The sequence below is a fragment of the Archocentrus centrarchus genome, chromosome 2 (assembly GCF_007364275.1).
Source record: "Archocentrus centrarchus isolate MPI-CPG fArcCen1 chromosome 2, fArcCen1, whole genome shotgun sequence".
Taxonomy (NCBI): Eukaryota; Metazoa; Chordata; class Actinopteri; order Cichliformes; family Cichlidae; genus Archocentrus; species Archocentrus centrarchus.
In genome coordinates this window covers 2,944,401-3,088,579 of record NC_044347.1, presented here as the reverse complement: position 1 = coordinate 3,088,579, position 144,179 = coordinate 2,944,401, and the positions used below count along the sequence as shown (strand labels likewise).

Here is a 144,179-nt window from a genome sequence, read left to right as displayed (position 1 = left end):
CCCCACAAAGGAAACAAACCACCCTGCAGCAGAGGGGTCACATCAGGATGGATTATGCAACATGGGCTTCACAGATCTGCAGAGGTGAGCTGGTGTGAATCTGCAGGTAAATGCTGGGAACATCTACTCTGATGGGGAGGAATTCTTGGACTAAATGTTCCCGCTTGTTTGTTGTTTACATTAAACTTCACCTCTGCTGACTTTATTGGACCGTGTGGAGCTTCATATGGCTTGTATAAAAAGCAATGACGCACTTTACAGCCCCGATGAAGTTACACAACCACCATAAAGACCTGTTTTTTTTTCCTTTGTAATGTATACTCTGAGCACGCTCAGTCTGAGGGGCTCGGTATTTGTGGAGGTCAGAGGTCAGAAACAGAACCAGAATCTCTCTCTGCAGACACGAGGCTGATGAGACAACTTCCAGTCACATTTGAGTCAATAACACTTTATGTGCTCCTCCTGATTCTGTCAAAAGAAACATGAAACATCTCCAATCACAGAGACACAAACAGCCAGCTGGGTCATGTTTGTGTCCCCCTTCTTTGTGGTTGCCGTCTTTTGTGGTAGTGCTGTGTAGCTCTGTGGATGTGTTGTCTCTTTTTGGATGGGTTGTGTCTCTTTGTAGTTGCATTGTGTGTATTTGTGGTTCTGCTGCACATCTTCGTGGATGTGTCATGCTCCTTTGGGGTTCTGCGGTGGCTCTTTTGGGTTCATCTGTATCTTTGTGGTTGCATTGTGTCTTTTTCTCTCAGGCCTCACTCAGGCTTCAGATTCCTGTTGGTTTGGAAGGAAACTGCAGATTTGACTTTTAACTCATCCGAAGGGGCCGATTCAAAGCTGGCACCCATTTTTATATTAATTCTGAACTGTTTCTAAATGTTTGCTTTCCATCCAAGCAGCTGCTTCTCAGCTGCCCTTTGACCTTTGATGCCCTTAAATACACTTGAGCAACAGCTGTTGATGAATCTCTTTAATGCTTCAAGACTAGAAAATGATTGGAAGAGAAATTCAATTCTTTCTATCTGTTGTTCACTGAATATGAAATAAAATCATCATTTCTGAGCACATTAGACATCTCGAGATGGAGGCTGCTGATGACAAAAACAAACCCAGATGAAATGTGCTCCAAACCTAGAAATATTTGGGGTGAGACCAGCCACAGATTTGTCTTTTGGCCGATGAGCCCATAGTGAGAAATGTGGGCTAAGGCTGCTGTGAAATTTCAGTCTCAGACCTCCTTCAGCTTTCACAGTTCGGTGGTAAAAATGTCGGCACGTGTCCTCTGTGCGCAGTCACGTGGGGAAGTGGATCGGAGGCATGTGTGGCGAGAAAACAAAATAACTTCAAATCCTTCTCACCTCGGAGGAGACATCTGCTCAGTGTCAGAGCTGCCGCTGCCTTTACTGGACTCCGCAGACCAAATCAGGTCCACATCAAAGATTCAAACAGTTTGTGAAAAGTTTCTAAAATCAACAGTTTCTCCTACATACTATAAATATCTGCTGCTAATTTCATGATTTTCTGAGGTGAAGTTTTTAGCTTTTTTTAATCCTCGTGCTAAAGTCACCCCGGATCAGAGGAGGCAGGTGGAAAGTAAAGGCAGTCCACACTGAGGGGGCAAATGAACTGTGGGCCATAAAATACTCAGCAGCTGCTTAAAAATGATTGAGGCCCGTTTCATTGCATGCCAAGATTTCTTTATTACAAAACAAATAAAGTCTTCATATAATGTAAAGCTTTGTTATAAATTAGGGTCAGCAGTGAATACATGTGGAGCTAAAAGCTTTTTGGCCTCTGATATGAGGGTTTGTTTTGTTGACATGATTTAGTCTCCACCGGGCATCTCTGACTAAAAAGAGAAACGTGCACAGCATGAACAGAAACCCGTCTGCGTGGGGTCTCTTTGGGTACTCTGGCTTCCTCCCACAGTCCAAAGACATGAAGTTAGGGGTTAGGTTAAGGGGTGAGTCTAAATTGCTCATAGATGTGAATGAGAGTGTGAATGGTTGTTTCTCTCTGTGTGTTGGCCCTGCGACAGGCTGGCAACCTGTACAAGGTGTACTCCATCCCTCGCCCCAGCACACCTGGGAAAGGCTCCATCACCCCTGCAGCCCTGAATTGCAGCAGAAGAAGATGGATGGATGGATGGATGGATGGATGGATGGATGGATGGATAGGCAACATCTAACTAATTGTTAGAACCTGTGTGTTTTCTCTCTGTGTTTGGAGAGTGGCATGTTTGTGAGGTGGACGTTCACATCAGCTGAAATGTGTGCTGGGTTGGACATTGTTGTGCTTGGCCCCACTTTGGTTTATCTTTGTTCTTGCTGTAGTAAAACATCATTTTACATGCTGCCTCATTTTACATCAACAGTTTTAATTTTATGAATACCGTGTAGTTTTCACAGCTGAATTTGGAGAGAAGTCTTTGAATAAACCAGTAGAAAGTAAGTCACTTGTGTCTACCTGAACTTTGAGGGAATTATAGTTTGTATCGTTGAGGTTTGGACTGCAGCACTCTTTATTGACTGGGATAAAAGCCAATTCTTCTGGGCCTTGAGTGCACTTCAATTATTGTTAGCAAAAATATTTAAAAAGTTAATAAAAATGGGTTTTAAGATTGCATTTTTTTTTTTTTTTTGCATTCAAACTGGTTACTAATTTTAGTCTACTACTACTTAAGGAAATTTGGGCTATAAACATAAACCAGAAAACTTCTGCTGATAAAATCTTGTTCTTTATCGATAGCTTAGATCTGTCTATCAATACCTCACTGTAAAGCAGTTCTTTCTGTAGTTGTTTACAAACCAAACATTTTATTTATTAGGTACAGCCTGATACAACCAACAAACAGTTCAAAATAAGCACCTAATACAGAAAGTATGTATTGGTCATAGTAATGTCATGAGGATTAAAAGTAATAACATCAGTAATTTAGGTAGGTAAGATATTATATGATTATATCATTTCAACTTAAAGGATTTGTTGTGAAATGGAGTCTGAGGGCCCTGTCAAAGAGAAACACTCAATATTTCATGCTGCGCCTTCGGATTTTCCTGCAGAACATGAGTGTTAGTCAGACTTCCTGGTGGATTTCTGGACACATTTTTTCTTCATAGCAACATGAGTACAAACTGTCCCGTCAGCTGTTGGGTTCTCGGTGTGTACTGATGGTGGAACGGCTGCAGCTGGTTTGGTGTTTCCAGCTCTGAGAATCCACAACAAACAGAAAGTGAGAGCCAAACAGTGAGTCAGCGGGAACCCCTCTGAGTCTTGAAGCTCTCCCACACTGATGAGTCATGGCAGGAGTCATCTGGTCCAGGATTAGGGAATCTCCTTCACCAAACATCCTCAAACTCAGAACCAGAACCACACAAGACACACCCAAATCTCCTTCCTCCTATCCCAGCTTGCTTTCTTCATCATCAGCAGTGTGTGGATGCTGCCAGGCTGTTTCCATGGTCGTGCTGTAGGATGATGCATTCTCAGTTGGGTTGCAACAGTGTTACCCCATCAGAGCTGAAACACAGCTTACATAATGACACTTCTTAGTCAGCTTTTAGTCATCACCTTTCCATTGTATTCTGTGTTTAGCTTCTCTAAAGGACCAATGATTGTTTACCGGATTTAAAACATTTTTTTTTTCTTTTCTTTTCAAAGTTGGCCAACAAGTGTCAAAGTGAAGAGTTCATGTGATTTCTTTTGACTTGTTGGGCAGTGGGTGTAGGAACCTTCAGAGCCCTGAGGACGAGTCAGTCCCTGTGAGGGAGGAAGGAGGATAAAACACTATTGTTGCTGTTGTCCTGGTTAAACATGAAACATTTGAATCATGTGGTCCCAACTGAAACAAAAGTCCTATAGATTTTCCACCTTTTGTTGGTGAGCACTCAGTGTTACTATGAAAGTAGAGTTAGAACCTTCATTTTCACATGAGTAGGGTCTAATGCTGAATGTCTGCCATTCTTGTAGTTACTGTAGGATGTTGCATGTGTGTGTGAAGACTGAACTGAACTGAAGACTTAATAAGAACCTTGAGGTGACTGTTTCTTGTGATTTGGCGCTATATAAATCGAATTGAATCAAATCAAATCAAATCGAATTGAACCACTTTGAGATCGACCCCATTCTTCTGGTCTGGAGCCTCTCTGAAACAGTTTTGGGTATTGCAGCTCAGCAGTGATTAAAACATGCTGACAGACATCTGACAAGGAGCCAAGGACCAGATACTGGACAACACATTAGATTGTGGTAAAGTCCCAGACTCAGTGAGTCTGAGTGAAGGACATTACAGTGTATGATGGATGGGAATCACTTTTCTTTGATAAGTAACCATAAGCCCAGCTGGGTGTTGGACAGGTGATCTTTTTTGTTTGACCAATGTACACACATAGGAAAAATGATGTGGAGAGCAACAAAAGCAACATGAGCTCAGTAACACTGCTCATTGTTTGATGAGTTAGCTTTTATAAGATCATTTCTTTGACCACATTAAAAAAAAAAAGGGGGCAAATAATGACCAGTGACTGGAACAGGAAGTCTTGGCCTGGATATCCTATTGGCTAGACTGTTATCAATGCAGCATGGTATTAGCAGCAAATGCTGCTTTTTCAACCAATACATTTACACCCTGACACAGTCTCTTCTTCTCTGAACGTATGACAAATGCAAGACAAACACCACTGCAACAACCTAAACCCTTTAACACCAACCATATCCTTACCAACATGGCATGTTTCAAACGTGTCACCGTTCACAGGCTTCCTGAAACAGAGCAGATTAAATTACCATAATTAACACTTGTTGGCTGCAAAGCACAATTTCTCAGGTTTCAGAAACCATTTTGATTTTTCCCAGAGGACAAATCATCGCATAATTACGGTCATGCAAAGTGTGCAAATGCTCGGTGTTAAAGGGCATATCAGCGACAATAACTGTTACAGTAAAGGGTTAAAGGTCATCATGATCAAAGGAACCACACTGCAACCCACCAGTTAACCACCAACAACTAGAAAGAGCAGCTAGCTACTTGATACATGGTTCTTCTCAAACTGGCACCTCCCTCTTTGTTTCTGTCTGTACTTCAACACCATCCTCTCCAAGAAAACAGACTCATAAATTCGTTGTGCGATCTAATATTACAACCTATAGTTACATTTTTAGTGACTCCATAGTGGCTGTGTATGAAATTCAATTTTATTTATATAGCACCAAATCACAACAAACTGTCATCTCAAGGCACTTAATGTGTCCTTGTGTCATAACGGACCTCTGGTAACCTTGATCCTTCCCCCATTGGGCGCCTGCTACTGTAGGTGGGACCCTTGTTTCTCTCTTCTGAACAGAGTGATTCCTGTCATATTTCAGGCCAACTACCAGAACAAAATGACTGGCGGTTCATCAGAGGTTAGTGATGGGGATTTCTGCCTATACAGCTAACCTGGGCTCCACTTGGACAAACCCAGAACCCATTCTAATGGCCATCAAACCGTCTTTATTAGTGTATACTGAGGTGTTGAAACTCATCATTAAGGATACAGAGGAGGTCATCAAATGTTGTCTTTATGGGGAAAAGAGCTCAAATTGAGCTGTGTGAGGTATTTAGAGTTGTAAAAATCCAGTCCAAAGATCTTTAGCTCAACTGATCCAAATGAAATGAAGCAAGATGTCCAGGATTACACTCAGACTACACTCAGATTACACTCAGACTACACTCAGATTACACTCAGACTACACCCAGGCTCTTAGTTTGAAAATCTGGCACATTTTCTTTCTACCTTTTTAAAAGAAAATATTTTTGAGTAACTTCAGGTAGTAGGAAATAAACAGATTGTTAAGTTGGAAATCTGTTTGGGTTCTTCAGGTGTGCTGATCCTCTGTCAAACAGCTGTTGCCGCGTCTCTGCAAAGACATTTTTCCTTATTTCAGCAGATTTCTTTGGTTTGTTTTAAGTTTCTTTACTTCTTCATGAATCTGGTTTTTAACAGAAACCTGTATTTTTGTGGAAGCTGAATAATGAGCCATCAATTAGTGACTTTTCAACAAGAAACAGCACAAAGCACTTACTCTCTCTACCCTCATCATTACACGGCACAGCCTTTGACGAACTCTTTGATTCGTCAGAAAATGATTTATCAGCAGTGACTCTGGATCAGCTGCAGCCGCTCTGATGGATGAACAGCTGCTGCTTCTTCCGTGGAAACCAGTTGTTTTCCCACATGTTGGATGTTTTCTAGTCTTTGGTCCTGGAAACAGTTTTCATAATCTGAATTTATGGAGTATTATTCATATTTAAAGTAGAATTCCACCATTTCTGTGCTAATCTCCCCACATTTCTTCAACTATAGTGATGCTGTGTGTTAACATAAGGTTTACATCATGAGCGAAGGCAGGAGAACACTAATGGCTGATAATAAAAAGTGGACATGCGGTTGTTAAAGACCCTCATCATCCTTTTCAAACATGCAGGCTCTTATTTCAGAAACAGAAGACATGAATGGACTCTGCACATGTTTCAGTTCTTAACTGTCCTTTTCCTTGTTTAGGTGGATGAACAGAAATGTTGGAAGTGCTAATGCTAATAATATTAAACTAATATTAAACAAATAAAAAGAATGCAAAGCATGCTGAAACAAACACTAACACTATGAGACAGATGGAGACAAAGAGTGAAACGTCTCACAGCTCGTGAAGCCCGTGGAAACAGACGCAGTGCATCCTCCCTGCTGCTGCCTGTGTGAGAGTGGACTGTGTGGAGTGTGGACGCCCTCCAGTGGATCAGTGACTGCAGACATGTTTACAGCTGTGAACACATCACAGAATCAGCCGCTGAAAAACCGATAGCAAAGATTTTAGGGTGTTGCAGCATCTTGATTTACTGTTGTAGATTTGCTTGGTCAGGCTTTAGCCGTCAAGCTGACGGTCTCACATTTGAACCTGGAGTACTTTGGTACACAGAGGAGTTCATGTTCAACAGTGACTGCAGGGTGCCGAGGTCCTGTGGCTGCAAAACAAGCCCAAATCACCACCGCCCACCACCACCATGCTGACAGTACACTGTGTTTCTGCTGTGTTTCACCTACTGTCATTTGTGAATCGTGTCTGTTTTAGCAGAAAACATTATTCTACTCTGTGTGTCACAGGTTTAAAACAACACATGTAGTACTGCAGAGTACTACATGTGCTTTACTTCATAGTTAATAGGAGAGCCTCCACCACTCCACATTAGATGTGGTGCAGCTAAAAGCATGAAAATGGCAAAAATAAAAACATCATTTTTTGTCATTTTTAGTGAAGAACACCAGTTTATATCAGTAACCTGTTAAATCATACAGAGCAGTTTAGACTAGAAGGAATACAAATGAAACAAAGTAACAAAAGATTTTATTTAAAGTGACACAGCTGTGCTAAGCTAAGGCCTTTGCAACCCTCAGTGTTCTTATTGTTAATGTTAGAGAAACATTATTTCCTTATGTGACATCACAGAAATATATCAAAGAATCAAACAGAGAGTAGTTTTCTGTCACAAACCTGAATCATCTAACAAACAAATCTAAACTGAACATTTTACATCGAACCACAACTGTTACATTTGTTACTGACATGAAAATAAGACTGAAGTCAAATCCTGCTGAACCAAAAATACAAAATAAAAGCAGAAGTGATGCAGTGACTCCTTTTAAAGTGTTCATAATGCTTTATGCTTTTACAGGATACATGTCAGCAAATATCTTTGTTCTGAAATTAGTGATCACTGAACATTTTAGTTATGATCCAGATCATAAAATACAAATAACTGCAAATCATTAAAGGAAAAAAGTGTAATTAAAGTAACATTAAAAAAGGATTTCAGGCATTTCCAAGGATTCAATATTACTTGATTAAATAAAACTTGATTACACAGCGCTGAAATGATTGGATCTGCCAAACTCTGAAGTCAGACCAGACTGACTGTCGCCACCTGGAGGCGACTTTGATCACTGCTCTGTCCAGCTGGGTCAGCAGTTCTTAAAAGGACGTGTTCACCATCAGTAATCGTGTCAGACCAGTACAGAGAGCTGCTTGGACACCAGCACAGCAGCTTAATGATAAATCCTGAAATAAGAGCTGATTGGTGGAGGGTTAGATAACAGCACAAAAATGAACTCTAACAATAAAAGTGCAACTGCAGTTCATGCAGTTCATGCATTGTTTTTGTCTGCGTTTGTTTAGACACATTTTGAAATGAAAAGCAGCAGCCGGCTCTCAGGCACCGTCTGACTCTGTTTTCTGAGGTTTCTGAGAGAAGTTTATTGTGGATGTTCATCTCTGTTAGTTTAGACTGAAAAACATGAATTTTGATTCTAATGAATGTGTTTAATCCACATCAACATGAACAGTTTTCCTCCCTCAGGTGCCACAGGGTGTTGCTGGTGATTGTGTCCCCATCACTCAGGTCTCTGTAGGTCTCCGACTGGTTTGTATCCCAGTTCTTCCTCACGTGGTACTTTGTGCTGCTGAGCGGGATGCTGACTGTGGAAGGGTACTGCACGGATCGGGACAGGACGACTCTGAAGGCTCGCGTTCGGGCTGTGAACAGGATGAAAATCTGCAAACCCTAAAAGACACAACAGGAAGGTGAAGGTCTCGCTCTGAATTCTGCTTCCTGATCTGAACAGTTAAAGGAAGATTTGATCAAACTCAGTTTTTGTTACATCACATTATTCTTAATTTTTCTTTTAATTGAAGATTTTTACCAGACAACAGCTTAAAAAAAAGGTTAAATTTTAATTGAAAGCCATTAGTGACTGTCGCTGTGGGAACATGACAAACTTAAAATCATTGGTTGAACCACAAACGCAAAGTTTTATGATTTTGTTTTTTATTTTAGGTTTTTTTTTGCTTGTACAGAAGTATTAAAACAAGACAAGACAAAAGTGAATCTGAAGTCTGAGATATTTTGGAAAGCTTTAAAAAGAAATGAGGTGTGGGAGTCGTACCTGTGTGGTTGTACAGAGGCAGAACAGGATGCTGAAGACCAGGTGTGTTTTTCCTGAGCTGAGGAGGACCAGATACCCCAGAGTCCAGGACAGACCGAGCAGCACCGCCAGAGAAAGACTGATGAGGAACTTCTTCCTCAAAGACGAGTCTTTGTTGCTGCAGCGACAGCAGAAAATATTAAAACCCAAACAGGAAGCGTGGCAGAAATTATTTCTGACACTGTGTTTCATAACAGATTTGTGTTTCATCAGCAGTGACAGGACGATGTTACCTGGTCAGTTTGGGATCAGCTTTACATGTTGTCATGGAGATGAGAACCAGCAGGATGATGCTGTAGGTCAGGATCAGGCCGACCGGAAGGAGGAAACCCCAAAACATGGGCTTCCCAAAGCTGAACCGTTTGTTCTTATCCAGCGCTGCGAGCCAGCAGCTGCAGCGAGAGGAAAACAGAGCAAATTTCCAAAGATAAAGAACATCACTGAAGCTGTGGAGCTGTACACAAAAACACAACAAAGAAAGGTGTGTGTGTGTGTGTGTGTGTGTGTGTGTGTGTGTGTGTGTGTGTGTGTGTGTGTGTGTGTGTGTGTCGCCCCGCCATGACGAACTCTGCTATTAATCCATCTGTGGGATTAGATTGTGGTCACGGCAAAGTTCACAGAAATGAAAAGGCGATCAGAACAGATAATAAATAGATATCATCACAGCAGTGATTACCCACAATTCCTCCTGTCTGTATCCCAGAGGATGGTCCACCCTGTAGCTCACCCCCAGTGTGACGGCCACGAGACAGGCCGGCACTCCTAACAGGACACGAGCAGCAGAAAATCTGATTAAACATTTTAGAGTGAACTTTTATTCTCATATAATGTGTTTTTATAAAGTTATTACAACTTTAAATCATTTCTCTATAACAGTTGAAATAGGAATTAACTTTGTTTTTAAATTCACTTTGGTCTCAGTTAGTATCCGGGCAGATTCACTGGTGTCAATGTTCAGGTTTTATTTTAAATGATTATATTTTGTATTATGACTGCAGAAATGTGCAGTCATATTTAATGCTATTAGAAAGCTTGAAAATCTTAAATGCTGGCATTGAAGCTTATATGCTGTATTTCTATGAATATTTGCACTTTTCTATAAATTGATGCACAAGTTTCCCATTTTACCAAAATATAAAGAAGAGACAGGAAGCTCAAGACTTTTGCACAGTACTGTATCTCTTCATTCCTCCTGATTCTTCTTCTTTAGTTTGGAAGGTCACGACCTTTCACAAATTAATTTGTCTTTGCTATCAAATGATGGAGTTTCCTGTATTTCTTGAAATATTATTTTTTATTTAAAATTAAATTTAGAATTTTCAGTTTAAATTTTGCATTCATTACCAAACCACGAGGTTTTTAAGCCTTTTTTCTAAATAATAATATAGAAATTGTTTTCATTTTTTAAATAGAAATATCTGATCTTTTTACTTTGATTCATATTTACAGTTTTTTTAAGTTTTAAATGTTTTAATTATAGAAATTAGTTTCATTTTTTCATGAAATCTTTCACAGGTTTTAGCAGGTTGGGCTGACTGTGGCTCTCATACCAAAGCCCAGAGCCAGGCTCAGTGGAGTCCAGTGTGCTGGCAGACTGCGGCGCAGGGATCGGACCAGCAGCACCAGCTGGGTGGCGTACACGCTGTTCCACATGAAGGTGGCCATCAGGAGGAAGTGCAGCAGCGCGGCCACGGCCGTGCATGAGCCGCGGTCCGGTTCTCTGCGTTCATCGGAGTCCAGGAGGTCGTTGGTCTGATCGCGAACCTGCAGCTCAGCGTCGTTCTGTCTGCTTGAGTTCTGGACTCCAGAGAGGAAGGTGATGATGAAGGCCAGCAGGCTGAAGTAGATGCACAGCAGCGCCAGCTTCGAGTTCAGGTTGGTCTGCAGCTCACGAGACTTCCTGTGAAAGCTGCAGACAAAAAAAGGGAAATGCTTTGAGCTGTTTTTATTTTTGATATATTTATGGAAAAAAGTTACAAAGAAGTTTTAATATTTTTAAAGTTTGAGTATTTCTGAGTGAAAAGCTTTAAAATATGAAATAAAACAGCAAATCTTTCAGTAAAGAGTTGACAGACCCAAAAATACCCAAAATATTAAAACATATTTCCTTTTTTTTTTCTCAAGTATGAGTTTTTTGTAGCTCAAACTACAAAAATTCCTCCTTAATTTGAAATGTTGCTGTTGGACTCCAGACACCAGCTTTGACTTTTATGGGTCAAATATAATAAAAGAATCAGCACTTTAGTCTGGAATGGAAAATAAATATTTGTTGCAGCCAAAAAAGCTTCAATCTGTGAAGCAGAATTTTTTAATGTAACAACTCAATTAAATTAAATTTATATATAAAAAATAATAATTTAGGGTCTGATCTGTGAAGTGATCTTACTTTTCTCTAACATGATGAATGATTGTTACAGCCAACGCCAGCATAGAAGCAGACAGGCCCACGATGGAGATCACACCCAGAGCTTCTGCGTACTCGTAGTTCTCTCTGTACGACTGAATCAATCAGAGTCACGTTTACATTTCAGGGCTCGCACACGACCAACCGTTCAGGCTCAGTGAGCTGCAGCCTCTGCTGAGCCTGCAGAGATGTGAGACTCACCCAGAGAGCAGCGAAGTTGGTGGTGTGGTTACAGAAACACCTCATGAGTCCATCTGAAGTGTTTCCTTTAGAGCAGCCGGCAGTGCTCCAGTCCTTCAGACTGTAGTTCCAGAAAACGCAGGAGAAGTCGTACAGAGACGTCCCGTCCATCAGCTGAGACACAAGCACCAAAGTTTACTCAGAAATCCACAAAGATGATTTACTTTTAAATATAAAAAATTCAGATGATGTGTTTTTATATTTTTAGAGCTCAGAGTAAACGTGCAGTTCTTTGAGAATCTCACTGCAACAGAGTAAAGTTTGAATCTTGTGTTCTGTGGTGTGATTTCACACCTTGAGGTGACTGTTGTTGTGTTTTCATGCTGTATAAATAAAACTGAATTAAATGTATTTAGTTTATTTTTGTAAGAAGGTTCAGAAATACTCCCATACAAAGAATTATTAACCACACAAAGTCTTCAAATCTCTTTTCAGCTGCTGCCTCTTTACAGCAGACCATCTGCCTCCATCTCCCCCTATCCCAGCATCCTCTTCTGTCACACCAGCCCTCTGCAGGCCCTCCTTCACCTCATCCATCAATCTGCTCTGTGGTCTTTTTTTCCTCCTGCCTGGCAGCTCCATCTTCAGCATCCTTTGTCCAGTCCCGGCTCTGCACGTGTCCAAACCATCTTAAACCGTGCCTTTCTAACTTTGTCTGAACCTGAACTGCCCTCCGAAACCTCCGAAACCTTTTTCATCGCACAGCAGTTGGATTTTATGTTTGTGACTGAGACGTGGCTTCATGCTGGTGAGTCTGCACCTTTTTCCGAACTTTTACCTCCCGGCTGTTCTTTCTTCAGCTCCCCGCGGATCTCTGGAAAAGGTGGAGGACTTGCTTCAATATTTAAATGCAGTTTTCACTGTCGTCAGGTCTCGGCAGACCTGTACGCCAGCTTTGAACTGCAGCTGTTGGAGATAAACTCTTCCCCCTCGGTGCTCTGCGCGGTGATTTACCGACCACCGAAGTGCACGAAGGACTTCATCGGTGACTTTGCTGACTTGCTGACGGGTCTCATACTAAAATATGACCGTATTTTAATTGTTGGCGACTTTAATATTCATGTGTGTTGTGAGAGTGGTCCACTGGTTAAAGAATTTGCCTCGCTTATTGACTCTTTTAACTTAACACAACTCGTGTGTGGTCCCACTCATGAAAAAGGTCACACACTGGATCTGGTGTTGTCTTATGGACTTAGAGTCTGCATCACAGGGATACGTGACTGTGGTATATCGGACCATTTTCCTGTTTTATTTACAGCAGCGCTCCCCAGCTCTGGGATAAATAGAGTATCCTCTACACGTCGTGTGCGCTTGGTTAACTCTTCATGCGCTGCTGGTTTTGCAGCTGCTTTTAAAAACTCTGACTTAAGCAATTTGGATTTTTGCTTGAGCCTGAATACTGAGGACTTCACTAACTCTTTTATATCTGCTTGCACTGCTGTACTGGACTGTATTGCCCCTTTTACAACCAAACGCACCAAACCTTCCTCCCAGCCCTGGCTGGATGAGACAACCCGCGCTCTCAGACGTGAGTGCAGACGCGCTGAGAGAAGGTGGAAGAAGGATAAGCTCCATGTCTCCTTAGAGATCCTGCGTAACTGTTTATTGAAATACCAGAAAGCAGTAAAATATGCAAAGTCTGCTTATTTCTCTAACATTGTTTCAAGTAACAGTCACAGGCCTCATTTTCTTTTTAGTGTTTTTAATTCACTCGCTGATCCTCGCTGTAATGTAAACCAAGCAAAGGTCTGTCCTGCACTGTGCGAAAACTTTAAGAAATTTTTTGTGGAAAAAATTTCTGCCCTCAGGCCTTCATCACCTCAGGCTGAAACAGACTCATCTGCACCTCCTCCCAGCAGAGCTGTCTTTGAGCAGTTTGAGCCTGTCACACTCTCCACACTAAAGGAGGTGATTCACAATATGAGACCTGTAAACTCTCCCACAGACTGTGTTCCGTCTCGCCTTTTTAAAGAGGCTTTTGATTCAGTGGGACCAACTATCCTCGCTCTGATTAACAGTGCGCTTGCATCTGGTTGTGTTCCAGCTGCCTTTAAACATGCAGTTGTACAGCCTCTAATCAAGAAGAAGAACCTTGACCCTGATGTTCTTTCAAATTACAGACCAATTTCTAAATTACCATTTTTATCCAAGGTTCTTGAAAAAGTTGTTTTTAAGCAACTTCAAGCATTTTTAAGTGGACATGGAATGTGGGAAAAGTTTCAGTCAGGTTTTAGATTGCGTCACAGCACAGAGACGGCTCTTTTAAGAGTTTTTAACGATCTGCTTTTAACTGTGGACTCTGGTAGTCCTGCAGTTTTAGTACTTCTAGATCTGTCAGCTGCCTTTGACACTGTGGACCACGAGATCCTTCTATCCCGCCTAGAACATGAAATTGGCATTAAAGGCACGGTTCTGACTTGGTTCAGATCTTATCTTACTGATAGAAGTTTCTCTGTCCATCTAGGAAACTGTTTTTCTACCACAGCAAAGCTTTCTTGTGGAGTGCCTCAGGGGGCCATTCTGGGCCCAATTCTTTTCTCATTGTATATGTTGCCTCTAGGGTCGATTTTTAGGAAACATAATATTTGTTTCCACTGTTTTGCTGACGACATCCAGGTGTATATGCCCATCAAACTGAACAGCAGAGATCCATGGGAACCCCTGCTGAACTGTCTAAGTGACATCAAGTCCTGGATGAGAAACAATTTCCTAAATCTTAATGAAAGCAAAACCGAGGTCATATGCTTTGGTAAATTTGACCCCTCAAGCTACTCCTCTGGCACTCTGAGTCATTTGGCTCCTCACTGTCGTGATGCTGTGAAAAATCTGGGTGTCATTTTAGATAGTAGTTTTAAAATGGAGAAGCAAGTAAGTGCTGTTACCAAAATCAGTTTTTACCAACTCAGAGTCATTGCCAAGGTAAAACCTTATCTCCCACAGCAGGACCTGGAAAAAGTTATTCATGCTTTTATTACTTCCCGCCTGGACTACTGTAATTCTCTGTACTTTGGCATAGATCAATCATCTGTGCGCCGCCTGCAGGTAGTCCAGAATGCGGCAGCTCGTCTTTTAACCGGTTTAAAAAAGCATGAACACATTACCCCAGTCCTGTCATCCCTTCACTGGCTCCCTGTCCGTTTTAGAATCGATTTTAAGATTTTATTGCTTACTTTTAAAGCCTTAAACGGACTGGCACCTTTGTATCTGTCTGAGCTGCTTCACTGTCACACCCCTGTAAGAGCTCTGAGGTCATCGAACCAGCTGCTCTTACAGAGGCCTAAAACTAGACTAAAACAGAGAGGTGATCGAGCTTTTGCAGCAGCAGCACCAAAGCTATGGAACGATCTACCTCTCCATATCCGCACAGCTCAGACGATACACACATTTAAATCTCTATTAAAAACACATTTCTTTTCCTTGGCATTTGGCTGCAGTGCTACCTCCTTTTAGATGATTGTTTTATGGTATTTTATGGTACTTGTTTTAAACGTTTTAATTTTTAATTTTCTTATGTTATTTATTGTTCTTACTGTTTTTATTTATTTATTTTTATTTTATTATTTTATTTATTTATTTATATATTTTTATTTTTATTTAGTATAGTCCTTGGGGTTACAGATCTTGTACAGCACTTTGGTCAACGTCGTTGTTTTAAATGTGCTTTATAAATAAACTTGACTTGACTTGACTTGACTCACAGTAGAATATGGCTCCTTTCTCTTTATTCATTTAATTAATTAAATGATTTTCTCGATGACAAAGGTAAAGGATCTGGGAATATTTAAATCTTTTCCTTTCATTGAGTCCTTTGAACTCCCTAGGAGCTGTGGTATGTGTAGCTTCTTCAAGATCCTGGCGGTTAGATCCAGAGGTTTGGGAATATGAGGGTTCTGTGCAGTATCGCAGTTGTTCCTAGGACTGTACGGAGACCTCTGATGTTCCACAGTCCACACTGTTCCTTCAGCCCCTGCTGCTTCTCTCTTTCCTCGCGCTCCTTCTGTGTGATGCTGCTGTCTGCTGGGATTGCCTCGTCTATGACAACTGTTTCTTCTGCTCGTTGTCAGCCACCATAATGTCTGGTTGGTTGTCTGTTTGGAACTGGAAGTCCCACAGGACCATAGCCCTGTTCTTCTCAGCCACCTTCAGTGGTGTCTCCCATCAGGATTTGGGGATTTCTAGTGCCCATGCAGCACACATGTTCCTGTACACTATCCCAGTGTCATCCGTTAACACGGCTTTTTCCAGCCACTTGCAGGACTTCTTGATGTCAGCCATCTATGATAGTTCCTCCTCCTGTGTCTCATCACCATCTGTTTTCAGCTGCCTGATACATGATGAGCAGCTAATCTGGAGGAGCCATCTTCCTGATGGCTTCACGGATGCTCCCTGTGTGATCCTGGATTGTGGCTCTGACACTCACTAGTCCTCCCTGTCTCAGAGCCTCGGGGTGAGTTTTTGTATTTTGAGATCAGTGGCATCTATCCTAATGTGGCTAGAAAATATCTTTTTAAATACTTTTTTATGTTTATATATATGATATAAAGATATTTTATGATTTCACACCAGCTGTAACAGCACGTCACAGCTGCTACTGCAGTTTGATTACATTCATTTGTGCCATAAAATAACCATAAACACTCTGTGTGCTGAAAGTGCAGATAAAAAATCAAACATTAATTAAAACCATGATACAAAATGAGGTGAGACCTGCAGGTCATCTGACAGTTTTTATCATGACTCAGTCTGATCTGAACAACAAACACGTATTTATGTTCTGAGTGATGCTTCTTTCTGTCATTATCATCTTATCATTAACGTTCATTAACAATCACTGATTCAGGGATCCAGTGGACTCTATAATGGAAACATAAAAGCTGAGAAGTTTTTAAATGCTGACCTGGGGTCTGCTCTGAGATATTAAAAACACGTATCTGAAATTTCTGAATTTAGCTTCAGCTTTCTTAAAATGATTTAAATCTTTTGTGCATACATCCATCATCAGTGCATTTGTTTAAAATGTGAGACAATGATACTGCTTGAAGTGAAAGCACAGGAGCATTTCATGTATAAGGAAGTAATTTGGTTTAGAAACACAGGTTTGGATTCAAAGTGAGGTCGTTTTCTTGATGTATCCAGGAAGTCTCTAATCCAAAACCTAGTAGTGAATAAATGTTATTAAACCTTTATTAACTTTAAATATCATAGAGATGTTGGATTTCTTACTCTGGGACTGAACAGCATCTCCACATGTGCTGGTACCACGCGACCTTCCTGCCCTTTGACACTGGCTGACAGGACCCTGATGTTGGCCCGTCGCCTTGTGTAGAGTTTTGAATGGAAGAAACGGTCATTCTGATAGAGAACAAAACCCAAAGAGACATTTGAGTCTGTCTGACCGCCTCTGACAGCTTCACCTGGCATGAGAGAAAAAAACGAGTGAAATGAAAAGCTTCAGGTAACGGCTCTCTTAAACACTGCTTACTGACACCTTCAGCACCTTAACATGTCCTGCTGTTCCCGCCCAGCAACCCAGTTTGTGGCACGAATATGTAGGACCGCTTTTTTGCATTTGTGCAATATTTCTAAAATTAGAAACATGCTTTCTCAGAGTGATGGTGAAAAGCTAATTCATGCATTTATTACTTCTAGGCTGGACTATTGTAATTCATTATTATCAGGCTGTCCTAAAAGCTCCCTGAAAAGCCTTCAGCTGATCCAAAATGCTGCAGCTAGAGTACTGACAGGGACTAGAAAGAGAGAGCATATTTCTCCCATATTGGCTTCTCTTCATTGGCTCCCTGTTAAATCTAGAATAGAATTTAAAATCCTTCTCCTCACATACAAGGTCTTGAATAATCAGGCACCATCTTATCTCAAAGACCTCATAGTACCATATCACCCCAACAGAGCACTTCTCTCTCAGACTGCTGGCTTACTTGTGGTTCCTAGGATACTTAAGAGTAGAATGGGAGGCAGAGCCTTCAGCTTTCAGGCCCCTCTTCTGTGGAACCAGCTTCCAGCTTGGATTCAGGAGACAGACACCCTCTCTATTTTTAAGATTAGGCTTAAAACTTTCCTTTATGATCAAGCTTATAGTTAGGGCTGGATCAGGTGACCCTGAACCCTCCCTTAGTTATGCTGCTATAGGTCTAGGCTGCTGGGGGGTTCCCATAATGCACTGTTTCTTTTCATTCACCTCTTTTTACTCTTAGTGTGTTTAAACACAACTTTATATTTAATCATTAATTGTTATTAATCTCTGTCTCTCCCCCCCCTCAGCAGATGACCCCCCCTCCCTGAGCCTGGTTCTGCTGGAGGTTTCTTCCTGTTAAAGGGAGTTTTTCCTTCCCACTGTCACCAAGTGCTTGATCACAGGTCATCTGATTGTAGGGTTTTCTCTGTATTATTGTAGGGACTTTACAATATAAAGTGCTTTGAGGCGACTGTTGTTGAATTGAATTGAATTGGAAAACCTCACCTGGTGGGAATCGTAGATAAATGAGGGCGTCAGCTATGAAACCATTTTCCACTTCAATCTGTGTTGCGTTTGTGTTCAGCTGAATTCTGTTAGCCACAAAATTGCCAGATGTTCCTGCAGCAGCAAAACAACCGAGCTGTTAGTGACCACATCACAGATGAAATGGCAGCTCAGGTGCCTTTATTATCTTATGACTCACCTTCAAGAATAAATGTATTCCAATTTATTTATTTATTAATTCCAATCTATTTATCTTATTATTTTGTTAGAAACAGGTGTGCATGTAATAAACTCACTTTCATTTTATTTATTTTTTCATTTGACCATAGATTCACACAGGATTTTATTCTATGCACTGAATTGTATTCACATCCATGACCAATTCAAAATCAGCAGTTAAACCCAAATGAATGTCTCTGACCTGGGGGGGGGGGGGGGGGGGGGGGGTGCAGCACCTGGAAATACTCGATGTAAACACAGAGAAAACATTCAAGCTCCACACATAAAGCCCATGCTGGGATTTGAACCCAGAACCTTCTTGCTATGAGGCAGTAATGCTAACAGTGCTGATTACTGTTTGACACACAGCTCCTCGCTGACCTCTGAGAGAAGTGAACTGGACTCCCTGAGTGTCTGCAGCAGGGACCTGTGCTGACTGCACCACCAGGTTCGGCTGCACCACCTGAGATTGAGATGCATGGAGACTGAGATTCACAGAGAGCTGGTCCAGGGTCAGCGTCAGCCTGGATGAACAAACAAAAAGCATGCAGAGTAACACAAAACAGGCTGTATTGCTCAAGGAGTCTGGGAACCCTGTTAACAAACAGATTTTATTGTTAGCATTGTTTGATGTAGCAGCTGTTTGTTTGTTTACCCCAGAGCGGCGTTGTTTTCCTTTGTGTCCTCTGGCACGGTGGCGTTCAGCAGCTGACTGATTGTTGCAACTGCTGCCACAGTGATGCTCTGCAACACAAACATGAGCCAGGACACTACAGTCAGCAGCTGCTGATGCTGCAGCAGTACAACAGTAAGATAAATACTTAAAGTATGTAGTGGGACTGTGTGTGTGTGTGTGTGTGTGTGTGTGTGTGTGTGTGTGTGTGGGTGTGTGTGTGTGTGTGTGTGTGTGTGTGTGTGTGTGTGTGTGTGTGTGTGTGTGTGTGTCTGTGCGTGCGTGTGCGTGCGTGCGTGTGTGTGTGTGTGTAATGATGACAGTTGTGTTGAGTGTGTGCACCTCTGTGGCGTTTGCAGACAGCAGCAGTGTGTTGGCGATCTGAGTGGCTGCTGTGACGTTTTCGGCCGTCAGCTCTTCTGGGTTGGAGGTCAGAATCTGAGCGCTGGTCGCCACCGTCTCTAGATTGGCACTAGTGAACTGAATGCATTTTGTCCTTTAATTGTGTGTTTCTATACTGAATCTATAATCCATGTCTCGATGGGCCCTTAGAGCTTCCTTTACACACAATTACAAAAAAATGCTCAGCTATCAAACTGCAGCTTTATGAGACTACAATCCATCAGTCTGCATAAGACAAAAAATGGTTCTCACATTTTGTATGTCACTGAGCGTCAGGTCACACTCGAAGGTCTTGGGAGGGTTGAAACGTGGTGATTTTTTCATGAGCAAACACCTGGTTGAAGCCTGAGGTTTCCCAGCTGAGTGGGAATGGTGACAGAAAGAGAAACGTCACTGCACTGGAGTGGACTGCACCTGATGGAGTGATGCTGGACTGAGGAGATGATGGAGATGACTTACTGCCACTTGTTCCTGCTTCACATTTCTCCTTAGAATATGCAAACCAGCCAATGGGTGTAGGGGGGAACGAGAATCCTTCTAACCTTTGGGCTTCACAGAAATTTACTAAGAAGACAAATTTATTAATATATAAGCTGTGTTTATGAGAGTGGAATCTGACTTGGAAAAGTGTATACTTCCTGATTCATTCATATTCCGTGTTTTTTTAGTAGTCTGCCATTGACCAATCAAATTTGAGCCATGCTGAACAGTCCATTTGGAGAACAAAAGAGTGATTTCACCTCAAGGTGCTTTATATTGTAAGGTAAACGCCCTACACTAGCTCAGTAATAGCCATAAACTTTGGGCAAACTGAATACATTTTGATACATTGTGAGGAATTTTATTAATATACAAATCTCAATAGCACACAATAAAAGAACTCAGTGCTAACAACCCCTCTTTATCACACCCCAGACACCAAAGTGTTAGCTTGCTGCTAATCTGACCAGAAAATGGAGCCCAAAGCCCAAGATGGACGAGTTTATTAGAATTAAAATCTCGACAAAAGTGGATATTTTAGGTAAAAATGTGTAACTTGTCTTTGGTTATTTTCCTCTTACCTATTGCGCAGGTGTGTCCAGTCCAGGCATCAGGACAGATGCAGACGCCATTCACAATTTTCCCACCGTTATAACATTTGAGGGCAGTGGTGGTAGGAAAGGTAACCGTAGTTTGAGATGTTGTAGTACCATCTGGAGTTAAAGTTGTTGTAGTTGTACCCTCTGGAGTTACAGTAGTACCATTAGTTGTACCCTCTGGAGTTACAGTAGTACTATCTGGAGTTAAAGTTGTTGTAGTTGTACCCTCTGGAGTTACAGTAGTACCATTAGTTGTACCCTCTGGAGTTACAGTAGTACTATCTGGAGTTAAAGTTGTTGTAGTTGTACCCTCTGGAGTTACAGTAGTACCATTAGTTGTACCCTCTGGAGTTACAGTAGTACTATCTGGAGTTAAAGTTGTTGTAGTTGTACCCTCTGGAGTTACAGTAGTACCATTAGTTGTACCCTCTGGAGTTACAGTAGTACTATCTGGAGTTAAAGTTGTTGTAGTTGTACCCTCTGGAGTTACAGTAGTACCATTAGTTGTACCCTCTGGAGTTACAGTAGTACTATATGGAGTTAAAGTTGATGTAGTTGTACCCTCTGGAGTTACAGTAGTACTATCTGGAGTTAAAGTTGTTGTAGTTGTACCCTCTGGAGTTACAGTAGTACCATCTGGAGTTAAAGTTGTTGTAGTTGTACCATCTGGAGTTACAGTAGTAACATCTGGACTTAAAGTTGTTGTAGTTGTACCATCTGGAGTTACAGTAGTACCATCTGGAGTTAAAGTTGTAGTTTTTGTACCCTCTGGAGTTACAGTAGTACTATCTGGACTTAAAGTTGTTGTAGTTGTACCCTCTGGAGTTACAGTAGTACCATCTGGACTTAAAGTTGTTGTAGTTGTACCCTCTGGAGTTACAGTAGTACTATCTGGAGTTAAAGTTGTTGTAGTTGTACCCTCTGGAGTTACAGTAGTACTATCTGGAGTTAAAGTTGATGTAGTTGTACTATCTGGAGTTACAGTAGTACTATCTGGAGTTAAAGTTGTTGTAGTTGTACCCTCTGGAGTTACAGTAGTACTATCTGGAGTTAAAGTTGTTGTAGTTGTACCCTCTGGAATTACAGTAGTACTATCTGGAGTTAAAGTTGTAGTTTTTGTACCCTCTGGAGTTACAGTAGTACTATCTGGAGTTAAAGTTGTTGTAGTTGTACCCTCTGGAGTTACAGTAGTACCATCTGGAGTTAAAGTTGTTGTAGTTGTACCATCTGGAGTTACAGTAGTACTATCTGGAGTTAAAGTTGTTGTAGTTGTACCCTCTGGAGTTACAGTAGTACCATCTGGACCTAAAGTTGTTGTAGTTGTACTATCTGGAGTTACAGTAGTACCATCTGGAGTTAAAGTTGTAGTTTTTGTACCCTCTGGAGTTACAGTAGTACCATCTGGAGTTAAAGTTGTAGTTTTTGTACCCTCTGGAGTTACAGTAGTACCATCTGGAGTTAAAGTTGTTGTAGTTGTACCCTCTGGAGTTACAGTAGTACCATCTGGAGTTAAAGTTGTTGTAGTTGTACCCTCTGGAGTTACAGTAGTACCATCTGGAGTTAAAGTTGTTGTAGTTGTACCATCGGGTATTATAGTAGTACCATCTGGAGTTAAAGTTGTAGTTTTTGTACCCTCTGGAGTTACACTATTGATGCTGTCTGCAGTAGTAGTGATTTGTGTAGTAGTAGTATGATCAGGGTCAGCTGTGGGGAGCAGTGCAGTAGTTGTAGGATCAGGGATGTGTGTTGTTGCTCCAGCTGTGTAGGAGGCTAAAGGAAGAGCTGCAGGGAAACACAGCAGCAGTACAACCATCAGTTTAGCATCAACATGCTAACTCTGCCCACTGTAATCTTAGTGTGACATCAGCATTAAACACAGAGCCAGCTGAGGCTGATTCAGGTAGTTTTGCAGCTCCTGGATATTAAACTGTTGATCTGATGATGGTGCCAAGATCAGAACTACTCAAGTCAACATGAACATCTGAACCCTGATATCCAGGGACAATCAACGACTGATATTAATATTAGTGGAGATAAAAATCAAGCTGTGCTCACAACCAGCAGCTGGACGCTGTCAGCATTATCTCTCCTTTCTGTAGCTGCAGGGTGTCACATGTATACATGGATGGATCAACACAGCGAAGTGCTGTACAAACAGGAAGACACTAGCAGCAATGTGGCAACTACAGAACAAATGAAGCTCAGAGACTTGGAGCAAAACAACAGATAGTGATGCAGCGTGAGCGGGTACCAAGTTAAAGCCTGAGTCAACAGCATCGCCTGTTATATGACAAAGAGGAAAATACACAAGAGCAATCTGCATGACTGGTCCTGGATCCACCCATCGGTTTACAGCTGGCTGTAAACTGATGGGTGGTGGGTGTGTTACTTTATGAGCAGGTAGGTGTGATTCATAAAAAGTCCCCAAATACACTCAGTGTCACCTTTCTGGGACTCCACATAGTTTAGAAACAGTCCTCTTTGTCTACTCCAATATCATTTTTTACAAAAAATTAATTCAGAGCAGTGACATTATAACAATGAACAATAACCAAAACAGTGAAATGACCAATATCATCATTCTCTCACAGAAAGCTTTTACTAAATTGTCATATTAAGTCTGAGAAAAGCAACAACAAACAACAGAAAGTTGCCTCCATAACTTGTAAGTTATTTGATATATTGTGTGTGCATAATCTCTGGAGCTTGAAAAAAGTGCGACTGGACGTGTTTTTGCTTCTTGAAGCCGTTTCTCCTCTCGTCAGAAAGGCTTCTTCAGTTCTCGAAGAAGTTCTCGATTGCATGCATAACTTAATTATTAATATAGCTTCATTTTTATTTGTGCAAACTTGAGAAAAAATAAGTTTGAATGAGTTCTTCAGATTTGAGTAATGATTAAACAATTATTGTTGTTATGGAGGAAAAAACATGTAGTAATTCTAACATATGGTGCTGTATGCAGTGAATATGTCCACATTACTCAGCTCAGTGAGTGACTAACAGCTGTGGAAATGTGAGCAGCAATCAGATCAGTTTTTCTTACCCAGAGTGAAAACGAGCCAAAGCCAGCCATCCATGATGATGAGCAGCTGCAGATCAGTTTCCTCAGGCTTCACAGTCCGGTTTGGTAAAAGTTCACATGTTTTAGACACACTGCTGAGTGAGTCTGTGTGAGTCTGTGTGAGAATATTCAGCTTCATAAAGAGCCACCAAATCATATAGCACATGATCATTTTACTGCATGTATCCACCACAAAAATGCTCCATGTCACATGCATCACCTGTCTTTGTTCATAAGTTACCTATGAAGGACTTTGAACTGCAGTTCAGCAGTAAAAAAGAGGCAATATTAATACATTTTGTGTGATTTATTTTAGGGAAGACACACTGTGTGACGCCTGAAGTGTCACTGCTAAAGCTTCTGCAAACTTTAGCTCTGTTTTTGGTTTTAATTTAAAACTGCAATCCATCACCAAAAGGGAAGTAATTCAAGCCGTCAGCAGTAAAGCTAACAAGTCTAACAAAAACTGGTCAACACAATAGAAACCCCATAAAAGCTTACAGTGGAGCTTTGTGTTAGTTTACAGGGAGGATTTAACACAACATTATAATTCAAAGAGAAAATGGAAAATCTGTCCATCCATCCATCCGTCCATCCATCCATCCATCCATCCATCCATCCATCCATCCATCCATCCGTCCATCCGTCCATCCGTCCGTCCATCCATCCGTCGGTCCATCCATCCGTCCATCCATCCGTCCGTCCATCCATCCGTCCATCCATCTGTCCATAAATCCATCCACCCATCTACAAATCCATCCATCCATCTGTCCATCCATCCATCCATTCACCCATCTGTTCGTCCATCCATCCAACCATCCGGTACATCCACCCAGCCACCCATCTACCCACCCGTCCACCCATCCATCCATCTATCCATCCATCCATCCATCCATCCATCCATCCATCCACAATATGTCCACATAAGTGGACATTTTGCTTCTCTCATCATGAAGTGAATGAGGAGTGGGCAAGATTTGTGGCAGGGTAAACTCTCGACTACAGTATACATCTGTAGCTGTCATATTAAAAATAAATAAATAAAATAAAAGTAGAAGAGCTTCTACAGATTCAACTAATCTGAAACTTTTAGTCCAATCACCAAAAACCAGCACAGCTTACAGATCTGTTCATTCTACAGCACAAAGTGCAAAAACAGAAATAATTTAAAATACACATATAGTTTGCGTTCTTATAGATGTGATTAATTTCCATCTGAGCCAATCAGCTGATCATCCCTGGCTGCCAGTGTTTGTTTGGCATCATGTAACTTTAGACCAGGTTAGTTTACTGCTGCCTCTGCAGCGCCCTCTGGTGACTGCACTTTGTTGCTCATGAACCCAAAGTGAAGTCTGTGTCCCACTCTGAGGATTATCAGCATGTTTAAATCAGCTGCTGTTGTAATTACTAAATTATATTATTTCAGATGAACGCATCACATGGACATAAAACGTTATTATTTCCCTGATTAAATCAGACTCACACACCAAGAACTGAACAGTTTAAAGGGTTTCATATATCAGATTTTTTTACGGGATTGCTGAAAAACAACAAATTAGATTAGATTAGATTCAACTTTATTGTCATTACACATGTACAGTACAAAGCAACGAAATGTAGTTTAGCATCTAACCAGTAGTGCAAGAAACAGTAGTTAAACAGTAATAGAATATAGTGAATATGCATGTGAGTATATTAATGAGAATGTATTAGAGGTATTATAGACATAATATACAGTTGAAATATAAAAGATAAGTTGCTAAACATATGTATGGAATAATTTATCATTTAAATCTTAATATGAGATAGATGTATTTATGTGTGCATATATATATACAAGATGTGCTGAATGAGTAAAACTATGATAATATACAATATACAATTATACAGTGCTGTACCATGTAACAAGTGCTGTAAATGAATGTAGTGCAGTCACTGTCCAGGATGTAAGTGAAAGTTAATGTTGGACAGAGTTCAGTAGGGAGACAGCTCTGGGGAAAAAGCTGGTTATCCTGGTCCGGAGGCTCCTAAAGCGCCTGCCAGAGGGCAGAGTGACAAAAAGTCTATGAGCAGGGTGACAGGGGTCTTTAAGAGGGGTCTTTAAGAATACTGCGAGCACGCCGCAGACAACGCTTCGTCTGGACGAATGCAAATTAAATGTGCATTAAATATATGCAATGAGAATAGTTTATTCAGATTTTCAAAATGAAGTGTTTTGTGTTTTTATATTTAATAGGAGTTCAACACGTTTCAGCTCATACAAAAATATTCTGTTTTCATTTAGTCATTCAGCTCAGTCAAACAGGTCTGACCTGATGTTACAGAGTAACCAAACTCCACGTTTGTACCGTTTAAACTTCCTGTGAAATAAAAAGTGAAATGTTTCTTTATAGTGTTTATGCTCAATGATCCTGATTTATCAGAAAACAAACAGAGAGCTCAAAGACTGGGACGAGTTTATCGGTCAGACTCTGACCCACACACACACACACACACACACACACACACACACACACACACACACACACACACAGCTTTTCTGTATCTGGGGATCAGTAAATCAATATCACATATAATCGTCATGAAAGAGGCATCGATCAGACTAAAGTTCCTCTTCAATTTATTCTCAGATAGACTGAGTGTGTCAGACAGGAGCAGGAGTTCATCTTTGTGCTGACCTTTTGACCTTTGTGCCAAAACAAATCCATCCTCACAAATTCATCTTATTTTGTTTTCTTTTTCGTGACTGAAACAACCTGAATATCTTGCTAATAACAAATGTAAGTGTAACATCTCCATGGTAACTGATGATGCAGACCCACCCTATTCTGGAGATTTGAGATCAGCTGGTATCTGATTGGTCAGTCAGAGATTTAGGACAGGACATCCCCCCTCAGTAGTGCCTCTTATCAAACAGTAACTCCGCCAGTCATCAGGAGTGTAGCTGAAGCCTCGGAGAACCTCCCATGAGTGCAGAAGAAGGAGCTGGTTGTGCTGATTGATGGTGACTCCATCAGGAGGCTGCTGCTCCTTTAACATCTCTATTAAAATGGAGGATGCTGTAAAGCGACTGTTGTGTTGTGACGTTTCTAATAGTCACAGAAAGGAATGTTACTGCTATAGGGGGAAAGATAGAAAAATAAGGCTAAAGCTCCTCCACTTCAATTAAAACTATAATTACAAAGAAAGAAGAGTGTTTGTTCTGCAGCTCCATAGAGGCCTCTTCATTCTGCGCCATGAACAGGAAGTAGTTCCCTCATGTAGAAACAGTCTCTGAAACAATGCTGAGTGTGTGTGTGTGTGTGTGCAGAGGTGGTAATCATTGTCAGCTGACCTACATACTGAGCTGCTGCACAGTTAATGATTGAACTCCTGCTGAATGTGTGACTGAGGGGTTCGGGGGCTTTTGGAGGGGCCATGTGAGTTTGGATTGGATTAAGCTGGACTCTGTGGAGCTTCCTTCAGTCTGCAGGCACCATGGCTCAGCTGGTGGAGTGCGTCCCCAACTTCTCAGAGGGTCGAAACAAAGAGGTGAGAGGAGCAAAGAATTATCAGCAGAATGCTAACTATGTTTTTGGGTTTGTGTTACATGCATGCTGTATGCATGTTTCATTTAATGGTTTAAATATGATTGAAGTTGAGTTCATTTAAAAAGAGCAACAACCTTATGGTGTAATAGTAGCCCATTAGAGAGAGAGAGAGTGAGAATCCGGTGATTCCCTGTGAGCAGCGCTTGGTGAGAGTGGGGAACAAGAGCTCCCTTTTAAAAGGACGAGACCTCTGAGAGAACCAGGCTCAGGGAGAGACCACCACCACCATCAACAGCAGTTTATAATCAACACGTCTGCACAGAAGTGGGTTTCACAGGACAGGAAGTGCATGAAAGGCTGAAAAGTGACTAAAACTGTCAAAAACTGCAGTTCAGTAAACATTTGGTTCAGAGTAATGAGAAGGAAGGACATAATGGAGTTTATGGTCAGCTATAAAATACGTGATTTTCTCTCCAAATGTGCCTCCTAACTGAACTTAAAGTAGAAAAGAACTGATGGAACATCAAACTGCTCATCTTTTAGTCTCTATCCTTTAACCAAAGAGTCTGAAAACAAAGTCTGAACATCAGTACGTTTAAAGGGAGTAAGAGGCTCTTGAGTTGAGATTATCTGTTTAAACATTTGTTAAACAGCCATCAAACATTCACTCCAGAGCTGACCTTTGACCTCTTCTCCCCGAAGAGGAAAACACTCCCACAGAGCCAGAACATTAAAGTCAGTTTACTTTTAAATCACAGAACGATCATGTTAATAATCAGAGAGTCTGTTTGGTTTTGTGCTTTCTGTCTGAGAGTGTCCTGATCAACACACAGAAGCTGTTTTATTATTTCAGTCAGCTCATTTTAATCTGTCCTCACTGATTAAAGACAAACAAAACACCATCAGCACAAAGCCATCATCAGTGATGCACTCAGAGATGTAACCAGGGTTTAGAAACGAGTGAGGTCCAGATTTCTTTCTCTGATTGTGTCTCCTGTGAGAACACCTGTGCTCAGTGACCTGAATAAAGTCGAGTGGACGCAGTCATAGAGTTGTAATTCAATCAAAACCAGAAATTTGGAACACTGTAAAAGATTTTATTTTATGTAGACTCCCTGTTTAGCAGGAGCAGCTGTGTGTACTGAAATATGGAAGATCAGTGTTTATAAAATAATGAATAAAAACTTAATAAAATACTTCACTGGAAGTTAAAATAGCACACAGGATAAAAAGTTACTCAGTGCTCTGACTTTACTGATTCACTCTCTGCACCTAAACCCACCAACCAATGAGTGATGCATCACCCCCGCCCCCAAACGCAACCCAATTAGAGGCACTGCTAGACCACATAATAACTTCCCATAGAGTCTTTTCAAAATAAACTCACTTCTTAAATATGGTCCAAATCTGTCATCCACTGAAACATCAGAGCTTTATGGATCAAACATACTACAAAGGTTGAGCTGAAATCCTGCACTGAGGAAGAATGAGAAATATGTGGCTTTCAGCTTCATAACAATGACAGTGTTTAAATAAATGACCTGATGCAGTACAGTGGGAAACATGCTCCAAATCCATTTTTAAAAACTTGTTAGCAACAAGTCCTCATTTTTAACTTCTGATATGTTATCTTTGTACAATTTCTACTTAAATTCTGGTTTTAAATAACAGCTGAGTGCCAATTTCTTCAGTTTAAATTCTGCATGAAATCCTGATCATTCACTTCACTGAGCTGCTTATTACAGCCATTACTGTCTAAACTCTGCTGGGGGCAACCTGGGCATCCTTACTGGCAAAAGAAAAGTGTACTAGCCCTTTATTGTTCCTCTGAGCATGTCTAACTGAACTGTAGTGACCAACATCACTGCAAAGTTTCTATCTGAACCGTTTAGGTGATCGATGCCATCTCAGCAGCCATCTCCAGCACCCCTGGCTGCAGCCTGCTGGACGTCGACCCTGGGGCCTCCACGAACAGGACCGTCTACACCTTTGTGGGCTCTCCTGATGCAGTGGTGGAGGGAGCGCTAAACGCCGCCCGCCAGGCCTTCAGTCTCATTGACATGAGCAAACACTCAGGTGAGTCTGAGCTCTGGAGGTCATCTAAATTCAATTCAGTTCAATTTTATTTATATAGCACCAAATCAGAACAAACAGTCATCTCAAGTTACTTTATATTGTAGGTAAAGACCCTACAGTACTTACACAGAAAACCCAACAGTCAAAACGACCCCCTATGAGCAGCACTTGGTGACAGTGGGAAGGAAAAACTCCCTTTAACAGGAAGAAACCTCCAGCAGAACCAGGCTCAGGGAGGGGGGGTCATCTGCTGAGGGGGGAGAGACAGGACAAAAACACACTGTGGAAGAGAGCCAGAGATTAATAATAACTAATGATTAAATACAGAGTGGGGTATAAACAGAGTAAATGCATCATAACCCCCAGCAGCCTAGGCCTATAGCAGAATCTCAAAGAGCTGCTGTTTAGCATCGAGTTTAATGTGTTTCTTTCCAGGTGAGCATCCTCGGACCGGAGCGCTGGACGTTTGTCCCTTTATCCCCGTCCAGAACGTCACCATGGAAGCTTGTGTGCGGTGTGCCAACATTTTTGGACAGAAACTGGCAGAGATGCTGCACGTGCCCGGTGAGACTTATTGTGAACAGTTTCAGCTTTGTTGCAGTCACACATGCAAGAAAACAAGAATGAGAAACAAAATAATTTGAAAGTAAAACTAAAAATGTAATTACATGGTAGTTACATTTTTAACATATGTTACCTATTTTGCCACATTATTACTACACTATTATCATGCTTCTGATGAATGTTGCAAAAATCTGAAAGTTACTTAATGTCATTCCAGTAAAGGTGATTTCTGTGCATATTTAGCTTGAATATAATAAAGGTAGATCATTGATCTATAAGTTAAAAAGGACCCAGAACCAAACCCTGCGGCACTCCCGCAGTACAAATAAGAGTGGGTGACTCTGTATTCCTGCTCCTTATACAGATCTTAAAGTGTCACAAGGAGAGCCAACAGTGAAAGACTGGCTTGACCCTTATAGGGTTAAAGCTGATAGTTGAGTCTCAGCTTACATGATTTTATTTTCTAAATTTAAAATAAAGAGGTGATCTGTTTTCCACAGTGTATCTTTACGGAGAAGCAGCTCGAGCAGAGACCAGGAGAAGCCTTCCATCTGTGAGGGCCGGAGAGTACGAAGCTTTACCTGAAAAGGTGAGGACTCAACAAACCATCATCTCTGCTTCACTCACTTCAGTTTTGTGTGGTTGTTCTTCCTGTGATTAATCATGTTTCTGAAAAACTGAACAACAGATAATTGTTTTAAACACAGATGAGTTAGTGGTGGAATTCTGAAGGTAAATTAATGCTTAAAAGCAAGGCAGTTCTGCAGTTCAGGTTTTACATTTCAGACTTTGTTTTCTAGTTGCAGTTTTTTGTTTCTTCTTCTCCAGTTGAAACGTGATGAATGGGCCCCTGACTTTGGCCCCGCCCTCTTTGTACCATCTTGGGGTGCCACGGTAACCGGTGCTCGCAAGTTCCTCATCGCCTATAATGTGAACCTGATCAGCACCAAAGAACAGGCTCATCGCATCGCGCTGGACATCAGGGAGCAGGGTCGAGGGAAGGACCAGGTGCATCCTGGGAGTCTGAGTCAATTATTTAGCTGATTATGCACTGGGTGTTGCTCACTGACATTACGGGGATGTCCCGTTTGTCCACATTTTTTTCTGATTTTTTGTTTATTTCTTTTTCAATTTTTGATGATGTTCTGTATTTTTTCCCCCTTTTTTTTAAATTTAGTTTTCTTCCAGATTTCTCTATTTTCTTTCCATTTGTTTTTTCCATTTTTTTCTTTGTTTTTTTTAACTTTCCCTGTTCTTTGGTTTTCTGGGATCTATCTCGTTAAATTAGTCTTTCTTTTTTCCCTCTGCGGTGTTAAGCCTGGGCTGCTGAAGAAGGTGCAGGGGATCGGCTGGTACCTGGATGAGGCCAACATTGCTCAGGTGTCCACCAACATCCTGGACTACGAGGTGACCCCCCTCCACACCGTGTATGAGGAGATCTGCAGAGATGCAGAGGTAAGAGCTGCACACAGGCTCAGTTATGAAAAAAAATCATCAGTATTAAGGCAAACCTGGTCTGAATTACTGTAATCTCCATATAACTTTTAAAGTAAAGACCAACCAAAACCTTGCTTTTACTGACTGTACCTTGTTGTGTTTAGGACCTGAGCCTGCCTGTGGTCGGCTCTCAGATTGTTGGGCTGATCCCTCTGAAGGCCCTGCTGGATGCTGCTGACTTTTACATCCAGAGAGACCGACTCTTCATCATCGAAGAGGAGCACAAAGTCCGACTGGTCAGCAAGCCAGTCTTAAAAGCAACAAAACAAAAAAAAAAAGCAGTTTTTGAAAAATAAAATCCAGGCTCTGATTGTTTGTGTGTTTGCTGTCAGGTGATCAGTAAACTCGGACTTGACTCCCTCGGTCCATTCAACCCAAAGGAGAGAATCATAGAGTGAGTAAACTGTGAGGTGTTCAGCTGACATGTTATACATCCAGAAAAGAGATCTAAGATAAGGTTGAATTATATTATACATTATACATTATACATTATATATCCATATACATTGTACATACAGTATATACATTGTACATTGTACATACACTTATACATTGTACAAAAAAGGACTGTGCATATATAAATAATGACACCTATTTAAAAATTTTTGCACTCACAATTTTCATATGTGTATAGATTTAGATGTGTATATAGTCAAAATATCTCTTTAGTCTTTATACTTTTATGCCTTTAGTGTATGTTATTGTGTTTTAGGTTTACTCGTTTAAATGAAACGGTTGCAGCTGTAACAGTAGTAATTTCCCTTTGGGATCAATAAAGTATTCTGACTGACTGACTGACTTATATTAACATCCATCAGAACGTCCTCAATATTCAGCTTTTAAAAGAGGATCATCAGGAGAAGTCCAGAAAGAACTCGTGGCAAACAGAATCTGTGGCCTGTAGCCACCGATATCAATGATTCCAGTTTAGTGTTAACAATATTCTGTTACTATTATAGTCTGTTGGTTGGAAATCAGACACTGGCAGCTGACTTTATCAATTAGAAATGTGTTTTGTGATTTTAATGAGAATTTCAGGTGCACAGGAATGTGTTTTTGCAGATGAAGCAGTTTTTTTGTCTTCATCTGCAGAACAATCATGAAAGCTCTTGTATTTCTGAGCCTGTGGTTGTTTGCTGGTAGAAAGTTGTTTGCTTTGTTTGTGTCTCTGATTTGCAAGTTTGGTAAACACACAAACATTTTTCTAAGCATATCCAGGTGACAAACCCAGGAGACATTACAGTGTTTTTACATTTAATCAGGTCTGATGAAGCCTATTTAAAGCACTGCTTGTTAGAAGGATGCAGTCAGTATGAAAGATGAGAAAAACCATCAATAGGAGGCTGATTAATGACTATTTAATGTTCGGTATTATGTGTTACCTGTGCAGGTACATGGTGAAGTCACAGGAAGATGAACAACTGGTGTCTTTGTCTCTGCGGCAGTTTGTTCAGAGTGTCGGCGCTCGGACTGCAGCTCCTGGAGGAGGATCTGTTTCTGCTGCCATTGCTGCTCTGGTTCGAGCTTTTAGTGTGAAAATACAGCAGAATGACACATTTCTATTTTTAGTCACTTCTTTTATTTTGTGTCCCTCCTGTAGGGTGCAGCACTGGGGGCCATGGTTGGTCAGATGACATATGGGAAGAGGCAGTTTGAGAATCTGGACAGCATGATGAGGAGGCTGATTCCTCCGTTTCATCAGGCCATGAATGAGCTGCTGCACATGGTGGATGCCGACTCCTCCGCCTTCAACAGCTACATGGTGAGGAGAGCCACACTGCTTCCACTTTAACCAGAGTCTGATTCATGTTGTGTCTTCATGTCAGTTTTACATTAACATGTGTCGTATGTTGCAGGCAGCACTGAAAATGCCAAAGAACACGGCAGAGGAAATTAAAAGGTGAATATGCTACACTGCAAGACCACCAGGGGGTGCTAATGGCTGCAAATGACTGAATGCTGTCTGGTTCATTCTTATCAGTAAAATGTACTGGTAGCTTTAAGGGCCATATAGTTCACCTGTGATAATGTGCTGTGTGTATTGAAATTAAATATTTAGTGCTATTTTTTACAGCTATATTTGTGATGGAGAAAAACTTCCTGTTTGTTGTTCTCATCAGGAGAGAAGCTGCCATGCAGGAGGGGCTGAAGCGAGCTGTTGGGGTCCCGTTGGCTCTGGCTGAGAGGATCAGCGTCCTTTGGCCGTCTCTTAAAGAAATGGTCGCCTATGGAAACATCGGCTGCAAGTCTGATGCTCAGGTGTGACATAAACACTCATTTCTGTCATCATTTCTGCCTGTTCTGCTCAGGTTCTCTGACTTTATTTACTCCAACAAACACTGATAATTTTGTGGTCAGTTACATAAATAAAACAGGAGATTCATTTTTACTGATGATATGATAAGATTTTTGTAAATTATAAACATGAATGCATGTTAAATCTTTTAGACACACTTTTCTATCAACCACCAACTGCAGCAGAAACTTGTGAATGAGCTGCGCCCTCTTGTTGTATCGATGCTTGCAGGTAGCAGCTAAAGCTTTAGAAACAGCTGTTTTTGGAGCGCACTACAACGTCACGATCAACCTCAAAGACATCACAGATGAAGCCTTCAGAGCAGCTGTGAGTGTGTCCGTGTGCGTCTTCATGGCTGGTGTTGAGCTGCTCATGAATAACTCGACTTTTGTTTCCTGCTACAGACTCAGAAGAGAGCATCAGAGCTGCTGCAGGAAGCCAAAGAAAGCACAGCCGCTGTTCTCCATGCTGCAGAGAAAAGAAACTGAAAAGACTGAATAATAAATGCAATAAAGTGAATCTGAAGCTCTCTGATTAGAAGCACTGAGCCTTTGATACAAGACAAAGCTGCTAAAATGTTACTGAAATATGATATTGGACAAATTTAGCAAGTATTGCTTTATTTGCATACATTTACCCACACATCATTCTTCATATAATTCCATTCATCCATTATCTTCCGCTTATTCTGTTCAGGGTCGCGGGGGGGCTGAAGCCTATCTCAGCTGTCATAGTTTGAGAGGCAGGGTACACCTGTACAGGTCGGCAGGCTGTTGCAGACAACCATTCACACCTATAAGCAATTTAGAATCACCAATTAACTTAACCCCAGTAACTGCATGTGTTTGGACTGTGGGAGGAAACCAGAGTACCTGGAGAATACCAGGGTCACGAGGAAACATGCAAACTCCACACAGAGAGACCCCAGCTGCCTGTCTTATTACCCACAGCCCGCCCATGAGCACTGAAGACCCAAGACCACATATCTTGATGACAACCATGTGTCCAACCCAAGAGGACATTCCCAGCCGGGGCTCCCACGGCCAAAGTGCAAGAGCCCTAGAAAACCAGCAATGATGGGTAGTCGCCCCCGCCAGAGGCCAGTCATCCCCGCACACGCCAGGGGAGGGTCCCAGGACCCTAGAAGCCAACGCTGAGCAGAGCCCTGACCCGGCACCCTCCCAGATCACAACCCCCAAGGGAGCAGGCCAGCAACCACATAAAAACACCCAGCCTCGCCTGCCTCCTGGGCAGGCAGCAATGACCAGTGGGGAGCAAACACACCCCACGGGGGGCGAGGTACAGCAAGGCCCATACCCAGGACCAGCTATACATGCACACATGCACAGACAAGGACTGCATGCACACACACACACCTACTCAGAAAGACAAAGACAAATGCACCATGAGACACACTCATCCACTTATCAACCCATCTTCCAGTGAGCAGGCAAATGAGTGCCCTCGGAGCCAGCAGCTACCCCAGAATGCAGTTGTCTGGACACGGAAGCCGAAGCGCACAAACGTGGGAGAACACGCTCCCCTTTCTGTGCTGCAAATACGTTTTAGGGTCCAAACCAAACTACTGCAGCATCTGTGTGCAGCACAGAGGGAAACACAGACAGCGATTAGACGACAAGTACGCACTTTGTGTCCTTTTATCTGTGATATGAACTGATACAAAGCAGCAAGTTCAGCCTTAGAGCCCAACCTAATTCAACCTAATGAACATCGCTTTGCTTTTCTCATTAATACACACCATGCAGTGAAACAGAGGTAGAAAACTTTACATTGAGATGGCGCTTTTGTCACGCATTCGTGGTTCCAGACCAGCTAGCTTGCGGCCAGAGTTGATCCCGTTTTTCAAAGAGCACCGAGTGCGTTTGCAGTGGAAAAACTGCTGAACGGTTCAAATGCTGGCACCGGCATCCGGTCAGTGGAAAAAGGGCCTCAGTGATTGCAAAGATCATGGCACCTCACACATTGGCTCATTAGTATACAACCCATATTCAAGTGGTGAAAGAACGCACCTGTAGCAACCATGAAGAGGAAAATACAATATTGGATAAGACACCATTTACTTCTGCTAGTTATGACCTTCCATTTAAAAAAATCCATCTGCCAATATATCAAGCCAGGATCAATGTTTTGAAACCTCTCAAGTCATCCTGCTAATATGGGGTTGAATGCTATTAAAGGTTAAGGATCAATAATCAGTAAAGATTTATAAGATTCAATAAAACAAGTTGTGCAAAAGTCTTTGCGCCCTCTAAGTTTGCTAGAATCATATTTAGAAAGGTGCTCAATGCCTTATCAATATAACTGGATGACCTTTAGATTTTTCTGCACCTCCTTGACAATGCTGTCATAAATTCAATGTAAGACATGTAAGTGCCACAGGTCTGTTATCATTCACTGACTTTAGAGCTTTGGGGCTTTTTATTTATTCATTTTAAGCACAGATAGAATGATGTAATCTTTTCAAAGATAAAGGACCCCATGGAGAGGAAGTGACAAATAAAAAATAAATCTCCTGAAAATTTCCTGGAGCTCATCGACTTTTTTTGTGGATTAATGTAACACTGGTGAGCATAACTGTGGGGAGGGGTATCTGTCAGTGGCCCTGTCACATGAGCTTCTGCTGTATACCTCCACGTCTACCTGTTTTCTGGATGCCCAGGTCCAATTCCAAACAGAAGGATCCAGCTGTATGATCTCCGCTGAGGCTCCCATACCAGTTGTCCAAAAACAAGAGGAACTCATGGCTATAATGAAGCGGCTCCAGGTACTCACAAAGTCCACTCAAAAGGTGACAAAAGCATAAACAAAAAAAGGAGGAAGAAACTGAGTTTACTCATTGTTGTTACTGTCACTAACAGATCCCCTAAGAAATAAATGACTAGAGATAATTACAAAGAAATCAAAACTTATTAAAAAATACAGCACAGCAAACAGTACACCACACACCTGCTACAGCTGCTCCTATAATGACCATTATAAAACAGTTTATTTTTAGTTCAATTATGAGATACACATTAATTATGAGATGTACATTAATTATGAGATGTACCTCAAAATACATTCATTGTGAAGCTTTGGCTGAAAAAAGGCAAACAAACAACCAAAAAACATGTGGATCTTGATATAACTTTAGAGGAAGAAGCTTACAAGGAATTATTTAGAACAGGTTTATATATCACTTGAGTTCTTCTCTATCAGGATGATACTCTAAACTAAATGATGCACAGATTCACTGAGGAACCAGGACTGACACCAAACCCAGGATAAAGAGGTTCAGTGAATGTGGTGTTGAAGGTGTGGAGGTGGATCAGAGTGTCAGAGGAGACTCTGTAGAAGGACAGAGTGCCAGCAGGACAGTCCACATACACTGCTACTCTGTGAGAGACAGAGGAGGAGGAGGAGGAGACGGATGTTTTTTTCTTATTGTAACAGAGAGACTGAGGACCACTAAAATAGCAGTTCATAGTCCAGGACTGATCATTGTGTCCAAATTCACAGTCATCCCTAAACCCTTTCCTCCTGATTCTTCTGTAACTCACTGATATATCAACTACTCCTCTCCACTCGACCTCCCAGTAACAGCGAGCAGTCAGACCATCTCTGCACAGCAGCTGAGGATAGAAGTTAAACCTGTCTGGATGATCAGGATATGGCTGAGCCTCCTCCACCTGTGTCACCTTCCTGTTGTTGTCAGACAGTTTGAGAAATCTGTTCACTGTGTTTGTGTTGATTGTGAGTTGACAGGAATCTGATGGAGAGAACAAACACAATCCAGCTGCAGTTATTGATCCATCATCTGTTCATTGATTGACACTTTGATGATGACTCCTGACATCAGAGATGTGAATGAGTGATGTGACAGTTTGAAGATGGTTGAATGTGTGCTGCTTTGTTTTCATCAATCACATTAAAAACACACTTACATCTCCGCAGACCCTCTGGCTTTAGCCATAGTGCTCCAGCAGGCTCCGCCCTGAAGTGAAGAGGGTGGTTGCATTAGACCAGCACAGTCTCTATCAGCATGCACCCATGGACATTACATTACTCTCTTACATAGAAAGCAGCTGCACTGTGCTCTAAAACCCAGTTTCCTAAGGATTGAGCCACACATTAATGGTTTTTGATTACGTTGAGCAAAGTGCAGAGCAGTGCAAGCTTGCTGGCCAGGAAGAACTCATGAACACTGCAGTCAGCATTCAGCATGTCTGATGTCAACAATAGTGCACAGTGTTGCATTTTGGCACAACCAATAGAAACAAAGAATGACAGGAAGTGTGCACATATAGCACACAGGAAAATAATGAATGGCCACAAAAACGGACCTGCTCCATTTAGGGGTCGCCACAAAATATCATCTGCCTCCATCTCACCCTATCCCTAACATCCTCCTCTGTCACACCAACCCCCTCATTCACTTCATTCATGAATCTCCTCTATGGTCTTTTTTTCATCCTGCCTGGCTGGTCCATATTTAATATCCTTTGTCCAATTTATTCACTGTTCATCCTCTGCACATGTCCAAACCATCTTAGTCTTGCTCTCTAACTTTGTCTCCAAATTGCTCAACCTGAGCTGGACCTCTGATACACTTTGATATACTGATCTCTAATCTTGTTCATCCTGTCGATTCTGGTCAAATCCTAGCATCTCTCACTCATACCACATATCTGTCTTCATCAATATCCTATATCACCCTCAAATAATTCTCCTGACACTCCTGACATCTTCATTGCAGTACCACAGTTCCTCTCTTGGCTCTGTATCATATGATGTTTCCAGCTCTACAAACACCCAAAAACCTTCTGACATTTTCTATACTTTTCGATCAACACTATCATAGTAAACACTGCATCAGTGCATCTATGGTGCTCTTTCTTTGCATATAACTATACTGCTACTCACTGATCACTGACCTTTCCTTTATGATCAAGCTTATAGTTTGTCCTGGATCAGGTGACCCTGAACCCTCCCTTAGTTATGCTGCTATAGGCCTAGGCTGCTGGGGGGTTCACATGATGCCGGTGTGTTTCTTTTCATTCACCTTATTTACTTTGTTTATACTCCACTCTGCATTTAGTCATTAATTGTTATTAATCTCTGGCTCTCTCCCCTCAGCCCCCTCTCAGCAGATGACCCCCCCTCCCTGAGCCTGGTTCTGCTGGAGGTTTCTTCCTGTTAAAGGGAGTTTTTCCTTCCCACTGTCACCAAGTGCTGCTCATAGGGGGTCGTTTTGACTGTTGGGTTTTCTCTGTATTATTGTAGGGTCTTTACCCACGATAACCTGCTTCTCTTCCTGCTCTCAGCAGAGACGGAAGTGTTTTTCTCTTCCAACATCTTCATCTACTCCTGCTTTTGCTGCTTTGCTGCTTAGAGCGTCCCTTCTCACATCCCTGAACTGGAAATTAAATTATGGATCTGGTCAGCTGGGCTCTCAACACTACTGATGATCAAATTCTCATCACGAGGAGATTGGGAGAAGGAGAACCCGTTTCCTCTGGTCTGACTACACACCCAGCTGGCTACATTATGGATTCCCAGGGAGGATGGAAGACAACATGCCTGGCTGTACTGTTGGTTGTGGACGTGGCGTATATTTGTTTACTGATACCAGGATATCTCGTGATTGGACTTGAGGATACCTGGTTTATCGTGAAGTTCTGTGAGGACATCATATAGCATGCTTCTTATATTGAATTTGGGAGTTTTGTCCTTGGGATGGACCAATCTCTGCCTTAGAGTGCGACTTGGTTTGAAACATACTGGGATGTCGTGCTTGGAGAAAATTCTTCGGAGTTTCTCTGTCAAGCCTCCCATATAAGGGATGACAATGTTGTTCCTCTTGTCATTTGCATTCTCCCTCGTTGTGTTCCTGTGGATGATGAGAGTCAAAAAGTAGGTACTGGTCTGTGTGTAGCCTGTGGTAAATGGTCAGTGTTGAGGCTTCCATCTACCTCAATAAGCACCTCACAGTCCAGAGCCTATTATTCCCGGTGGGCTCCCTGGTAAACCTGCACTGAGTTGATGTGGTGAGTGAAGGCTTCTACTTCTTGGGTTTTGATTTTGACCCATGTCTCATCCACATATCTGTACCAGTGTCTAGATGCTATCCCTTTAAAGAATCCAGGAGCTTTATTTTCCACTTCCTGCATGCAAAGGTTGGTTACAGTGGATGACACTGGGGAGCGCATGGCACATCCATGTTTTTATCTGTAGAAACAATTTTATTTGGTAAGGCAGAGGTCTAACAGTGCACAAATCTGATCTGGGGTAAAGCTGGTTCTGTTTTGTAAGGAGTCATCTTCCTCTAGTTGTTTTCTGTGCTGCTGTCCTTGTATAACAGCCTATCTATTGACATCTCTACCACACTCTCGAGACTGTGCTTCGATACAGAGCAAACATTTTTTTTTTTTTGTGTTTTTGGCCACAGTTTTTTGTTAGCAGTGGAGAGAGACAGGAAATGGGGGAAAGATACAGGGGAAGACACGCGAGAAAATTGGCCTGGACACGAACTCGCATCGCCCACACCACAACGCGGCATACGTATGTGGTCACCGGCTTCACCACTAAGCCATCCAGGTGCCCAAACATTTTTTTTTTGCAAATTAAACCTATGGACATTTTAGGCTGACTGAGCTGAGCTATCAGTGAAACATGAGGATTTGAGAAGGCTATAAAACTCAATATGAGTTCATAAGTCAGTGAAAGTGACATCTGATCAATGATAGTGATACTGAGGTGAGTTGTTGAAGATTTCCGGAACTTTTCCATTGGTAAGCACTACTACTACTACTACATCAAAGTGAATCTAACATGGTTGACTACTTGGATTCTTGAATAAACTCTCATATGAAATGAGAATGTAATCTTTTTTTATTCGAGAGAAAATGTGATTTTTAGGACACTCGAGTCTAACATAGGCATAAAGTTTAGTCAACTCTTGGTTTAATTGCAAGATGCTTTCATGTGCATAATCACCTGGAAAGGGAGCTTAGGACAGCATTGTAAATAGGGGACTGTAATCCACCTCCTCTCTTCAGTGATGTTTGTTCACAGTAGACATAGATGATCTTCTTTCAAACCATCTGTCTTCCCCATCCAAAGTGTGAATATTGGCATCCTCAAAAGAGTGACCTTTATCGAACTGTACAGCTGAGTCCTGTCCTGTTGAGGTGGCTCTTCTATGTTGTGTGATGCATTTGTGAAGTGGCTGTTTGGTATACTCCCAAACACAACATACAACAGCACATAGTATATGTTGTGCAACGCAGTGAGGAGTGCTCAGACCTCTACGAGAAACCACATAGCCACTTCACAAACAAAGATTTTTTATGTAAAGTCATGTAAAAATGTATTGATATATATTGATTACATTTATATAGTGAGTTATTGACTAAATTGTTAATCAATATAACCATTTACATACATTTAGTCAAATGGCGAGTAACTGTTCCTGGAGAAGTTTTCCTTGGGGATCCCTATGTAAATATATTTTGGCATTGCTTAACTAAAGTTGTTTCTTTTGTGAGTAAAATATTCCTGCATATGTTATTGCTCATAGCACACCTGCATGAAACTAACCAAAACTGAGTAAAGTACACAGAAAACATTTCCAGATCTTCCTCCTCTAGCAGTTATTCTCTCCATACCTGAGAGTTTCCAGTCTCCAGTGTGGATCCTTCAGCCCAGCCGACAGCATCTTCAGTCCCAAGTCTCCTGGATGATTGTAGCTCATGTCCAGCTCTCTCAGATGGAATGGGTTGGAGCTCAAAGCTGAGGCCAGTAAAGTACAACCCTGCTCTGTCATCAGACAACCAGACAGACTGGAGACACACAAAAAAGCAATCCATCTGTCAAAACTTCAATGAAGGCTTTTAATTTGTTTATTTATTTCAGTGCCACTCATTTAACCTAATTCAATTTAGCTCCATTTTTAAAAATGAGAATTTACAACATATTACAACAGTTTTATCAAGTTGTTTATTAGTGTAAGGTAAGACTCTAATGCATTAAATAGTAAAACTCAATAGGTAGTCTGCTATGAACACCACTTGGGCAACTCTGGAAAGGAAGATTTCCCCTTTCCAAGAAAAGACCTCCAAACGAACCATTTTCAAGGAGAGGCAGTCATTAGCCTCAAACAACTGAGTGATAAAGGAAAATTCTGTTTTCAGAAATTCTATTAATGGCCAGCCTGTACTCTTAGTCTTAAGTGTTGTGCAGGAAAAGTGTATTAACTAGTTTTATTTTCATTATTCTGAGACAGGATTTCACTATTGTCAATACTTTGCCGATAAAAGAAAGCAATCACATTAAACTATAATTATTATTCATGTATTACATTCATGTATTGCAGTTGGAAGTTTTCTGAATTTTTGGTTCAACTATACAGACTAGGTTTACTGTTAATAAATATTCATTAGGCACCTAAGAATGTGATTTTTGCTTCTACAGTTCTCCAACCAAAAGGTGGAGACACCCAGGTATTTAGACCCAAGTGGGTGTATGTCCCTGTAGTTGGTTGGGACCCATTATTGTTCATATGCATAATCACGTGCGACGATGTGAAAGAAGTCATGAGAGATTAGAATCAGTGGTTTTGGGTGAAACACATTTGGGACTTTGCCCCATTGTATCAAATGACCTATTGAGGTCACCTGAAGAAAGGTGTGAATGCTCAGGACAGTTTTATAATTTTTTTTTTCTCTTCAGGTCGCACTGTTCTTCTCTCCCAGCCCTTCCTTTTTCCCCTGCTTTGCTGCTTTAGAGCCTCTCTTCACACAACTTCCAAACTGGAATTTATAATTATGGATCTGGTCAGCTGGTCTCTCAACCCCATTGTTTTTGATCAAATTTTCACCATGAGGAGATTGGGGGAAGGAGAACCCTATTCCCTCTTATTAACTGACATTCTAGCTGGCTACGTTATGGATTCCTGTGTGGTGTGGAAGATGATGTGCCTGGCCGTATTGTCAATGCAACACACACACACATTTGACTTATTGACACTGGGGTTTCTCCGAATTGGACCGGGAGATACCTGGCTTGTTGTTGCAATTCAGGAATTTTATGCAGCTGTCCGGGCCTTGGTAAGACTGCTTATGACGGGATTGCAGGAAGGTACAGACTCAACTCAGACTCTGTATATCTGGAGCTGATTCTGAGGGGTAAGATCTTAGAGATGTATGTATCTGTTTCTGCACAGCAAAGGAACGAACCAAGAAGATTCAGATGAATTGGATGTTTTCTCCACAGAGAGGTGCCAGATAGACTGAAGGCTGTCAAACAATTTAATCAGTACAGTCTGTACCAGAACAAGTCGTAGAATCAGGAATTTGACTCCCTGGCAGCCTTGGACTGCTGCTTATCAAATTGTCACCAGGATGTTTTGTAAACAGATGCTCTACCACCCCCCCACCCCCGTTGTCCTGTCTTCTTCTGACCTGTGTTGGACTGATCTCCCTGACCTAGCTGCTGATGAACTCTACATCTTATCAGAACTGTTAGCTGAGGAGGGAGTTTGAGTCAGCCCCTCCCTTCCATCCCTGCCCTCCCCACCCCAGTGCTCCCATGCTATATGTTTCTGCACTAACACAGAGGTATTTGTAACCTTATACTGTGTATGTGTGTATGTATACAAAGTATGAGATTTTTTTTTTTTTCCTCACTCATCCTTATATGTTTTTCGCTGTTGTTTCTGTCTTCATCAATGGTAGCACTGTACACTGCATGACCGCAGACACCTGTCTTCCCTGTTTGTTTTTTTTGTTTGTCTTCTTTTTGGATGGGTGTTCTGGAACTCTAAATTTCCTCCTGGACATAGATGCTTCTTTTACTTCTCTTTCAAACCATCTGTCTTAGACAATTTTTTTTCACCCCAAGCAACTGATTCTAAAGACCCAGTCCTTCTTTCACACCTTGGTGCATGTGATTATGCACATGAACAATAGTGGGTCACAACCACCTCCAGGGGACCATGTCCACTAGGGTTTAAATACCTGAGTCTCTCCACCTTTCACTTTGAGAACTGAAGAAGCCTTTTGGATGAGAAGTGAAATGTCTTCAGGAAACAAAAAGATATCCAGTGGCCTGTGTTCAAGCTCTAGAAACTACTATGAACTGAATGACTGAGAACCTATACTGTACAGACACATAAACCTACCCAAAGGTAACTTAAAGGTTATTTGAAATAAGGGCTAGTTGTTTATAAAATAATATTATTCAGATTTTAAATGATCATCAGCGGGGAAGTCTAAAGCATGACCTCAGAATTTCCAGTGTGCAGTTGGGAGTTTCCAGTCCAGCAGACAGAAACTTCACTCCTGAATCATGCAGGTCATTGTTACTCAGGTCCAGCTCTTTCAGACAAGAGCCCTGGAAGCTGAGAACTGAGGACAGAGCTTCACAGCTTCTCTCTGAGAGGTTACAGCCACTCAAACTGAAAAATAAACAGAAGAATAATAAAATACACAGTTTTTAAAATGTAATCAAGATGTAGCGATGAGTTACTAGATTTAACAAAATTTAATGCTATTCACAAAGGAATGATTAATGCCTTTATTTAAACAGTTTAGACATATATCCATTGACTTTGACTTAATGCTGAGTTAAAACAACAAATGGATGAAGCTGACCTTCATTAGTTTTTTTAGAGATTAAAAATATATGGATAAATTTTGTCAATTGATAAGATAAACAGAACATCACAGAATATCACTTGCTCTGACCTGAAACTATGTAATGTACATTGTGTACTCCTTAATCCATCAGATAGAATCTTCACCCCTAAATCCTGCAGATTGTTGTTACTCAGGTCCAACTCTCTCAGCTCAGAGGACTGAGAGTTGAGAACTGAGTTCAGAATTTCACAGCTTCTCACTGTGAGGTTACAACCACTCAGTCTGAAAAGAAAAAGAGAATGTATGATATTTGTAATGAAACAAAACTGTACAGTTACTTTGAAACCTTGGCTGTATTACATATTCCATATGTACAGGGATGATCCTCTTGCTTGTGTCTATACTTCATTAAAACACTCATGACCCAGTCATGGCCAATGCTTAACCAGTCATGCCTCATGGCTTACATTTAAAGTACCTGCACAAGGATGAAATTGCTTAGATGGCTATGTTGCAGCTTCAACATGGCTAAGAGGTGGACTGAGCAAGCCCAAACTGCAGATGGGATGGGAGGACCTATGAATGAACACACCTTCTGAATGATATCTGAGACTGCATGGGCTTTGACAACGATCATCCCAAAACAGTAGAGTTGAATTATAAAAAAAAAATTTGGTCTTCCTAATGGCACCTGATGTATTCTGCCGGGGCCCACAGAGTAGCCAGTCTGTTTTCTCTGCATTAGGCTGGAGAACATTGTCTGCCATACAACTTCTAATGGAGTCTAAGAACCTATGCAAGATCAGTTGCTTAGAAATATTTTGGGGCTTATCTGTATAACAGTTATGGTTGGGCAATATATCGAGTTTTTTGAAAAATATCAATATATTTTCATATGCGATATAAGATGAGACAATATCGTTTATATCGATATAGTGTAGGTCGTATAACGTGTTACAATCATACTTGTAGCTCCACCAGTTCACCTTTCTCTTCTCCCAGATTGCCTCTGCACACGTTTGCACTGCCCCGCCTCTCTCCGCTTCACCCGTTAATCATGCAGGAAGCGACCGCATGGCAGCGTTTCCCATAGACACGACATATGTCTATGGTCTTCCCAACTTAGTTACTTTGTTGTTAGATTTAAGGGCTTTTCAGACCCCGCTGGTGACTTTTTTCCCCAGAAGCAACCAGTGATAAATTTAACAACTTTTTCCTGTGAGGTCAGAGAGTTTTGGAAACCTGAAATCCTCCTCTGTCGCTGTGTTTCGTGTGCATACAGCCTTTGTACTGCATCCATTTGTACTCTTTGGCATCGCCTGGACCCCAAGAGTCCCTGCCTGCAGGTAAGAGAGTGCACCAAAGCAGCAGCAGAAGTTGGTTTGTACCATAAGTCACGTGACCTTAATAGCGGAAGTGGGTCTTTTCCATGTGCTTGCAGACACTGTATTGAGCGGGTGGGCCCGTTGCTGTGACATGTCAGCACATATGTCTGTGGATTTATTTGAATTTTTCTTTTTTAATAAATTTGCAAAAATTTCTACATATCTGTTTTTTTCTGTCAAGATGGGGTCCTGAGTGAACATTAATGAGAAATAAAATGAACTTTTTGGATTTTAGCAAATGGCTGCAATGAAACAAAGAGTGAAAAATTTAAAGTTTTTTTCAGTGTGTGGTGTCTAGTCTGCAGCTGTATCTTGTTTGGTCACTGCTTGTTCTGTTCTGACAGTCTTGTGTTCTCTGTGCTTTGTATTTAGTTTTGCTTCCTCTGTGTTATTAGTTTCATTTGTTTCACCTGTGGTCCCCTGCTGTTTCCACTTGCCCTGATTACCTAGTGTCTGTATTTAAGCCTTCACTTATGAGCCTCCACCAAATAAATAATGTTTGAGTTTAGTTCTGTTGTATCGCATCCTGCTTTGAGGTCCTTCCCTTCCTACGCAGTTTAACTGTGACAAGGATATGAACTTGTAAACATGTTGATATCAAGTGTTCAACCATTTAAGAGCTTTAAACAGTGAATACTGTCACGTATCCAAGGGTAAGATGTTAAAACAGGAGTTAATATTATTTTAACAGGACATTTCTCTAAACTTTACCTGAAATAGAAAGACAATGAACATTAAAAAGATTTGTTGAGAAGTTAGAAAATATTATAATGGGATAAAAATAAATCAAAAGCTTGAGAAAATGTATAAGCAGAAAGAGAATTTAGGATGTACATTACTGTGTGTTGAATGTAGGACTGTTACTGTGCATAGAGAAATCTGAAGCCTAGCAACCTCATAGGTAAGAGAATAGCATCCACTGATTATGTGAATGTCCAAGAAGTCAGAGAAATGCCAAAAAGTAGAAACCAAACTCAAATTTTCTGCCTTCAAAGCAAGACCTCGGGAAATGCCAGTGGCCCTGCACAATGGTTATCCAAAATTAGCCATCCTGGTGGTGGCAAACCAATCCCCTTAAGATTAAGATAGTGTTTATTTGTCACATGCACAGTTATACACAGTACAATGCACAGTGAAATGTATTTTGTACCTGCAACCATATATACACACACATATAAATAAGAAGAAGAATAAAAATAAAAAAAAGTAATTCACACTATACACTATACTCTATATACTATACACTATACACACTTTTATAAATTATAATATTTACATTGTGCAATAATGGTCCAGTTAGGGCTCAGAGTTGAGCAGACGGATGGCTTGTGGGTAAAAACTCTTCTTCAACCTTTCAGTCTTAGCCCTCAGGCAGCGGTAACGCCGGCCTGATGGGAGCAGGGAGAAGAGAGAGTGTCCGGGGTGGCTGGGCTGTTTTAGGATCTTCATGGCCCTCAGCCTGCACTGCTTGGTGTAAATGTCCTGCAGGTTGGGGAGGGTGGTTCTGATGGTCCGTTCAGCTGAACGAACCACCCTTTTTAGGGCCATGAAGTCCTGCTTGGTGCAGTTTCCCATCCAGGTGGTGATGCTCCCACGCATGATGCTCTCGATGGTGCAGGTGTAAAAGTTCCTGAGCACCTTGAGTGGGAGCTTGAAGTCTCTCAGCCGCCTGAGGAGGTAGAGACGCTGTCTGGCCTTCTTCACAGTGATGTTTATGTGATGAGTCCAGGACAGGTCCTGTGAGATGGTCACTCCCAGGTATTTGAAAGTGTCCACTCTTTCCACCTCAGCACCACTGATGACAAGTGGTTGGTAGCCCTCTGCTGCTTCCTGCTGAAGTCCACGATCAGTTCCTTCATTTTGCTGACGTTGAGCAGGAGGTGGTTCTCCTGGCACCAGTTCTCCAGGCGGGAGACCTCTCTCCTGTAGGCTGTCTCCTCATTGTGAGAGATTAGTCCCACAACAGCAGTGTCGTCAGCAAACTTGATGATGACGTTGGACTCTGACGTGGCCTCGCAGTCATGGGTGTACAGTGAGTACAGCAGAGGGCTGAGCACACAGCCTTGGGGGGATCCAGTGTTGAGGGTGAGGGAGGATGAGGTGAGGTGACCCACTCGTACCACCTGTGGTCTGCTGGTCAGGAAGCTGTGAACCCACCTGCACAGGGATGGGCCCAGGCCCAGGCCCAGCAGCTTAGAGACCAGCCTGGAGGGAACTATGGTGTTGAATGCTGAGCTGTAATCTACAAACAGCACTCTCACATAGTTCCCCTTACCAGTGTCTATGTGTGAAAGGGTCTTGTGGAGGAGGAAGGATATGGCGTCATCTGTGGATCTGTCTGGCCGGTATGCAAACTGTAGTGGGTCGAGGGTGGTGGGCAGTGAGGAGGTGATGAATGTCTTGATGAGTCTCTCAAAACACTTCATCACCACAGAGGTGAGCGCTATGGGCCTGAAGTCATTGGGGCTGCTGGGGTGTGGTTTCTTTGGGACAGGGACTATGATGGACTTTTTAAAGCAGGTGGGAATCACACACAGTTTCAGTGAGAGGTTGAATATCAGTGTAAACACAGGTGCCAGCTGGTCAGCGCAGGTCTTAAGGACACGTCCACTAATACCGTCTGGTCCAGCCGCTTTCCTGGTGTTTACACGTCTAAACGCCCTCCTCACGTCGCGCTCCGTCACAGTGAGTGTCTCCGCCCCTCCGGCCGGGAGCGCAGCGGGCTGTCGGCTTCCCGACTCAAAGCGCGCAAAGAAGATGTTGAGTTCATCAGCCAGAGAAGCGTCGGCACTCACCGGGTGTGTGTGTGGTGCTTTGTAGTCCGTGATGGTGCGTAGTCCCTGCCACAGTCCCCTGGAGTCAGACTGTTGTAGTTGCTGTTCCAGTCTGCGGCCGTAGCGATGTTTAGCCTCTTTCACCGCTCTGCGGACGTTGTATGATGCAACCTTGTAGTCCTCCATGTTCCCAGAGGCGAGGCCGGAGTTGTAGGCAACGGTGCGGGACCTCAGGGCGTCGCGGACAGATTTATCCACCCACGGCTTCTGGTTGGGAAAAGTCCTGATGGTCCTCCTAAGTGAAGTGTCATCAACAACTTTCCCAATAAATCCCACAACAGTTTCCGTAAACTCCTCGATGTCTCCGCCCGCGCTGCTGCGAAACATGTCCCAGTCGGTTGAATCCAACGCACCGTGCAGAGCGGCCTCTGTTTGATCAGACCACCGTGTCACTTCTCTCACAGCAGGGGGTTCCTGCCTGAGCCGTTGTTTGTATTTCGGCATGAGAAGGACAGCGGTGTGGTCAGACTTCCCAAAAGGCGGAAGAGGCTTTGCTTTGTAGCCCTCTTTGAATGGAGAGTAGCAGTGGTCTAGGGTCCTCTCTCCTCTGGTGGGGCAGTCGATGTGTTGAATCAATTCCGGTATCAGCTTTTTCAAGTTTGCACTGTTAAAGTCCCCGGCTACGATGAGAGCCGCATCACGCTGGTTAGCCTGATAGGTGGAAATCGCCTCATGTAGCTCGGATAGTGCAGTGTTTGTGTCCGCCTGAGGTGGAATATAGACGGCGCTGAAGATGACCGAAGTGAACTCGCGGGGCAGGTAGTGGGGGCGGCATTTCAGGGTTAGGAGCTCCAGGTTAGGTGAACATGATTGTTTCAGAGGGACAACATTCCTACTGTCACACCACTTGTTATTAATCATTAGGCACACACCTCCTCCTCTTGATTTTCCAGACTCACTCGTTCTGTCCGTGCGATGAACACTGAAGAACTCCGACGGCTGTACGGCGTGGTCCGGTATGAGGGGGGTCAGCCATGTCTCCGTGAGACAGATGATGTTGCAGTCCCTTATGTCCCTCTGAAACTGTAACTTAATTGACAACCTCTTTTCTTTAGAAGGGTGGGTAGTTCTTACTGCTGTATCTGCACATGCTGGGTATTGCTCACAGATGCAAATGATGTTATTATAGCGTTCTGCATGAAAGCTGTAGGCAGTAGCTCTGGGTCACTGTCGACTCCATCCAGGGGTCTGCCTAAAACCACCTGTGAGTTCCTGTACTGAAATGACAGGGGGCAGTGCTAGCCCTGGGATTTATCGGGATGGGGGAGACTGTTTGAAGAAATTTGGAGCCTTAGCTGCTTATCCTTGTCTTTTTCTTTGTCAACATTTTCTTAGCTGGGGAAGGGACCCCATGCTGGGATCTCAGTTGTTAGTTCAGGCACAGAAGATCCGGCCCTCCTTGAGCTCCTGGTGCATCTAGACAGACTCCCTGACATCACCTGCATGTAGCTGAACTGTCCCTCAAATTTATAACAATCGAACTGCATCATGACCAAACAGCTGTAGGGTCAGCTGTGTTTCAATAAACATTCTTAGTCATTCTGCTGTTGCTGGGACTGGAACCTCAAACACCTGTCTCCCCTGTTCTGTTGTTTGTATTTCTTGGATGGGTGTTCTGTTAACCGTAATTTCCCCACTGTGGGACTAATAAAGGTATTCATTCATTCATTCATTCATTCGTTCATTCAAACCACCCAGAAGGATGCTAAGGCTCTGCCTGCTTCATCTTTCATAATCTGTGTCCTTCACGATAAAGAGAGTCATGGAGAAGCCATATAAAGTTCTATCCAGAACCTTCCTGCACCAGAAAAGACAACTGACAAAGGTTGAGAGACATAATGTCTCCCACACTAGCCAAATGGGTCAGATGCAGCCATGGCTCTGTGCAGGTTAGTCATTAGGCCATACATAATTATGAAAAACTTTTCAGGCAGTAAGTTGGAACCTAATCCTCCACCCAAATATAAATGGAAGGTCACTTGACAATCCTATGAGGTTTAGTCAGATTTTGAAATTAAAGTGGGAAAGCCTGAATCCTGACCTGAGAGTTTCCAATGTACACTGTGAACTCTCCAGCCCAGCAGAGAGAAGCTTCAGTCCTGAATCCTGGAGGTAATTGTTACTCAAGTCAAGGTCTTTCAGATTGGAGTGAGAGCTGAGAACTGAGGACCGTTCTTCACAGCTTCTCTCTGACAGGCTGCATTTACTCAGTCTGAAAAATAAACAAAGGAACAATAAAACACACTGTTTTTAAAATATAATCAAGATGAAGAGAGACTGAATGTTACAATTTTTAATAATGTTCTTGAAGGAACAATTCATTCCTTATTGTAAACAGATTAGAAGTATAGCTGTTTATTGTGACATAGAAACAATAACAAATGCAAAGATACAAAAACAAATTGATTACATTGACCTTTAATACCTAAACATTATAATTGGTTCAGTTGATAAAAATAGAATATCACTTGATCTGACCCAAGAACTTCCAGTGCACAATGTGGACTCTTCACCCCAACAGAAAGAGGTTTCACTCCTGAATCCTGCAGGTCAGTATTGCTCAGGTCCAACTCTTTCAGACTACATGACTGGGAGCTGAGAAGTGAGCTCAGAATTTCACAACTTCTCTCTGAAAGGTTACAGCCACTCAGTCTAAAGAAAAAAATAGTGATCAAATGAAATTGCTAATATTGTTTGCCTTAGATAACAGAAACAGTTATCTCTGTGTCCACTACAATTCATGCTTAAGCATGAATAACTTAACATCTCAGGTTTAAAAAAATGTATTAGACACTTTAAATTCAATCATGGCTAAACTGGAAGCCTGGACGCTGCATTTCAGATTACCATGATTATATGAAATACCCTTTTAAAAGTCTACTAGAAGATGTGAATGCAGCACTAAGGGCAATCCCTACTGCGACTATCACTGAAACCAACCAGATGATCTATACCACAGCAACAGTGATCCTTGAGATACTTGAGTAGAAGATGAACAAAAGCCACAAGGTGCAGTACCATGTTCCATGGAGAAGGAAACCAGAGGCAAGATCAAGGCAGCACAAAGGGAAGTTAGCCACCTATCAGAGCTGCAGAAAGATGTAATAAAGAAAGGCTATCCATACCTGAGGCCTCAGAAACTGCTAAGCAAGAACTTGCAGCCTTGGCTAACTGCTTGAAGACCAGAGAGATAGACGTCAGAAGAATAAACCAGATGTTTCCCACTGAGTCACTCAAAATGTACTCTCAATGACAGGGGAACAATATGAGAACAGCACGCCCACCAAGACTGGAGACAGAGCGATAGAGGAAAAGCCTGTGAGAGAAGGATACAACAAATAACAACAATTCTCAGTGGCTATTGGACCTAAGAGCACATCACAGGAACCTCTTGGAACAGGATCCAGTAACCACCACAGTGGCACACATCCAAGAAAGCTTCTCAAATATGAAGATCAGGACAACATCAGGCCCTGAGATGATTCACACCTAATGGCTAAAGAAGTTAACTGCACTCTGTGAGCACCTGGCAGCACAAATGAACCAGTTGGTAATGGTTTGCACCTTTAATGGCTGAGAAAAAGCTGGACAGTGCTGATTCCCAAGGAAAGCTAGATAAAGCTGAGCTGAAAGATAGAGAGAGGTACTAATCATAGTAGCACAGGAACAAGCTCTAAGCAGAAGATTGATAGGTGCTGAAGTATACCACATTAGGCAAGACCCCAGGTGAAGTGACAGAGATAGAAATACCAAGCAATGGCAAAATGATAAAGCACAATCATAAAAAGTTTGAGAAATACCAAGAACTGAGACAAGAGCTAGAAGGCAACAACGGATAAAGCTTCGGTAATCAGAGCACTAAGGGCAGTGACCCCAAACTGGGAGATTGGTTCAATTCAGGAATGATATCTGAGATCTCCGTCCAGAAGAGCACAGTCCTAGGAACAGCTAAGATACTGTGCAGGACCCTAAAGCTATCAGGAGGTTTCATCTGTAATTTGACCCCTTTCTTTTTAGCAGTATGAAAGGAAATTGGCATCATGAACAGGATATTAAGCAAATTTATAACAAATCACTGTTGAAACATTTGCAGAAATCAACATTATTATAATCTGCCCAATAAAACATCACTTAACATAGGTTAGAATTGTCTATGAAATTAAATCATTTTTTTGGTCATCAATGGAAAACTAAGTTCTTACCTGATGCGTTCCATTTTACAGTGTGGGCTCTTCCAACCTGCAGAAAGAAATGTCACTCCTGAATCCTGCAGATCATTGTTACTCAGGTCCAGTTCTCTCAGGCTAGAAAACTGGGAGCTAAGAACTGAGGACAGAGCTTCACAGCTTCTTTCTGAGAGGTTACAGGCATTCAGTCTGAAAAATAAAACAAACTATAAAACAAATGTTTAAATGTAATCTGGTCTAATAACAAATGAGTTGATTTAGCAATGTTTATGCTTGTTTTTATGGAATCCTTAAGAACTTACGTTAAACAGAATAGAAATGTTTACGGCAAGTAAATAATGGAAACTACACGAGATGTTTCATGAGATGCAAAAACAAATGCATGAAATTAGCCTTAACACTACAAGTCCCCAGGATTTCGACCTCCCCCCTCAAGTCCTGAAAGAGGGTCAAAAGACCCTTAGTCCAAACTGACGACTCTGATGGCTCCAATTAGCATCCCTTCAATTGTAAATGTGGCCATTGCCTGAGGAATCAGCAGGGGGGGAGGAGAGCGAACTCACAAAAGCATTTCACACTTCTGTACCATCAGGCCAAAAGGTAGGAGTGTGAATAGTCCATGTTGGGGTTGGGTGGGATCTTTGATGGAGGCAGCTCTACAGTAGACTCTCCTGTAGGTAATGCTCTGCAGAGAGGGTTGTACATATAGTTTGCAAAACATACAATCTGTTTCAAGAAATATGCAAAGGTTTTTCTAAAAGAAATTAGTAATGTTTTTCTTTTAAAAAAGATAAGTGGGTTCAAAATGACAGTTTAGAAATAAACTAACCAAATTAATTGTGTTGATCCACCTCAAAAAAAGTCATGCAAAAAGTGTAAGCAAAAGAGTGTAAGCTGCTCCTGAGTGTGGGGAGGGGTGGGGGGCTGGGGCAGATCTGGGAGACTTTGCACATGCAAATTTGCATGCAGCCTTTTGTGCTGTGGAGGATAAATAGGTGACTGCTTCACCTATTTAGTTCACAAGAAACAAAATGCAGAAGAGGTTCACCACTCAGAAGGCATTGGAACTGATTCTGAGCAATGTCAGCCCTTGTGACTCAGATGGAGAAGACATAGACCTTCAACCGGATTCGGACTCAGAGCTGTCTTCAGGTTAGATTTCTCAACCTACCTATTTTATTTTCCTGACTATTTTTTATTTAGAACCAAACAAAAAGTTAATTTGAAATTGTTTATCTTGCAGATGAGGAGACTCTCCCTCTACCAAAAAAGAGAGCTCGGTTGGGGAGTGAGCCGACAGAGACCGCGAAAGATGGCACAGTGTGGCATGAAGAACAAGTGGGGACACATCTCCATTTCACTCCAATAGAACCGTACGCCACAGATGGAGAGCCAAGCGCTAAGGCCAGACGAAGTATCCGGAGTCGCCTTCAGAGCTTCCTCTGTTTTATCACTCTTGACATGCTTTGTAGCATTCAAGAATGGACTACTTAACATGCACGTCACACGGAGCAGCTGGACTGGTTCATGGATCTCTCGGAACTAATGGCATTTATTTCAGTCATTATCTTGCGGGGGGTGACCAAGGTTCCATCACTACGTGACAGCTGGTCAGCAAACCTGGCAAACCCAAGGATCATTGCAACTATGGGCCGATACCGCTTCCAAGACATCATGCGACACCTACGCTTTGATGACATGTTCACACGCAGTGAGCGAGCAGAGACCGATAAGTTTGCTGCAATCTCCGATGTTTGGGGATCGTTTGTCACTAACTGCATCGCATCCTACAACCCTGGTCGACACATCACTATTGATGAACAGCTTTTCCCATCAAAGACTCGCTGCTGTTTCCTGCAATACATTGCAACAAAACCGGACAAGTTTGGCATCAAGTTTTGGGTGGCTTGCGACTTGAAATCAAAGTACATCTGTAATGTCTTCCCATATCTTGGCAAGGACCCCAGTCGTCCCAGCGGGGAGAGACTGTCCGAGACTGTAGTGATGAGGCTGATGGAACCGTTCATGGACAAGGGCAGAACTGTAACCACGGACAATTTCTTTACATCACTGTCACTTGCACAACGACTGCGTAGCCGGAAAACCACTATCCTCGGCACAGTCAACAAGAGTCGCCGGGAAATTCCTCAATCCGCTAGACAGATGGATCGCACTGAATTCACCACTCAGGTGTTTTCAACCACTGGTGCCACGCTGACAGTGTATGCGCCCAAACGGAAGAAGGCCGTTTACGTTCTCAGCAGTATGCACAGCGTGGTTGAGACTGAGGATACCACCAAAAGGAAGCCAAACACGGTCACACAATACAACAAAACAAAGTGCGGTGTGGATGTGATGGACCAAATGGTGCGGGAGTACAGCGTGCGTGCAGGAACACGGAGATGGCCAGTTGCCGTGTTCTACAACATGATTGACATGGCAGCACTGAATGCACATGTGCTTTATCAGGCATGCATTGGGGTGCAGGAGAGACGGGTGGACTTCCTGGTTGAGCTTGCAAAAGAGTTGGGTAACTCTCATGTGAGTGAGAAGAAGGCACACAAGGAGAAACTGCTTCGGCAACAACCTTCCACACCCAGCCCAGGCAAAAGGGCGAAGTGTCAGGTCAACCATCGATGCACGAACAATTGTGCAACTGTGAGATGTGTTGACTGCTACAAATACACATGTGGCAAATGTACCAGGGACATACCCTGGCAGTGCCAGGTATGTTCCGACAGTGCAGACAGACTGCTGAGTGAGTGCTGAAATGCCAGTCACACAAAGACATGCCACTCACACACACACACACGCAGCCCCCCACTGTGCCTAGTGTAAATATGTATGGAATTGTTTTATTTCTTGTATTTTTTGTATCGTTTTTAATGACAAAAATAAAAAGCATTTAAACAAATAACAGTTGTTCTTTTGTATATTTCTCATGCTGGAATTTCAGTCCTCTTGACTTAGACACAAATACTTCTGGTCATTGCTCACAGCTGTACCTGGCTGTAAAATTTCTAATTCTCCATTTAAAATATTAAAAATAATTCATTGTGCTTTTTTGCTAAAATAAAACTAAGCTAAATATAATATATATAATCTTTATATTATAAAATACAATATACTGACTAGAACTAACTAGACAGTTAGTTGGGAGTTAAGCTTTCCCCCCTCCTGTGGTGCGCCAGTAATGGCCTTATTTACAGAACAAAAGCGCCTGTTCACACCTGATTATAGGATGTTAGCTAAAATCCTTCAGGTCACTTGACCCGTCTCTGGGCTCCAAAGGTAGAAATGTTCTAATTTCAATTCTAATTCTAATTCTAATTCAATTTTATTTATATAGCGCCAAATCACAACAAACTGTCGCCTCAAGGCGCTTTGTATTGTGGGTAAAGACCCTACAATAATACAGAGAAAACCCAACAGTCAAAACGACCCCCTATGAGCAGCACTTGGCGACAGTGGAAAGGAAAAACTCCCTTTTAACAGGAAGAAACCTCCAGCAGAACCAGGCTCAGGGAGGGGCAGTCATCTGCCGCGACCGGTTGGGCTGAGGGGAGAGAAAGACATGCTGTGGAAGAGAGCCAGAGATTAATATCAATTAATGATTAAATGCAGAGTGGAGTATAAACAAAGTAAATAAGGTGAATGAGAAACAGTGCATTATGTGAACCCCCCAGCAGACTAGGCCTATAGCAGCATAACTAAGGGATGGTTCAGGGTCACCTGATCCAGCCCTAACTATAAGCTTTATCATAAAGGAAAGTTTTAAGCCTAATCTTAAAAATAGAGAGGGTGTCTGTCTCCCGAATCCAAGCTGGAAGCTGGTTCCACAGAAGAGGCGCCTGAAAGCTGAAGGCTCTGCCTCCCATTCTACTCTTAAGTATCCTAGGAACCACAAGTAAGCCAGCAGTCTGAGAGCGAAGTGCTCTGTTGGGGTGATATGGTACTATGAGGTCTTTGAGATAAGATGGTGCCTGATTATTCAAGACCTTGTAGGTGAGGAGAAGAATTTTAAATTCTATTCTAGATTTAACAGGGAGCCAATGAAGAGAAGCCAATATGGGAGAAATATGCTCTCTCTTTCTAGTCCCTGTCAGTACTCTAGCTGCAGCATTTTGGATCAGCTGAAGGCTTTTCAGGAAGCTTTTAGGACAGCCTGATAATAATGAATTACAATAATCCAGCCTAGAAGTAATAAATGCATGAATGAGCTTTTCAGCATCACTCTGAGAAAGGATGTTTCTAATTTTAGAAATATTGCGCAAATGCAAAAAAGCGGTCCTACATATTTGTTTAATATGTGCATTGAAGGACATATCCTGGTCAAAAATGACTCCAAGATTTCTCACAGTGTTACTGGAGGCCAAAGTAATGCCATCCAGAGTAAGTATCTGGTTAGACACCATGTTTCTAAGATTTGTGGGGCCGAGAACAAGAATTTCAGTTTTATCTGAATTTAGAAGCAGGAAATTAGAGGTCATCCAGGCCTTAATATCTTTAAGACATTCCTGCAGTTTAACTAATTGATGTGTGTCATCTGGCTTCATTGATAGGTAAAGCTGAGTATCATCTGCATAACAATGAAAATTGATGCAGTGCTTTCTAATAATACTGCCTAAGGGAAGCATGTATAATGTAAATAAAATTGGTCCTAGCACAGAACCCTGTGGAACTCCATAATTAACCTTAGTGTGTGAAGAAGACTCCCCATTTACATGATCAAATTGGAGTCTATGAGATAAATATGATTCAAACCACTGCAGTGCAGTACCTTTAATACCTATAGCAAGCTCTAATCTCTGTAATAAAATGTTATGGTCAACAGTATCAAAAGCTGCACTGAGGTCCAACAGGACAAGAACAGAGATGAGTCCACTGTCAGAGGCTCTAAGAAGATCATTTGTAACCTTCACTAATGCTGTTTCTGTACTGTGATGAATTCTGAAACCTGACTGAAACTCTTCAAATAATCCGTTCCTCTGCAGATGATCAGTTAGCTGTTTTACAACTACTCTTTCAAGAATCTTTGAGAGAAAAGGAAGGTTGGAGATTGGCCTATAATTAGCTAAGACAACTGGGTCAAGTGATGGCTTTTTAAGCAGAGGTTTAATTACAGCCACCTTGAAGGTCTGTGGTACATAGCCAACTAATAAAGACTGATTGATCATTTTTAAGATTGAAGCATCAATAATTGGAAAGACTTCTTTGAACAGTCTAGTAGGAATGGGATCTAACAAACATGTTGCTGGTTTGGAGGAAGTAACTATTGAAGTTAACTCTGAAAGATCAACTGGAGCAAAAGAGTCTAAACAAATACCAGCAGTGCTGAAAGCAGCCGAACATGAAGAATAATCTTTGAGATGGTTATGAATAATTTTTTCTCGAATGTCTAAAATTTTATTTGTAAAGAAATCCATGAAGTCACTGCTAGTTAACGTGAAAGGAATACTCGGCTCTACAGAGCTCTGACTCTTTGTCAGCCTGGCTACAGTGCTGAAAACAAACCTGGGGTTGTTCTTATTTTCTTCAATTAATGATGAATAGTAAGATGTCCTAGCTTTACGGAGGGCTTTTTTATAGAGCAACAAACTCTTTTTCCAGGCTAAATGAGCATCTTCTAATTTAGTGAGACGCCATTCCCTCTCAAGCTTTCGGGTTATCTGCTTTAAGCTGTGCGTTTGTGAATTATACCACGGAGTCAGGCACTTCTGATTTGAAGCTTTCCTTTTCAGAGGAGCCACAGTATCCAAAGTTATACGCAGTGAGGATGTAAAACTATTGACGAGATAATCGACCTCACTGGGAGCAGAGTTTAGGTAGCTGCTCTGCACTTTGTTGGCACTGAAGAGCATAACAATGAAGGAATTAGATCCTTAAACTTAGTTACAGCACTTTCAGAAAGACTTCTACTGTAATAAAACTTATTCCCCACTGCTGTGTAATCCATTAAAGTAAATGTAAATGTTACTAAGAAATGATCAGACAGGAGGGGGCTTTCAGGGAATACTGTTAGGTCTTCAGTTTCTATGCCATATGTTAGGACAAGATCCAGAGTATGATTAAAGTGGTGGGTGGGCTCCTTTACATTTTGAGAGAAGCCAATTGAATCTAACAATAGATTAAATGCAGTGTTGAGGCTGTCATTCTCAGCATCTACATGGATGTTAAAATCACCCACTATAATTATTTTATCTGAACTGAGCACTAAATCAGATAAAAAGTCTGAGAAATCAGACAGAAACTCTGAGTAAGGACCAGGTGGACGATAGATAATAACAAATAAAACAGCTTTTTGATTTTCCCAATTAGGATGGACAAGATTAAGAGTCAGGCTTTCAAAAGAATGAAAACTTTGTCTGGGTCTCTGATTAATTAATAAGCTGGAATTGAAGATTGCAGCTAATCCTCCTCCTCGACCTGTGCTTCGAGCATTCTGACAGTTACTGTGACTCGGAGGTGTTGATTCATTTAAACTAACATATTCATCCTGCTGTAACCAGGTTTCTGTAAGGCAGAATAAATCAATACGTTGATCAATTATTAAATCATTTACTAATAGGGACTTGGAAGAGAGAGACCTAATGTTTAACAATCCACATTTAATTGTTTTATTTTTTGGTGCAGTTGATGAAGCTGTATTATTTATTGTTTTTGAATTTTTATGCTTAAATAGCTTTTTGCTGATTTTAGCTTTGGTTTTTGGTGGTCTGGGAGCAGGCACCGACTCAATGGGGATGGGGTTTTGGGGGGATGGCAGGAGGAGAGAAGCTGCAGAGAGGCGTGTAAGACTGCAACTCTGCTTCCTGGTCTCAACCCTGGGTAGTCAGTTTTTAGGAGGGTTAATAAATTTGGCCAGATTTCTAGAAATAAGAGCTGCTCCATCCAAAGTGGGATGGATGTCGTCTCTCCTAACAAGACCAGGTTTTCCCCAGAAACTTTGCCAATTATCTATGAAGCCCACGTCATTTTTTGGACACCACTCAGACAGCCAGCGATTCAAGGAGAACATGCGGCTAAACATGTCGCTCCTGGTCTGATTGGGGAGGGGCACAGAGAAAACTACAGAGTCCGACATAGTTTTTGCAAAGTTACACACCGAGTCAATATTAATTTTAGTGACCTCCGATTGGCGTAACCGGGTGTCATTATTGCCGACGTGAATAACGATCTTACCAAATCTAAGATTAGCCTTAGCCAGCAGTTTCAAATTTCCATGAATGTCGCCTGCTCTTGCCCCTGGAAGACATTTGACTATGGTCGCCGGTGTCTCTAGCTTCACGTTTCTCAAAACAGAGTCACCAATAACCAGAGTTTGTTCCTCGGCGGGTGTGTCGCCGAGTGGAGAAAAACGGTTAGAGACGTGAACAGGTTGGTGGTGTACCTGGGGCTTCTGCTTAGGACTACGCTTCCTCCTCACCGTCACCCAGCTGGCCTGTTTTCCCTGCTGCTCGGGATCTGCTGGGGGGGAGCTAACGGCGGCTAAGCTACCATGGTCCGCACCCGCTACAGGGGCCTGGCTAGATGTAGGATTTTCCAGGGTGCGGAGCCGAGTCTCCAGTTCAGAAAGTCTGGCCTCCAGAGCTACAAACAGACTACATTTATTACAAGTACCGTTACTGCTAAAGGAGGCCGAGGAGTAACTAAACATGTGACACCCAGAGCAGGAAAGTGCAGGAGAGACAGGAGAAGAAGCCATGCTGGTAGTGAGTCGGCTAAGGGCTAAGCTACTAGCTGAGCTAAGCTAGCGAATTTCTAAAAACAAATAAAGTGAGTAATGTGAATACAGGTGATTCAGCAAAGAGTATGCTATTTAAAGTAGGTGAAGATTACACTAAAATATGTTATTATTCAGATAAATCGAGTTATACAGATATAACAGCTAACAGACAGCAAAACACTGTGCTCCGAAACAGGAACAGGAAGTGAAGTGATACAATACCGCAGTGAGAGCCAACACCAAGTGACAGCCCCTTTGAAATGTTAAATGACCCTTCTCTGGGACTTCTAGTGTTAAATAGATTTTTCTCATAGAGTACTTTTAAAATCAGGGCTGGCAGAAGAAGAAGAAGAAGAAGAAGAAACAGCCTTTATTGTTCCACAGAGGGAAAATTTGGGTGTAAAGTGTTGTACATAACAGATACAGAAAAAAATGGGACATGACCATTAGGAAATTTAACAACAAATAAAAGCATTTTAAAATAGATTTGTAAATGAACTGGAAGCCAGTGAGGGCAAGTTAAATTGGAATGATGTGCTCTTGCTGGCTTGCACAATTTTGGCAGCAATTTGACCCCTCACCCCCCCAACACCACCACCCTTCACACGCATACGCAAGCACACATGACCCACCTTCCACCCTCCATCACCTCACTCACACATTCACTCACCAGTGATGGCATAGTTACCTTGAAAAAGTACTCTGAGTACTGATTACACTTTTAAAAAGTAACTTAGTTACTTTACTGATTACTTAATTTTAGAAGTAACTAAGTTAGATTACAAGTTACTTTATTAGTTACATTCAACAGTTGCGCATGTTGTGCCAAAAAGTGATTGTCTGCCATAAAGTGATATATATATATATATATATATATATATATATATATATATATATATATATATATATATATATATATATATATAGGAAATGATCAAACTCTTGGTCCAGTGTTCCACAACCAGGACAAAAACCACAGTGTTTCTCTTGAATCTGAGGTCTGACTAATGGACTGACCCTCCTTTCCAGCAGCCAGGCATAGACCTTACAGGTTCATTTAATTCAATTTTAGAGTGCTCACCCCCATTACATTTGTATCTTCAGAATTGTGAAGGCCTTTTTTTTTTTGTTATTTAGAATAAATATTTTAGAAATTTAAAAAAATGAAAATATATTTACTCACAGAGCTTTGTTGGATTCTTTGACCACTGGCAGCAGCCTCAGCAGAGCCTCCTCTGAAGCAGAGTATTTCTTCAGGTCAAACACATCCAGATCTTCTTCTGATGACAGTAAGATGAAGACCAGAGCTGACCACTGAGCAGGAGACAGTTTATCTGTGGAGAGACTTCCTGATCTCAGGGACTGTTGGATCTCTTCCACTAGAGAACCATCATTCAGTTCATTCAGACAGTGGAACAGGTTGATGCTTTTCTCTGCAGACAGATTCTCACTGAGCTTCTCCTTGATGTACTGGACTGTTTTCTGATTGGTCTGTGAGCTACTTCCTGTCTGAGTCAACAGGCCTCGTAGGAGATTCTGATTGGTCTGCAGTGAAAGACCCAGGAGGAAGCGGAGGAACAAGTCCAGGTGTTCATTTGGACTCTGTAAGGCCTTGTTCACAGCACTCTGGTAGAAGGATTTCTCTGAAGATTCTCTTGGTTTTGACCTCTTGGAAGTTGTTTGTTGTTCTTCCAGCAGATTGACTCCAGAGTTGATGAAGGTCAGATGGACATGAAGAGCAGCCAGAAACTCCTGAACACTCAGATGGATGAAGCAGAACACCTTGTCCTGGTACAGCCCTCTCTCCTCTTTAAAGATCTGTGTGAACACTCCTGAGTACACTGAGGCTGCTCTGATATCGATGCCACACTCTGTCAGGTCTGATTCATAGAAGATCAGGTTTCCTTTCTGCAGCTGATCCAAAGCCAGTTTTCCCAGAGACTCAATCATCTTCCTGGTCTCTGGACTCCAGTGTGGATCTGTCTCAGCTCCTCCATCATACTTGACCTTCTTCACTTTGGCCTGAACAACCAGGAAGTGGATGTACATCTCAGTCAGGGTCTTGGGCAGCTCTCCTCCCTCTCTGGTCTTCAGCACATCCTCCAGAACTGTAGCAGTGATCCAGCAGAAGACTGGGATGTGGCACATGATGTGGAGGCTTCGTGATGTCTTGATGTGGGAGATGATCCTGCTGGCCTGCTCCTCATCTCTGAATCTCTTCCTGAAGTACTCCTCCTTCTGTGGGTCAGTGAACCCTCTGATCTCTGTCACCATGTCAATACACTGAGCAGGGATCTGATTGGCTGCTGCAGGTCGTGTGGTTATCCAGAAGCGAGCAGAGGGAAGCAGGTTCCCCCTGATGAGGTTTGTCAGCAGCACATCCACTGAGGTGGACTCTGTAACATCAGCCAGGATCTCAGTGTTGTGGAAGTCCAGAGGAAGTCGACACTCATCCAGACCATCAAAGATGAACACAACCTGGAAGTGTTCAAAGCTGCAGATTCCTGCTTCTTTGGTTTCAGTAAAGAAGTGATGAACAAGTTCCACCAAGCTGAACTTTTCCTCTTTCAGCACATTCAGCTCTCTGAAAGTGAATGGAAACATGAACTGGATGTCCTGGTTGGCTTTGTCTTCAGCCCAGTCGAGGGTGTATTTCTGTGTTAGGACTGTTTTCCCAATGCCAACACTCCCTTTGTCAGCACTGTTCTGATTGGTTCATCTCTTCCAGGTGAGCCTTTAAAGATGTCTTCTTGTCTGATTGTTGTTTCTGGTCTGTCTGCTTTCCTGGATGCTCTTTCAATCTGTCTGGCCTCATGTTCCTCATTGACCTCTGCAGCCCCTCCCTCTGTGATGTAGAGCTCTGTGTAGATCTGATTCAGGAGGGTTGGGTTTCCTGCTTTAGCGATGCCCTCAAACACACACTGGAACTTCTTCTTCAGGGTGGATTTGAGTTTAGGCTGACAATTGTGTAGAGCTTCTGCATCATAAAAAAAATGCACACATCAGCCAGACGTCACTCTCCGAGGTGCAAGAAGAAAGCAAAAATATATCTTTGTACTGAGGAAAATGACAACAATAGTAATGCACAGTGACTTGGAAAAGTAACTTTAATCTGATTACTGGACTGCAAATAATAACATGTTAGATTACTCGTTAAATATGCTTGGCACAAAAGTGCATTCAGATCTCAATTATACTTGCAAAATCTGCAAGAAAGAAAGAAAGAAATCATTTCTAAAGTAAACTGTTCAAAGAAATTAGTCTTGTAAAGGTACGTGGCCTCACCTTGCTGAGCAGATGGATCAGAATATAAATGCAGTTGAGAGAAAAGAGTTGGATCTATGGTCTCAAGGTCTCTGATCAGTATCTCACAGGCTTTGTCTCCTTTTTTCCTCACTGTGTCGATGAAGCAGCGTGCCTTATCTGCTCTGACTGGGTTCTCCTCCAGTATGGATTCTTTGTCCAAATCATTCAAAATGCCATCACTCACAAGGGCCTCAAGGAGCTGTTTAAGGATTTCTGTTGACACCCTCCACACAAAACCTGCCCGCACCCTGGCAAGTTCCTGCTCTACAGGAAGGAGGAGGAGACACAAACATGTATCAGCTGAAAGTTTCTTTGAAGGCAACTGTTTTAAGGTAATTTGTTTAACAAGAATTAGGACATGATTAATCCTCCACGCATACACATGCTCGCTTAACAAAACACTTTCCACTGTGAATTTGTGTGGCCACTTCAGAAAGTAATGAGACCTCTTTATTTTACAGCACTGTAAATTTACAGTAAAAATCACCTAAGTCAGACTTGGAATTTCAGCCAACTTGTAAAAAAAACAATCTGACAGTTTGGGATGTAATATCAAATTTCATTGCAATGGCCTTCTGCTTCATCCCTGACTTTGCTTCTGCAAATTTTATAATCTCGTATTTTTGCTTGTAAGTGTGAGTTTGTAGCTTTTGCTTGACACCTGCACTTGCCATGATTGTCTCCGGTAAAATGAACTGATTCGCCCAGAGCAGCCAATGATTGTATGGACACTAAACCAGATTTTTTATCTGAGGTAGGTGAAAATCCAGCTCGCATGATCTGATTTAGGTGTTGATTTTTACTGGAATTAATGTTAGGAAAAATTGGGACCTGCAGAAGCCATCCGACTAGAGTGAAAATCAGATTTGCATGACTTCAAGTTAGCCGATGTTTACTGTATTTTAAAATAATAAAAATGCCAGCACAGTGGTGATTAGCACTATATTTGGTCAGCTTGCACTGCAGACATTTTTACCTTATTCAAAATTATTAATCTCCTACCTGCTGATGAAGAGACCTGGGCTGGAGGGTCCATCTGCATCTCCTCTGAAGGTTCTGTTAATCTGTATAAACATGAGAAGATGTTTTCATCTGAAGCAGCTGCTGACAACTGTAGACTGTCAGGAAACAAGTACTTCAATATAGCTCCTTACACAACAGAACCAGCTTCAGATTTGTACTTGGCTACTCCTCTGCCTTAGAACCACATATTTAAAATACAATGAGGGTTTCTACAGGTAAAAACAGGTGTGTCACTGGTTCCCCTGTTTTACCCACTGTATCTGACCTTTATACAGAGGAACTGGATAGTAAACCTCTGAGCTCTTTTAGGACAACTTACCCAGTGGTTTAGTTAAGTAGCTGACACGTGGGTCAGTATTTCAAACAGACATATACAAGCACTTCAGACATTTACCAAGGAGAAAGAAAACAGGATGAGCAACATTATTGTCACTTGTAGGGCCAGTTTTTCTGCTAATCTTCTCAAGGCATAACATACTCCTATACTTCTACATAGTGATTGTCACATCTCTCCTTAACCTACTTTCAAAAATTCAAATAGAGAACCATTATCCACAAAGATCAAAAAAAGTCACACAGTTACTGCAATCACCCTGCCAGCAAAACTCAAGTGATCCTACAAAAGTGGCCAGCTTCTCCATAACACTAAAGGTCACAGCACAAAATACCTCAGTATTTGGCATCCATGAACACTGATAGTTGCACACAAGCATGTACAGAAGTAGCTGCACATACAGGCATGCATGTCAACTCAACAAAAGGCCTACATGCTTCTACCACAACCATAACTAGTGACTGGTACAACTTGCTCTCAAAAGTTCTCAAGTGTCACTAGTTTACTTTGAACAACTCCCAGCCTAATATACAAAAAAAAAAAACCTAACTTCATCTAACTAGTCTTCAGTGAAGTACCAGACTTTAGGCAACTTTAAACAGTAAACTCATGGGCAGAGAGTAAAACAAGATAAGATAAGATAAGATAAAACTTTAATGATCCCACGATGGGGAAATTTGCGCATTACAGCAGCTCAGTACAGAGAAAAAATTAAAAAAGGATGAGTAAGAACAAATAACTAGACTAAAACTAAAATAGAATAAAATAAAATAGAATAACAAGAGAAGTCATCCTGTAATAAAGGGTTATTGTAGATGTAGGGCAGGTTCGTGGGTAAGACCGGACCAGGATGAGGTATCGGTTAGGATACAGGAAGAATGAGGAGAGACGGATCTTCTGTTACTGGCTTGCCACCCAGTAGCTTTAATGATGTCTGAGTAATCAGTTTTTCTTGTCATTCACTTAGCTCTCAGAACATCCAGAAGGGGGGAAACACGCAGTCTATATGGCTCGGGCGATCGCACAGGGTTCGGTGTGGTGTGGTCGCCATTACACCCTCTCACAGTTCTCTCTCTCTCTCACCTGATACGCTAAGGGCGATCATGCAACATCGGACAGGCTAGCTGCAAGATTTAAAGGGCCTGTACAGTTTCGGACCAGACCTTTCATACACATCCACTGCTAAACTCAGAAGTGTACCCCACCCAGGATAACCACCAAACACAAAGTAATATAACAAAGCTAAATAACCAATAATTGATTCAATAAAAAGGCAGCACAGCCACCCAGCTGAAAAACTCTTATTGAAAGGAGTCTACCTAGTCACAGTCAACACCTGGAGTGACCATCACTCACATACCAAAAAAAAAAAAAAATCTCTTCAAAAAATTGATTCCACATGATCCCAGATGATTTATCCCCATTTATGTTATGACCTGTCTCAAAAAAAAACACAATATTAGGTGGAGACACACATAAGTTTTAAGAAAAAATAGGTTTATTTAAAATTACCTGATAAAATAGGGATGACATTGTGTTGACCTTCGGAAGAGCAGATGTTTCAAAACACTGCTCCGAAACATGTTTCAAAACCCCTACAGCACCAAAGCAAGGTTTTGGTGCATTTCACCCCCTGCTGTTTTGAGGCAGCTGAGGTGCCATGATTTCCCCTCTTTTCCATTTTGTTTAAATGAACCTGTCGGTTTGGGCTGGAGCTTGTAATTGCTGAATGAATGATTTTGATAACATTGCTTCCATTTATTATAAGGAGACACATGCATATTTAGCTCATTAATTTTTACTGTGGACTGTGAAGACTGATACAGAAGATCCATTAACAAACAAGAGAAATATTTTGTTTTGGTGCAAAAACAGATCAACAAGCACACGCTGGGACAGCTGACTGTGGGCGCTGAAAATCCTCAATCCTCCTTTTGTTGTGCAGGTGGCTGTAGCTCAGTAGGTAGCAGGTCACCTACTGATCAGAAGGTCAGGGGTTCAATTCCTGGCTACTCCAGGCTACATGCCAATGTATCCATGGGCAAGATACTTAAACCCAAGTTGCTCTCTGACGCACCTGTCGGAGTGTGAATGTGCGTGAAAGAAAATTAAAGCGCTTAGTTAATATGGGTGTGCTTGTATGAATGGGTGTGCATGGGTAAATGTAAAATGTGTTGTTTGAGTGCTCTGACTGAGTAGAAAAGTGCTATATAAGAACTAGTCCATTTACTATTTTCAAGCTTTTAAAGTAGCTGCATGTGTTGAAATGTCCTTTATTTATTTTCAGAAACATCAGGGAAACTTCCTAAAGTCTGTCTTCCATCGACCCTCCACTCAGTGTCCTCATCAGTCATGCTGGTCACCACGATCGCTGCAGAGGCGCTAAACTGAATAATTAACCTGAGCTCACACTGCAGCAACTTACCATTGACATAGGTGTTTATGTTTTTCATTACCAAACTATATGAATTTGTGTAACTTATATGAAGTGTATCATCAAAGGGGGACACAGTGACCTGACTGGACAGGCTTGGACCCTCAAAGCTCGTCCATAATGCTGCAACCAGTCAACCGCACACTGTGCAGCCCAGAGGTTTCCTACTGTAAACAGATATTTAAAAAAAATCTAAATTAAGAAAAACAACAGCCAGGCAAACAATTTCTTAACAATTCTTATGAATAATGAGTTTTTTCTTTTTTTATTGCCACTGACGCTTCTGGTATTAATATCTCATAAACAGCAGGAGAAAAGCTGCAGTTACAAAGCCTCGAATAAAACATCACCATACCACAGATATGATATTTAGTTTTGAGGATACACATCCTGTGACAACCCTTTCCATTTAGCCAGGCTTAGAATCAGTACTAGGACTACACTGGCTTATCAACACTGATATTTCAAGGCATGTGAGAAAAAAGGGAGGCAATATTGCATTTTGCAGCAATTAAATAAAAACTATAACTGTTAGGGGCAGGTTATGTTCCAAGTTTAGGACAATGAGTCTGAATGGACCATGTTCCCCACCTTCTGTTGAGGCTGCTGCTTGGAGCTGTGGCTGCAAGGTGGTCCTCTCTGTCCTCACACGGATCCATGCTGCTGAATTCACATCCACATCAGCTCACACACATTATCTACCTTCACCTGCAGAGGAAACACAAATATCAATCGAAATCCATATATACATACATACATACATATATATGTATGTATGTAGGTATATAAGATTGATTTATTGTCAATGGAATCATCTGTTTTGCCTTTATATGTTTAGCAGTCCCAATGGCCAGTCTCAAAAGCTGGGGATCGGTCTGCCAGGGGCCTCTGCCCTTGGCCACCGCCCAACAAACACTGTACTTGGCCCTTACAATGCTTCCTGTGGGTGGTGGGCCTATAGGAGGGCAGGGCCATGTTGTCTTTGTGCCTGGCTGGGCACCCTGGGCTAATACCCGCCCACTAGATGCTCTCCCTCAAGCTCCAGGGTGGGGTCCCTGGTAACCCTATCCCAGCCAGGGTAAACATTTCCCTTGTTGATGCTTCCAGAGGAGTCTTCTGAATTGCTCTTTTTCTGGCTTCATTAGGTGGTGGCCACCAGCTCACAGTGGAAGAGTTCACAGCCAAGTGTGAAGCAGCTGGCAAGGGACACAGCACCTCTAAGTCGTAGCTCCAGTCCTGCTCAGGGAAAAGTTGCTGCCCCAAGTGGAGGAGTTTAAGTATCTTGGGGTTTTATTCATGTGTGAAGGGAAAAGGGAACAGGAGACTGATAGACAGATTGACACTGCAACTGCAGTGATGGAGATGCTGCACCGGTCTGTCGTATTTTTTTTCTCCACACAGTGATGCATTATTTGAACATGATCGTGACTGAACATGAGCGAGCTACAATCCTACCCTCACCTATGGTCATGAGCTTTGGGTAGTGACTTAAAGAATCATACAAGCGGCAGAAATGAGCTTCCTCTGAAGGGTGGCTGGCCTCTGCCATAGAGATAGGGTGAGAAGTGCAATCATTCAGGAGGGGCTCAAGCACAAGCCATTCGAGAGGCCCCCATGACCCGGCCCCCGGATAAGCGGAAGAAAATGGATGGAAGTATGCATGAATGGATGAATGTTTAGTGGTATGAAAGCAGCCAGGCAGTCACAGAAACACTGAAACCTGGAACCATGTTAGCTGAACACTTCACATTAGGAAGAACTTTATTTGAGACTAAAACTAGCGTCTGATGATAAAATCTCCAGATTTTAGCACCAGTTTCTGTTTCCTGCATTTTGTCCTGTCATATTACAGACAAATAATTAAATTACGAAATATTTAAAATTTGGATTCAGCTTCATCTGGTTAAGTGACATGCTCCACATTGACCTGTATGTTCCTCCATCCACTGGGTGAATCCTGGATTTTATAAAAAGACTCTACGGGCCTATATAAAAGTACAGTAAGTATAGTAAATGATAAGGTTCATGAAAGTATGAAGACTTTTGAAATAATGAAATAATGAAAGACAAAACCAAAGTGGAGATGTTTTGACATGAGGCAGAGCCAATCCAAGAACGTATACCTACACAAACACCCCACTGTCAAGCAGGGGTCAAACGGTGATACTTTGGGTTGTTTTGCAGCCACAGAGTTTAAGTATGTTGGGGTATCTTGGGAAACCTGGGCAGCTTACCATCACTGAGTCACCCTTGAACTCCTCTGTACAGTTCAATTCAGTTTTATTTGTATAGGGGCAAATTACAGCAAACGGTTGCCTCTAGGCACTTTATATTGTAAGGTAAATAATTAAAAAATACAGAGACAACAATCAAAATGTTCAGTTTTTATCTTTGATATTTTCTGAGCTGCAGTAGTTCTGATAAACTGTGAGCAGTCTGAGAGCTCAGTAAACAGTAACAAGTTTTCAAACAAAAAATTTCTTATGTGTGTGTCTGCTGTTTTTCCTGCCTGTTGATTGGACCAAGTCTTTCCAAATCAAATTAAAGTTGGATCATCAGAAATACTTACAGCAGTCATGCTGAGTCCTGGTTCTCCTCACAGACTCAAGAGTTCAGAGGAGCTGAAGGCGACTGAGCGAACACTTCATTTCACCTCAGCTTGATCGTTAACCTGGAAACAGACTGAGGTGAAGCTGCTTTTCTTGTTTTTTTCTACATCACCTCACTCAAACCTGATTGTCGACTTCTTGGAACAAACTGATTTTATATGCTTGCCCTTCCCTTGAACTGAAAACAGTTCAAGGGAAGAGCAATATCACTGCTGATTGATCAGACACTGATGAGTCTAGAGATTTATATATATATGAGTTTGAATTAAACCACTTTTATTACAGAAATATAAATGTTTCAGTGAAAAGGAACTTACTGACAATCTGACAGTTACTTTAGAGTCCAAATACAATGATCTCAGTCTTGATAATTACATCAACAAGGCATGTTTTCAACCATTTAAAGATGTATCTAAGGTTAGAAAATTCTTGTCTCAAATGGACTTTAAGAAATTTAAATTACACTAATGCTCTATTTGCTCAACAATCCAAACACTGACAACCAGTGGTTGAGTGCACATCTGTCCCCTTAATTTTAAGAGCATCCTCATTTCACACACAGTGTTACACCTCATACATTTTCATACTTAATTAGTTGACAATGCACCACAAACTTTTAGTGTGGCAGTAATTAAGCCACCCAGCTCTCCATTCTCTTCCTGTTCTCTTGTTCAGGTTTCTGGGGGAAGGTGCCTGTAGAGGTCGCTAGTCATAGGGCTAACACAGAGAGACAGAAAACCATTCACACTCACATTCAAACCTATGGGCGATTTAGAATAACCAATTTTGATACTGTTGACCATAACATTTTATTACAGAGATTAGAGCATACTATAGGTATTAAAGGTACTGCACTGCAGTGGTTTGAGTCATATTTATCTAATAGACTCCAATTTGTTCATGTAAATGGGGAGTCTTCTTCACACACTAAGGTTAATTATGGAGTTCCACAGGGTTCTGTGCTAGGACCAATTTTATTTACATTATACATGCTTCCCTTAGGCAGTATTATTAGAAAGCACTGCATCAATTTTCATTGTTATGCAGATGATACTCAGCTTTATCTATCAATGAAGCCAGATGACACACATCAATTAGTTAAACTGCAGGAATGTCTTAAAGACATTAAGGCCTGGATGACCTCTAATTTCCTGCTTCTAAATTCAGATAAAACTGAAATTCTTGTACTCGGCCCCACAAATCTTAGAAACATGGTGTCTAACCAGATACTTACTCTGGATGGCATTACTTTGGCCTCCAGTAACACTGTGAGAAATCTTGGAGTCATTTTTGACCAGGATATGTCCTTCAATGCACATATTAAACAAATATGTAGGACCGCTTTTTTGTATTTGTGCAATATTTCTAAAATTAGAAACATCCTTTCTCAGAGTGATGCTGAAAAGCTAATTCATGCATTTATTACTTCTAGGCTGGACTATTGTAATTCATTATTATCAGGCTGTCCTAAAAGCTCCCTGAAAAGCCTTCAGCTGATCCAAAATGCTGCAGCTAGAGTACTGACAGGGACTAGAAAGAGAGAGCAGATTTCTCCCATATTGGCTTCTCTTCATTGGCTCCCTGTTAAATCTAGAATAGAATTTAAAATCCTTCTCCTCACATACAAGGTCTTGAATAATCAGGCCCCATCTTATCTCAAAGACCTCATAGTCCCATATCACCCCAACAGAGCACTTTGCTCTCAGACTGCTGGCTTACTTGTGGTTCCTAGGATACTAAAGAGTAGAATGGGAGGCCCTCCTGATGCCATTGTAACACACACGACGTGTTTACAGTAACAAGACTCACCACTGGGCCAATGCTAGGTTTGACTACTGGAGCAGGAAGAAGTGTGAGTGTATTAAAGACCACAGACCAGGAAAATAAGGTTAAACTGCCGGCTTATTATTAGTTGAAAGAGAAAATAACAATATTACAAACAGTTGACATAGAATGACACACAAAAAAAATAGTTTCCCTAAGTAATTCAGAACATCTTCTTTAATCCCTGTTTTGAAATTTAATCCTATTGTTAAGTACTAAAGGATACTATTTAAATCAACCTAAGTTATGGTTCTATTTGACTTCAAGTCAATACTGTTAATCTATTTTAATTTACAGTTAGTTCTAATCCTTTAATTCTATTTTAGCTATTTAGTGTTCATTTAAGAAGTTAAGACTTTTAATTTCCTGTTTAAACACCTCTTGTTTCTATTTTAACCCAACAACAATTTCAATTCCACACACTGTAACAGAGATACTGAATGTGATTTGAGGAAAACAAACACACAGAAATAAATCCAGCAAAAGACTGAATAACTTGTGTGTCAAATCAATGTCCTGTCTTTCTGATGATCCTGAAGGGTTGATTCCCGTTCTCTGAATCCAGTGCTATTTCAGCAGGATAACATGTGCAGGTCATACCAGTTTGGATGAGTTGCAATATCCAGCAGAGGGCGTAGCTCCTGCTAGACGGTTACAAGGTTCCTGGGTTACGGCTCGCCATCTTGTTTCTCACCAGCAGAATCCAACTCAGCAATCGACTGGAGTTTCCCCGGTCCAATTTCCAGCAGAACCTTAAAAAGGTCAAGTCCAGTTCTGTAGCATATGACACTCCCGAACACAGTCGGGTTGGAAAAGAAATAAATATGCGGAAAGCTCCTTCTCCAAAAGTGGAAAAATATTTTGAACAGGTAGACTTTCAATCGTCAATTTCTCTTATCTTTCTCTCTTTCACAGCACCTTCGTTCTCTGCTTTTCTGCTTCTTCTCCCCAGTGAACGTAACAACCCGGTTGGCTGGAGGTGATCACATGGGGTCACACACATCAATGTGGCTCTTCAGAATAAGAGATTTTACTCACACTTGACCGTTTTAGCTGGTGGCAAAATAAAAGTTGTTTTATATCCAAATAAAATATCATAACATGAAATACAACATTCTTATTGTCTATAATTCCGACTTTTTACATTTTATACTTTTTTAAAGACCTATTTATTCTCCATTCATTTATTTATTTTCTATTTTTTTAAGGTTATCTTAACCTGGGTTACACCATAACATCATTTATGGCTAAATAATTTAGCTTATCTATAGAAAAGGCAACTTGATTGTCTGTGTATATTGTGACCTCTCTGGAAAGTTTGATTTATTATAATAATTTTCAATTTGCTCATATATTCAAAATTCAAAAGGAATCAATAATCTAATTCCTTGTAATCATTCAAATCATGGTTATAAACAAATATGTCAGATAGATAAATATAAATGTAATTACAGATTTCTTACTTCAACAACAACGCCTTACAAACCTGTAAGAATCAGAATCTTTATTGTCTTTAAACACGTAAGTTGCACAATGAAATTTAAAATACCTTCCTTCCAGGTGCCTCAGACAATAAATAAGAAAATTATGAGTGAAAAAATAATTAATAAAATACAATACATAATAATAAATTTAAATGAGAAGAATCTAGCCCCGATTCACACACACTCAGCACTACCACCCCACATCACTTTCCATTGGACAGCACAGAGTTCATTTCAATGATGGCATAAAAGCTGTTCCTGTTTGTTCTGGACTTCGTTGTCCTGAAACATCTGCCTGATGGCAGTAGCTGAAACAAGGAGTGTCCAGGGTGTGAGGGGTCCTGGAGGATGTTCTGTGCCCTCCTCTGGCAGCGGGCATTGAACAGTTCCTGGAGGGAGGGCAGGAGGCAGCCTGTGATCTGTTGAGCAGTGCTGATGACTCGCTGCAGTGTTTTCCTGTCTGCTGCTGTGCAGCTGCTGAACCACACGCACAGACAGTAGGTCAGGATGCTCTCTACAGAGCAAAGGTAGAAGGACACCAGCAGATTTTGGATCAGATGGTTGCTCCTGAGAATGCTCAGGAAATGCAGTCTCTGTTGGGCCTTTCTGACAGTGCTGGTTGTATTGATACTCCAGATGAGGTAGTCCTCCAGGTGCACTCCAAGGAACTTAAAATCTGAAACCAGCTCCACTTTATCCCCCTCGATGAACAGAGGCTGAATGACATGTGTCCTCCTAAAGTCTACAACCACCTCCTTTGTCTTAGTGGTGTTCAGGATCAAGTTATTCTCACTGCACTACCTTGACAGCTGCTGCACCTCATCCCGGTATGCTGACTCATCCCCCCCGATATGAGCCCCACCACAGGGGTGTCGTCCGCAAACTTAATGATGCAGTTACTGGCATGTATGGAGGTGCAGTCATGTGTGTAGAGGGTGAAGAGTAGGGGACTCAGCACACAGCCCTGTGGAGAGCCGGTGCTGAGGCTGATGGCCATTAGTAATAATATCAGAGATCATAATATAAAATCATAAAATATCTCAATTTGAAATGATTAAAATATTAATTTGTTATACAGGTTTCATTTTTATGAAAATTAATGAAAAATAAACATTTTTGACTTCAGTTATTACTATTGTATTGTAATTATCATTAATCACAATATGTGTTAATTTAACAGGCTTGAAACAAAATGAGGATGCTGAGACTACAACCCACAAAAGTTTCAGCACCAGTCATGTAAAAACTTTCCACTTTGTCTTTGGGTTTAAAAGTTTCCCTCGTTCTGTACATGTACAACCTAAAATACCTTTTTAACTCCAAAACCTTTTAATACTGTTTTATATAACATGTTACATATTATAATCACATTACCATGAAATACCAGTCATTGTCCTGTATCCAGTGGTTTTAATTTAGGTTTACTAAGTTTTCTCATTAATCCTTAATTATTATTAATCTCTGTCTCTCCCCCCTCAGCAGATGACCCCCCCTCCCTGAGCCTGGTTCTGATGGAGGTTTCTTCCTGTTAAAAAGGAATTTTTCCTTCCCACTGTCACCAAGTGCTGCTCATAGGGGGTCGTTATGACTGTTGGGTTTTCTCTGTATTATTGTAGGGTCTTTACCCACAATACAAAGCGCCTTGAGGCCACTGCTTGTTGTGATGTGGCGCTATATAAATAGAAAGACAGAACAACAACATGTGGATCCTGGAATAATGGCAGCTTCCATCTTTAAAGGACTGAAGAGGAAGAAGTTTACAAGGAATCATTGAGAACAGTTTCAAACATCAACTGATTGAATCCATGAATGTGAAAACGTGTTTGTGAGTGAAAGAGACAGACATGTACAGACTGAACTATCTGTTCAACAGTCAGAGTGTTTCTCTAACAGGAGGACGCTCTTTACACTAAACTCAACACAGATACACTGAGGAACCAGAACCAACCCAAAACCCAGGATAAAGAGGTTCAGTGAATGTGGTCTTGAAGGTGTGGAGATGGATCAGAGTGTCAGAGGAGACTCTGTAGAAGGACAGAGTGCCAGCAGGACAGTCCACATACACTGCTACTCTGTTAGAGACAGAGGAGGAGGAGGAGGATGAGGAGGAGATGGGTGTTTTTTTCTTATTGTGATAGACAGAATGAGGACCATCATCAGAACATCTCAGACTCCAGGACTTATCATTGTATCCAAACACACAGTCATTACTGCCTCCTTTCCTTCTGATTCTTCTGTAACTCACTGATATATCAACCAGTCCGCTCCACTCGACCTCCCAGTAACAGCGTCTAGTCAGACCTTCTCTACACAGCAGCTGAGGCTCGTCAAACCTGTCTGGATGATCAGGATATGACTGAACCTCCTCCACACGTGTCACCTTCCTGTTGTTGTCAGACAGTTGTAGCTTTGTGTGTACTGTGTTTGTGTTGATTGTGAGTTGACAGGAATCTGATGGAGAGAACAAACACAATCCAGCTGCAGTTATTGATCCATCATCTGTTCATTGATTGACACTTTGATGATGACTCCTGACATCAGAGATGTGAATGAGTGATGTGACAGTTTGAAGATGGTTGAATGTGTGCTGCTTTGTTTTCATCAATCACATTAAAAACACACTTACACTTCCTCAGACCTGGGCTCAGCCATCGCACTCCAGCAGGCTCCAACCTGAAAGGAGGAGGGGGGTCAGAGCAGCACAGTCTCTGTCAGCATGCACACATGGACATTACATCACTCTCATACACACACTGTTACACACTGATAAAGGAACAGTCCAACAGTTTCTGTTCTGTTTTTCTTTTCATAATTTTTATGGATAGAATTTCTAGGTGTAGCCAGGTGGCAGAAGGCTTCTTCCTTGGTGGCCTGATAATCTCATCTCTGCTCTTTGCAGATGATGCAGTCCTGTTGGCTTCATCAGGTGGTGGCCTCCAGCTCGAAGTGGAACAGTTTTCAGCGGAATGTGAAGCAGCTGGCATGATAATCAGCACCTCTAAGTCTGAGGCCATGGTCCTCAGTAGGGTTTAATATTTTTCCCGAAAATGACATGAATCAAATCCCGGGAAATGACGAGCCATTTCCCGGGAATCCCGGGAAAAAGTTTATTTATTTATTTATTTTAATTAGGCCTTCTGTAGCCTGTGTCGGCTTTATATTACTGTGATATTGTAGAGGTAGCTTTCCAGCTATGTCCTGTTATGCCCAGTAGGGGGTAACGTCGGCTTGATTAACGCAATAAAACCTACATCTCGACATTGGAGTGCTCGAGCTATGCGGTGTTGTATCGTTCCTCAACACTCCCTTAACAAATATAATTCGAATATTCCTCCATTGTACATGGAATTATACCAAGATATTTTACAACTGCTGGTGCAAAACAATACGGGTCATCTCCACAGCATTGATAAAGACTCAGCCACGCTGTCGTGGCGACATCTGTTGCGCTATATCTCCACCAGTGGAACGCTGTAATAGTCATTGAAAAGTTAACTACCGTACTACACTATAACATGACATAACACAGGGCCTTGAGTAATGCACTACGACTTGGTCATTGCCATTCTGGCAACAGCAAATTTATAACACCGTGTCTGAGGGTTAAAGTAGGTTCGCTGTGAATCGTCTTTTGAAAAACTGGCCAATCCTTATAGCCTAAAAAATATACATTTTACTCAACTCCATTTAAAAAGCAAAATATGTTAAAGTAATCTATTTCATGATAATTTCTTCACACATTAGGCCCGCATCCTAATTCATGATTGTTAGTAAGCGGCTGCAAACGAGGAAAAGAAACACTCGAAGTTAAACAGATATTTCTTTATTGTTCAGGGCAGGCATATTTTATAGGCTATATAATGCAATATAACAATATATAATAATATGAAATTATATAATACAAAATACCTTAGGGTAAACACATTGCCTACGATTTCAACAAATTAAAGAGGAAAAAAGTACAACTGTGTAATACCTCTATTAAAACGCTTGAGATGAAGGCTGAAGCCTTAAACGGAGGCTGAACGTGCCTGAAATGAAGAATAATGCTTTTCGCATTAATCGAACCCTTCTCTCAATATTTCCTTAAATTTAACTTTCTGAACCTTTCTTTTCTTTCTGAAAGTCAAATCGACGCACGCGACTTTTTTCCCGGTTTCCCGTCTAACGTTTCCCGGGAAACGGGAAATGGTTCTGATCGCATTTCCCGGGAATCCCGGATCCCGGGATTAAACCCTAGTCCTCAGCCGGAAAAGGGTGGAGTGTCCCATTCCAGCTCAGGGATAAGTTGCTGCCCCAGGTGGAGGGGTTTAAGTATCTTGGGATTTTATTCACAAGTGATGGGAGAAGGGAACGTGAGACTGGCAGACAGATGGAGGCTGTGATGTCTGAAATTTTTAATGGTACTATAAAATTGAGTCATGATTTATAATTTGGGATAGACACAATAAGACTGTTCTTTTAAATTAAGCCAGCTGTTTTCCTCAAAGGGTCTGGAATTTGAAGCGGCTACAAAAACCTCTTTTCTTCATGAGCACGTGGTTGATGAAGGACCTCCAGGTGTTTCCCAGTAAAGGTTTAATGGGGGTTACAGAGGGAAAAGCCTCGTTTGCATGCTAGAAATCCATTTTGCACATCCATTTTGGAGGATTCAAGATGGCGCCTGTGTTCGGCTGTGCCTCTACCTCTGTCCATGCTTTTGTTTATTTTATATGTTTTATCAGTGTTTTTGTTACTTTCTCGTCCGGCGTCGTCTCCCTACGGACATATGATCGCCATTCGCTACTAGCGATCAAATCTGTTATGGATAATCTCCAGAGTCAATGACACGGGTTTGTTTTTCCTCCGCCGCTGGAGCGGAGCACGGCCCCTGGCGTATTTCCATTGTTGCCGGTCACACTGCCCTTACTACAGAGACCTCATCGGAGGAGGCAAGGAAGGAGAGCTGGTTTCCTTGTGCAGCTTCGTCGGCTTTGGAGAGAACGGGATATACAGGATCTTCGTTTGTGGGCCACTAGCAGGCGGATTCGTCTGAGACTGGTCGGGACTGGACTTGTTTCCATGTTTCCTTATGTCCACCATCCGGGCTGCCACCTGAAGGTGTGGAAACCTGCGGCTCAACGTGGCAGGAACCCGGTTTTGCTGCGCAGCTTACTCCGCTATACGGACTCTGTTCCAGGCGTTTCTGCTCCTGACCCGGAGGCTCCCTCTGTCAAAATGATGGTAATTACCTCCTGCTCCATTGCTAATAAGGCTCATATTTTAAATGACTTGTTCCGTAGTGAGAAGCTGGATTTTATGTTTATCTCTGAGACCTGGCAGCGTGAGAATGAAGTCTCACATCTTTTAGAACTGTGTCCTGGAGACTGTTCATTTTTTAGCACACCACGGACCTCTGGCCGTGGAGGTGGAACAGCTGTAATTTTTAAAAGGACATTTTTATGCCAGATGATCTCTGCGGGTTGTTATGAGTCCTTCGAAATGACTATGATCAAAATCGGTCAAGTTCAGCCCGTACATGGTATTTTAATTTATCGTCCACCTGGCTCTCCGGCATCTTTTTTATTAGACTTTCAAGACTTTTTATCCTCCACTATTAAACTTGGCAGGATTGTTACAGTTGGGGACTTCAACATTCATGCTGAAGACCCATCAAATGCCACCACTAAGGAGTTTCTGAGCATCATGGACTCTTTTAACTTTGTTCAACATGTATCTGGGCCTACTCACACTGCTGGACATACTTTGGACTTGGTCTTCACTTATGGTGTTACCCTCGACCATCTGCCCATAAATGAGCTTGTCTTCAGTGACCATAAATCAATCTCTTTTAATGTTTCTTTTGATTCAGAATCTCTTCCCCAAGTTTGCATTAAGCGTAGACGCTTTATTGATGATTCTGTTTTATCTGAGTTTTCTTCTCTATTCAATTTTTCACCTTATCCTGGTGATAACGTTGAGCTTCTTGTTAACTCTTTTAATGAACACTGCCAAACCATTCTCAATCAGGTTGCACCTTTGAAAACTGGTCATTGCTCTACTAGTTCTTGCACACCCTGGTTAAACAATCAAACTCGTGGCCTTCGGCGCTCCTGTTGTAAAGCAGAGCGTCTGTGGAAATCTACGGGATTGACTGTTCATCGGGAATACTTCAAAGAGCTCCTTCAGTCTTACAATGAGGCAGTAAAAGAAGCTAGATCATCCTACTTTAGTAATCTTATAAAATGCAGTAAGAATAATCCCAGGGTTTTATTTGATACAATCAACAGGATTGTTTCTCCTCCACCTCAGCAGGCTTTGTTACTTTCTGATGATGATTGTAACACATTTCTTAGTCATTTTGTGAATAAGGTGATGGACCTCAGATCCAAAATTTCCTTAAGTTCACCCCATCAAGAAGATGGTCCTCAGTGTCCTGAATCTTTTAACTCATTTTCTCCTATCACACTGAATGACTAAGTTACGGTAATTGGCAAGATGAAACCCTCATCATGCTCCTTTGAGATATTACCTCCTTCTGTCCTGCTTGGGACTCTCACCACTATTGGTCCTTCATTGTTATCAATCATAAACAGTTCACTGAGTCAAGGTCATGTTCCACATTATTTTAAACATGCTGAAGTAACTCCCCTATTAAAGAAGCCTAACCTTGATACTAGCTGTATTGGCAATTATCGACCTATTTCTAAATTGCCATTCGTTAGTAAATTATTAGAGAAAATTGTAGATAGTCAATTTAGATCTTTACTATCCAATTTACAGATTCTCGATCCTTTTCAGTCTGGCTTTTGAAAGCAGTACTCCACTGAGTCTGCTCTGTTGAAAGTCTATAATGATGTTTTAATGGCTTCTGATGCAGGGAATTATTCTGTCATCGTTTTACTTGATCTCAGTGCAGCCTTTGATACCATTGATCATAACATTTTGCTTAACAGGCTTAAGGTTTTGGCTGGTATCTCTGGCTCAGCACTAGACTGGTTTTCCTCTTATTTATCTGATAGGACATTCTCTGTTAGGACCAGCAAATTCACTTCCACCATTGCCTCCCTAAATTGTGGGGTCCCACAGGGTTCAGTCGTGGGTCCATTATTATTTTCTTTTTAAATGCTCCCTTTAGCTGGTATCATTCAGTCTTTTAAGGTGATTTCTTACCATTTATATGCTGATGATATTCAGCTGTATATGTCTTTTAAGCCCCGGCAGCTGGATAGGTTGTCCACCCTAGTCCAGTGTTTAACCCGGATCAGTGAGTGGCTCTCCAGTAATTACCTTGTTTTAAATGCCAATAAGACTGAGACTATGATTATAGCTCCTCCTGAACTATATATAAAAGTCAGTCAGACTCTTGCCTCTTTTTGTCCTACCGTCCAGCATCCGTAATCTTGGAGTAATATTTGATTCCTCTTTGAGCTTTGACTCACACATAAGATCTCTGTCTCGTTCCTGCTTCTTTCATTTAAGAAACATCTCTAAGTTACGACATATGGTCTCCAAGGCTGATCTGGAAAAAATTATTCATGTATTTGTGTCTTCGCGTTTAGATTATTGCAATGCCCTGTTTACAGGTTTGGACAAATCATCTCTTTCACGTCTCCAAGCAATACACAACACTGCAGCCAGATTAATAACAAACTCAAGCAAGCAAGCTCACATTACTCCGATTTTACGTTCTTTACACTGGCTCCCAATCGATTTTAGGATTCAATTTAAAATTCTCGTTTTCACATACAGAGCATTAAATGGCCAGGCTCCAGATTATATTTCTCAGCTTCTCATAACATATACTGCTTCTCGCTGTCTTCGTTCGCAGGCTCAGAATTTGTTAGTTGTTCCCTGCACTCGACTAAAGACCGGGGGGGTGGAGCCTTTCAGTCAGTGGCACCAAGGCTGTGGAACAGTCTACCTCTACATCTACGCTCAGCTGACTCTGTGGATTCTTTTAAAAAGCAGTTAAAAACTTTCCTTTTTAAAAAGGCCTTCTATTGAGAAATTTCAATGAATTTTTAGTTTTAGCTACTTAATTATTATAAAAGACTATTTTTATTTTACATTGTTGTTTTTTAGATATTATGGTATTTATTTACTGTCTGTCTTTTATGTGTTTTATGCATGTACAGCGCTTTGTGACCAGTGTCTGTGAAAAGCGCTAAATAAATAAAATTTGCTTACTTAAAATCTGGGGGCTGCAAGACTGTAATGTTGTAATGCTTTGTATTCACAAGCATTCTCCTAAATATGTTTCTACTGCAGGTCTATATTTAGTCACTAATCAGGGATTAAAGTGGAAAAAATATTTTGACGGGGAAGGGGTCCTTCTGGTACCAGATGATCGCTAGCGCTAATAGCTGTGCTCGCTAGCACTATGTCTGGTTATAGTGATCCGTTCTTGGAGCTAAAGTAGAGAAAAAAACAGCTGAAATTCTCAGCACAGCAACCACACAAACACGACAGAGAGTGTGGAAGTGTGGAAAAACATATCAGCGATGATCCACTCAGTGTTAAAGGGAATCCGTCTCAGCGACAGAGAAATTTCAGAATATGAGTTTGTTTTGTTTTTTTAATTGCCTAATACAAACTCCAGTCCAGTAGGTGGCGGTAATGCAACTCTAAGCTGGTTTGTCTACCGGCATTAAACCCACAAGAAGAAGACAAGCACTACGGAGAACTGTAATGTGCCGATGCGGGTGACACGCTCCACTTATAGACCCTTTTACAGCCTACGTCATCAAAGGATGCGCATTTTGGTATGCGCAGTCTCCTCGTTCTTATTGATCTGAATGGAGTTCAGAGTCCATTCAGATCAATAAGAACGAGGAGACTGCGCAGCATTTAAACGTGATTTAAAAGCGATATCAGCATCAAAATGTCTGCCTGTTTGGCTGTCAGAATTTCCACTCTACCAAAAGTGGCCTGAAGTTGTACCGAATCTCACAGGATCACGGCTGTTTGCAAGCCATCAAATGTATTGATAAAAATTGGACTGAAGACACGATCAGGACTGAGGAGAGGATCAGAAATGCTCACGTTTGAAGTGCCCATTTTATATCAGGTAGTTATTTAGCTTCTGCTGTTTATACCGGGATGTTGGGTATCTTATGTAATTCTTACTTATGTAATTCTGGATCAGGAGTGGGCTGCTGCAGCCTATTCCAGCTGACCCCAAGAAAATTAGTTCATGATAATCCTAAATGCTGCAATACAACAGACATTACTAATGCAAACTGAGCTACAGCCAAGCTTAAACATACTTTGATCAGTTCATATAGCTCACAATGTTGAGTGAGAGAGTTCTTCACACAAGGTAACGACTGGACAAGAAGCAGATTTGATTACGGCAGACTGATGTTCAAAGTTCTGCTGTGGCTTTAACAGTCTTGTTGGTCAAAGTTCAGAAATATCAACAGCTTATGGCACGAAGTAGAAAAGGCACTTGACCTAAGCCACTTGTCCATATTGTTGCTGGTTATTAATGGCCAAATTCTATTCAAAATCAACTTTGTTTATATAGCACCAAGTCTCGACAGCAGTCACCTCAAGGTGCTTTATACTATCAGGTAAAAAGCCTACAAATGGGGTGTAGCTATGAAATATGGGATAGTAGCTACTCTCCTTTCATAAAAGATGCTCCTGTGTCTCTGCTGCTAAATGAGGTAACACAAGAAGCGGTGAATAAAAATGTTGAGTTGTTTAAAGAGTCCTCCTCCCTCTATGGCAGGGAATGTCATCTAGCGGCCTGCGGGCCACATCCAGCCCACCAGAGCTTTCCATCCGGCCCCCCAAAAAGTACTGTCACCGGTACTATACGCCAATCAATGGTGAAAACCCATTAAATACTGTCTCTGAATTGTCAAAAGCCTCCATGAGCGATTTCCCCTTGTCCTTAAATGCCTCCACGTCCCTAGAACTACTCGGAATGCAAGCTTGGACCATGTGAACTTCTGCATTTTCTGGCTACACTGAGGAGCCGACTTTTGTTGATGGTGATCAGATTGCAAACACAGCCGAAGGTGAGTCTAACCTGATTTTGTGTAGAAAAAACATTTGGCAAACAAAGTTGTATGACTAAAACAGGTAAAAGTCTTAACGAGATTTCCATCAGTGAGCCTGCAGAAGGATCATTACTGGCTACCGTGCGTACTTCCTAGATTGTGCGAACTCTTGTCTCCTTTGCTGTGAGTGTTTTTCACACGGTCTGCTAGTTGGGACCGGACAGGTTGGTGTCTTGGCGTCAGGAACCCCGTGACATTGTATCTACTATTCTGTTATTGTTAGAATATATGTGCTGCCATTGTGATTGTACTGTGTGAATCTATGTCAAAATCATTTTATCATAGTCTGATATTTTACCTTTTGCCTTCATTCACACTGGGCAGAGGACAGACTGAAGATTTTGTTGGTTTTGCCTCAGAACAAAATATTATTTATTAACAAGTGGGTAAATTAATGTTTTTGCATTTGTGAAAAAAAAATGCACCTCACCATTGCCTGTGAAATGAAATAACTAAAAAAAAAAAAAGCTCTTTTAAAAGAACAGCGTCCAGGCAGATTTTGAACAATGGTCCCCAACCACCGGGCACCAGACTGGTAGCGGTCTGTGAGTCATTTGGTGCTGGGCTGTACTTAAAGAACAAATAAATTAAATTATTTCTGTTTTACTTATTATCTGAGTCTGAACAATGTTTTATTAAGAAAAATGTGCGGATTCTCTCTGTTACATCCATCTATAGCTGTGTCCAAATTCAGGGCTGCACCCTTCGAAGGCTGCATTTATAGGCCTATTATGTCACAGCGAGGTAATGAAGGCTGTCCAAATGTGAAGGGTGCTCCAAATGCAGTCATAAAATGCATCCTTTTCTCAAATTTGAAGGATGGGTGTGGTGTATCCTTCGTGGTCCAACAAATCCCATGATACATCGGGCATCAAAACTCAAACACAACAATAGCAGAGGATAGCAGCCAAAAGGTTTGAAATATGACTGTTTCCATGACACACAAAATAAACTTTCAAGTTTTTTTAGGCCAAAATGTAAATGTGTAAACCTCAAATATCAGCTTGTTTTATCAAGGTATGGCTTAATTGCAAAAAGTCCTCTGCCGTTTTTGGAGATGTCCGTTGCCTCTGCTCTACCAGCTCACCTGTTTTAACATTTTCCCCTCCTAACAGTGTTTGTGCTACGCTGGGCACAAACACTGTTTGTGGGTGAAATGTGTCTTAGGCCTCTCTCTATACAGAGACTATAAAAGGAAACCAGCTCTTCCATCTCTATCAGACATTCTCTCCATACCTGAAACTGTCCAGTGGATCTTGGAGTTCAGCTGGTGGCAGCATCATTTCTGAGTCTTCTGCATGATTGTTGCTCTCGTCCTGTCCTCTCTTACAGGGTTTTAAGCTGGCTTCATCTGTGATTGGAGATCTGTGAACACCAGTGATGGGGAAAACGAGGCTTTGTGAAACACTGAAGCAATCAAAGCATTTGTGCCAGAATTGCATCTGAGCTTTGAAACCAGGGTTATTATAGTTGATGAAAATGAACAAAATAACGAAAACTGAAATTGAAAAAACATTGTCGTTAACTGAAATAAATAAAAACTAAAATTAAAAGGAAAAAACGATAACTAACTAAAACTGTATTGTGAGTTTAAAAAACGAACTAAAATGGTAGATAAAATGACCTTCTCTTTTCTTGTTTGTCATTTGATTTCAAAGCCTCGTGGACTGATCGTTTTCTGCTCTCCGAGTTGAAGCGGTGCGTGTGCGTGCTGCGCTCACCGAGCTGGTCCGCAAAGCAACCCGTATGGAGTTTCTTTGAGTCTGATAATACAGATAGAAGTGTGTCTTGGGCAGCACGGTGGCGCAGTGGTTAGCACTGTTGCCTCACAGTTAGAATACCATCTGGAATACCATCTCCCTCTCTCTGTGTGGCGTTTGCATGTTCTCCCCGTGCTTGCGTGGGTTTCCTCCGGGTACTCCGGTTTCCTCCCACATTCCAAAGACATGCACTTACTGGGGTTAGGTTAATTGGCTACTCTAAATTGCCCATAGGTGTGAATGAGAGCATGAATGTGAGTGTGAAAGGTTGTTTGTCTATCTGTGTTGGCCCTGTGACAGGCTGGCGACCTGTTCAGGGTGTACCCTGCCTCTCGCCCTATGACAGCTGGGATAGGCTCCCGCGACCCTGAACAGGATAAGCGGAAGTGAATGGATGGATGGATGGGCGTGTCTTGTAGTGAATGATGAAAAATGTATGGAACATGTCTCAGTGAGGAAAAAACACCAACATCAAAGTCCACCTGAGAAGCCACACAAGGCAGCTATGGAAACCTACTGTGGCCCTGAAGTGCAAACATCAACAAATCACTAGTCACAACTACAAATTACAAAAACACAAGAACATTAACAAAGCGGAAGAGGTAGGTTCCAGTGGGAAAACCTGGGAAATCGCTGATTGGATGAGGCTACTTTTGGCTTTTGAACCGGAAGTTAGGGCATTCGCACTTTCAATGTTTGGATAGGCAGGAAGACAGTAGCTGTGTCCAAATTCAGGGGCTGCATCCTTCGATGCGATGAAGGCTGTCCAAATTCGAAGGCTCCTCCAAATGCGGTTGTCTAATGCGTCCTTTTTTTGTCGAATTTGAAGGATGGGTCCACGTGGCCTACCATATCCCATGATTCATTGCACATCAAAACTCAAACACAAAAATGGCGGTGGATAGCAGCCAAAAAGTTTGAAAAATGACTGTTTCTGTGACACAAAATAAACTTAAGATGTTTTCATTCGAGAATGTAAATGTGTATACCTCAAATATCAGCTCGTTTTATCAAGATATCACTTAATTGCAAAAAGTGCTCCGCTGTTTTCGGAGCTGTCCATTGCTGCTGCTCTACCAGCCAGCTCAACTCGCTAGCTGTCAGCTGACCGGGCTATCGAGGCTCGATTTAGCCTGAGAGAACGTCCGACTGCACATCCTTTTCAAAGCCCTGCTGGCTTTCACTGCTGACTGGAAGTTAAACACAGACACGAGTCCCTCAGATGATCTCTAACGGCTGGTGTTTGGTTTATTTCAGCATGTCATTTGTTCCTGAGCAAATCGGTTTTCCTGAAAATTAAAGTTAAGCTCATAACTGGATAGTTTTATTCAACATTAATGTCTCACTTAATATAGTTGGAAATTAATCATTCGCTCAGCTGTATTCCTTGATGCTGAAATGTGTCATGCTTATTTTAACAGCTTATTTTAAATTAAAATTAAACCACAAAAAGGAGCAAAAGTTCGTTCTCCGTTTAACCAGCTGCTTTTACAAAGCTGTGCTTCGGACTCACAGTTACTAGGCGACATGAGCTACGCAGAGGTGGGGGCAGGTTACCCAGATATGAAGGCTAGACCGTCCAATTTTACAGCCGCTCACTTCCGGTCTTTGCGGTCTTCGTGGGCGTCGTCCAATCAGCGATTTCTTAGGTTTCCCACTGGGACCTACCTCTTCCGTTTTGTTAATGTCGTTGTGTTTTTGTTAATGTTGTTTTTTTGTAATTTGTAATTGTGCATAGTAAATGTTGTGTTTTTGTTAATGTTGTTGTGTTTTTGTTAATGTTGTTTTTTTGTAATTTGTAATTGTGCTTAGTTAATGTTGTGTTTTTGTTAATGTTGTTGTGTTTTTGTTAATGTTGTTTTTTTGTAATTTGTAATTGTGCATAGTAAATGTTGTGTTTTTGTTAATGTTGTTGTGTTTTTGTTAATGTTGTTGTGTTTTTGTAATTTGTAACTGTGCTTAGTTAATGTTGTGTTTTTGTAAGATGTCGTAGCATTTTGGATATGTTGTGTTTTTAAATTTGTAGTTGTGACTAGTGATTTGTTGATGTGGTTTCCACTTCAGGGCCACCGTAGAAACCGCTCTGAACCGACGTAATCTGACGTTCACCTCTGGAGAAACGTGACTAGTCGTTGCTGCCACGCAGCTACAACGATGTGATGAACCTGTTCCGTCCTTGTGTGTTTTCGGGACAAATAAAACACACTCATTTGTCATGAGAATTGTTAAGAAAAAGATTGTCTGGACATGGTTTTCCTTGATTGAAAAATATATTTGTTTTCAGTAGAAAAGTGTGTTTATTAAAGTCCTTTAATAAACACACTCTTCATCAACCTTTTAAAACCCAGCTGAACGGCTGCTGCATTATCATACATGAAATAAGCAGTGTTCATACAATGCGTAACGTTACTAAGAGTTAGGGAGATGAAACTATAGGTCCGTGCATCTGTCTGCCAAACGTTTCTCCCACACTGTCTACAGAGGAGCCAGTGGCCCATACTTGTGACATCACTAACAATAACTTAGGCTGTCATAAAGAGACACCACACAATTACGACTGTTACATATTATTGTAGGGTTTTACCTTACAATAGAAAGGTGACTGTATGTTGTGATTTATATAAACACCTATCACTATATAAATAAAACAATTAAATTGAATAGGAATCCTCCTGCTGTGCAGTTTGCGGGTCACAGGTTGTGTTAGGGATAATTTTTTTGTCAGTGAATAAAGGACATATGTTTAAAGGTAAGCTCCAGTAAATTAATTAATAAACAAGTGGATCAACCAAATAATATACAATTAAATAATACATTAGACAGAGAGCAACTGATCAGAAAGTAGTAAACTAACTTCTCTGTCTCAGAGCATCTTATCTTGAGGCTCGGCCACAGAACGTACAATTAAAACATGACCAACATCACCATGTTCTGTCATTAATCTGGACAAGATTTCACTGTACTGATTAAATTAGAACATCAGGAAGAAGATGTGCTTATGACTGAGAGGAATCTGGGCCATGAAAAACCAGCTTGAACAACACTGAAGGACGAAGGACAACTCATAGTCCCCAGAGATTGTTTCTGCTTAGATAACAGGCTGTATAAAAGTGTTATGGTTATACAAGAACACGGCTCAGAGAGAGAGAGAGTGCACACATGGCCATGTGTGTATTTTTTTCTGATTCTTTAATACATTAAATGTCTTACTTTTTTAATTAAAGTGTTTCAGGTGTCTTCCTTCCTAAACAACCTGTTTACCTGTCAATTGTAACGTCAGCTTAGGGACCAGTTTTGGGCATTCAGGCCCATCCAGTCAAGTTGCTGTGTTTCCTGAAGCTGAATTCTATTGATGCACTTCAACTATAAGTTCCACAAATTCATATAATTTCGTAATGAAAAACTTAAACAGCATTGTCTCTGGTAAATAATTGCAGTGGGAGCTCAGTTTAATGTTTTAGTTTAGCGCTTCTGCAGCAATCGTTTTGACCAGCATGACTGAGGAGAACACTGAACGGAGGTTTAATGTAGCTCAGACAAGTGGAGGAGTTGAGGATTTTCAGTGCTCACAGTCCCGCTGTTCCAGCAAATTCATTTATTCGTTTCTGCACTGAAAGAAAATGTTTGTCCTATTTGTGAATGGATTGCCTACATCATTCTTCAGTCCACAGTAAAAAATAATGAGTCATACATGCTTGTGTTTGCTTGTAATAAATAGAAGTGTTGGTTTCAAAAACATGCATTCAGTGATTACAAAGCCCAGCCCAAAATGACAGGTTTATTTAAAAAAAAAAAAAGTTAAACAAAAGTGTTTTTTATTGTAGCGTCTCTACCCTACAATAAAAAACACCCAGCAGTCAAACAACCCCCTATAAGCATAGGTTGGCCATGGTTGGAAGGTAAAATTCCCTTTTAACAGGAAAAAAACCTCTGGTAGAACCAGGCTAGGGGCAGCCATCTGCTGGAACGGGTTGGGGTGAGGGGAGGTTGAAGAAAGCAAATGGATACAAGACAAAAGACACACTGTGGGAGAGAGAGACATAGTTTAGTAATTAAATGCAATAGCAGTGTATGAACACAAGAAGAGTCCAAAAATATGAGTGAAGAGGGAAAAAAACAACAAACACAGAGGTGACAACATCAACTTCAGCTTTTCTGTCCAGTGAACCACCAGTGCACTGACTCCACCAGGCTCTCCCCTCACAGTTCTCATTCATAAAGTGCCTTATAAACCCAAACATTACAGCTAAGAGGTGTTCCTGTTTCAGTACAGGAAGCCAACAATGAAGAGTGACTTACTGCTTCAGTGACAGAATAAAAATGAGCTTAATATCCTTGTTTTTTTTTTTTTTTTTTTTTTTTTTTAAATACTTTATTTATAATTTCTCAGAATTTAACAACTAAAGCAGACAGAAAAAACAAAACAAAACAAAAAACAAACAAAAAAAAAAAGTGTCAGCCAGTTGATACAGTGGTGTGAAAAAGTGTTTGCCCCCTGCCTCATTTCCTGTTTTTTTGCATGTTTGTCACACTTAAGTGTTTCGGAACATCAAACCAATTTAAACAATAGTCAAGGACAACACAAGTAAACACAAAATGCAAGTTGTAAATGAAGGTGTTTATTAGTAAAGGTGAAAAAAAATCCAAACCATCATGGCCCTGTGTGAAAAAGTGATTGCCCCCCCTTGTTAAAACATACTATAACAGTTCAATTTCCCTAGCCACACCTAGGCCTGATTATTGCCACACCTGTTCCCAATCAAGACATCACTTAAATAGGAGCTGCCTGACACAGTAAGGTCCACCAGAAGATCCTTGAAAGCTACACATCATGCCGAGATCCAAAGAAATTCAGGAGCAATTGAGAAAGAAAGTAATTGAGATCTATCAGTCTGGAAAGGGTTATAAAGCCATTTCCAAAGCTTTGGGAATCCAGCGAACCACAGTGAGAGCCATTATCCACAAATGGCGAAGACATGGAACAGTGGTGAACCTTCCCAGGAGTGGCCGGCCACCCGAAATTACCCCAAGGGCGCAGCGACGACTCATCCAAGAGGTCACAAAAGACCCCACAACAACGTCCAAAGAACTGCAGGCTTCACTTGCCTCAGTTAAGGTCAGCGTTCATGCCTCCACCATCAGAAAAAGACTGAGCAAAAATGGCCTGCATGGCAGAGTTCCAAGAAGAAAACCACTGCTGAGCAAAAAGAACATTAAAGCTCGTCTCAATTTTTCCAAAACGCATCTTGATGATCCCCAAGACTTTTGGGACAACATTCTGTGGACCGATGAGACAAAAGTGGAACTCTTTGGAAGGTGTGTGTCCCATTACATCTGGCGTAAAAGGAACACTGCATTTCAGAAAAAGAACATTATACCAACAGTAAAATATGGTGGTGGTAGTGTGATGGTCTGGGGCTGTTTTGCTGCGTCAGGACCTGGAAGACCTGCTGTGATAAATGGAACTATGAATTCTGCTGTCTACCAAGGGATCCTGAGGGAGAATGTCAGACCATCTGTTCGTGTACTCAAGCTTAAACGTACTTGGGTTCTGCAGCAGGACAATGATCCTAAACACACCAGCAAGTCCACCACTGAATGGCTGAAGAAAAACAAAATGAAGACTTTGGAGTGGCCTAGCCAAAGTCCTGACCTGAATCCTATTGAGATGTTGTGGTATGACCTTAAAAAGGCCGTTCATGCTCGAAAACCCTCTAATGTAACTGAATTAGGACAATTCTGCAAAGATGAGTGGGCCAAAATTCCTCCAGAATGCTGTAAAAGCCTCATTGCAAGTTATCGCAAACGCTTGGTTGCAGTTGTTGCTGCTAAGGGTGGCCCAACCAGTTATTAGGTTTAGGGGGCAATCACTTTTTCACACAGGGCCATGATGGTTTGGATTTTTTTTCACCTTTACTAATAAACACCTTCATTTACAACTTGCATTTTGTGTTTACTTGTGTTGTCCTTGACTATTGTTTAAATTGGTTTGATGTTCCGAAACACTTAAGTGTGACAAACATGCAAAAAAACAGGAAATGAGGCAGAGGGCAAACACTTTTTCACACCACTGTATATTGACTACAGAAAATAAAAATATGCATGTCAGACCAAAGTGTGCAATTAAGCATGGGACAGAGTCATAAGGGACAACAGGTCGCACAAAAACTAATGCAATTCAAACAGTGTACCATAAAACACAGCACTAGTATAGGGTGAAATCAAACCAACGGTAATGATGAGAGGGAAAAAAAATAAAAAATATATATATATATATATATAATCAATTTTGCATACTAGTTTGTATATGTCTATTAAAAGGACCCCAGACATCAAGAAATTTATGATGACTGCCTGACAGAGAATATCGAATCTCTCTGAGATAAATACAGGAGACCATCTCATTAAGCCATTTTTCGAAGCAAGGGGGGGTAGGAGATTTCCATCCCCTTAGTATAACCCGCTTTGCAACCACCAAACCAAACATGAGAGCCTGCTGGGTAGACATAGGAAGAGTAAGAGAAAATTCAGAACAGCCCAAAATTATCAGATGGTTATCAGGGGTCAGATGTCTGCCATAAGCATTACTAAAAAATTGAAATATCTTGCACCAGAAGTCCACAAGCCTAGGGCAGGAACAGAACAGATGACCCAGAGTCCCATCATCTGATTTACATCTATCACAGGTAGGAGAAACAGAGGGAAATAGTTTATTAAGTTTGGTTTTAGAGAAGTGCAGCCGATGGACAACTTTAAATTGAATAAGCTGCAGTCTGGAATTGATGGAGCAGGTTTTGATTCTCGACAGACTCTTATCCCACAGTTCATCTGAAATTTCACCTAGTATATCAGTAGTCCAAGCCTCTTTAATATGTTTTGAGCATGGGGTCGAGCTAAAAAGATTGACAAAATAAGAAATTAACTGTTTGGAGGTAGGGGGCTTTTTCATAAGCTCATAGAAACTATGCGGCTCAGATAGAGTTTCAAAGTGGGGGAAATGCTGTCTGACAAAGTTACGAACTTGCAAATATCTGAAAAAGTGACTAGAAGGAAGACCGAACTTTGATTGGAGTTGCATGAAGGAGGCCAAATGATTACTAATATAGAGATCTTTAATAACAGCTATGCCCTTATTTGTCCAGTATTTAAAGACTGCATCCATTGTGCCTGGTTTAAATGCTATGTTCTGAAAAATGGGTGCATAAATGGAGAAGCCAGAGAGACCCAGAACAGTCTTTATTTGCTTAAGAATCCTAAATGAATTTTTTAGCACAAAATTATCCTTCAGCTGTTGGAAAGGCAAAGACACATTGGAAAACAGTGCAGCGGGTAAGGAGGAACTAGTAAGGGCTAAGAAGATAAGATTTTCATTCAGCGACCAATTAGGTAATATCAAGTCCATCTCTTTATCCCCCACATAGATATGACTCCAAAAAACCCAGATTCTGGCATTACAGGCCCAATAATAATGGCAAAGAACCGGGAGGCCGAGGCCACCCTCAACAGTAGGTTTCTGTATGTAATTTTGAGATTCGAGGATGTTTACCAGCCCAGACAAAAGGGATGATAATTGAATCTATCATCTTAAAAAATGACACTGTTAAATAAATAGGTATATTTTGAAAAAGATAAGTGAATTTTGGGAGGACAACCATCTTGATAATGTTAACGCGGCCAATCAGGGAAAGAGGGAGGAGTTTCCACTTGTCCACCATTGATTTAAGTTTATTTATCAGATCCAAAAAGTTATGTTTAAAAAGGAGCTTTGGATCTCTTGTAATATTTATCCCGAGATACTCAAAGTGACTTGTGGAAACTTTGAATGGCAAATTTCTAAGAAAAACAGAGTCCAGACCATCTGAGAGAGGCATAAACAGACTTTTGTCCCAATTAATAGTGTAACCAGAGAACTGACCAAATTTCCTTATTAAAGTAAGGAGCGGAGTAAGAGAAACAGTGACATCTGAAAGAGTCAAAATGACGTCATCTGCATATAAGACAATGGGACTATCTGTAACATAGTCCGATATACCAGTTATCAAATGATGGGTCCTAATGGCAATAGCAAGGGGTTCCAAAGCCAATGCAAATAGCAACGGTGAAAGACAACAACCCTGTCTGGTTCCACGACGCAATAAAAAAGGAGTGGACCTGTTGTAATTAGTCAAAACTGAGGATTTAGGGTTAGCATAGAGCATTTTTAATAACGTCATAAATTTATCACCGAAGCCAAATTTTTTGAGAGCTGCGAACAAGTACACCCACTCAATTCGGTCAAATGCCTGCTAATGAGATAACTGCAGAGCAGGGAAGGTTAGTCTGGTACATAGTGTTTAGGAGTCGACGAGTGTTGGAAAAGGAAAACCGATTAGGGATGAAACCAGTTTGGTCAGGATGGATCAAATGACCTATATATTTATTTAGGCGATTAGCTAACACTTTAGCAACGATTTTCAGGTCACTATTTAATAAGCTTAAAGGTCGATATGAAGCAACATTGTTTTTTTTTTTACTTAAAACTCGTTGTAGTCTCAGGCAATAAAAAAGTGACCCCCCCTTAAGCTGCCTGATAGTTTTATTTTTGTACTTTTGCAGTTATCAGTTCTGTCACTAGTTAGCTAACATAAACTAATGTAAGCCTATTAGCAGCAACCAACCAGCCAACTCAGTGACGTCACATTCAGTACTGGCACGAGATGGCATGACACATGCTCTCGAAACTTCAACTTTAAACACTTATTTCTTAAATCCAGCTTCATGGACCAAGTTAAATCTATAATGATTTTGAGAGTAGTGCTCCACATTGCAAATTAGTCTTTATACATATTGTGCTTCATGTCTATTTCAAATGTGCTAAAAACCACAAGTAAGCCTGTGGTTTGACAGTGAAGTGCTCTAGTGGGACAATAAGGTACTATGAGGTCTTAGTTCCTCATAGTATGATTATTGAAAACCTAGTATATGGGGAGAAAGAGTTTAAATTCAATTCTGAACTTAACAGGAAGCCAGTAAAGAGAAGCTAGTGGTTTTGTTCTTGTTTTTTCAAATAATTTTGCCTAAGAGAAATGTGCAGACCTCAAGTTCAGGAATTAGTATGTGCATATGAAACAACAGTATCAGGATGTCTGGCCTGGAAGCGGGGTTGTTTTTGTTTCCAGTTTGACTGTGGTAGGAAAAATGGAGACCTAGCAGGACTGTTTGAAAGGTGAGGGGAAAACAGACAAAAGAGAAGAGGATAGGGATTAAAGACCAAAACACAAACTATAGGCAATCATAAAGAAAACATCGATAACATGCATATAACCACAGCAAGTGTGAAAAGTAAAATGGGTCTCGAAACAAGAGTGAAAATAATCTGTACTTTTTTTAAACAACAAGCAAACTAAAAAAATAAAGACAGAACATATTTAATAAACAGTACTAGAATCCAAAACTCAAAACACTGAGTTAAAAACCCAGGATTACATTACATTGTGTCATGAATTCAAACTGAGAGCTGGGCCTAGTAGCTGAAGGCTGGCTGACTTTTAGAAACCAAAGGTAAGCCTGCAGTCTGACAGCACTGTAGGATATTAGAGTATATTTTTCTTTAATGCGCACATTAAAGAACATGTCTGGATCAAAATGACCTAGAGATTCATCGCAGCTTCATGAATATTCATTCATGGTACTTCAAAGTTTAATAATCCACCCAAAGTAAAGAAAGGGGCATAAATTCTATAAAGGTTAATGCAGTAATGTGTGAACCCTGACCTGTGAGATCCACTGTGAGGACGCATCGCATAATTAGACAGAAAGTCCACTCCTGAATCCTGCAGGTTGTTGTTACTCAGGTCCAGCTCTCTCAAACTAGAGAACTGGGAGGTGAGAACTGAGAACAGAGCTTCACGGCTTCTCTCTGAGAGTTTACAGCTACTCAATCTGAAAAACGGTGAACAAGAAGATATATAACACTGGTGTTAAAGTGTATTCATAGTAAACTGAAGCGCTAATATACTTAACCAATATTTTATTTTGCTGTTGAAGAAATCTTTAATGCCATATGCCAAACAGCTTTGAAATGTGGCAGTTTTGTTGTAGCAGATTGCCCTTTATTTACCTTTCTTTTGTCTTTTATCATTTGGGATGCTAACCAGAGAGATCTCTGGCAAAGGATTAAATAAATAAATTACTGGCTCAGTCCCCCACCTGGATTCTTTCAGTATCTCGGACCACCTTCAACCCACTCTAAAAAAGTTAAAAGCCATGTATATATCAGAACAAAAAACACACACAATAATATTATAAAACTGTATGTTATGACCATAATCCCATCAAAATATGAATATCGTTTAAAAAAAAAAAGTCTAATACATAAGCAGCAAAATCAGTAGAGAATCCCAAAGTTCAACAAAAATGCCTGTTCCCAGGGACGCAAAACACACCAGTATTTCAATTTGATTCTCTTCAACCCACTTCAATTCATTTAACTACTGTCATGATCCTGAGTCCATTGACCCAGCATTTTCTGTCAGATTTTGATTTGAGTGTTTTTGCCCTTCTGTCATGTTTGTGTGTCCTAGTCCTGGTCTTTGTATTTTGGTTACTTCCTGTTTTATTTTGGTATGTTTTGGTCTTTGTAGTTTGGGTTTAGTTTTGCTTCCTGTGTTTCCCATTTGCTCATTTCCTGCTGTGTGTATATATGGTCTGTGTTTTCACTTTGTCCTTGTTGTGACGTCATCATTGATTTTCCCCGCTGTGCTCCTCTCTGTTCAAGCTAAGTCATTAAGTGTGTTTTCTAGTTTATGCTGCTGGCCCTGTCCAGTTTTGTCCACTGTTCCAGCAATAAAGTGAGTTGTTTAAGTTCACGTCGGGTGTCCTGCATTGGGGTCCTACATCCTGCCTGCCATGCAGCAGTTGATGGCAACTACAGTTTAGTTAAAAAAACAAAAACAGAATAAGCCCTCCTCCTCCTTCATAGCAGAAGCGCTATGTCAGACATATGAATTTAACTCTGTGATCAATAAAGCTCCTGTTCTCCTTTTTCTTCAACCAATAATCAAGGTACCCAGATTTCCCAAGTGAATTTCAAAAGAGGATCACTGATGCACATAGCATGCTATACCCAGTGTATTATAGCCAAGAATAAGTGCAAAACGAAAGGCCTTTTCACACTGGACATGTAAAATACCTGCAAATGTTTTATGTGTTAAAATATTTTTTGGACATGCTTGATGTGCAAGCGTAAAAACAGCTCTGACCAATCAGAGCGCTGCATTTAGCAACATATGAGCTTATAGCTCAAAGGTGCACCTATACACTGCATATACAGTAATTGGGGAACAATAAAATAATGCTGTTTTACCTCAGACACACAGCTACACCCTGCACAGGGTCAGTCGGCTCTGAAATTATTCTTTGCCTCCTCAGATGTGATCCCAAGGTTAGTGATTTTTTTTACTCGATGAATACATGACAAATGTTTAAAATACACTCCAGTAAATTAATTAATAAACAGTGGATCAACCAAATAATAAACAATTAAATAATACATTAGACAGAGAGCAACAGACCAGAAAGCGCTGACTAACTTCTCTGTCTCAGTGCATCTTATCTTGAGGTTCGGCCACAGAACGTACAATTAAAACATCACCAATGTCACCATGTTCTGTTATTAATCTGGACAAGATTTCTCTGTATGACAAATTGAAACAGCAGGAGAGAAGATGTGCTTTTTTTTTTTTAAGCCACTAGGAGCTCAGAAGACCTGTAGACAAACACCCTCAGGTGTTCCAAGATGGCGCCACTGTGTACGGCCTGCCGTCAGCTGTTCTGTGCATTGTTTGCTGTCGCTCTGTTCCTGGTAGTCATCTGCCCAGATGTCTCCGCTTTGATCACCTACGATCGGCAGACACTTCTAAACCTCCAGTTTGTTTTGGTACCAGCATATACTGTAAAGAAAAACTCAACGATTTTTCCTCCACACCTATCGGATGTACCTGAGAATTTGCGCCGGCTGCCCAGTGCTCCGGTCCCCAACAAACGCCAGAGGAGACGCGGAAAGCGGGGAGGAATCGCGGTGCGGGTCAAAACTTACCTGAGACTCCTAGGTTTGTCTGTTCATTACCCCCTGGATGGTAGTCTTTGCCGCCTCAAGGCTGTTGGGCTGCCTGTGGATTTCGGGCGTCGCTGGATCAGGCCGATTGTCCCACCTGTCATCCTGGAGACTCGGCGTCCCTCGTCCTGGCGCAGGATGCGGGATCGTGGAGGCGGCGTAAACCATGCTAACCTTCGCCTGTTGAAGCGGGCCCCGGCCTCAGCTAACAAGGATCTGGACATCCGAATGGCCCTACTAAATGCTAGATCGTTAGCCAACAAAACTTTCCTTCTCAATGACTTTTTCATCGCACAGCAGTTGGATTTTATGTTTGTGACTGAGACGTGGCTTCATGCTGGTGAGTCTGCACCTTTTTCCGAACTTTTACCTCCTGGCTGTTCTTTCTTCAGCTCCCCGCGGATCTCTGGAAAAGGTGGAGGACTTGCTTCAATATTTAAATGCAGTTTTCGCTGTCGTCAGGTCTCGGCAGACCTGTACGCCAGCTTTGAACTGCAGCTGTTGGAGATAAACTCTTCCCCCTCGGTGCTCTGCGCGGTGATTTACCGACCACCGAAGTGCACGAAGGACTTCATCGGTGACTTTGCTGACTTGCTGACGGGTCTCATACTAAAATATGACCGTATTTTAATTGTTGGCGACTTTAATATTCATGTGTGTTGTGAGAGTGGTCCACTGGTTAAAGAATTTGTCTCGCTTATTGACTCTTTTAACTTAACACAACTCGTGTGTGGTCCCACTCATGAAAAAGGTCACACACTGGATCTGGTGCTGTCTTATGGACTTAGAGTCTGCATCACAGAGATACGTGACTGTGGTATATCGGACCATTTTCCTGTTTTATTTACAGCAGCGCTCCCCAGCTCTGGGATAAATAGAGTATCCTCTACACGTCGTGTGCGCTTGGTTAACTCTTCATGCGCTGCTGATTTTGCAACTGCTTTTAAAAACTCTGACTTAAGCAATTTGGATTTTTGCTTGAGCCTGAATACCGAGGACTTCACTAACTCTTTTATATCTGCTTGCACTGCTGTACTGGACTGTATTGCCTCTTTTACAACCAAACGCACCAAACCTTCCTCCCAGCCCTGGCTGGATGAGACAACCCGCGCTCTCAGACGTGAGTGCAGACGTGCTGAGAGAAGGTGGAAAAAGGATAAGCTCCATGTCTCCTTAGAGATCCTGCGTAACTGTTTATTGAAATACCAGAAAGCAGTAAAATATGCAAAGTCTGCTTATTTCTCTAACATTGTTTCAAGTAACAGTCACAGGCCTCATTTTCTTTTTAGTGTTTTTAATTCACTCGCTGATCCTCGCTGTAATGTGAACCAAGCGAAGGTCTGTCCTGCACTGTGCGAAAACTTTAAGAAATTTTTTGTGGAAAAAATTTCTGCCCTCAGGCCTTCATCACCTCAGGCTGAAACAGACTCATCTGCACCTCCTCCCAGCAGAGCTGTCTTTGAGCAGTTTGAGCCTGTCACACTCTCCACACTAAAGGAGGTGATTCAAAATATGAGACCTGTAAACTCTCCCACAGACTGTGTTCCGTCTCGCCTTTTTAAAGAGGCTTTTGATTCAGTGGGACCAACTATCCTCGCTCTGATTAACAGTGCGCTTGCATCTGGTTGTGTTCTAGCTGCCTTTAAACATGCAGTTGTACAGCCTCTAATCAAGAAGAAGAACCTTGACCCTGATGTTCTTTCAAATTACAGACCAATTTCTAAATTACCATTTTTATCCAAGGTTCTTGAAAAAGTTGTTTTTAAGCAACTTCAAGCATTTTTAAGTGGACATGGAATGTGGGAAAAGTTTCAGTCAGGTTTTAGAATGCGTCACAGCACAGAGACGGCTCTTTTACGAGTTTTTAACGATCTGCTTTTAACTGTGGACTCTGGTAGTCCTGCAGTTTTAGTACTTCTAGATCTGTCAGCTGCCTTTGACACTGTGGACCACGAGATCCTTCTATCCCGCCTAGAACATGAAATTGGCATTAAAGGCACAGTTCTGACTTGGTTCAGATCTTATCTTACTGATAGAAGTTTCTCTGTCCATCCAGGAAACTGTTTTTCTACCACAGCAAAGCTTTCTTGTGGAGTGCCTCAGGGGTCCATTCTGGGCCCAATTCTTTTCTCATTGTATATGTTGCCTCTAGGGTCGATTTTTAGGAAACATAATATTTGTTTCCACTGTTTTGCTGACGACATCCAGGTGTATATGCCCATCAAACTGAACAGCAGAGATCCATGGGAACCCCTGCTGAGCTGTCTAAGTGACATTAAGTCCTGGATGAGAAACAATTTCCTAAATCTTAATGAAAGCAAAACCGAGGTCATATGCTTTGGTAAATTTGACCCCTCAAGCTACTCCTCTGGCACTCTGAGTCATTTGGCTCCTCACTGTCGTGATGCTGTGAAAAATCTGGGTGTCATTTTAGATAGTAGTTTTAAAATGGAGAAGCAAGTAAGTGCTGTTACCAAAATCAGTTTTTACCAACTCAGAGTCATTGCCAAGGTAAAACCTTATCTCCCGCAGCAGGACCTGGAAAAAGTTATTCATGCTTTTATTACTTCCCGCCTGGACTACTGTAATTCTCTGTACTTTGGCATAGATCAATCATCTGTGCGCCGCCTGCAGGTAGTCCAGAATGCGGCAGCTCGTCTTTTAACCGGTTTAAAAAAGCATGAACACATTACCCCAGTCCTGTCATCCCTTCACTGGCTCCCTGTCCGTTTTAGAATCGATTTTAAGATTTTATTGCTTACTTTTAAAGCCTTAAACGGACTGGCACCTTTGTATCTGTCTGAGCTGCTTCACTGTCACACCCCTGTAAGAGCTCTGAGGTCATCGAACCAGCTGCTCTTACAGAGGCCTAAAACCAGACTAAAACAGAGAGGTGATCGAGCTTTTGCAGCAGCAGCACCAAAGCTATGGAACGATCTACCTCTCCATATCCGCACAGCTCAGACGATACACACATTTAAATCTCTATTAAAAACACATTTCTTTTCCTTGGCATTTGGCTGCAGTGCTACCTCCTTTTAGATGATTGTTTTATGGTATTTTATGGTACTTGTTTTAAACGTTTTAATTTTTAATTTTCTTATGTTATTTATTGTTCTTAATGTTTTTATTTATTTATTTTTATTTTATTATTTTATTTATTTATTTATATATTTTTATTTTTATTTAGTATAGTCCTTGGGGTTACAGATCTTGTACAGCACTTTGGTCAACGTCGTTGTTTTAAATGTGCTTTATAAATAAACTTGACTTGACTTGAAGCCACACATCCTGATGGCAACTGCGTGCACACCCCAGAAGAAGAAGGAGGGAGACCACAGACCGAGCCCCCCATGGTCAAAGGGCAAGCGTCCAGAGAGCCAGAGGCGATGAGCAGACCACACACCCCGGGACCCATTGGCACCCACACCCCAAGGGCGGCAGTGACGACCAGTGGGGAGCAGGGTGGAGCGGTAGGGAGGGGTAACTACGCAGCTGTGTCCCACAGGTACCAAGGCTCATTAAGCCACAGACCCAGGCACAGCTGTCCACACACACACACACATACACACACACACACGCACCAGTTGTTCACTCATGCACGCACATACACACATGCACATCCACATGCACCAGTCACACACTCATGCACACACACATAACATACATGGACACCTAGTGTGGGAGAGCGGGTACCAGCACAGAGCCAGCGGCAACCCAGGGAAGCAGCCAACCCAGCCCTGAACAACGAGCCAGCCCAAATCCCAGGCGGGGTGCATGAAACTGGGATGTGAGAAGACCCGCCCGCCCCCTCCTCCCACTCAGCGTGTGGGGGGTGATGTGAGTGTATGTACTGAGAAGAATAGTTTTCACAAAGCCATGCCCACAGTGCTATAATATGTAATATGAGCACCGAATAACAGTGCCCATCCACACTGCCCCCCCCCCCCCCCCCCCCCCACAATGTCTAAAATGTAAATAAAATGGAGGAGCAGGCAGCGGTGAGCAGACAAGTGGGGCCACCTCAGCAGTGCCACCCACTAACCACTGTGTGACACACCTGCCCCCCCAAGGCCCTATATGTACTATGATGTGTTGTGAACTATATAATGCAATTAAAAAAATGAGAAGTGGGACATCATGCAGTGAGCAGAGAGAAGGAGGTGGCCCTACTCACTGCAGCATGAGCCCCCCTCCCCCAGGAACCTAAGTGTGCATAATGTGATGTTTAACTGAGTGGGAGGAGGGAAAGGGTCAGGATAAATATGACCGGGAGGCAGAGGACTACCCCCCGGAGGAAGAGAGCCAGCTAGCTACTGGCTCACTTGGCACCCCAGTTCCGTACACCCCCCGCAGCCCAGGGAAGGCAGGTCCAGGGCCTGAAGTGACCACACACCAGGACACCACCGTGCTCCAGGCCGGCACCCACTGCGAACACGACACAACACACACACCCCCACACACATACAAAAGACAACAAATATCACACACACATGCGTGCACACACACACCCACACACACCCCCATACCAAGATGTGCTTTATGACTCCACTGCTGATGAAAGGAATCTGGGTCATGAAAAACCAGCTTGAACAAGACTGAGTGACGAAGGACAACTCAGTGCCCAGAGATTGTTTATGTTTAGATAAGTGGCAGCATAAAGATGTTATGGTTAGACAGGAACATGGGCTCGGAGAGAGAGTGCACACTCTTCCTCCCACACATGCATGTCTGATTTTCCTGATTCTTTATTGTATTAAATGTCTTACTCTTTAAAATAAAGTGTTTCAGGTGTCTTCCTTTGCACACAAACTTGTTTACCTGTCACCAACTCTTATGGATACAAATTTTTCATATCTTTAAGATTTGGAATCTTGTGTCATTTTTACGCAAAGCATCTAGTGTTTAACAGCCTTAACTGTCATACAGACAGCATGGGGTGATAAAAGTTTGGATGCGTGGCAGAGGTTAAGTAAATACTTATTTTTATTGATGAAAAAATAAATATCTTGCGATCTTACCTGAGAGTTTCCAGTTTACAGTGTGGACTCTTCACTCCAATAGATAGACATTCCACACCTGTATCCTGAAGCTTGTTGTCACTCAGGTCCAACTCTCTCAGACTCGAGAACTGGCAGCTTAGAATTGCGGACAGAGCTTCACAGCTTTTCTCAGATAATTTACAGTCACACAGTCTGAGAAATTATGAACAGGAAAACAAATTACACTGGTGTTAAAATTAATTCATGGTGCGGTGACGTCTTACAAGACTTAAGACTTAAATATTTTTTATCATTTCATAATTGGCTAGGATCTATACTGTTTAATGTTAAACAGGTCAGGAATGAGGAAGGTTCCTGTGATGTAGTCTGGAATACAAAGATAAAATGACACATGGATGAACTTTACTTCATTAGTACAACAGGTAAAATTCATTTGTTTATTTTTTGTTGTTTTGTTTTGGGGTTTTTTTTGTTTCTTTTTTTAATTGATGTGATTCTGCAAAATTATGAACACACAAAAAAAATAACTGGATTTAAAATATTTTCATAGTAAAGGGAAGAGGTACTAGATTTGGCAATTTTTATCATGCTGAAGAAATCCTTAATACCTTCTGTTAAATGGGTCAGAAATGTTGCAGTTTACAGTGACTTAGAAATATTAAATTATGCCAAAAAATGGAGTAATTTTATTATTAGCTTTAATTGAATAATTTTGTGAATTGATAAAAAGCAAAATATTGCTTGATCTAACCTGAGAATTTCCAATTTACAGTTTGGATTGTCCATTCCAACAGACAGAAATGTAATGCCTGAATCATGCAGGTTGTTGTTACTCAGGTCCAGCACTCTCAGACTAGAGGGATGGTGGCTGAAAACTGAGGACAAAGCTTCACAGCTGTTCTCTGATAGTTTACAGCCACATAGTCTGAAAATTTATAAACAAGAAAACAAAAAACACTGGTGTTACATTTTATTCATGCTGCCATGAAGATTTGCCAATATTTAATGTTTCAGGATTAGCTGGATTCCTTATTCCCATATGTTAAATAAGTCAGAAATGTGGCAATTTACTGTGATTCAAACTGAAATATTAAAAAGACAAAAGTGATACAGAAAGTGGAGCAAGATCACTTAATTAGCAACATTTATTTATTTTATTTATTTACTTTTTTGTTTGTTTGGTTTTTTTTGTAATTTCATAAACTGCTAAATATTACTTGATATGACCTGACCTGAGAGTTTCCAATGTACACTGTGGATGCGTCACTCCTCCAAATATAAGCGTCACTCCTGAATCATGCAGGTTGTTGTTACTCAGGTCCAGCTCTCTCAGATTAGAGGATTGGGAGCTAAGAAGTGTTGACAGAGATTTACAGCTTTTCTCTGACAGATTACAGCCACTTACTCTGAAACGTTATGAACAAAAAGACAAATAACATGTTAAAATATTTTCATAATAAAATGCATAAGCACTTTATTTGCCAACATTTATACATGTTGAAGATATCCTTAAAGGGTTTTTGTAAAATAGATAAGAAATGGTGTAGTTACAGTGACTAAAAAATACTGAGAAATACTAAGTTATGCTAACGAATAAAACATTTTTTAGTAGCTGAAATCTTTAATTTGATCATTTTTTGTGAACTGACAAAAAGCAAAATATCACTTGATCTGACCTGAGAGTTTCCAGTTTACAGTTTGGATTCTCCATTGCAACAGACAGAAATGTAACGCCTGAATCATGCAGGTTGTTGTTACTCAGGTCCACCTCTCTCAGACTAGAGAACTGGTAGCTGAAAATTGAAGACAAAGCTTCACAGCTATTCTCTGATAGCTTACAGCCACATAATCTGTAAATTGGTGAACAAGAAACAAATAATGCTGGTGTTAAAGTTTATTTGTGTTACAGTGAAGATTTCTCAAAATTTAATGTTGTTTTAGGAGTAGCTGGATTCCTTATTGCCATATGTTAAAAAAAGTCAGAAATGTGGCAGTTTGCTGTGACTTAAACTGAAATGTTAAAAACACAAAAGCGCAAAAAAAAGCAGAGAAAGATCACTTAATTGGCAACTTTTATTTATTTATTTTCTTGTTTATTTATTTTTGTCAGTTGATAAAAAGCTAAATATTACTTGATCTGACCTGAGAGTTTCCAGTGTACAGTGTGGACTCTTCAGTCCTCCAAATATAAACCTCACTCCTGAATCATGCAGGTTGTTGTTACTCAGGTTCAGCTCTCTCAGACTAGAAGATTGGGAGCTAAAAATTGATGACAGTGCTTCACAGCTTCTCTCTGACAGATTACAGCCACTTACTCTAAAACATTATGAACAAAAAGTCAAATAACACTGCTGTTAAAGTTTATTCACAGGACTGCCTAGAATCCTTTTGTCATATGTTAAACAAGTCAGAAATGTGGAACTTTACTGTGAATTACACTGAAGAACCAGAAATGCAAAGCAGATGAAGTTCACTTAATTTTTCTTTGCCTTTTTGACTTCTTTGGGGGTGGGGGTGATTCAATTTATATGAAGCTAAATATCTGACCTGAGTGCTTCAAGTTTGCAGTGAGGACTCTCCATTCCAACAGATAGAAGCTTAACTCCTGAATCCTGCAGGTCATTATTACTCAGGTCTAGCTCTCTGAGACTAGAAGACTGAATACTGAGAACTGAGAACAGGGGTTTAGCGCTTTTCTCTGTAAGGCTGCACCTATTCAGTCTGAAAAATTATAAACAGAACAGTACTTGTAATCCTCACTGGCTTCTATTATGTAGAAGTTACTACTGAAATACCAGACATACAATGACACAACAAGTAAATGAAATTTATGTCATTTGCTATATATATATTAGGGGTGGGACTTTAACGCGTTAATTTCGATTAATTAATTATGGGGAAATTAACGCGTTAAAATTTTTAACGCATTTTAATCGCACTTTGCACCGTGGAACGTTTCTCAGTGCACGAGTTCCCGGCATACAGATTATATCGACGCACAATGTCCAAATTAGGGGCCGCATCCTGCGAAGGACCTGGCCCACGTCTTTCGCAGCCCACGAACACCACAAAGGCCGGAAGTGAGCGGCTAGCCTTCATATCAGCTGCCGTCACCTCTGCGTAGCTCATGTCGCCTAGCAACCGTGAGTGCGAAGCACAGCTGTGTAAAAGCAGCTGGTTAAACGGAGAACGAACTTTTTCTCCTTTTTGTGGTTTAATTTTAAGTCTTTAATTCAAAATAAGCTGTTAAAACAAGCATAACACATTTCAACATCAAGGAATACAGCTGAGCGAATGATTAATTTCCAACTATAACAAGTGAGACATTAATGTTGAATAAAACTATCCAGTTATGATGCTTAACTTTAATTTCAGGTGTTTGCTTATCACAGGAGCACTTCCACCCTTCGTTGGTCTGTGTAGTAGACTGGTGGGAAAATAAACAAAATTTTGAAGTTTAAGCTTATGTATATTGATTTATTCATCAACTAAACTTGAAATTAATATTTCTCATGTCAAATATTGAAATGCGATTAAAATGCGATTAATTTCGATTAATTAATTACAAAGCTTGTAATTAATTCGATTAATTTTTTTAATCGAGTCCCACCCCTAATATATATATATATATATATATATATATATTTTTTTTTTTTTTTTTTTTTTTTTTTTCTAAATCACTCATTTAGATTATTGCTTGATTAAAAAGAAAAGAAGAAAAGTCACTTGATTTGACCTGAGTGTTTCCAGTATACAGTATCGACTCTGTAATAGAACAGAAAGAAGCTTCACTCCTGAATTCTGCAGGTTGTTGCAACTCATGTCCAGCTCTTTGAGCCTTAAGGCCTGGGAGTTGGGCACTGAGGACAACGCTTCACAGCTTATCTCTGAGAGGTGACAGCAACTCAATCTAAAAAATTATGTGCAAGATAAATAAGACTGATGTTAAAGCATATTCAGGGAATTGCCCAATTTGCCAATATTTAAGGTTATTTCATGAATGGCTTGAATCTTCATTTCCTTACATTAAACAAGTCAGAAATGGAGTACTTTAAAGTGGTTTAGATTGAAATACTAAAAATGCAAAGATAAAACTGAAGTTTACTTTGAGAATGCAATTGCTTGATGTTTTTTTTTTAAGATTTGGTTAACTGATAAGGAGCAAAACATTGCTGGATCTGACCTGAGAGTTTCAACTTTACAGTGTGGATTCTGCAAACCAGCAGACAGAAGCTTCAGTCCCGAATCCTGCAGGTTGTTGTTACTCAGGTCCAGAACTCTCAGACTAGAGGACTCATATCTGAGAACTGAGGACAGAGCTTCACAGCTTTTTTCTGATAGTTTACAGCCACATAATCTGAAAAAATATGGACAATAAAACAAATAACACTTTAGTTTATGGTGCAGTGAAGACTTAGAAGATAGATAGTTGCTATTTCTCAAAGCTATTTCCTATTTCTCAGCACATGACTTTCAGATAATTTTCATTTTCTGTAGATATGTTTTTAGATCTAATAGAAAATTTTTGGTGACTTGACTTAGAAAAGGAAATCACATGTTCTTGGGCCCTTATAGAATAATTTCACAAAGTTTCACCAGTTTTGGTTCAAAACCTTTTGGGTTGTATTGCTATCAGGAGACAAACAAACATAAAGAGGTGAAAACAACCTCCCTCCATCTGCCAGAGGGTGAGGTAATTAACTTCCCCTTGAGGTGAATCTGTTTTCTCACGTCTGCCATCTGATCCTCCAGATCTGTTATCAGTTCCTGCAGTTTATAATGATTTAGCTGAAGTATTCAGCATAGACCTGGCCCTCTAAACCTGAACATGAATCCATGGAAAAGTATATCACTGACTCCTTAGGTGCAGGTAAGCAAATTTCATGTTGACTTACAGTCTTTTTTTTTTTTTTCTTTTTTTTTTTTGGCATATCATAGAAGGAGGACTGCTGAAGATCTCAAGCTAAAATCAAAGCAGTGACCTTTGACTTGTTAAATGAAAGTGTAAACCACTCCACTATGGGACCACTTTTTCATTTCACTCAGTAGTTTTAGTTTTTTATGCAGCCAGCAAACATTACATTGTTTGGGTTTTTTTTAAATATATGGACCTGCTTTTGTTTGTTCATAGAATCAACATTTTAAAAACAAAAACATGAGAAAATATTTACTCACAGAGCTTTGTTGGAGGCTTTGACCACTGGCAGCAGCCTCAGCAGAGCCTCCTCTGAAGCAGAGTATTTCTTCAGGTCAAACACATCCAGATCTTTTTCTGATGACAGTAAGATGAAGACCAGAGCTGACCACTGAGCAGGAGACAGTTTATCTGTGGAGAGACTTCCTGATCTCAGGGACTGTTGAATTTTCTCCACTAGAGAACCATCATTCAGTTCATTCAGACAGTGGAACAGGTTGATGCTTTTCTCTGCAGACAGATTCTCATTGATTTTCCTCTCAATATGTGACACTGTTTCCTGATTGGTCTGTGAGCTACTATGAGCTACTGTCAGAAGTCCTTGTAGGAGACTCTGATTGGTCTGCAGTGAAAGACCCAGGAGGAAGCGGAGGAACAAGTCCAGGTGTCCATTTGGACTCTGTAAGGCCTTGTTCACAGCACTCTGGTAGAGTTGTTTCTCTGTCTGGGAGGTTGTTTGTTGTTCTTCCAGCAGATTGAGTCCAGAGTTGATGAAGGTCAGATGGACATGAAGAGCAGCCAGAAACTCCTGAACACTCAGATGGATGAAGCAGAACACCTTGTCCTCGTACAGCCCTCTCTCCTCTTTAAAGATCTGTGTGAACACACCTGAGTACACTGAGGCTGCTCTGATATCGATGCCACACTCTGTCAGGTCTGATTCATAGAAGATCAGGTTTCCTTTCTGCAGCTGATCCAAAGCCAGTTTTCCCAGAGACTCAATCATCTTCCTGCTCTCTGGACTCCAGTGTGGATCTGTCTCAGCTCCTCCATCATACTTGACCTTCTTCACTTTGGCCTGAACCACCAGGAAGTGAATGTACATCTCAGTCAGGGTCTTGGGCAGCTCTCCTCCCTCTCTGGTCTTCAGCACATCCTCCAGAACTGTAGCAGTGATCCAGCAGAAGACTGGGATGTGGCACATGATGTGGAGGCTTCGTGATGTCTTGATGTGGGAGATGATCCTGCTGGCCTGTTCCTCATCTCTGAATCTCTTCCTGAAGTACTCCTCCTTCTGTGGGTCAGTGAACCCTCTGATCTCTGTCACCATGTCAACAAACCCAGGAGGGATCTGATTGGCTGCTGCAGGTCGTGTGGTTATCCAGAGGCAAGCAGAAGGAAGCAGGTTCCCCCTGATGAGGTTTGTCAGCAGCACATCCACTGAGGTGGACTTTCTAGGGTCAGTCAGGATTGTAGTGTTGTGGAAGTCCAGAGGAAGTCGACACTCATCCAGACCATCAAAGATGAACACAACCTGGAAGTGTTCAAAGCTGCAGATTCCTACTTCTTTGGTTTCAGTGAAGAAGTGATGAACAAGTTCCACCAAGCTGAACTTTTCCTCTTTCAGCACATTCAGCTCTCTGAAAGTCAATGGAAACATGAACTGGATGTCCTGGTTGGCTTTGTCTTCAGCCCAGTCCAGAGTGAACTTCTGTGTTAGGACTGTTTTCCCAATGCCAGCCACTCCCTTTGTCAGCACTGTTCTGATTGGTTCATCTCTTCCAGGTGAGCCTTTAAAGATGTCTTCTTGTCTGATTGTTGTTTCTGGTCTGTCTGGTTTCCTGGATGCTGTTTCAATCTGTCTGACCTCATGTTCCTCATTGACCTCTGCAGCCCCTCCCTCTGTGATGTAGAGCTCTGTGTAGATCTGATTCAGGAGGGTTGGGTTTCCTGCTTTAGCGATGCCCTCAAACACACACTGGAACTTCTTCTTCAGAGTAGACTTTAGATGACATTGACAAGCTCCAATGGGAGTTCCTAAAGGAAAAATGGAGCAAGCATCTTTACAGTTTATCAAGTGCACATGTCAGAGAAGTGTTTGAATGCATGTTTTTCAATCTCTTGAGAGATTTGTATATATATCAAATTTATCCAACAGCTAAATATTTAGAGAAATCCTCTTACTGCTCTGCAGATGGTCAGCCAGCCCCTCCTGCTTCATGCTCCTCAAAAAATTAAGTGTGATCTTCACAAATGCCTCTCTGCTGCTCTTCCCCTGCTCTTCATCCTCACTCTCTAAGCATTCTGGGTAATCTGGACTCAGGATCTTCTGGATCTTCTTCAGCTCGTTCTTCACAAAAGTGATGATGTTGTCCTCCAGCAGCTGGAACAGAATACTTTATGAATGAGCCAATCAGACTGAAATCATGGAGCCAAACATCAGATCCATGTTGGAAACACAATCAACTGGCTTACAAAGAGCAGCATGGAGATGACTGTGACTCCAATAGATATTAAATTAGTTGCACATGTACAGACCATAAATATAGAGTCCAGCTGTGTGTGGGTAGACTGACCACTGGGAACCTCTGAGCTTTGCTGGTGCACTCTGTGAAGGAAGAATCAGTGTGATATTCAAGTAAATCACTGCAACCAAACCAATTATACACCCACTCCAAGTGTCACAAAGGCCAAAATGTGAGTTTTGTTTTTCTTGTACCACGACTAGGGCTGCATTTATTTATTTTAATGATTTACATTTCTGTGTAATTTGAACATAAAATCCAGGTACATTTCATAATTCATTCCTTTATTGATGAAATGAACTGATAGCTTGAATACTGTGTGTGAACTCTGCTCTGTTCATCCATGCTGTCTTTGTTTATATTATATATTTTTAATTATCTGGAACTGTTAGGTGTGACAGGTACTCAAAAACAGAGGCACCTGGGAAAAATGCTTTTTTAATACATTGTATTGAAATATTTTAAGTTTATTTTTTAAGCTCATTATTTGCACTCGTCAAACACAAGGTCTGTGGGCCAAATCTGGATCTCCACACAATTTTATGTGACCCATGAAAAAGCAAACACAATTGGTCTTCTTACTTTGAGGCCATGTCGATGATGAAGGTTTACAGAGTAAAGTTGATCTTAACCATCAAGAAGAGCAGCAGAGGGTCTAAGACTTTAAATGTAGTCTCAGCAGAATATACTTCAGCAATAGATGAAGGAACACTGAAAGCTCCTAAGTGTCTTTCTGAAGAGGCGCGTTTGAAGCAGTATAAACTATTATGTTTATACTGCTTATACTGTTTATACTGCTTATACTACTTATGTTTATACTATTATAAAACTAGTATGTGAGCAGGTGTGCCCTGACCACAAACAGGATTTTAGCTTAGTAAAAAATATTCTGGCAGACCGTGAGAGAGATCTAGTAGGAAATCTGACAACACAGCTGAAGAGGCACACAGTTATCTGTGCTAATGACAATGGGAGGGACATTTTCAGTGCATTGGAGAAGTCTGTAAGTAAAATGAAAGAAAAGCTGGGAGGTATCTACCAATGACACACCTGCAATTTTTCTTAACTCTGGGGAGTAAATTTCTCCCTCAACAACAAGTAAAGAGAAACCCTGGTCCAAATTGTCAGCTTTAAAATAGCTGTGTAATTTTTGCCTATCCCAGCTGTCCTAGGGTGAGAGGCAGGGTACATCCTGTACAGGTCGCCAGCCTGTTGTAGGGCTAACACAGAGAGACAGACACCTATTCCCACCTATGGGCAAATTAGAATCACCCCATTCACTGCATGTCCATGGACTTGGAGGAAGCAAGCTCATAAATCAATAGAAAAGTATCATCAAGTTATCGTGAATAATAACATCAGGAAGAAATAGAACCAAGTAAACCAAATAAAACTTCTCACATTTTAGTTCATTGCCAAATTAACAGATCCTGTACACGTATGCAAAATGTATATCAAATTAATTCCAGTCGGTAACTCAGTCCAAGAACATGGAGACGGACCCATCACAGCCCAGAGGCAAAAGAAAACATGTTCAGCTTCAGAATAAATCACAATTATTCAGGCTGACACAGCAAATACAGGCGGGGCTGCAGTATTTGAACCTCAGCTGGCTGAACAGATTGGCCGTGTTGTTAGATGGTGCAAATCCCACTGTGCAGCAAATCTGACTTCATTTATGTGTGGATGGTGTTTTATATGCGGTGCCAACAGAAACAAACAAAATATTGCAACTTAGGCAATTTCAGCAATCTTGTTTCAGCAATCTCGCTCTGGGAATTTGTTGACATTTTTGAGTCCTTATATTGATGATTATAGTGATTATTATTCCTTATATTATGATGTGGACAGTCTACCAACTACACATGATGTTGACAGAACTTCAAAGCAACAGCAAAGCTCCAAGAAGCTGCAGCCAGAGCACAGATATATATACGTTAATTAAACTGGGGAGTAGCTGTTGATTTTTTTATTGATTAAATGAGCAATTAGATAAGAAATACTTGTGTCTTATTTATGAGCAACAATAAATTTTCAAAAGACAAAAACAGCAGGTCTTTTATAATGAACTGCTCATTGGTTTCCCGTTTAGAAATTTCAGCTTTTCTAACTTTAACTCAAAAGAATATAATTATTTTAGTGTCTTTACATATTAATGTATTGGATATTTATATTAAATCAGATGTTTTTTAAAGAGGAAATGTTCTAAAATATAAAAATAAAGACAAAATTCAAAAAGTGTCTTTAATTGAGCACATTAAGCGTCTCAAATGTGAGATTTATCCTGAGTTTTGATGCAACATTTCTTGCTACAGAAAACCGATGTTTTGATGGTGTAGATGTTAAAAATGAATGAATGAATAATAATTCAGCATCCAACCCAACGGCCCCAGGTTAGTGGTTCAGTTTTGTATATTTTACATTTCTATTGCAGGTCTGTTTCTAGTCACAAATGTGGGTGAAACACTTGTGGTAACGTAATAATGTTTCTGTTGTTTGTGATTCCACTTTCCATAATAACCACAGTGTGTCTGTTATGTGGCAATTTACTGGCTCAACGGCACCCTCGCTCAGAGGCAGTGGATAAATGCCACTGATGGTGTAGTAACGTTGCCAGATGATGAGAGATTAGCCTGAGGTGGGTTGTAGAGCACAGCAGTGCAGATGATTAACTACTGACATCTGTCTGGATATTCTCACCACCAAACTGCACACCCTGCCAAGCCTCCAGGGCGTATCCACCATTGGTCTCCTTACTCTGGAACTGTGTTCATTTTTGTATTTTTGGTCTCAGATGCTACAAATGACCTTTGGATAAAGTGCAGTATTAGTTAAACTAAAATAAAGAAGATATAACAACAGAGCACTCACTGTGACACAGACTGACCCGCACACTGCCTGCATTTATAAACTCACCTCACAGCTGGATACAACAACATACAAAATGCATTTTAATAGATTACTGTAAAAGTAGAAAAGGTAAAGTTTATCATCTAGTCCACGTCTGCTTGCAGCTTCTCTCTCATCCAGTGTTCACACTGCTCTGCCTCAGCCTGCAGCTTTTCACATCCTCAGCTGCTCTTCAGGCCTGAAACCATCTGATTCTGCTGCTCCAGATTTCACTGTTTGCTCAGATAAGTTCTTATCTGCTCTGTCACAGCTTAATGTTACATCCACGACCCGTTCAATAATTATTCATCTTTATTGAACTACAGTATACTAGCTGCTATGTTACTGACTGGCTAATGTGGCCATTGGGTAATTGCTAATAGTTACAGCTAACGATAACTATTAATACTTCAGTGCTGACCTCGGATATTCCTCCTAAAGTGTTGTTTAGTGTTATGAACATTAACTACCTCATGTGTTATTGAGGGAGGAGCTGTGAGTCTGTCTGTGTGAAGTTGTGAGTCAACTGGAGGAGGAAAAGGCAGAACTATTGGTATCTATACTGTTGCATCTTGATTCAATATTATTTTAGTATTGATTCATATCTTTTTATTGGGGGGGGGGGGGGGGGGGCAACCTTAGTCTGGCTGAATATGAAGCAAAATGAGGGATGGGTGAAGAGTTTTGCACCACACCGATATTCTCTATCAAACTGGTACATTCAGAACTCAATTACAGCTTACATGGATGGAGAAAAGATCAGTGGTGGCTCCATGGAGTGATCACTTCTCTGAGACACATGACCTGCTTCAGAAAGGTTCCTGAGGTTGTGAGGAAGAGGGTGAGACCGCCCATGACTCTGATTGGTTCTGACAGAAAGAGAAAATTATTCTTAAATCCTCATCCACAGCAGCTTTTCTCCATCGTTTTTCTCCCTGCTCCTCCTGGATCCTGGTTCTGTTGGAGTTCTCCTCACTCATAGTGGATCATCTGATTATTGGCTTCTCTTTCAAATATTGTAGTTTTTTTTTTTTTACCTTACAGTAGAAAGTGAGCTTGTTGTTGTTGGAAACAACTTTTGCCAACTAATTTTAGAATCCATATGAGCATATTTAAGTAAAACTGTTTCTGTGATTTTTGAGTTCCTGTATTTTTGGAGCTTTGGGTGTGAATAATGATGGCGCAGTGATGTGAGTGTGACATGGAGAAGAGTCATGGACAGTTTACATGTAGTTGTAATTGAGACTGTAGGAGAGAGGAATAACATCTTCAGAGAGACAAAAACTGAAGAACAAACACCATAAAAAACACCTCGATGCTGAAGCGAGGTGGGGGGGGGGGGGGGGGGGGGGGGGGGCTCCCCCTCAGTGCTGAAGTGAGATCCCAGCGATGCCAAAGCGTACATGGGACACTGAGAAATCCCTAAATCTAGTGATGGCTTCCCTAAGTTGGCAACACTATGACCCCCACTCAATGCACACAGAATCACACAGCAAGGGCTGTGATTGGTTAAGCATTCAGTCTTCTTCTTTTTGAGGTTTTGAAGCAGTGAGCAGACACCTGTCACATGACAATGCCTCCATGAGTTAAAAAGAGGAATTGCATGCTGAGTTGTATTAATTTCTTGTGCCAAAAATAATACAGGTGTGGGCAAGACTCACGGGCCGTATGAAATCTGAGCTTGGGCCATGTTTGGCCCACACGCTGTAGTTTGGACACCGATTTAGAATATCAATGCCCAGACACTCAGAAATGTGTGTGAAAAAGAGCTGAGCTGAAATAAATGATCTAAAACTCAAGAAATAATAGAGAATAAATCACCATTCAAAACATAAGAAGACAAAAATGGAAACTACTTACTGTTTGTTAGATGAAAGCTCTTTTTTAAAGTCAGCACCAAGCTGCTTTGACACGTCACTCTTTAAGGACACACAGCTGGATCCAGGTCCAGCAGAGTGTGATATGTCCTGCAGCTTTGTGCTGTGAAACAACACACACACAGTTCTGAGTGTGAATAATGATGCAGCAGTGATGTGAGTGCTGAGCTGTGACATGGAGAAGAGTCATGGACAGTTAGAGATGGTCATCTCACCTCTGAGCTTTGGTCTGGCTCTCATGTTCCCCACACAGAGTGGTTTTAGAGGGAGGGACTCCCTCCTCTCTGTCCTCACACTGATCCATGCTGCTGAATTCACACCAGCTCACACACACTTTCTACCTTCACCTGCAGAGGAAACACACATCATTCATTCATCTCCAGCTCCAGCTGCTGAATGCAGCGTCATCAGTCTGAAAATATTCAGTTTAGTATCATGAAGAACAAAGAAACCCTCACAGCAGAGATTTGCTTCAAAACACAAACGATGATCAGTGTTCTCATTGGTTAAGACTGACTTTCCATCAATTGGTTATTGAGTTCATCCCCTCCACTGTCAATCATCTATATTTGCTTCATATGTTTAGCATTGTGAAAGCAGTCAGAGAAACCTGGAAGCATGTTAGCTAAAGTCTGCACATTAGGAAGAACTTCATCTGATGGGAATCAAAGAGCAGGAGCAGAATCATGCAGCTCTCAACAAACCCTGTGTGCTCCTCTTTCTTTCCATCCTCGGTAATAACAGGACATTTTTCACCACTTATTCTTTATAACAGGGTAAAGGTGCATTTTACAGTCTCACCTTCTACACAGCGGACTTTCAGCTGTAACACTGTTAATGAGACTGGAGTAAGTGCTGCTGGATTCTCAGCTCACCGCTCTTCTCATGTCCTAAGTCCTTATGAACCCTCCTACCCACCTTTCCTTGGCCTTGGTGACGCTTTCATCGAGATCAAGGAAAGGTGGCTAGGAAAAGGACACAGGAGGCCACTAACAGACAGTTATCTGCTTCCTGGAAGGAGCCGGGACTCCATCTCCCTCTCACCACTAGGAGGAGGGAAGAGGAAGATTTTCACAATAAGACAAATGGATTCAAACTTTTCTTTATTTCTGCTTTTTTCCCTCTGAGCATTTTCAGTTAATATGAAAAAACTAAAGTGACCTTTGATCAGTCTGCAAATTGATAATGATTACCAAATGATCAACAAAGCTCACTGAAAACTACTCTGAATTATCATCTTAGTGTGAGAATCAGTATGAATTTGGTTCTAATAAAAGAGCCTGGTTTTAAAGGCAGTTATTCAGATTTTTAAAGTGCTTCAAAACTGGAGCACATTTGTCTACAAAGGCTGTTCAATAACACACTGTCTATGATAACACCAGCATAAATTTGTGTCATATCACGTTATCACTGCTGTAGCAACATCATGCATTTATGTTCCCAAGTGCACACAGCAGCTAGCAGCTGGTGTGTGTGTGACCCAGAGATGAACTAATGACTCCATGGAGCATAATTATTCTCCATGGCAGGAAGAGCAAACAGTGGATGGAAATCACTGATGTGGTTTCATGGTTAAAAAGACCGACAGCCCAGGTAGAAAATGTTTTTCACTTTCAGTTTTACGAGGTGACATCATCATGCAGGCTGCTGAAGAGTTAAAGTTCAGCTGCTTTAGTTACTGTTAAACAGTAAAGCAGTTATTTGTACTTTTACTTCCTCACTACCTTGGTCACATTTGACTTTGACTTGTGTCACTGTGTAACTACACAGTGTAACTACTACTGCTCTGTAATGCTGCTGCTGACACCATGGGTGACACTGATGGCTGTTCTGTACTTTTCCTTGCGTACTTGTGTACAATGATAATAAAGTTGAATCTAATCTAATGTGACAGTAGATCCATATTTAGAATTTGGTAGTTTGTCATCAGTGACAGCAGCTCACTGACCTGAAAGCTGTAATAATCACACTTTAATGTTAATCATTTATTTTTCTGTATTCTCAGAAATATCACTACCTAAAATACTGTGATTTTAGGGTACATCATTCATCCCTACCATCTACTCAGTTATTGCAGATGACTTCTGGCTGACCCTGAATGCAGCGTGTGAGGGATTTTCCACACTTCAGGTTCCTGCATGACTTGACCACAAACTCATGACCTGCAGAATCGTTTCTATTCAAACCAACATTAACAGGACACAACAGGCCTGCAGAAAGATGGTGACCAGGATCAGGAATTTAGAGGAAGATACAGAAAACCGTTGATAGAGGAAGTTCTCAGAGCTGCTGCAGATATATTTATAGCTCAAAGCAGAAGCACTGATCAGAACTCCTGTTATTAAAATTATTAACTACATGGACTCACTTGGAGTCTGTGTAGTTAGAGGCTGACATTTACATTAATATAAACAGCTTAATGCGCATAACATAATAAAAGTGTGGAACAATAAATTAAAATGTAATTCTCTAAATGCAGGACTGTAGTGAAGTATTTCTGTGAAGGCGGCTGGGTGGGTGTGGACCAAAATGCAGGACTCAGAGGGCAGACGTGAACTTAAAGTTAGTGTGCAGGGAGGAGGAAAATGGTGCAGCGGTCTTCAGCTTTAGAGGAACACAGATGTATGAAAAACAGCTCGGTGACAGCTTCAGAACATCAGCTCCTTGCAAACATCTGCACAGACTCCAGGTCAGCAGAAAGTAAAGGAGCCAGAGTGATGATGCTGAGAGTGAGCAGACCTGAGATCAGCAGCCTCTGAACTCCAACAGGTAACAAAGGCAGTGCTGAGCAGTCAGGCTCGTAGCCTCCATCTCCACCTGTACAGGTTTGTACAGCAGAATCAAACCTTTTCAAACATTTTATAGCTGCTGCTGGTCTCACAGCTGAACACACGTCTGATTAAACTTCAGTCCTCACTTCTAGGCAGGATACAGTCTGTACAGGTCAGCAGGCTGTCACAGGGCTCACAGAGAAACAACCACACATTCACACCTGTGGGCCATTTAGAGTGACCAGCTAACCTGACCCCAGTAACTGCAGGTCTTTGGACTGTGGGAGCAAACCCACACAGACACATGCAAACTCCACACAGAGAGGCCCGAGCCGAGGTGGAATCAAACCCAGGACCTTGTTGCTGTGAGGTAACAGTGCTAACCACCACACTGCTGTGCTGCGACATCAACCTTCAAAGTAAAAGTTGAAACTTTTGGACAAAGTCTACAAAAGAAAGTTGTTTCACTTTTTCTCTCTTTTTTTGAGCTATAAAACATTTAATATAAAGTATAAAACACAACAGAAAGTAAACAGCTCTGTTTTTCTTTTTTTTTTTTTGGATGTGTCATTTTCAACCAGGCAAAAATGAACACTTACAAGTTTTTATGATTTACATTTAACAGATATTCCCCATATCTGTGGCTATGGAAGCTTGTTTCTGCCACTAAAATAAATCAATAAATCGTCATCTGTAACTCAAAATTTTGTGTTATTGACTTGAAATTTGAAAGTTTCCTTCAGTTCTCAAACCCTTCCTCCCTTTATTCAGGCTCCAGCTCTGCCCTGGATGATGAGACCCACACAGACACATTTGTATCAATCAAACAGGAAGCTCTCCAAACTCTCATTCCTCCTCACACAACTTTAACAAATTACATGAATTGACTTTTATCTCCAAATCACAGCAAGTCGCCTGAATCTCATAAATACCTCACGGATGACTCCGTCTTCACTCGGTCAGCATCAGTCAGGAGAAACACGAAGTTCAGGAAAGTGAAGTGAAACTTTGGCAATGAAGGAAACTCCCAGAGAGGCGTTCAAGGACGCCTCCACAATCAGGAACATCACAAACAGATCAGTTTGGACTCAAAGAGACTCCTGGGAATGTTTTTGAGGTTAACCACAGACACGCATCACTCTGTGCTGAACATTAAACTCTGAAATCGCTGCTCTCTGCATACAAACAGTTCTTTTTTTTAAATTCAGACTCTATAGTGAACATCTGGAGTTTGTGAGGTTTCAGTTCCTGACAGTGTGCACTGGAGAGCAGTGTTACCATAGTAACGGCCCAGTCCATCCACCTCCTGCAGTTCATCTTCTCACCACCAGAGGGCCACAAACCAGCTCCACTGAAGAAGTAGACATTAGTGCCATCAGAGCTGTGCTGGTCACTAATCAATATTTTTCAGACATTAACATTGATGTCAGAGCTGTTACTCATCTTTAAGGTCGTCACCTGTGACTCACTGAGGTCATGAGCTCTAAATCTAAGTTTGGCTGGATCTCCTCAGCGGCTCTGCCTCATAATGGAAAGTCAAAGGTCAAATACATGACAGCACGGTTACAATGAGAGTTCTCATACAGTTTTAATTACTGTGACCAACCAACCCATGACACAATCAATCAATCAATCAAACTTTATTTATATAGCCTTTCACAGAAAACAGCAGAGTCTCAGCATTTGTGGAGATTGTCATGTTAGAGGAGGTCATAAACTTTTATTTCCCACAGAGATTATTTTCTGCTTTAATTTAAAAACCTTTTTGTTGAGAAAACCAGGGTAACATTAATGTCATTAATGTCTGTGGCACAGCAGCTCAGTGGTGTGGACACTGTGGGCAAACAGTAGAAGTGAGAACTGCATGTATGAACCCTCACTAAGACTTTCAGAGAGCACCAGAGGATCTTTGTGGATGGTTACAGGCTTCAGGACCTGCTGCCCTCTGGCAGGCGCTACAGGTGCATCAAAGCCAGAAGAAACAGACTCAAGAACAGTTTCTTCGCCAGAGCAATCACCACCCTGAACTCACACACTCACCCACTGTAACTGTGCAACACCCACATCTCTGTGCAATATTAGATTATTCATACTGAACAATATCTAACATTCCTATATTGGTAATATCCAGTATTCATTCACTAGTGCAATATTTATCATCTTCATTATTATATGTATGCACTTATTTACTTTTCTTACAATGTACAGATGCACCAATGTATGTATATATTTTTATACATTCTATTTTTTGTATATTTTATACATTGTTTATTTTCTGTATATTTCTTGATTATACTAGACTATAATATTTTTATTTTTTATTTTAGAGAATTTGATTTTCTGTTGCATGGCACTGAACAGGAGTGGCCCTCCAATCTCATTGTACATCCTGTATAATTACAATAAAAGGCATTCTATTCTATTCTATTCTATTCTATTCAACTTTCATTGCCTTCAAGTCCTTTTAGAGTCTTTATTGGCTGCTTTTGTTTGTTTTAATGTGAAGAGCGTCAGTGACGATTTGTGGCCACTAGAGGGCAGCAAGCACATATGAATGGACACTTACCCTCAGTACAGAGGGGGTGGGGGGTGGGGGTCATGGGACCTTGTTTACTCATCCTGACTGATGTGAGTCATATGAGACTCACATCGGTCTCAGACTCACAGCAAATTTGTATAATTTGATCTTTTTTACAGGTTTATATTTATTTGAAATAATAATATTATTAATATTTTAGTGGGCACTTTGTTGATATACATTTTTTAGTTTGTTGGCTTAGTTATTTTTATTGGACATTTGATGAGTATTTCTTTCTATATTTTATTAGATATGGGTTCACTGTGCAGCTGAAATCTCTTTCAGCTCACAGGAGTTGAGCAGAGGTTTCAGCAGCAGGGTCAAACATGTCTGCAGGTCTCATTCAAAGCGTTGGATCAACACAGCTTAACAGCACAAACATTTTCTGGTGTGTATACCACAATAAAAACAGGGTGTAAGATCTGTATGACTCCAATTAAAAAGAGAAAAAATGAAGCTCAGAATCAGAGCTCAGTCAGTCTTAGATACATTCACTGTTTGTGCTGCATTAAAGTAACAGATGCAGCATGAATGAAGGTGGACGTTCAGCCTCTACAGTGCACTGAGATCTGTCTCAGCAGGAAGACACTAAAACAAAGGCAGCTCCTGTTGGATGCTAGCAGCAAACACAGAGGACAGCAGAGCTGAAAGTCTCTCAGGCTGTAAAACCTGCAAATCTCTGACTTCTGAAGTCCTCTGAACTCTGAAAAGCACAGACAGAAACTCAGCTTAAAGGTGACTTGGAGACATGTGGGTTTTCATGAGTGTAAAGCAGCAGAGGTGCAGGTCCAGGTTCGAGTCCGGACCATCAGCCGTCTCTGGATCATAAAGAAGCAGACTCCTTCAGTGGTGGAGTCAGGGTGGGGGTTCTGAGCTGGAAACCAGGACTCAAATTAATGCTGGGAATGAATGACAATTAAAGGCTTTGTGAAGAAGTGAAGAAGATCAAGAGCTTGAAGTGTACAGAATGAAGGTCTGTGTGACTTGTAGCACTTTGAGTGGTCCAAGCACCAGGGCTCCAGACTCTGCACCCCACAGAAGAGGCCAGCCACACGGCCCGGGGCAAGCACCCACCACCACGGGCCCCCTAGCCCGCTCACCCTAAGACCACAAGAGCATCTACACAAGCCCCCACCACCAACAACCAGGGCAACATATAGACACCCTAAAACGGCAGCCACAGTCCCCCAGACAAACTGACAAATGTCTCTGAATCCCAAAAGCAAAGGTTTGGGATTAAATATATATTTTTAGTTTGTTTACATGAGCAGAACTAGAAAAACAGTTTAAACGTAAAGGCAAGATAAAAGTGGAAATTTGTTACCTGGTGGAATCTGATGTAGTTGCAGCTTTCACCTTCACTAGCTGATGGTCTCTTACAGCCACAGCAGATATTTCACTGAGTTACTGTTAATATGGGTTCGGTCATAGTAACAGTTTCCCATGGAAGTGAAAAAAAAAACAAAACAAAACAAAACAGGGCAGCTTTCCAAGTTTTTAATGAATGTAAAATTTTATCACTAAAGGCAAACGTGTGACAATAAATGTCTCAGCTTTTATAGATTTTAAATATTTTAGTATCATTTAGAGGATAAACTATTTAAATAAGGTGATTGTGTTGATACAAAATAAACTGCTTTGAATGATCCAAAATTTCCCTGTGATCGGAGTGTCAGCCAGTTCAGGTGCAGCAGGAGGGGAGGAGTCAGAGAGAGTCTGTTGAAGAAAACCTGCCAATTCAAACAAACTCAGAGCTGTTAGCCAAACCTGCTTCCTGAACAGGTCCCCAGTCAGCTGTTAGATTTCAGGTTTTTATGATGGAATAGTTTGGAAAATATAATGTTCCTGTCCTCCTCCAACTCCTGTCAAATACAGTCATGGTAAAAAAGATACATAATGAAAAAAATCATTTGGTTCTCATCACGTATTAAAATTATTTAACTGTGTCCTTAAATCAACAACACGTTATTTTACACCGTGTCATTTATTTAACCAAAACTAAACCAAAATGCCGAAACTGTGTGTGAAAAACTAAGTACACCCTTCCTGAGGGTAAGGAGCAGCCAGGCGCTGCTAATCAAATGCACTTGATTACCTGATCATCAGCGAACATGAACACCTTCATAAAAGCAGAGGTTTGGGCAGTTTGCCGGTCTGAGGCATTCAGGTGTTCCTAGATTGATCAGGTGTGTTAACACCGTATTTAGGATTGGGCTTACTGTCACGGCCTGAGCGTGTTCTGTAGAGATTGTTGTCTGTGGTTAAGGATGAATCATTAGCTGGAATTCGGACCCTACAATGCTCAGAGTCCATGTCCTGTTGTGTCTGTGGGAGGGTGGTGTGTTTTTTTGAGATAGTGCTAGTATCCTGATACTCACAGTCATTTCTGTCCCTTCATCACAATACCATCCTCTATAGCAAGTTCATCCCTAAAAGGGAAGTAGGGACGTACTGTATGTGGGAGAGCATGCTGTTTGGTGGGCCACCCGTGTTTGATGATGCTGCTGAGTGTCTGAAGGGTCATATCTGTGGCAGTGTGCTCCTTTAATTCCTCCAAGCGAGCTGAAGACACGTAATTCACAGACATTACATCGAAATCATCCACTTCATCTGCAAGCCGGGCTGTGGAGCTTCTCGGTGCTCTTGACAACATGTCAGCTAAGTGCATCTGTTTGCCACTTTTGTAGACAAGGTTGATGTTATACTTTTGAAGCTTCATCGTCATTCTTTGCAATCTGGCAGGTGCTGCATGGATGGACTTTTTTATTATTGTCACAAGAGGCTGGTGATCAGTTTCCACAGTTATTGGTTTGCCATAGATGTAGTCATGAAATTTTGAGCATGCAAAAACAACGGGTAGCAGCTCTTTCTCGATTTGGGCAAATCTTGTTTCAGTGTCTGTCAGGGTGCGTGAAGCATAGGCCACTGGGTTGCCTTCCTGCATGCATGCTGCTCCAAGTCCATACCGTGAGGCATCACAGGTGAGTGTGACAGGTTTGCGTACATTGTAGTAAGAGAGCACTGGAGGGTTTGACATGTGCTCCTTTAATGTTTCAAAAGCACACTGCTGCTGTTCCTCCCATAACCACTCGGTGTCTTTGTGTGTGAGCTGTCGGAGTGGCGCAGTGATTTCTCTGTAGTTAGGTATAAATCTTCCGAGGTAATTGACCAATCCGAGAAACCTTTGTAAGCCTGAGATGTCCGTTGGCACAGGCATGTCACTTATAGCCTTTGTTTTTTGATGGGTCTGTTTTCAAGCCTTGAGCAGTGAACACATGCCCAACATAACTGACCTGGTTCAGTCTGAACTTGCATTTGAGAGGGCTCAGTCTTAATTTTACCTCTCTGGCTCGGTTGAGTACTTTTCTTAGGTTGGCGTCATGTTCCTCAATGTTTTTGCCTCCAACGAGTATGTCATCCACGATGATGGCACAGGGGTATCCAGTGAATATTTGCTCCATGGTGCACTGGAACACCTCGCTCGCAGAGCTAATCCCGAATGGCATCCGTAGGAACCTGTAACGACCAAAACAACTGCTGAAAGTGGTGAGCAGGGATGACTTACGGTCCAGTGAGATCTGCCAGAAAGAGTTTTTAGCATCCAAAACTGAGAATACAGTGGCATTGGACATTTGTGACGCAACATAATTTACTGCCTGCATTGGGTGATGTGGTCTTTTTAGGGCAGTGTTTAGATCTTTGGGATTGATACATATTCTGATCTCTTGTTTGTCTTTTTTGTTGGTGGCGACCATAGACGACACCCAATTAGTGGGGTCTGAGACTGGTGTGATTACACCTAATTCTGGTCCCTAGATGGCAACATAGGTTGGCAAATCCAGAGGTTTCAATCTTGCTGCCACCGTATGCTACGAGGGTGGTGGGTTTGCTGCAGGGCTGTAATTGTTCATTTCATCTTACATGCTCAGAAGTCTCTGCTGAGAGGACATTGCATTTGTCACCTGTGTCCACCTTCATCTCAACTGTATCATCGTTAATTTTTATTGTGGCAAAGACCTCATCCTTTCCATGACTCTGCGCATTGGTTGAGTCAACAGGTATATCCAGTGCAACGCCATTGACATAGTAAGTCTCATCGTCACTACCTTCTGTGCTTTGAGTGTCCACCTGGTGGACAGACTGCCTCTGTCTATGCCTGTCAATCTGTGGCCTCAACCTGCAACACTTTCTAAAGTGGTTCATCTTCTTACATGCATTACATTGTTGACCAAAGGCAGGGCATTTGTTCCTCTTTTCCACATGACTACCACCACAATTACTGCAGTTAGTAATGAACTGTGTGGTGTTGTTCATTTTGTTGTCAGACCTGATCTTGTCAGCGTCTCCTCTCTTTCCACTTGTGAGTTGAACCACATCTACAGGTGTGGTGGGAGTACGTGGTGACGTTAAGGTTTTGTTATACTCCTCAGTCATCTCATGGATCTGACATATTGAAATGGCTTTGGCGAGCATTAGATCACAATCACATAACAGCACTTTCCTGAGATGGTCATTATCAATGCCACAGACCAATCTGTCTCTGATGAGCTCCTCATAAAGCCAACCAAAGTTGCAAGTTTTCGCTTTTATTCTCAGATCACTGATATATGATTCAACAGTCTTACCAGCCTTTTGGTTACGTGTGTTGAATTTGTGTCTCTCCACGGTGATATTCGTCTGAGGGTTGCATATTTCACGAAATTTCTTTTTGAGGCATGTGGGGTAATCCCTGGATTCCACGGGAACCAGGACACGTCCTTCTTCCCCTTCTTTGCCGGGCGCCCGTATCGCAGCTGCATACACAAATGATCGTTCACGTTCAACAGCCTCAGGCCCGGCCAGATTCACAAGTATATAGGCTTGAGTCCGCACCGGCTTGTCCAAGTGCACCGCTACGATAAAGATGTCATATTCTTGCTCAAATACGCGCCAGTTCTTCGCTATATTGCCATCAAATACTAGCGGGTCGGGCCGTCTGAAGCAGTCCGCCATGTTGTGAAAAGCACAATGGTGCCGCACAGATGTACTCACAACACAAAATTGTCCACAAAATCGTTGAAGTCCAGGGCTTCTGACACCATGTTGTGTGTTGTGGCAACAAAGGGTTTCATCACAGGGCTGTTAACTTGGTTCTTTTTTAATGATGACTGCTAGTCGCAAGCTTACATAACAGTAGCCAGTGGCAACCAAGGGCAGGACATAAACAACAACGTAACCCCCAGCGCACATGTGCAAAACCCAGAACTATGGCATCTGTGAAGGCTCAATATTACTGTGTGCACATTGCACAGTGAATATTCTACAGGTGGGGGGTGGGGGTGGGGGTGTTAGATCCAGGGCTGTCGCACTGGTGATTCTGCACCGTGGTTCCTGGGTTGTTTAGGTGCGTTGGACGTTCACCCCTCTTGCATGGTGTACTTTCGCTGTGGAGGTCGCACTGGGTGGGCTGGTTCCCTCCTTTGTTGGGGTGGGGGTGCGCTCTGGGTCGCCAAGGTGTGCTGTCTGCGGCTGTGCAGGTACTCCCGGCTGGTTGTCTTGTTGGAGTTTGGTGGCTTTTTAACCTGTTAACTGGCAGTGTCCCGCCCACAGGACATTTGAAGTGCTTCCAAATTTGAAGCCTCATAGCGTCACAGTAATGCTGCAGTCTGCCCTTATGATGCTTTTATATGACAGACTAGACCCTAACAGCTGTTAGTCGGAAGGCAATTCAGAGTAAGTGTAAGTTTTAATTCTCAGCTCTTCCTCATATTATATGCAGTTTAGATGTAAATATGTTTTTTATGGTGAGTTCGACATGCACCATTACCTAGAAAATATCACTGTACGCTGGGTGTGCTGCCGATTTGCTTGGACACCTTCAGGTCTGTGGTGTGGGATGGGTCGGGTGCGTGGTCTTTGGTGTGCTTAGCCAGCCCTCCTCTGCTGTGTCTTCCTGCTGCTCTAGCCCCTGGTCTGGGACCAGGCTGCGGTCGCTGTCAGGCGAGTGAGATGGTGGAGTGCACCTTGGGGTGGTGTGGGGGCTCCTGGCGGGTTGTACGTGGCCGAGATCGGTGGGTGGGCTCATGTGCTGGTTCCTGGCTGGTGCGGGTTCATGGGTGGCCTGGGGCTGCTGCTGTGGGCTGGGCAGCTTGGCGAGCTCCTTGGTCTCTTGCCCTGCTCATCACGCCATCGGGGGGATGTCAGAGTGTACTGTGAAGTTTGTGTTTGGGGGCATGTTTGTACGCTGGTTGGGGGTGGTCCTTTGGGGTTACCTCTGGGCTTGTGGGGGTGGGGGGTATTGTGGGGCTGGGATTAGGGTTCCCTGGGGGTGGGACTGTGTGGGCTCTTCCTGTCCCATCTCTGGATGGGGTCAGGGCCGGCATTCGGATGGTGCTAGGCTCTCGTCCTGGCCAAAGGGCTACTCTGCTGCTGCTGCAGTGGGTTGGGCTGTCTGCACTTCTCCGCCCTGGAGAGAAGGGGATCATCTCCTGGGTCCGGGAACAGGTTCCCCTTTTGGGGGGACATTACCTGGACCTGGGAGTATAGTGAGTGTATGACGTCCATTTTTGTGTGTGTTTATGTTGGGCGAGTGGAGATGAATGTCTGTATGTGAACATATGAGTGGAAATGGGTGACTGAGTTTGTGTGTGGCTGTTTATTTGTTAGATTGGGTTCTGGGCTGCCCCCTCTCCTGGATCATCTTGGGCCCCCCATTAAAATATGGGTCTATTTTCCCCCATCACACTCCCCTCTGGTGGCTGGTGCTCTGCCTGCCGGTGAGTGGGTGGCTCTTGGTATCTGTGGGCTCGTCGCTGTGGCCCCTGGGGACTCCTGCATCGTGGCTGTCAGGGGTCACCTGGGGCTTGCCCCTGCTGCCCTCTTGGGGGGGGTCTTGTTGTCCCTGTGGGGATCTCCCGGGGCTCCATGCTTGGGGGGCCACTGGGTGTGTGTGTGGCTCCGATCTTCCTCATGCCATCCACGTGTCCTGGGGGGTGGATCTGTAGGCCCCCACACTTACTATCAAACATTCTTAGGGAGGAACCTTATAGACACAAGCACACACACATATACGCACAGATGTCTAGATTCAGGTGTTTGTCAGATACACTCAGTTGGGTTGTGGTTTCCACTGAATAATCTCTTGTATTCTCTTCCATTACCTTGTACTGGGTACTTTCCATTGAAGTTATAACTGTTATTATATACTGCATATGCTGTCTGTTGTGGATTGTGTTTTTCCGCAGGTCTCGAGGCAGACTTCAAGGGTGTTGACTTGTTTTATCTCTGTTTTTTCCTTTTCTCTCTTGTCTTTGTGTCCATTATACTTCAAAGAAACCCAAAGCAATGGTTAATAAAGTTTCATATTTATAACAAGGGGAACATCATGGCAAAAGCCGTAATGCTCCGCTTGTGAAAGCAAATTTGTTGGGCCTTACCTTTAAATTCAGACAACAATTCTGAGTGCCACACAGCTGGACAGGACACGCTTATTAAAAAAAAATAATAATAATTTAAAGATTTTGCCAAATAAGTATTTTACAAATTATTTAGATAATTTCATTTCAGACTGGTAAAATATATTTTTAGAACCTACTAATAACAAGTACAACAAACAGCACAATACCTCACACAACAAAATAATTTAGTTATTTAGTTTAACAAAGAAATGAGTGGTGGCTCAAGACTTTGCTCAACTCTGATATTCTCTATTGAACTGGTATTTATCTCTGTGGTACACCAGTTTGAATACTTTTTAAAGAGCATGTCAATCAAATAAATACTAAATGAATATATTAATAAACTTCAGCTCAGAACAAATACAAACAGTTTACTCTGTGTAATTCACCTGCTTCAAACTGTCCAGTAAATTTAACTAACCTGCTGTACATGTTTACAAAGCTCATGAAAACTAACAATGAACACATGAACGTCAGGACTCAGTTACAGCTTACATGGATGGAAGAGACAAAGGTGGTTTCACAATAAGAGTTCTTTGTGTTTATTTTTAATGTCTCACTGAGGATTTCTGAGTGTTTGACTTGGTCTCATTCCTCCAACACTTTAATATAAAAAAGAAGAGTCCATATGTACACACAGCTGCAGAGCACACTTCCTGTAGTGAGGTTAAAAAATGTTTAGTATCAGTATATTCAAAATATTTGCTATAAATTGTTCCATCTTCCACTTCTCAGACAGAAATATAGTGACTGAACAGCATTGGCAACATCTGCACTTTGACCCAAATAATATCTGAGGGACTGACCACAACAAAGACTGAGGACCCAGATGGGAACCTGCTGTATTTTATTTATTTATTTTTAATGGTGGCTGGCACCGTATGTAAACACGGGACATTAACACACAAGACTTCAGTCACTGTAACATGACTGCTCCGTCTGGGTGGAGTCAACATGACTTCCTGTTGGAGCAGAGCCAACAGTTTGTGACGCAGTAGTTTTAATCAGACCTCTGCGTGTTAAAGCTGTATCTATGCTACATCTGTAATAAATACTGACTTTATAAAGTGTGCCATAACCCCTGTACCCACTCTACCCACAGTGTTACTAACACACCGGAGCTCCCAGACTCTCCTGCGGCTCTCTGGCCACGTTCAGTGCATCAGTGAGTGGCAGAGCAGCAGCTCCTCTCCACCTCCTTCACAGACTGATGGAGGCAGGAAACGCTGCCTTCAGCCATCAGTAACGACTCTGTTGCTGCTGCTGATAATCACTCACACTTACACTAATACACAGTAAAGTGGTGCACACACTAGGCCGGTCCAGTTGTGAGTCCGTTACCATGAACTATGGAGTGGCAGATTTGTGTTAGCCAGGAAAACATTACAGACTGATTTATAACCTTCAGATGGAGCTCCACACTGAGACGATCACATTTAGTCAGGAGAAACACGAAGGCCAAAGAGTATAAATGTGTTTTAAGATAGTCTCTGGAGCTTGAAAAAGGCGACTGGACTTCTTTTTGTTTCTTGAAGACGTTTCACCTCTCATCCGAAAGGCTTCTTCAGTTCTCAACCAAATGGTGGAGAGACCCAGGTATTTAAACCCCTGTGGGCGTAGTCCCCTGGAGGTGGTTATGACCCTCTATTGATCATGTGCGTGAACACATGTGCCCAGGTGTGAAGGGGGCGTGGGTCATGAGAGGTGAAACGTCTTCAAGAAACAAAAAAAAAGTCCAGTCGCCTTTTTCAAGCTCCAGAGACTACTATGACCTGGATGACTGAGAATCTACACAGACATAGTGTTTTAAGATGTTTTAAATACCTGATAAAAGGAAAAATATGACCCACATGAATTGTTTACATTGCTCAGAGTGGGAGCTAGATTTGCTGTAATTATTAACACCAGCATTTGACAGCTTTCAGCAGACAATAAATAAATAAATAAAACACGTTAGATGGTTTGTTAGGACTGCTTTTGGTGACATCACAGGCCGAGCTGCTCAGTCTCCCTTATCTCTGGTTTGTGGATCAGTGTTTGAAAGCAGCTGCTTTTATAGAATGACAAACATGGGAAATGCTGAACGTATTTAATATTTTATTTTATACACTGAGTACTGTTGCATGCCTGCTTATTCATTTTTGTTTGTTCTCATAATTTGAGGTAAAAATAAAAGCAAAAATCCAAATGTGTTCTTATTGTGAAAATCACAGCTTCCAAGATTGACTCAGAGCATGTGGAGAGACTGATAACAACAATAACCACAATCACTTTAAAAACATGGGAAAAAGCCAACCTGGAATAGTTTGCATGCAAATCCCACCAAATACTCAATGTTGGAAACAAGGAACCTTAAAGGTTTTTAATCAAACAAAAACATAAAGTCTTCTGCCTGTTCAGGAGGTCAAAATGAACCCACTTAAGATTTATTTAACAAGCAAAGGTTATACAAGAGCAGGAGAACAGCTTTTTGTGTTTATTTAGCTAAAGTTAAAATGTGATTTGATTTTTATACACACATAAGCCACCCCCCCCCCCCCCCCCCCCCCCCCCCCCCCCAGCAGATCGCAGGTAGAATATGTACTAAAATACTGAACTAAAGATCAATCAACTAAACATAATAATAAAAAAATAAACAAATATGACCCCCCATCCTTGTCTCTACTATTGCTCTGAATACATTTCTAATCACACTATATTACTGTGTATATCCAGACCCATCTGTAATGAACATATTTGATTACACAGAGACAGCTGACACAAACTCTGCCTGCAGCATAGAGTGTAGGCTTGAGTACATAAAGAAACATCACAGATAAAAAACAGTGATAAAAAACTTATCTGTGATAAAAAACATCACAGATAAGAGAAATCTAAGGTTCACACTCCATAATATATTTTAATTTAATACAATTTAGGACTGCATCTATTGATTATTTTAGCAATCAGGTATTGTATTGATTATTCCATTGATTACCCAAGTAACTGGATAAGAAATACTTTTTTCATATTAACAGTTCATCTGCATATTTTAACTTCAGTACTGCAGTTTTTCCCTGTGTGAAACAAACAGGGTGGATGGAGCAGCTACAAAGTTCTCTGTTCTTCATGTTGCTGATCAGGTGGTTGATGAAGGACCTCCAGCTGTTTCCCAGTAAAGGTTTAATGGAGGTTACAGGGACGAAAAAGCTTCATCTGGATGCTAGAAAAACATTTAGTCCACTCCATCGCCGGCTCCGCCTCTTTGTGCAGACAGACTGCAGTAAATCAGCTGACTGCTGCGTCATCAGTGTTTATGTTGAAACACTGCGGGCTGCGTGAGCGTAATGTTATAATGCTTTATATTCACAAGCATTCTCCTAAATACGTTTCTACTGCAGGTCTATATTTAGTCACTAATCAGGGATTAATAAATATTTTGATGGAGAAGGGTCCTTCAGGTACTGAATGATTGCTTATAGTTTCACTTGCTAACAAACTGTGGTTATATCAACGTGTTTGTGAGTGAAAGAGACAGACATGTACAGACTGAACTATCTGTTCAACAGTCAGAGTTTCTCTGACAGGAGGACGCTCTTTACACTCAGCTCAGGGACCACAGGGAGACTGAGGAACCTGACCAGACTCACTGAGGAACTGTATGAAACTCTAAACCCAGGATAAAGAGGTTCAGTGAATGTGGTGTTGAAGGTGTGGAGGTGGATCAGAGTGTCAGAGGAGACTCTGTAGAAGGACAGAGTGCCAGCAGGACAGTCCACATACACTGCTACTCTGTTAGAGACAGAGGAGGAGGAGGAGGAGGAGGAGGAGGAGGAGGAGGGGGAGGAGGAGGAGGAGACGGATGTTTCTCTGTTGTTGTGCCAGACAGAACGAGGACCATCATCAGAGCAGCTCAGACTCCAGGACAGATCATTCAGTCCAAAGAGACAGTCTTCATTGTCTCCTTTCCTGCCGATTCTTCTGTAACTCACTGATATATAAACTCTTCCGCTCCACTCGACCTCCCAGTAACAGCAACCAGTCAGACCATCTCTGCACAGCAGCTGCTCCCAGTAATCAAATCTGTCTGGATGATCAGGATATGACTGAACCTCCTTCACACGTGTCACCTTCCTGTTGTTGTCAGACAGTTTGAGTCTTCTGTTCACTGTGTTTGTGTCGATTGTGAGTTGACAGGAATCTGATGGAGAGAACAAACACAATCCAGCTGCAGTTATTGATCCATCATCTGTTCATTGATTGACACTTTGATGATGACTCCTGACATCAGAGATGTGAATGAGTGATGTGACAGTTTGAAGATGGTTGAATGTGTGCTGCTTTGTTTTCATCAATCACATTAAAAACACACTTACACTTCCTCAGACCTGGGATCAGCCATCGCACTCCAGCAGGCTCCGCCCTGAAAGGAGGAGGGGGGGGGGGGTCAGAGCAGCACAGTCTCTGTCAGCATGCACACATGGACATTACATCACTCTCATACACACACTGTTTGTTGGAAAGGCAGTGAGTTGTAGCACTAAGAGACATTCAGGGTGTATTAAGGTGTCGAGAGATATCTAGAGGCGACCATGGGGAAGTGTCTTCTTTAGGTCAGAACTGTGCAACACTTTGATTAGTCTGACACGGAGCCTGACATGTTAGCAGCATAAGCAGCTCAAATTGTGTGCGTAGCTAACAAAACCTAAGTTTAACATGAAGGAGCTGCATAGACAATCGTTACGTGTTTTGCCACAGTAGATACGCCATGTTTAGCTTTGTGTGATATTATTGGTTGTTAGTTCTGTAATATTTGAGGCTGTTTAGTGGTAGGAGCTACATGCTAATGCAAACCACATCCAGTGCAGTGGTTGCTGTGGTAACTCTGTTAAGCATAGGAGTTATGAGTGTTTACGCTTCGGTTATAATAAGCTAGTCATCCTGTGTAAATGTAGAGTTACAAGTAGATATGCCAAGAAGTTTATTAATACAGACAGCATGCATTTGTGATTTGATTATTTCTTTCCTTTATAGGCCACACACTCACACCTGCTTAACATATCAATGTATGTGCCACCAAAGGCTGCTGCATGTTCCTAATTAAAGAACCTAAAGATCATCGAGGATCCTATCTGTGCTCCTTACCAGCACCCTGAGGGGGACATCGATATCAGAATCCTTACCTAGAATTCACTGCTACTGAACACTGTTAGACACTGATTAAAGGAACAGTCCAGCATTTTCACACATACACTTCATTATGTGGATCTGCTGCATCAGAAGGCAGCAGAATGCATTCCTGAGCTTCTCCAAATCCAACAGAATATTAGAGCAAACTGACAGCAATCAAAGAGGTGATGTTTACCAACAGCTCACCTCTCTGCAGCAGAGGGCTGCTGTTCTTTAAAGTTCACGGGGCGATCATGGGACCAGCCGCTCTCTAAGGACACACAGCTGGGTTCAGTTTCAGAAGGTCTTTCATAGAACCTGTTAGAGAAGAAAAACGTGCTTTCATTTCCAGCCACAGAAGCTGATGAAAATGAAGACTTCTGTTATCACCATAAGAACACTCAGAGGTAACACTCATTTACACTATGCAGGACTGGTGATGGTCCTACACTGAGCAGCGGGAGTTTAATACTGTACATGCTGGACGTGTTTTACAGAATAAAGTAATTCCTCACTCTGATTTCCTTTAAAATGCAGTTTAGAGCCAAGGAAGCAACAACAAGTTCATTTAAATCAGACACAAACCGACATCTAAGAGTTCATGTTATTAACAGCTCACCTCTCTGCAGCAGAGGGCTGCTGGCCTTTAAAATTCACGGGGCGATAATGGGACCAGTCACTCTTTAAGGACACACAGCTGGGTTCAGGTCCAGGTCCAGGTGGGTTCCTGTGAATAATGATGCAGCAGTGATGTGAGTGCTGAGCTGTGACATGGAGAAGAGTCATGGACAGTTAGAGATGGTCATCTCACCTCTGAGCTTTGGTCTGGCTCTCATGTTCCCCACACAGAGTGGTTTTAGAGGGAGGGACTCCCTCCTCTCTGTCCTCACACTGATCCATGCTGCTGAATTCACACCAGCTCACACACACTTTCTACCTTCACCTGCAGAGGAAACACACATCATTCATGCTCACATCAACTGAAATCCTCCTTTCATCATGTAGGTGTCCAGATATCAGCTGCTTCTTTCCTGCTTCATCTCAGTGTCAGCTGAATGCAGTCAGACTGCAGTGAGGCAGAGGAAGCTGCCATCAGCTGCTCTACTTCTATCAGTCCACTAGATGGAGCCATGAAGGTGCAGCCCAGCACACATGAGGCATTCACTGATTGGAAATAAAAAAAACACAATCCGATCCATTAAATAGCGTTTCACTGACATTAGCTGCATTACAGTTCTCCGTCTTCTTCTTGTGGGTCTGCGGTTGACCAAACCAAAAAAAAAAAAAAAAAAAAGATTTGATTTGTATCTGTATCAGCAGATATCCAAATATAAAATATCGGTATAGGACAAAGTGGTATCGTGCCATCCCTAGTCGATATAGCAACGCAGGCAGTAGTGTCTTGACATAATTTGGAAGCAACTCATAACAACAGATGAGATAGAGGCAAGCTCACAGCTAATGCCAGTTTAATATCATCATCATCATGCATAAGTCCCCGTACAATGTTTTAATGGATGAAGGTTATCATCAAGTATAACCCTAAACCCCCAAACATGTCATAATTGACTCAGTGTACTTCAAAAGTGCCGCCGTTAGCGGACTTACAGCAACAATTACTGTAATAACCCCATAGTAATACCCTATGTTGGTTGTGAAGTGCAGTTTCTCTTTCAGGTGCTTCAGCAGTGATCTCCCGGCAGTATAGGGTTATAATATGTATGCTGTGTGTGTGTGTTTCAGATGGCTCTCAAGTTGCAAAACCAGTGCTGCAAACTGTCGGTCTGGGGATTCAACCGGTGCTTTGTGCCTCCACTTTCTTGCTGTGGTGTTTTAAAAATGGCGCGCTTGATTGTGGTGAAGGAGTCGCTCTCATGACTCCGCCAGTGACGGCACTCCCTGGCCAATCAGTGGCATGCTGTTCTTCTGCATCACATTTTCAGATCGCCTTGGATCACTTGGAACCCCGGCTGAGTGAGTACTAAAAAAAAGTACCTGCTACCTGGTACCAGGTACTAATTGAAACACCTTCAAACTGCGCAGAGTCAAGTTGATCCCCTCTGAGTAGTTCCGTATGGAAACATGGCTTCTGACTGGAAGCATTAGTCCATTAATGTTCAGCCAATTTAACACATCTGAACAATATTTTTAAACCTTTCTGCTGATCCATGATTCAACAAGGATCAGCACAGTTCAAAACTTCACAATAATTATTCCTGCTTAGTTTAGACTGCACACACATTGATTTGCTGTTAATAAGAAGCATCTTCCATCCAGTAACATTCTCTCTAAGCTCAGGATCAATGTGGACAGCTAACCAGAACTGCTACTAAAATTACTTTCATTATCAAACAGTCTACCGGTTAACTTCTAGATAGATTGCTTTTCCATAAATATCAGTTAGAAACTCCAGCAGCTTAATGCAGCATCATCAGTCTGAAAATATTCAGTTTAGTATCAGAACAACAAAGAAATCAAACCCTCACAGCAGATATTTGCTTCAAAATAGGGCTAGGCGATATATCGAGTTTTTAAGAAATATCAATATATTTGATATAAGTTTGACCACATTATGCCACTGAGTAGAGTACTTCAAACTGGAAGTGAGGAAAAGCAAAGGAAAAATGTTAGTGAAGGAGACTGTAATGTGAACAGGGTTCTAGCTAGAGGTTGATTGCCCAGTGTTGTGCCAGGCTGAGAATTTTAGCAGTTAGCAATCTGAATGGATAGCCGTCACTAGTTTGCAAGCGGGTGCAGCCATTAGCACTAGCAAGCAGTCATCAAGCACCGAATTTCCAAAACTGATCTATTAGATTCATAAGCTCTCAATCATTAGGTTTTTGGAAACAGAACTTAAGAGATCCCACTTTCAGATGCAGTTCTCAAGCGAGCACACACCTTCAGTTTGCACTAGACTTGGGCTGTTCCAATTTAAGAGTGTCCATTGCCTTTATTTGATTTTACTCTAACCTGGACCTCATGTGTGACTAATGGAGCCTAGCACCTTGGTACCTCAAAGGAGACATATCATGCAAAATCCACTTTTTTAGCCCTTAAATACATTTTTTGTGCACTGTGAGTGTGTAGCAGTGCAGGAGATTAAAATGTATGCTCTCCTAGTGCTGCGTAGATATCTTTATATCAGGGATGCCCAAACGCGTGTGAGCCTCTCGGCCACTTGTACACCACTGCACCACTCTGTGGTCTGCAGCGATATAGCCTCAGGTCTGGCAGATCAGTTCAAAGGCGTCATTGAATTCGCTAAAATAGTCCATCATAGATTCACAAAATGACTCTATTGATGATATTAGACAGGAACAAGCTGTGAGTGCAGCGCAGCAGGTGTGGAAAACAGCCAAAGCTGCCGGAGATAAAATCAACAATGATGGATTTTATTCTACGTGGTCCTCACCTATTTTTATCTATGATTAAAGCATAAAAAAAGATTTTAATGGACCCCCCTGGTACTGAAGGGGGGGGGGGGGGGGGGGGGGGGGGGGGGGGCACACACACTGAACACTGAACATTACTTCCTGTAATGTAACAGCTGGTGACGCAGTATTTTTAAGTGGCCTGGATGCTTAATCTATATCCAAGCTAGATGTGTAATAAACAATACTTTGAGAAGTCTGCTCTAACAGTCCATCCTATCCTGTCTAATGCCATGCCATCCAAGAAAATCACAATTTGCCAGAAAGTTACAAGCTTTACAGATGTTGGTGAATATGGCGGAAAAAGAAAATGAAGTGGCAGTATATTCTGAGAAACAGTTATATGTGTCATAATAGGCTAGAAACTGCTAAAATGATCAGATATGGTTCAAAAAGGTACGATCATTTATGGATCCCAAATGACACCAGAAAACCATTATTACACATGAGAACAGAGAATATGGGAGCATATAAAGATCATTTGTATTTTCCCCTCATTGACTTTGTTGGGATTTGGTCGCCTTACTGTGCACATAAAGACCTCAGAGCTGTTAATTACGTAAATGTAAACAGCTTTAAATGGTCTAATAGATTTAAGCTTTATATAAAAACTCTTAGAGGTCTAACTGCAGTAACGGGACTCCTCCGTCTGGGTGTCAACAGTCAACATGACTTCCTGTTGGAGCAGAGCCAGCACACACGCACGCACCCAAAATGGCGGACAGAGTTGTGTTCCTACACAGCGACCCCACACGTTTAAAATGGCGGACAAACACTCGTTCTCGCTATTCCAGCTGTGAGTCCGTTACCGTGAACTACGGAGCGGCAGATTTGTGCTGTTTCTAAACCGCACACAGCTGATGTTAACCAGGAAAACATTACAAACTGACTTTAAAGGAAAGACGACGGTCGTCTTCCAGGAAACAAAAATACAGTTTGTTGTTGAAGAAATCAAACATGAGCTGAACAATGAGGAAAGTCCCTGAACACAAACTGTTAAAGGAGGAAACAAAGCAAACTTACAGTTTCTGCAAACAGAAGAAGAAAAAGAAGCTCCAATGAACACTAAACACTGACACACAACTGAGCTGCTTCCTGGAAGGAGTCTTATTTTCACCGAAGAGAGACAGGAAGAAGAGGGGTGGAAGCAGATTTTCACAACAAGAGAACTTCGTTTTTGACGATTTGACGTCACGCTGATGTTTTACAGCGTGGAGAAAGTGCGGTCAGGTCCGTGTACTTTTTGGTCATTCGTTTTATTTTAATTTTCAAATATTTAGAAACGAAAAACTCATTGATTATTCGTTTTTCGTTTTCAAAACGGATATTAAAAAAAACATCAAATCTCCAAAACTCCAAGTCCATGTAATGTAAAACAAATTATATTTATTTTTTCCTCTTTGAAATCAAAACATAAATTTCCAAAGAATAGGAAACAGAAAATGGTCCGTCGTTTTATTTTTGATAAACCGGAAATACGTGTGGGCGGGGTTTCCCATCAACCGCTCTAAAGGAGCTGAATGTTGTTTTTCTGAATAGCAAATGCTTGTCTCTTTTGCCACCTCCACATGCAGATGTGCAGAGTCCACTCATGCAAGAAAGAATCCCTTTCTTCTCCATAACAATGCAAAAATAACCACAGAGACTGATGTAGAAAACAGTCCCCTTCTTGCCATGTGTGCAGTTTCTTCAGGGTGTGGTTCTAAAGCCATCCTGACAGCTCTGACAACAGTAAACTGTCAGACACACTCCTTCAGTTTCCTTGACAACGGTGTTAAACGTTCAGATAGAGAAAAATAAGACGGACCATTTTTCTGTTTCCTATTCTTTGCAAATTTGTGTCTTGATTTCAAATGGAAAAAATATATAATTCTCTTTCCATGGCTGTGATGTAGAGTGTGAATTTTTTTTTAATAAAATGAAAAACAAATGACCAATCCGTTGAGGGATCATTCACAATTGTCGACATTTTCCAAAGCGTACAAACCATACAACACAGGGGAGGAGGTTAACAACCAGCCTACACTTTTCAAACAGTAAATGTCCATCAGAACTATGTAATTTGAGCACTGCCACCTGACCTCCAATGCCCGAGACAACAACTCCCGTTCACTTGTACACTACCGCACCATTGCGTGGTCTGCAGCAATATGGCCTCCGGTCTGGCAGGTCATTTCAAAGACCTCATTAAATTCTCTAAAATAGGCCATCATCACTTCATACAAAGACTCTATTTCTAGACTCTATCTATATTAGACAGGAACAAGCTGTGAGTGCAGCGCAGCAGGTGTGGAAAGCAGCCAAAGCCGCTGGGGATAAATTCAACAAGAAGTGGAAGCATTGTTCCAAAAATGGAAACTGTACACAGTAAACTGCAGAAAACAATGATGGATTTTATTCAGAAAGTATGTACATTCTTGTACATGTTTTCATCTATGCTGGCCCGTATATTTGTGTGTAATCTGGTGATTGGTTCCCAACTTTTGTGTAACAAAACTCGCCGTCAGCTGTCTCATAAATTGCTAGAAGTCGCTAAAGGACGAATCAAGGTCCAGGGATGTAGGGTGTCTCCCTCGATGCCGAAGAGCAGTCTGGGTAGTATGAGCACTGCATGTACACAAAACATGGCGACAGCGGAGTTTTCAGGTTTCCGGTGTTGTGCCAAAAAGTGATTTCTGATATTTTTTTTTTTTGTCAAATAGACTGTGGTACACAGGATTTATAAAGGGCTTATATATAAAATGAAGAAAGAAAAAAATTGTTTTGCAAATATATTTATGACTCTGCATTATTGTATCTACATTACAATCAATCCAGACATTTTTGGCTAATTTATACAATTGTAACATTATATTTGTTGCAATTTCTGCAGTCTACATTATAATCAATCCAGTCCTTTTTGACTACTCTTTATAGAATTGTAACAGAATTGTATATTTGTTGCAATTTCTGCAGCCCTCTTGACAGATCTCTCTGAATAAAAGGCATTTTTAATGTCAGTAATAGTTTTTGACCCATTAATAAAGTATATAAGATAAGATAAGATAAGATAAGATAAGATAAGATAAGATAAGATAAGATAAGATAAGATAAGATAAGATAAGATAAAACTTTAATGATCCCACGACGGGGAAATTTGCGCATTACAGCAGCTCAGTACAGAAAACTAAAAATAGAATAGAATAAAATAAAATAAAATAAAATAAAATAGAAAAACAATATGTATTTGTGTATAGTGTTTTTCTATTTTATTTTATTTTATTCTATTCTATTACCTATTATATTATATTCTATTCTATTATAACCTATATATTTTTTTGAGTTATGAGGCTAGAACTAAACATACAAAGTGGAAATAAACGTAACTTACCTAAACTAAAGTTGCCAATCACTTGTTTTACACGGTTGTCAGCATTTAGTAGGTTCAGTTGTTTTTTTTCATAAATGAGACAGGCTCTGATGTGCTTACGGCAAAAGTCCGGACCATTTACGAAACTGATTGATCGGAAGAGGGGTGGGTTGGGGGTGGGGGGTACTTATTTTACAAAAACAGATGTGTCCAACAAGCTAAAGAAGTCCAGTGACCGTTATTTTTTCTGCATCTTACGTAAAGCAAACAGAGGTGGTACCGCAAAAAGAGAGGCCCTGAATAGGGGGCATAGGTGGGGCCCCCGAAGTCTAAATTATTGTTTTGTTTTTTTTAAATACTGTAATAAGCTGTAATACACAGAGGGGGTGGATAAGATCTCAAAGAGGCTCAACATAGGAGGAGGAGGAGGAGGAGGAGGAGGAGGGAGGGGGTTTTTTAGCGCCTATTTTCTGTTACAGATCAATGGAACTAGAAAACAGAAACTTTTTTTTAAAAAAACAGATGATTTCATTAATTTACTTTTATTTTACTTTTTAAAAATTTTATTTTTAGTTTACTTTTATTTATTTTTAACATTTAATTTTTAATTTTTAATTCTATTTTTTAATTTAAAATTTTATTTTTTTTAATTTACAGTTTTATTTGCTTTCATTTTTTTTGTTTTTTTGCATTTACTTTTATTTATTTTTCAATTTTTTTTTTACATTTTATTTTTAATTTACAATTTTATTTTTAATTTACAATTTTATTTTTTAATTTACAATTTCATTTGCTTTCATTTTTTTTAGTTTTTTTCATTTACTTTTATTTATTTATTTTTTGCTTATATTTTTCATTTGCTTTTCTTCTTTTTACTTTTTTTTAAATTTGCTTTGCTTTTATTTTATTTAATTTTTTTAATTTATTTTTTTTAATTTACAAAAACAAAAACCCTGACTGTGGTGCCGTTTACACGAGACCATTTTCATTTTGAAACGTCTTCGTTTTGATGTGTTTCGGCCTTGCGTTTACACAACAACAGAGTGAAAACGATGTGTTTCAGAAACGGGGTCCAGAGTGGAGCGTTTCAGAAACGCACCGGCTTGCGTTCTCAAACACTTGAAACCGGGGTGATTTGAAAACGTGTAGGATACATTTTAGGGGTCTCCATGTTCCTTTTTGACCGCAAATTAAAACCCAATTAAAACCATAGTTACCAACAAATCACAGGGTTGAGCAGGTTCTGGTGCAGGCTGTTTATTAGACATCTTAGTAGCACACAAATAGTTAAAAAGACAGACAGTAGCATATGAAGACTGAGTTACACACACAGAGAAACAGAAAGGAAGAAAGAACCTGTTGATCATGCCCCGGCTTCCTCATCACTCTCTCCGACCGAGGAGAGCCCGTGCTGAGATTAAGTAGACATAGACATAGACAAACTTTATTGTCATTCAAAATTGCACCATACAGTGCGCATTAGAACGAGATTTCGTTGCTATAAGCTCGGATTAAATTTGGAGGAACTGCAGCAGTGATGTACAAAGAGAAAATTACTAAATAAATAACCTAGTTAAAAATAGAGTATATGTATATACATACACACACATATACATATATACACACACACATACATATTTACATATTTAAGTATAAATCTATCTTCATATATATATCATACACATATACATACTATAATATATAGATAGATACACAATAATAATATATAAGATATAAGATATGTTGCATAAAAAAGTGTTTCACTGGAGCTCCATAGAATAGAGCCACCAGGAAGATTGGAGCAGCATTTTAATTTGAGTTCAACAGTCTGATGGCATACAGGAAGAAGCTCTTTTTAAATCTGGCTGTTCTGCTTTGAAGACTGCGGAGCCTTCTTCCAGAGGCCAGCAGGGAGAACAGCCCGTGGTGGGGGTGTGAGGGATCTGTGTAAATGTTTTGAGCTCTGGACAGGCAGCGGCTTTTAGCAATGTCTTGTATTCGGAGGAGGGGGGTCCCAATGATTTTCTCTGCTGTCCTCACCACCCTCTGCAGGGACTTCCAGTCTGAGGCACTGCAGGCACCTGCCCAGACAGAGATGCAGCTGGTCAGCAGGCTCTCTATCGTGCTCCTGCAGAAAGTGGTGAGGATCGGAGGAGGGAGACGTGCCCTTCTCAACCGCTGAAGGAAGTGCATGCGCTGCTGAGCTCTTTTGACCAGAGCTTCAATATGGGTGGACCAGGTCAAAGAGTCTGTTATCTGTACCCCCAGGAACTTGGTTGTATTGACTCTTTCCACTGCAGTGTGATTGATGAGAAGCGGTGCATGGTTTTGCCGGCTCCTCCTGAAGTCTATGATGATCTCCTTGGTTTTATTTACATTCAGGGCCAGGTTGTTGGTGTGACACCAGCTGACAAGGTGGTTCACCTCAGCTCTGTAGTCCATGTCATTGTCATTCTGGATAAGGCCCACTACCGTTGTGTCATCTGCAAATTTCACAATGCGAGTGGTAGTGGACCTGGCAGAGCAGTCATGGGTCATCAGGGTGAAAAACAGTGGGCTCAGGACGCAGCCCTGAGGGGAGCCAGTGCTCAGGGATATGACGCTGGAGATGTTATTGCCCACCCGTACCGACTGAGGTCTATTTGTGAGGAAGTCCAGCAGCCAGTTACACAGGGGGGTGCTGAAGCCAAGGGGGGCTAGTTTGCTCACTAGGTGCTGTGGAATGATGGTATTGAATGCTGAGCTGAAATCCAGGAACAGCATTCTCACATGTGCATTTTTCCTCTCCAGATGTTCTAAGCTCAGGTGGATTGCAGAGGAGATAGCATCCTCTGTGGAGCGATTTGGGTGGTAGGCAAACTGGTATGGGTCGAATGTGGGAGGGAGCCTGGAGGTAATGTGGTCCTTTACCAGCCTCTCAAAGCACTTCATTATGATTGGGGTGAGTGCTACAGGCCGGTAGTCATCGAGGGAGGAGATTGTGGGCTTTTTGGGCACCGGTATGATTGTGGCGGTCTTCAGGCGTGTTGGTACCACAGCCTGACTCAGCGATGTGTTAAAGATGTCTGTGAAAACCTCCGCCAGCTGATCAGCACATTCCTTTAGTACCCGTCCTTGTATGTTGTCGGGGCCTGCTGCTTTCCGAGTGTTCACTCTCCTCAATGTTCTCCAGACATCTGCTGTGTGTAGACAGAGTGTCTTCTCATTGGGCAGAGGAGTAGACTTCCTCACAGGGGTGGTATTGAGTGCTTCAAACCTCCCAAAGTGGTTGTTCAGTTCATTGAGAAAGTTTATGTTGCTCTCACAGGGGGGTGGAGTAGCTTTGTAGTCTGTGATTTTCTGGATGCCTTGCCACATACGTCTGATGTTTGTCGGTTGCTGGAAGAAATCTTGTACTTTCTGACCATAAGTACGTTTTGCAATTTTTATGGCTCGGTTCAGCTTAGCTCTAGCAGTTCTAAGTGCCATCACATCACCAGATTTAAAAGCGCTGTTCCGTGCTTCCAGCATTGCACGTACCTCACTGGTCATCCAAGGTTTCTCGTTGGCTCGTGTAACAATGTTTCTAGTCACACTAACATCCTCTATGCACTTCTGGATGTATGCAGACACAGACTCCATGTACTCATCCACCCGAGTGTGACAGTTTTCAGTAGCAGCTGCCTTAAAGATGTCCCAGTCCGTGCACGCAAAGCAGTCCTGTAGAGTTTCCATAACTCCCGCAGGCCACAACCTCACCTGCTTCTCTGTGGCTTTTTTCCTGATCAACAGGGGTTTGTATGCAGGAAGTAGCATCACAGAGAGATGGTCAGAGGAGCCCAGGTGGGGGCGGGGTGCAGCTCTGAATGCCTCTTTGATGTTGCAGTAAGCCTGATCCAGTGTGTTCTTACCCCTAGTTGCAAATTTCACATACTGGTGGAAGTGAGGGAGAACAGTTTTCATACTGGCTTGATTGAAGTCTCCAGCTACAATAAAAACTCCCTCTGGATGTTCAGATTGCAAGTCACTGATGGAATGGTAGAGGACATTTTGGGCTTCTCTGGTGTTTGCGCTGGGGGGTATATAAACTGCTGTGATGATGACGACAGTGAACTCCCTAGGCAGGTAAAAAGGTCTACATTTTATAGTCAGCAGCTCCACGTCAGGGGAGCAGTGGCTTGAGATCTTAACTGCATTGTTACACCAGTTATTATTAGTGAATATGCAGACGCCCCCACCCCGTGTTTTACCAGTGAGAGAGCTGCTTCTATCAGACCGGAATAATGTTAGCCCCTCCATGCTAACGGCTTCGTCTGAAATAGATGGATTCAGCCATGTCTCAGTAAAGATTATGGCACAGCAGTCCCTCACCTCCCGTTTTGTTGTTAAGTCCAGCCTCAAATAGTCCAATTTGTTCTCTAAGGACCGAACATTAGTAAGCAGGATAGAAGGAAGCGGTGTTCTGCTCGGGTTAGCCTTTTGTTTGGCTGATAGCCCTGCCCGGCATCCCCTCTTACGCTTCCTATCGCATCGTCGCCGCCGCCGTCGTCTCATCCACTGGCAGATGCCGCTGGAGTGAGGCTCCGCTGTATTACGGGTCACTTGTTGCCGTCGCTGTAGCAGTCCGAGGCTGCGTAGAAGTTCCACAGTGGATGCCTCAATGAGTCCCAAACACCCTGAACTCCTAGTAGCTCCTGTCGGTGATATACAGGTTTGTTATATCTATGCTGCAGATTCGTGGTCAAACTGTGCGAAATCACTGTGCTATTAGTCACTAAGTCTCCAATACTAACACGAGCCGTAGCAGCCGCAGCCGAGCAAGGCGCCGCCATTTGGGGAAATATGAGTCCAAATAAAATCAAACTGTCCAAATGATCCATGGTGATGAGCAAGCTCTGTTGCAAAAAGTTACTAGTATTTAGAAATATACAAACACAAAAAACAAAGGACAAAAAGCAAAAAGGTAAAAGTAAGAAGCCCTCCCAGGAGGTTGTGCCTTGGTAGTTGCTGGAAAAACGGACAACCCGGACAAAGACAGTCGCTACATCTTCTCTTC

The 144,179-nt window shown here is 41.6% G+C and overlaps 3 protein-coding genes and 1 pseudogene across 3 annotated transcripts; 1 reads left to right on the top strand and 3 right to left on the bottom strand.

Moving 5' to 3' along the window:
* Window positions 1-8,365: 8,365 nt before the first annotated feature.
* On the bottom strand, window positions 8,366-23,589 carry LOC115798213 (adhesion G-protein coupled receptor G7-like). The gene is made up of 19 exons (XM_030754973.1): window positions 23,556-23,589; window positions 22,145-22,294; window positions 21,852-22,043; window positions 21,329-21,454; window positions 20,495-20,626; window positions 19,893-19,997; window positions 19,686-19,792; window positions 19,374-19,511; window positions 19,014-19,102; window positions 18,740-18,882; window positions 18,140-18,253; window positions 16,885-17,075; window positions 11,623-11,775; window positions 11,404-11,516; window positions 10,568-10,926; window positions 9,698-9,779; window positions 9,251-9,409; window positions 8,979-9,135; window positions 8,366-8,596 (listed from the first exon to the last, which is right to left on the bottom strand). The coding sequence occupies exons 1-19, from the start codon at window positions 23,587-23,589 to the stop codon at window positions 8,366-8,368; spliced, it is 2,775 nt and encodes a 924-aa protein (XP_030610833.1).
* Window positions 23,590-26,950: 3,361 nt separating this feature from the next.
* On the top strand, window positions 26,951-34,230 carry ftcd (formimidoyltransferase cyclodeaminase). Its single transcript, XM_030751534.1, has 14 exons — window positions 26,951-27,104; window positions 28,996-29,179; window positions 29,615-29,743; window positions 30,244-30,332; window positions 30,572-30,751; window positions 31,061-31,198; window positions 31,345-31,476; window positions 31,573-31,634; window positions 32,631-32,757; window positions 32,841-33,002; window positions 33,097-33,140; window positions 33,361-33,499; window positions 33,768-33,863; window positions 33,941-34,230. The coding sequence occupies exons 1-14, from the start codon at window positions 27,051-27,053 to the stop codon at window positions 34,022-34,024; spliced, it is 1,620 nt and encodes a 539-aa protein (XP_030607394.1). The 5' UTR covers window positions 26,951-27,050; the 3' UTR covers window positions 34,025-34,230.
* A 2,378-nt stretch (window positions 34,231-36,608) lies between these two features.
* On the bottom strand, window positions 36,609-64,658 carry LOC115791137 (NACHT, LRR and PYD domains-containing protein 12-like; annotated as a pseudogene).
* A 10,460-nt stretch (window positions 64,659-75,118) lies between these two features.
* On the bottom strand, window positions 75,119-135,844 carry LOC115791175 (NLR family CARD domain-containing protein 3-like). The gene is made up of 11 exons (XM_030745306.1): window positions 133,176-135,844; window positions 132,984-133,091; window positions 132,572-132,682; window positions 109,679-109,748; window positions 109,325-109,523; window positions 107,401-109,177; window positions 106,409-106,582; window positions 104,368-104,541; window positions 103,458-103,631; window positions 75,946-75,992; window positions 75,119-75,770 (listed from the first exon to the last, which is right to left on the bottom strand). Exons 1-11 carry the CDS (start codon window positions 133,262-133,264, stop codon window positions 75,235-75,237), a joined length of 3,459 nt encoding a protein of 1,152 aa, XP_030601166.1. The 5' UTR covers window positions 133,265-135,844; the 3' UTR covers window positions 75,119-75,234.
* Window positions 135,845-144,179: the final 8,335 nt, after the last annotated feature.

Bases quoted from the DNA above. Each gene is read 5' to 3' on its own strand.
- LOC115798213 (XM_030754973.1), bottom strand. From the start codon at position 23,589: ATGGATGGCTGGCTTTGGCTCGTTTTCACTCTGG. The intron at 19,512-19,685 runs GTGAGAACCATT...AAATGCATTCAG, and splicing joins CGCTCAGTGACATACAAAAT to TTCACTAGTGCCAATCTAGA. The intron at 9,410-9,697 runs GTGGGTAATCAC...CTCTCGCTGCAG, and splicing joins GGATACAGACAGGAGGAATT to CTGCTGGCTCGCAGCGCTGG.
- ftcd (XM_030751534.1), top strand. From the start codon at position 27,051: ATGGCTCAGCTGGTGGAGTGCGTCCCCAACTTCTCAGAGGGTCGAAAC. The intron at 31,477-31,572 runs GTCAGCAAGCCA...GTTTGCTGTCAG, and splicing joins AGGAGCACAAAGTCCGACTG to GTGATCAGTAAACTCGGACT. The intron at 33,141-33,360 runs GTGAATATGCTA...TGTTCTCATCAG, and splicing joins ACGGCAGAGGAAATTAAAAG to GAGAGAAGCTGCCATGCAGG.
- LOC115791175 (XM_030745306.1), bottom strand. From the start codon at position 133,264: ATGGATCAGTGTGAGGACAGAGAGGAGGGAGTCCCTCCCTCTAAAACC. The intron at 109,178-109,324 runs GTAAGAGGATTT...TTTTTCCTTTAG, and splicing joins GGCTGACCATCTGCAGAGCA to GAACTCCCATTGGAGCTTGT. The intron at 103,632-104,367 runs GTCAGATCAAGT...ATAACGTTTCAG, and splicing joins TGTACACTGGAAACTCTCAG to AGTAAGTGGCTGTAATCTGT.